The sequence below is a fragment of the Urocampus carinirostris genome, chromosome 4 (genome assembly GCF_059441175.1).
Source record: "Urocampus carinirostris isolate Australia breed hairy pipefish chromosome 4, RoL_Ucar_1.0, whole genome shotgun sequence".
Taxonomy (NCBI): Eukaryota; Metazoa; Chordata; class Actinopteri; order Syngnathiformes; family Syngnathidae; genus Urocampus; species Urocampus carinirostris.
In genome coordinates, this window is record NC_142352.1 from 17,794,085 (window position 1) to 17,938,263 (window position 144,179).

The 144,179-nt window shown below is 38.9% G+C and overlaps 5 protein-coding genes and 1 pseudogene across 9 annotated transcripts; 5 read left to right on the top strand and 1 right to left on the bottom strand.

Moving 5' to 3' along the window:
- Positions 1-16,977: 16,977 nt before the first annotated feature.
- Positions 16,978-33,728, bottom strand: nsun3 (NOP2/Sun RNA methyltransferase 3). Of its 2 annotated transcripts, none has more exons than XM_088333810.1 (6): positions 33,523-33,728; positions 28,362-28,465; positions 27,835-28,286; positions 25,719-25,867; positions 24,223-24,344; positions 16,978-17,914 (listed from the first exon to the last, which is right to left on the bottom strand). In XM_088333810.1, exons 1-6 carry the CDS (start codon positions 33,658-33,660, stop codon positions 17,584-17,586), a joined length of 1,296 nt encoding a protein of 431 aa, XP_088189936.1. In that variant the 5' UTR covers positions 33,661-33,728; the 3' UTR covers positions 16,978-17,583. The 2 variants fall into 2 exon arrangements, with proteins under 2 accessions (XP_088189936.1, XP_088189935.1); XM_088333809.1 differs by having other exon boundaries at positions 27,835-28,289.
- Positions 33,729-34,329: 601 nt separating this feature from the next.
- On the top strand, positions 34,330-38,352 carry LOC148367017 (ATP synthase F(0) complex subunit C2, mitochondrial-like). Of its 2 annotated transcripts, none has more exons than XM_088333811.1 (5): positions 34,330-34,425; positions 34,713-34,804; positions 36,918-36,989; positions 37,757-37,956; positions 38,032-38,352. In XM_088333811.1, the coding sequence occupies exons 2-5, from the start codon at positions 34,766-34,768 to the stop codon at positions 38,144-38,146; spliced, it is 426 nt and encodes a 141-aa protein (XP_088189937.1). In that variant the 5' UTR covers positions 34,330-34,425; positions 34,713-34,765; the 3' UTR covers positions 38,147-38,352. The 2 variants fall into 2 exon arrangements, with proteins under 2 accessions (XP_088189937.1, XP_088189938.1); XM_088333812.1 differs by lacking the exon at positions 34,330-34,425 and adding an exon at positions 34,452-34,621.
- Positions 38,353-40,850: 2,498 nt separating this feature from the next.
- On the top strand, positions 40,851-46,071 carry rrad (Ras-related associated with diabetes). 2 transcript variants are annotated; one of them, XM_088333189.1, is made up of 5 exons: positions 40,851-40,951; positions 41,028-41,416; positions 43,698-43,771; positions 44,191-44,395; positions 45,059-46,071. In XM_088333189.1, exons 2-5 carry the CDS (start codon positions 41,047-41,049, stop codon positions 45,334-45,336), a joined length of 927 nt encoding a protein of 308 aa, XP_088189315.1. In that variant the 5' UTR covers positions 40,851-40,951; positions 41,028-41,046; the 3' UTR covers positions 45,337-46,071. The 2 variants fall into 2 exon arrangements, with proteins under 2 accessions (XP_088189315.1, XP_088189314.1); XM_088333188.1 differs by lacking the exon at positions 40,851-40,951 and having other exon boundaries at positions 40,973-41,416.
- Positions 46,072-50,737: 4,666 nt separating this feature from the next.
- On the top strand, positions 50,738-101,916 carry cdh16 (cadherin 16, KSP-cadherin). The gene is made up of 17 exons (XM_088333339.1): positions 50,738-50,782; positions 50,878-50,973; positions 54,895-55,029; positions 58,364-58,493; positions 60,823-60,981; positions 64,977-65,173; positions 70,969-71,094; positions 72,528-72,678; positions 74,871-75,083; positions 76,808-76,884; positions 81,520-81,711; positions 88,655-88,896; positions 90,501-90,631; positions 90,804-91,043; positions 99,616-99,732; positions 100,629-100,745; positions 101,756-101,916. The coding sequence occupies exons 1-17, from the start codon at positions 50,738-50,740 to the stop codon at positions 101,854-101,856; spliced, it is 2,469 nt and encodes an 822-aa protein (XP_088189465.1). The 3' UTR covers positions 101,857-101,916.
- Positions 94,566-94,643, top strand: LOC148367020 (U2 spliceosomal RNA; annotated as a pseudogene).
- A 27,433-nt stretch (positions 101,917-129,349) lies between the features above and the next one.
- nae1 (nedd8 activating enzyme E1 subunit 1) lies at positions 129,350-140,274 on the top strand. 2 transcript variants are annotated; one of them, XM_088333813.1, is made up of 20 exons: positions 129,350-129,517; positions 130,653-130,756; positions 130,828-130,888; positions 130,987-131,017; positions 131,109-131,180; positions 131,309-131,388; positions 132,503-132,612; positions 132,688-132,797; positions 132,874-132,936; positions 133,003-133,066; positions 133,132-133,223; positions 134,932-134,991; positions 136,373-136,506; positions 136,596-136,671; positions 136,769-136,808; positions 137,047-137,133; positions 138,885-138,977; positions 139,054-139,168; positions 139,265-139,314; positions 139,390-140,274. In XM_088333813.1, the coding sequence occupies exons 1-20, from the start codon at positions 129,468-129,470 to the stop codon at positions 139,497-139,499; spliced, it is 1,602 nt and encodes a 533-aa protein (XP_088189939.1). In that variant the 5' UTR covers positions 129,350-129,467; the 3' UTR covers positions 139,500-140,274. The 2 variants fall into 2 exon arrangements, with proteins under 2 accessions (XP_088189939.1, XP_088189940.1); XM_088333814.1 differs by lacking the exon at positions 137,047-137,133.
- Positions 140,275-144,179: the final 3,905 nt, after the last annotated feature.

The window sequence follows — 144,179 nt, forward strand, 5'->3', positions numbered from 1 at the left end:
ATAGTAGACACATACAGTGGCTTGCGAAACTATTTGGCCCCCTTGAACTTTGTGACCTTTTGCCACATTTCAGACTTCAAATATAAATATATAAAAAAATGTATAAAACTGTAATTTCTTGAGAAAAATCAACAATAAGTGGGACACAATCACAAAGTGGAACACACTTGATTGGATATTTAAAACTTTTATAACAAATAAAAAATGAAAAAGTGGGTGTGCAAAATCATTCAGCCCCATTGAGCTAATACTTTGTAGCGCCACCTTTTGCTGCGATTACAGCTGCAAGTCGCTCGAGGTATGTCTCTATCAGTTTTGCACATCGAGAAACTGATATTTTTTGCCCATTCCACCTTGCAAAACAGTTCGAGCTCAAGTGAGGTTGGATGGAAAGTGTTTGTGAACATCAGTTTTTCACGGATTCTCAATTGGACTGAGGTCTGGACTTTGACTTGGCCATTCTAACACCTTGATATGTTTTTTTGGTGAACCAATCAATTGTAGCTTTTGCTTTATGTTTTGGATCATTGTCTTGTTGGAGGACAATTCTCCGTCCCAGTCTCAGGTCTTTTGCGGACTCCATCAGGTTTTCTTCCAGAATGGTCCTGTATTTGGCTCCATCCATCTTCCAATCAATTTTAACCATCTTCCCTGTCCCTGCTGAAGAAAGGCAGAGCCAAACCATGATGCTGCCACCACCATGTTTGACTGTGGGGATTGTGTGTTGAGGGTGAGGAGCTGTGCTGCTCTTACGGCAAACATAACTTCTTGCATTGTTGCCAAAAAGTTTGATTTTGGTCTCATCTGACCAGAGCACTTTCTTCCCCATGTTTGGTGTGTCTCCCAAGTGGATTGTGGCAAACTTTAAATGACACTTTTTATGGATATCTTTAAAAAATAGCTTCCTTCTTGCCACTCTTCCATAAAGGCCAGATTTGTGCAGTATACCACTGATTGTTGTCCTATGGACAGATTCTCCCACATCAGCTATAGACCTTTGCAGTTCATCCAGAGTGATCATGGGCCTCTTGGCTTCATCTTTGATCAGTTTTCTCCTTGTATGAGCTGAAAGTTTAGGGGGACGGCCCAATCTTGGTAGATTTGGAGTGGTCGGATACTACTTCCATTTCAATATTATTGCTTGCACAGTGCACATTGGAATGTTTAAAGCGTGGGAAATCGTTTTGCATCCAAATTCAACTTAAAACTTCTCCACAACAGTATCTCAGACATGCCTAGTGTGGTGATGCTCTCTGTGCTTTAAACAGACCTCTGAGATTATCACAGTGCAGGTGCATTTATACAGAGACTTGAGTACACACACAGGTGGATTCCATTTATCATCCTTAATCATTTAGATCAACATTGAATCATTGAGAGATCCTCACTGAACTTCTGGACAGAGTTTGCTGCACTGAAAGTAAAGGGGCTGAATAATTATGCACACCCACTTTTTCATTTTTTTATTTGTTGAAAAAGTTTAAAATATCCAATAAAGTGTGTTGCACTTCATGATCGTGTCCCACTTATTTTTGATTCTTCACAAGAAATTACAGTTTTATATCTTGATGTTAGAAGTCTGAAATGTGGCAAAAGGTCACAAAGTTCAAGGGGGCCAAATAGTTTTCGCAAGCCACTGCACATAAATAATGCAAGTGGTTTGATAGTAACAAACTAGGTTTACTTACATGACAAGGCAAATTGACTCAAACGAACAAATAAAGGACATTGTCGACAAGAGATACTCGTATTTTCTAATTAACGAAGGAGAAATTGGGTAAAAGGTAGATGGTAACGTTGTAATTTCCTAGAAAAAGACAAGATTCTGTATTGTTGTGCTTAATTTGAGGAATGTTCCTAACAAATGCGTGCTAAGCTTAACTGCTAACCGAAAACCACCCAGCATACTGTTTGTTTTGCGCCCAAGTTACCTCAATGCATGAGGCCGAGTTTGTGAGTCATGTCTTGGCGCGCTGCAGGATCATTTGTTAGCCCACAGGATCTCACATCATGGGCCCTGCAGTCTGCGGGCGAGAGGGGGTGGCGTTTCGTTCGGCTTCCCGTCCGGCAGGAAAAAGAGAGAGAGGTAGATGTATCCACCTTTTATAGAATGACTTAAGTCCACCCAAGTGGTAGAAAGAGGGGGCGGACATTGACCATGTGCCCCTCCCTTAGAGGCCTTCTGAGTAGAAATGTTATTTGATTGAGAAAAAGGAAAACTCACAATTTGGTTGGCAATTCTTAGCTTTCTGCTCGGCACGCCTGTTAGTTAATTTCTCAAACTAAACATTTGACGATCAAGAATCATTTAACATTGTAAAAAGTATATCCCAAAGTGCCCAGAATAAGCTCATAGTTTTACCTCTTAATGTAAAAACATGAAGTTTTATTAAGTTGCGTTTCCCTTTATTTGCTGAGGTGACAGCAAGATTACAGTTTTGAAGCTGCCACAATGAATAAAGTTTCTGTGGCAGAGGGGTTTCTGTATTCAATCAGAGAACATCTCTACACTGTAAATAATGATGTTTTTAAATGTATACATGTTTGGGCTTTTAAATAAAGGAAATCCTCAAAATGTGCCAACAAAGGGCAGCAGTGCCTCCATTTTTTCAATACAGGTGACCAGACGGAGGCATTTCAAATATTGGGAGTAGCGCAAAACTAAAACTAATAATTAAGGACATTGCAGTCTTTTTTTTTAGAAAATGTATGCATTGTGAAAAGGCCTTGAACACATTCAGTCCCATAACGTATAAATATATTTTCAGAAACATTGTCCCCGAGTGCCAAAACAAAATGTATTCATTTTGTTGTATTAAAAAATATATATTGTAAAGGCTTCGGCACTGCTGATCAGCGAGTATCAAGCCTCTTGGAATGATTTTAGTATGACCAATCACCACTAGATTGTAGGAATGGCTTTGATCAAATCTTTGTCCACACTTGGAGGAGCCCCCATTTGCTCAGGTTCCTCCAGCGAGTGAGAGTGTGTGGGCAGCCCCCGAGTGACAAAAATTGTGTGCTCACGTCACCTGGAACATTTGGCGCTGAAAGATTTTTTGCAAAGTTAATACAGTTCAGTGTTCTTTGCAAAGAAAGTGCCCTTGTGTTTATGGAAATCATTGTTTAGATATTGGAGGTATCACAAATGCAAAAGAAAAAAAATTGATATATATATATATAAAACTGTAAAATTATAATAGTAGTAATTAAAATAAACCAAATTATCCTGCCAACAGAAAAATAAAATGTAACTTGGAAAAACATTCATTTTTTACCATTATTTGACATTTTTTGATCCGACTGTATATTTTTAAATAATATCTTAAAAACCACCTATTTCTGAATCAAAATAAGACATAAATTTTCCCTCTACTGCATCCCACGTTTGACTTTAAACTGAAAGCTGCGGTATATAAGAGTCCCCTTTGACTTTCTCTCTGCCTTTGGGTGAAGAATCTATTATTCATACTTTCTCCTCACACCAGGAGGGCCCGGGCCCAGAATGTTTGAAGTCTGCGACTATGACATGAATGAAAGAAAAAAGTGAGAACGTGAAAACTCAATCTTCTGACATCTTCTTGGGGCTGAGTGCAGCGTTTCTTTGGTTCAATCTGCGCCGTGTTGGCAGAAAATGGCTCTTTTTGTGGGTCGGGATTGTAAAAATTCAAATGTTTGAAAAGCCAAGAAGCCATCTGAAAGGAAAATATATAATCGATTAAAACGACATGATGTGAACTTTTGTTATTGGAACAAAAAGGTCCATCCATCCATTATCTGCACTGCTTATCCTCAGTCGGGTCGGGGGGGTGCTGGAGCCCATGCCATTCAGGCAGTAGGCAGGGGACACCCTCAACCGGTTGCCAGCCAGTCGCAGGGCACACAGAGACAGACAGCTCACTCGCTCTTTCTTTTTGGACCAGCCATTTAACCTGACATGCGTGTTTTGGAGAATGTGGGAGGAAACCGGAACCCCCGGAGGAAACCCACGCAAGCACGGGGAGAACATGCAAACTCAACACCTAAAGGCGGGTACCTGGATTTGATCCAATGACTTCAGACCTGTTCCGTGGATGCGCTAACCACTCATCCCCCGTGCCACCCAAGCCCTTGTATGATTTTTCATTTGACATTTGTCTACTTTAACACTTTGAAAAACTCAAAATCTCAGTTTAATACACAAATAGATAAAAAGAGATGAATCAGACTTAAAAAATATCTCACATGACTATCGGCAACTGTTATTCCAGTGACGGATAATCGTGCTTAAGTATTAATTTTCTAATTATACAACAAATCAAAAAACCTTATTCATATAAAAATGGAAAAACAAAAATGATTTTTTTTTTTTTTTACTTAGAAAACTGATGTCATGAACCGGATCAGAACCCAAAACGAAACTGGACACCGTTATTAAACAGGACAAAATAAATGGGAACAATGCCGGACAGGAAATACCAACAGGAAACAGGACCGAGTCAGAACCCACGTCTTGCGGGGCAGAAGTCTGTTGACGGACTGACTAAGGAAAAGTGAGAGTACTGAACTTAAATAGACGGAAAGCCAATCTGTCAACGAGCCGCAGCTGGTGCCACACGGACGGGGCCAATTGGGTGCCATAGCAACCGTGACAGATGATGATTTTAGGTGTGGTTTTTCTCATTTTACTGAAAACATCTGTTGTTCGAGTGAGATAAGTGTACTTATCTTGAGTATAAATTGTCTTATTTTACATTTAAATCATCTTTTTTTTCAAGAAAATAAAAATAAACTTAACGTTTTTAACCTGTAAAGATGAATATTTATTTTACTGTACAACATTTTGTTCATTTAACATATAATTATTTTTTTTTTTTGTGGATTAAAATATTTTTAAACAAAAACTTGTTTCTCTTGTGAAATAAGTAAAAATGTATTTTAAGTGTTATATAATGCAATTTCTTTTTCATTTTTCCCTTATTAAAGTTACATTTTAAAAATTTACATGGGATATATTGGCTTATTTACAAAACGTCATTATGTTTTTATAGTGAATTTTAAGATTTTTATTACAGTTTAACTTGGAGTAAATAAAAAAAACCGTTAGTTTATTTGAATGCAGACTAGAGATAAAAAAAATTAAAAAGATCTTGCAAAAAAAATGACTAGCATATTTCCTCAATATTTGTTCTTATAGTTAAAAAAAGAAAACGAGCGACTAAAATAAGCTAAATTTAGCTATATTTGCTATATATTATTTGTCTGACTCCTTTAAATTTGTCACGGTTGCCATAGTGCCCAATTGGCCCAGCCCGTGTGGGGCCAGCCGTGGCTTGTTGACAGATTGGCTTCCCTTCTGTTTAAGCTCAGTGCTCTCACTCGCCCTTTTGTCAGTCTGTCAACAAACCTCTGTACCCGCGGTTTCCTGCTTGTGTTTCCTGTCCAGTATTGTTCCCGTCTATTTTGTCCTGTTTAATATCAATCTCCAGTTTTCGTTCCTGTCTAGTTTGTGGTGTTTAATTTCGATATTCAGTTTTGATATCAATCCTGTCCCGTCCGGTATTAACCCTATCTGTCCAATATCTGCTTGTGCATTTGGTATCGATCTAGTCGGCCGCTGGCTTCCTGTCATTCCAAGCCAGACTTCTGCCTTACGTCTTTCGCCCAACGATCGCCGAATCACTTTTTGGGTTAACGTGAATGACTGCCCCATTTCCCATAAAATAAAAGCTTGTGTGAGAAACGTCACGCATTTGGGTTCTCTTCATGACAAAATTATGCATAGCAAATTTATAGTTAAATCCTTTGTTTAAACTTAAAAAAATTGCAAAAGATAAAATGAATTTTCTAAATATTTAAAACTTTTGGGTTATTGAAATAAAAAACAATGCCTAAAATGGCAACATTTTATTAATTTTACATTGTACTTATGTTTAATATTTATAATAATAATAATAATAATTTCCTTTGTATTGTCATTCTTTGTAAGAACGAAATGTCGATACACCTGACCCGTTGTAGCGAGTATTGCAAATGTATAGACATTTTTAATATTAAAATAATAATAACGAAAATAATAATAATTATTATTACTACTATATAAATTATCATTTTAAATACATATTACTTTTTTATTTTTTGAGTGAAATAAAAAAAAAAAAAAGCTCAAAAAGAGATGCATTGTCCTGATTTGAATTATTATTTATCCGGTTCCTTAAAAAGACATCTTAAAATAAGCTGTAAAAAATTAAAATGAGCACAATCATCTGAGAGTAGAAAAATATGTTTGTTTTGTTTTATTGAGATTCAAATCGCAGAATGGTTTCAATGTAATCAAAATACTGACGTTATTGTGTCATGAATGCATCACCGCAGTTTCGAATAGCAAAATACATTCATCCTGGATGTTGTCAGGAACCAGAACAGGATCAGGACCCAAATGCGTAACGTTTCTCACACAAGCTTTTTATTTCACGGGAAATGGGGAGTCATGCACGTTAGGCAACAGTCTGGCGTGGAGTGAGGGGAAGCCAGAGGCCGACAAGATCGATATCAATTGCCCGAGCAGATATCGGACAGGTGGGGTCGATAACGGGCAGGACGGAACAGACAGGATTGATAACAAAACAGGATATCGAAATTAAACAGGTTAAACTAGACGGGAACTCAACTGGAAACCGAATTTAAACAGGACAAAATAAACGGGAACAAAAACAGGATATCGAAATTAAACAGGACAAACTAGACGGGAATGAAACTGGAAACTGATATTGAACAGTACAAAATAAACGGGAACAGTACCAGACAGGAAATACCAAAAGGAAACAGGACCGGGTCAAAACCCACGTCTTGCAGGGCTGCGATTCGTTGACGGACTGACAAAGAATGAGTGAGAGCACTGAGCCCTAAAAAGAAGGAAAGCCAATCTGTCCACGAGCCGCAGCTGGCGCCACAGGGCAGGGCCAATTGGGCGCCATGGCAACCGTGACAGATGTATCAAAGCTAGGCGTAACTAACAGAAGCTCTAGGTCAGGGATCGCCAACCAGGTGCCTGCCGACCTGTTCTGAAAATACCTCACCGATGCTGGGTCATTGTGATTTCCTGGTGAAATTATTGATTTCTAGTCTATTTTACCCTTTTATCAATAAATAACCTGTTAACAAAATAGTAATAACACAAGTTATTTTAGAAATGCACGCAAACTGTGCACCCTTTGCGGTAATTAGTAACAACACGTAGCTCTTAACTCAAAAAGGGTGGAGATCCCTGTTCTAGATTGTAACTGTTGTTGTAATGGATTTCTGTTAGCCCTTTAAACTTTTTAAGATTCAGGGCTATACAAAAATTGTGACTTGACCTGTTTTAGTTTTTCTCTTTTTTCTAACTGCATTTTTAAAGAAACAGTTTATAAATCACATTCTGAGAAAAGTTGAGACTGAAGTTAACCCTAGTCCGCTTGGTCCGCACTTGTGACTCATGCCAGACTGGAACATACTCAAAATATAAGTAATTATATTGTTGTGTTTTTGCACGTGGCGTGTTTTCGCCTCGCTGTAAACAAGTCACCAGAATACAGGAAGTGTTTAGAGTGCTCCAAAACAAACTGTAGTGTTCTACTTCACAAAATATGCTGGGAGATTTATGCAGCTGAGAGTAAAAACATTCATAAAAGCTGCATGAGAAGACAAAGCGCACAGTCGGTAGACTACAGGTAGGAGAGATTACCTCCCGAGCGCACTTTCATCCATCTATTGAGGGAAAAAAATTGATTAGGAAAAAACGTAACTAAATGAAACCAGCAAAGAAGGTGCTGGATTCTTTCTAGTGTATATTGAAGAGTGGGCTACCTACTCTACATATGCGAAGTAGAGCAGAGGATGCAGAAAGTAGGACTGAATTATGCAAAATAAGGACGCGTATACTCAAAGGCACTCCAAGCATCCGCTGTCGGTTTGGATGAAAATATTTTTGGTACTCGGGATATTGACCTTGACATGTGTGTTTATTTGCTTTCTTGAATACGGAAATTTTCAGGATGCTACTCGATATGTAAACAACTAAAAGTCAGAGAGGCCGGTCGACATAATGGAGCAGGAAAATGAAGAACCCGGAGTAAGATGGCTGATAAGTTTATAGTTTACTAGACACTAGAAATAAGGAGAGAAGACATCGATGGAATTTGAATTTGCAAGGAGAACAGGAGATGACCCAACCCTGAGATATGAAATTCGAACCTTTGAGCAGGTTTGTACATTTTCCACATGCTGAGGTTTTTGAGTTTTTCCTTGCCCTCATGTAGGTTTTAGATCAGGGGATGGTGTAATAATAGTCTGTAGTTTGCAATAAGCTGTGGTCTTTGAGACTCCTTGTGATTAATAAACCGACTTGACTTAATCTGACCCTCTCTTCTTATTACATCTCCTGGGTTACAAAGAGCAAATATGTCCTTAAGGTTTGAAAATCAGAACAGCACCATAATTGGCCTATGGTGACAAGATGTAAACAGTGCATTATTGTCAAAAATCGAAATGACATGCTATGCAATCTCCCCTGCAGGTGTCCAAAATTAAAAACTAAATAAACTAATTACAAGGGAAAGTAACTATTTCCGTTCTTTTGAAAAGACGTTGCTGTATGTCAAAGAATTTGACATTTTCTGGACAGTATTGGAGTTAGTTGAATAGAGAAGAACAGACATTTAGTTGTGTTATAGAACCTTATTATATTTATTGCACCACCAGCTAAATGTAAGTGCAACAAAAATAAACAGTAAATAACATAGTATAATAACAATCAGCAGTAAAGAATATAAAGTGATTTATTAATTAAATCTCACTCTCACAACCTGAGACAACTGGTCAAGTAGACATTGGCAATTGATTTTAAAATGTTTTCTTCATGCCACTCGGGTCACGGTAAAACAACACACTCTTCTGTTCAACAGCAGGGCCCAACAGCTTTCACTGGTTTACCCTTGCCGCATCATACGAGAGCCCTGCCCGTCCAAACACCTCTGCACTCATTCCTATCACCAACAAGAACTCTAGCTTCCACTATATTTAGACTTCTTTCCTGCAGAGCACTCATAACACCATCCATCAACGTCAATCGCGGCCTTCCTCAAGGTCTCTTTCCCTTAACTGCAGCTATATAGATCCTCTTCAACATTCGCTCCTCATCCATCCTCTCCATGTGTCCAAACCAACCAAGTACTCTCTTATCCGCACGCTTGCGCAGTTCCGCTACGACTCCAGTTCTGTCTCTCACAATTTCATTTCTCAACCCATCCAATCTTGTCACTTCTAACATACTTCTCAAACACTTTATCTCAAAAACATCAGCTCATGGACCGGTTGTGGGAATAGCTAACCAGTAAAAGGGCATTGTTATTTCTCTAAGACATTTTATTTCTAAGTGGCGTGGTGATACAGTGGTTGACTGAGGCTATTTTAACCCTACTTTTAATAACTACATTGTAACAACATAGTTTAAAGATTGTCAGGACCGGCGACAGGACCCACTTGCGTTGCGTTTCTCCCAAGTTTTATTGGAAGAAAGAGAGAGGGTTGCGAGCGATGGCGGTATCTGGAACGGAAAAACAGGTGAGTACCCGGGACAGGACGTGGTCGGGGTCGTAAGCGAGTCGTAAGCCAGAATAGGAGAGAAGAAGTGGTCGGGGACCAAAAGAGGTTGTAAGCCGGGACGGAAAAGTAGACGTGGTCAGGATCAAAAACAGGTCGAAGCCGGGGGACAGACGGGAGCAAAAAACGGTACAGGTGGTAGTTAGGGTCGAAAAAGGCTTGCCTAGAATTAACTCAGGGTCGCAGACGGACTGACAAAAGGGGACAGACAGGAATGGGTACAAGTACTGATCGGGAGTCAATCAGAGCCCGCGGCAGTTGGCGCCAAAGGAGCGGGCACAGCTGAGTCACATCAGTAATCATGACAAATATAGAAATAACATAGTAACTACATAAGATGATCTTTTAAATGTGCATATCAAATTGGTAGCTCTTCGCGCTCATGAGTAACGGAAAAATAAATCTTGGTTTCGAAAAGGTTGGTGACTCTTGGTCTAATGTGACTGTTGAAAGAGAGATTTTATTTTTGGGCCATATTGCTTTTTCCTAAACTGGAGACAATTCGAATCCAAATTTTCCAGACGCCAAGCGACAGCGTCATCATCTTTTCCTTCCCTGGATTTTAAAGTTGCATCAGTAACTTTGTCCCAACGTTCGGTTTCCTCCGGCGTAGCCAGTCAACCCTGACGTTGATGTTATCTGATGTCTCAATAATAAAACACAAGAGGAATGTTTTCTTCCTGTGAAAAATAATAACAGAGCTCTGTGTTGTCCTCTATTTTTTTTTTCTTTGTCTCAGCACAAAAATTAAAAATGATCTAGCCTCCCAGGACATTTGCCAAGTGATTATTCATCACATTTCCGTCCGGCTTGTGGCGCCAGTCTGACAGTCTTTTTTTTTCTACTGTAATTATTGCATCTTAATGAATACCTCTGTCCTGTACTTTTCCGGGCAGAAATCAAACGTGTTGCGACTGCCATCCTGTCCCTATCGATTTTTTTTTTTGTTTCTCCCCTCCGAGGTTGTCTGTGTAACGATCAATCACGGGAAGCGGTTTGCGTCTCCCACATCCGCTGATGGAATATTGACAAATGGCGACGTTCGAGAAGAATGATGGCCCTTCGGAAATTGTGTAAATCTATGAGGCCACTTGTTAACCGTCCTGTGTATGCGCGAACTCCGATACTTTGGTGGAAAAAACTTCGTTTGGATGTACTTATTGTATTTTAAGTCTACAGTCCTGCACTTGAGTGTGTTAGTGAAGTTTGGTGTCCATTTTGGTAATTTGAGTTGCTAATTCTGTCCGAAAAGGGCTATTCAAATAAATCTTGATTTGATAATTGTCAGGACTAGAACGGAAACAGGTCCCACTTGCGTGACGTTTACCACAAGTTTTATTGAAAGAGAGAGGAAGGACAGCGCCCGTGATCCGATGTTCGCTGGACACGGGAGGCAGGTCGCTCTCGTACTCGGTTTGTGATCCGAACACGGAAGTGGATCTTCCGTAGCGAGCGATGGCGGTGTCAGGGATGGAAAAACCGGGTTGGTAGCCGGGACTGAAAGACCAAGGCGTGGTCGGGGTCGGAAGTGAGTCGTAAGCCAGAACGGGAGAGTAGATGTAGTCAAGGACAAAAAGAGGTCGTAAGCCGAGACGGGAGAGCAGACATGGTCAGGATCAAAACGGGTCGAAGCCGGAGACAGACGGGAGCAAAAAACAGGGCAGGTGGGAGTCAGGGTCGAAAAAGGCTTGCTTAGTGTTCACTGAGGTTCGCAGACGGACTGACCACAGGGGACAGACAGGACTGGGTTCAAATACTGACAGGGAGCCGATCAGAACCCGCGGTGGTTGGCGCCAACCCGATAGGGGGGTTCTGCTTTTTATAACTAATATAACTTTAATAAAAGGAAAGGGCTCAGGGGAGGGGTTTTAAACAGATTGGAATTTCTTATTGGCGGTTTGGGTACTCTTCTGTTCTCCTTGCAAGTTCAAAATCCATTGATATCTTCACTCCTTATTTTGAGTGTCTACTAAACTAAGACCAGCACTTACATGAGTCTGATCTTTGATTTCACTGTTATGTTCTTGGTCGTAGAGCTAACTTTGCTTTACCCATAACATTACTGCTATTGTCTGAGTAGACGCACCAGAGAAAAAGCAGTTATCTCTTAAGGACACTAGGGGAGTTGTCTGTTTAGACTCTGGGGATCTACAGTCCAGACAGTTCTTTGAGTCAGTCTTTCCAAAGTGTCTTTCCAAAGTGTCCTTTCATTTTTAGGGTTACCAGGGCACAGACCAAGGGGGCAGGAAGAGATGGAGATCAAAAAAGACCTGCACCAACATTATTAAGCAATGGACTGGTGCCACCTTTGCCACGACCCCAAAACAGGCCAGGAACCGTCAACAGTTGAAAAAGATGTCCCGAGTGACATGGCTGCTTTTTCGTGTCCCATTTCATCCGAAGGGCGAAAACATGAGCAACTTGGGTGCCGAGGTGCTTAACTTGTTTGGATGTTTGGGCTGGCCATGGTCAATTTTTTGATACTTTGCTCCTTTTTTCTTTTATTTGTTTTTGTGTATTTGATTGTCTTGCTGTCGAACACCCCTCTCGAGGGATATGACCAGGGTAGATAGATAGATAGATAGATAGATAGATAGATAGATAGATAGATAGATAGATAGATAGATAGATAGATAGATAGATAGACAGACAGACATTTTGAGCTCTTGCAGGTCACTTAAGATGATGTGGTGGGCCATATTTGGCCCACGTGCCGTGAGTTTAATACCTGTGACTTAGCCAACGACACAATAAAAACTGAGGTACGATGTTTTTCACTTGCAGCATGTCGCAGCAGTTGAACTACAAAGAAATAAGAGCAACGCAAACAAATTTCATTGACAGCATGCCCGATTATTAGCTGCGTTCTCGACTAAGAGTACATTTCCTTTTCCTAATTTCTCCTCCGCCTCTCGTTATTGTCGATGACTCGAGTGTTAACGATTGCATCTGGCGGTGCCACAAATTAATTCCTGCCTCTCTGGCAAAAAAAAAAAAGCTGTTCCCCACCTGATTATGCAAAGCAGGCCTATATTGGCTGGCTTTGAAGTGGAGGGGTAAGCTGCTTAAAGATTCCACCCTGGAGGAAACCCAGCAACACGGGGAACATCAACAAAGCGGGGTTCACACGGAGGTCAGAAAGATGGCTGACCGTTTTGTAGCATCTCGCAAGACGTGCTTGAATGAGATCCGAAGGAGAATCTGCAAAAGTAGAACGGCATATAAAAATAACCAGCGTAGAAATGTACTCAATAGTGTTTCTACACCCCTTGAAGCATAAGAGGCGATATCGATTTCTCAATAGGATCTTCTTTATCCCCCTAGTTGGGGGTCTTTTCTTCTGGGGGGGGAAAATGCTGGATCAACAACGTTTAAGACATAGGATTAGAAAGAAAATAAGACCAGAAACAGATAATCGGATTCGTACACCTTATTCGTGGCCAGATTCAAGCATTTTTAAGGACTTCAAAAGCCAATATTCCAATTTCTCCAGTAGCATTAAAATAAAAAAACTTATTGGGAATTATGTATTTTGTAGAGCCACTCGCCTTTTTACGAAACATTCGACTTTGGAAAAACGGTAGATACGAACATTTTCTTCAGGATGTCGAAAAATATCCGGACATTGCTGTAAGTTAGATTTCGTATTGTATGGGTGCCGGAGAACATCCCAGCTATTCAGCTGTGGGCAGGGGACAGCCTGAACTGGTTGCCAGCCAGTCGCAGGGCACACAGAGAGAGACTACTCACTCGCTTATTCACACCAGCCAATTAACCTGCATGTTTTTGGAATGTGGGAGTGCCCGGAGGAAACCCATGCAAGCACGTGTAGAACATGCAAACTCCACACAGGAAGGCTGGTAGCTGGATTTGATCCCATGACCTCAGAAGTATTATTTTGTTTTATTTTATATCTACAAGTTGCAATTAAAAAAATATGTTCAAAATATACTAAAAAATTAAGAAAGAAATACTTGGAATTTCAAACAATTTCAAAATATACCAAAGTAAGATAATTAGTACTTAAAATGAACAAAAATCTCTGACACAGCACATTATGTTCAATGCTCATTTTGGCAATATGTTCTTTATAACAAGCAAAATATTATTAAATAGAAAAACAAAAAGCCACACAAATTAAATAAATTGAGTATTATTTTGTCTAATTTTTCAATGTTTTCATCTCGTTTCAAAAAACAGATGTATAAAATATACTGAATTTAAAAAATAATTAAAATGACAAAAATGTCTGAAAGAGCAGATTGCAAAAGAAATAAAATCTGCCAAAAACAAGAAAAATAATACGTAAAAAGAAATGAACAAAAAAAAAAATACTTACACACAGTCAGTTCTACAAACTATAAGAATTATTTTGTTGAGTTATTTTTACATTTTAAACCTGTTTGGAAAAATATAAACTGATTTTAAAATATACTAAAATTTAAAAAATAAATACTTAAAATGACAGAATTTCATGTCAGGACCAGAACGGAAACAGGACCCAATTGCGTACGATTCTCGAAGTTTTATTGAAGGAAGAAAAAGGTTTGCCCCCACGATCAGGTGATAGCTGGGCGCGGGATACTGGTCGCTCTGAACGCAAAAGTGGGACTTCCGTGGCGAGCGATGGCGGTGTCGGGAATGGAAATCGGGTCAGTAGCCGGGACAGGAGAGCAAAAATGTGGTCGGTCGTAAGCCAGAAAAGGAAAGTAGACGTGGTCGAGGACAAAAAAGGTCGAAAGCCGGGGCGGGAGAGTAGATGTGATCAGGATCAAAAACGGGTCGAAGCAGGGGGACCGACAGGAGCAAAGAATAGGTTGGAATCAGGGTTGAAAAAAGGCTTGCCTAGAGTAAACTGAGGTTCGCAGACGGACTGACAAAAACGGGTTTAAAGAGGGACAGAGAGCCAATCAGAGTCCGAGGCAGTTGGCGTCAAAGGAGCGCGCACAGGTGAGTCAAATCAGTAATCATGAAATTTCATTGAAATATTTTAAGAAAAACATACTATAATACCAAAGATTTCTTGCCACACGGGCCAAAATACATTTTACATGAAATTCGTTAGTGCAAGTGATCACATCTTTCTTTTTTCCCATCAAGTGTTGCCGGTCAGAATGTGTAGTGTGAAAACACTTGGGGGTTAGATATCGCACCGTTTGATATGAAGATCTCAGATTTTTTTTTCTGAGGTAATGAAACATATGAATCTTAATCATGTAGGATGTAGAGCAAGATGTCGTATTTGGTTCTTATCTAAAGTAGGAATGTTGTCGGTACTAGCCATTTGAGTGTTGAGGAGATAAAAATTGAAGGACACGTAGCCGTTCTCTTCAGCCGGCTGAAAGTGGAACTGACCACTGTGGCATGACAGCATTCAGGTAATGAGCTTCTGGGGGAAGATCCAACTTGATGACTTGTTGAAGGGTGTATAATTTGATGTAGTGGTACTTAAAAGTGCAGCTAATTTTGCCTAGGACAGCACAGGGGAGCTTTAATTTTAGGAACGTGATTGCCGCCCGCTTTAACATTTTCTACTCGGGTTGCCCTTTAAATTGAGTGATCGAAGCACCAAGCAAAAATATTTTCTTTCAATTTACTGCAGTTTACTAGCCTTACTTTATAATTGTGAGGAACTGCTACAGCTTCTCTGAATTATTAACTAAACTTTAAAAAATGAAGCATTCTAGAGGATTGCGAGACATTGTACAGTAGACCTCTGGGATCTGGCATTATTCCATTTTGAGGTGGTGATTGGAAAGTGAAATTGCTGTATGGTAATTAGGTAATACTTTCCAAACCTACGGCACTCCAGATAAAAGCAATAACAACATAGTTCATAGTAAGTACTACTTATGTGTAATATACATGTATATGATTAATTGACATTATGAATAATTATACATATAAAGAAATAGTGAAATTGTATTTATCTTTGGTGATGTGGCTTGAGATGGTATAGTGGAGTTAGTGAGTGGATGCAATGGGGGAGAATACTGCAGAATAAAATTAAAACTGATTTTAAAACTTCCATTTGCGAGAATTGTCATGCCCATACATGATTTTCTTGCTTTAATCGCCCCTTTAATTTTAATTGTAGTACCAATTGTCGAGTGGTCATAGAAATGATCTTTAATGAGGGCAATGATGGGTGTTTCTTTTTCAGATTTCATAATCACTAACTACGTTTCAATGGTTAGCCTGTTTTTGCTTTACCCTTTAGAATCAATGAATGAATTGTACCTTAGTGAACAGAGTACAGAGACCCTTTTCTACTTCCGGCTTAACCCCTTTTCTTATCAGTGGTTTACTCCTTTGTGGGGAAAAAATATCTTGATTAAAAAAAAAAAAAACGAACAAAAAAACAAAGGATGCTTTCTGCACCACGAAGAACGTTTTGGGCTAGCATCTCTTGACTTGAGATCTCCGATACGAATTGGCCAATTTATATCAAAACCTCTTCCATATTGTATTTGGACCGGACACCTGCTCTGCGTTCTCTGCATCTCGCTAAGTTTGTGCCCCGCTCCTTCATCATGCCGTAGCTTTTGTTTTCTCTCTCTCTCTCTTGCACACATGCCCAGTCGGCAGGGCTATGTTTAGGGCGCTCACCTTCCCCCCCAACTCCCCCAAAAAAGATCATCTCATTTAAAGTACTGGGTTTCAATTTGTTCTCTCTATTTTTCTTTCTCTCTCTTTCCCTCACTTTCATGCTCAGCTGGTAAGTCGCGCTATTGAAGGCCGCCCCCGAATTTTTTTTAAAAAACATTAAAAAAACAGAAAAAAAACTGAGGGATCTCTGTACTCTATGGTATTGCCGACTTTTCAAAGATTTGAACAAATACAGAGAAAGGCATTGTAGGAGAAAGTTCATCCAATTGAATATCAGCATTTTCATGATGACCTGTAGCATAGCAGCATTTTATGACTTTGACCAATAGCAAACATAAGACGCAACTAGTCCTACGCACTAATAAGGAAAAGTTTTAATTTTATACATTTTTGAGCATCCAAAAGAATCTGTTGTTCATGTCACATAGTGGGGTAAATGCCATAAAGAGAGGCTGGGAAAAAACAATTTATTCCACACTGCAAAGCATCGCAAGGTGGGGACATTGTATACTGGTGGGGACTACTGTACCTGTAAAAGGTAAGTCAGTGAATTTATTAATTGAAACATTATTCTTTTTTTTGTTTTTTTTTAACTCAGGCTCAGTATGAAGCACATGAAGGCTTAATAGTGAATCAACTACTGTGTTACAACCTGTAATTGATTCAGAAAAACTGAAGATTTTATTTATATATATATATATGTATATATATATATATATATATATATATATATATGTATATATATATATTTATTTTCTGGTAAATGTTTGATTGAATCTCATTTTGTAGTTCTTTCCAAAAATATTACTGTTCACTATTGGCACTTTTATTCAGAATCTATCTCTATTTTGAGTTCATTACTTATCATCAATTATGAAAGAAAAATGATTAACAATTAATTAATAGCTGAGACCACAAAAAAAAAAACAAATCTCTTTCGCCACTTAAAAATATTTTACCCCAATTGTTTTTCCCCCTTTTCCCTTATATATTTTTTTCTCTAGTAAAATAAGAAACTTTCATTAAAAATGTTATCTAAGATAGTAATAAGATCACTTTTAATTGTCTTATTTCCCCGCTAAAATGTTTTTTTTTTTAATTGCAATTATAGCTTTACAGGCCTTTTTGTAGTTTGTATATTAAATTAGATTATATTTATTGTCATTGGTATCAACAGTAGCCCATACTGGGCAGAACGCAGCCAATGATCTTCTGGGATGTGTTGATAACTCTTTGTGTGTTCTTTCTGTCCCCTGTCGTGCTCCTAGCATACCACACCATGACGCCATATGCCAGTTATCTTGCTTGCCCCCAATAAATGCAATTGAATCAAACTTTCTTTAGAGTCGCACATTATTTCCTCTTTCTAATCCGGGACAAAAACATGGGCCCCCAGCTTCTGCCCGGCTGGGGAACTACCAGCATGCCCAGTTTGTGGTCGTATGATGAGAGGCTTCCAAACTGTGGCTGCAGAGATTGTGTGTTCGGTACTGGTCCAGTGCGAGAAGGGCGAAATGTGAAGTAACTTGATAAGGGAAGAGCGATCTCTTCCCAGAGGTCCTCAGGTTCAGCTTCAGGACAGTCTCGGAGTACAGACTCCACTACTGAAAAGTTCTCTGAGCTGGACATAGTGCATGTTGAGTAGACCACGATACCTCCCGGGCGCACCGCTGACAGCGCGGACCTGCGGGGGGAATGGATTAAGACAACTAATCTGACGCCCAACTTTAAAAAACGTTTTATCTTACAAAGCTTAGCAACTATGGTAAATAACACAATACAGCTTTATTTATATCTGTACACTGAAGGACACTGAGGGAAACTGTGGGAGTCAGATCCATCGACATTTCGTTCTGTATACACGTGTACTAGAATGACAATAAAGTAGATCTGAATCTGAATCTGAATCTGAATCTGAACTGCTGAAATATTGCATTTATATTAATGACTGTATGAGTTCTTTAATAACCTTCAGTCATTTATATCAGTGTTTTTCAAGCAGAGTGCCAAGTCACAGTAGTGTGCCATGAGACCTTGTGTCGTGTTTCGCAGGAAATTGTAAAATATTTCCTTTGCATCAACGCATGTCTGTCTTCAGTATCTTTATTCTAATGATCAGCCAACAGTCATATTTCTCCATATTAGTATGCGGCAGCAGATTACTATTTTTTTCTTACTTTTCACACTGTAAATGAATTATTTGATCATGACTTAGTCCCGGGAAATATATTTAATAACTAACTTTGTTTGATGAAACTGTATAAGATGCAAAAAAATGTTGGACTGCAAAAAAACAATAAAACAAATGAAGTAAAATACTTGCAGATAATTTTGGTGGTTTTATTATTTTTGTCATGTCCAGCATGGTCGTCGGCTGTAGCAGATCGTCTAATTTGCGTGAGTGCTTCTTAAGGACGGGTTGTGGGTATTGCCGGTTGCTGGTTCATTGCGTTTTCTGTTCTGCATTAATCTGTTCTGTCTGACTTGAGGAAACCTGTGTTTGCACGTTCTGAGTAAAAGCCTATTTTGTGAGTATTCCTAGTCTGAGTTCCTGTTTGCCTGTAAGCCTGTTTTTGTTTTGTTTTGTCCCCGAGTGTTGGACAACTTTTATTTCCTTAATAAAAGTAATCTGATCGTTAACGCGAATGAGTTCACCCTTCCTGCCTCCGATCTGGTCCCGTGACAATTTTACTGGATGTAGTAAGACATTTTTGTTCCACTGACAGATACACTTTTTCTCATAACATATATTTATCATTATAATTCTAAAAAACATACTGGATAAAAAAACTACTTTGAAAAACAGTTTTGAATATAGCAAAATCCCAAATCACAGCAAAAGTACTCTCCAAATGAATAGCCTGTATTACTTGCTTAGCCTCAGTGACCACAAACATGTTGTACTGTCATTTCAGGCAACATGAAAATTTAACCTTTAACAAAAAGGAAAATGGTACCAGGAATTAATTTTCTGATGCCAAATGCCTCACTGCCATCTTTACCAACTTTCCAGGCTCAGACATGAGGTGATTGTACATTATGTTAGCCAGTCACTCGCATCGGGACTAAACACTCCTTCCTCCTCAGTATGTGCCGCAGGATTCTTCTTTATCAAGAAAAAACGATGATTCCCTCCAACCCTGCATAGACTTTTCGGGACTCAACAGCGTCACGATACTTAAAAAGTATTATCTCTCGCTCTTTGGCGCTGTCTTTACCCCCCCTCGTACTTTTCACCTGGTCCAGATTCGCAGCGAGGATGAGTGAAAGACTGCCTCCAAGACACCTATTGGACGGAGTATCGGTAATGCCATATGGTCTCACTAACGCTTCAGCAGTGTTCCAGGCGTTTATAAACGATGGATGTACTCAGAGACATGCTTAATGGATTCCTCTACGTTTACTTGGACGACATCCCCATCTTCTCAAACACTATAGAAAAACTTGTCCAACAAGCCAGGCTGGTGCTAGGAACCTCCTTGAGAACAGTCTTTGTTAAAGTGGAAAAAGTGAATTCCATGTTTCCAGGGTAGAGTTCCTGGGCTTTGTCATTGAGCTAGGCTAGCTGATCCCCAACCTGTCCAAGATAAAGGCCGTAGCAGAGTGGCGGACGCCCACATCCCGGCGACAACCGCAGCAGTTCCTGGGGTTCGCGAAGTTCTACTGACGGTTCATCTGAGGCTACAGTAAGGTTGGGGAGCCTCTGAGGAGACTCACCTCACCCCTTCGTCTGGTCAGATGAGGCATAGGGTGCCTTCAAGGGCCTTAAACCACTATACACCACCTCTACCATGTGCTCCCCTGTTTCATCCGGACCCAGCCCAGCAGGTGGACGCCTCAGACACTGGAGTTGGCGCAGTGCTGTTCCAAAGAAGCGCCAAAGACTGTAGATTACATACATGCGCTTTCTTCAGTAGATGCCTGTCTCCCGCCAGAAAGGAATTACGACGTCGCCAATCGAGAACTCGTGGCGCTGGTATCTCCAGGTGTGGGGTCATTGGCTGGAGGGAGCAGCGGCTCCGTTTCTGATCAGGACAGACCATAAGAACTTGGGGTATATCTATAGGGCCATGAGACTAAATTCAAGACAAGCTAAGTGGGAACTTTTCCTGAACTTATTTGACTTTACGCTCTCCTATTGCCCCTGACTTTGTGATTGGACTCCCGCCTTTCGAGGGTAACACTCTGTTTTAACTACTGTTGACCGCTTCTCACGGTCTGTCCACTTTATAGGCCTCCAGGTACTCCTGTCTGCCGCTGAAATGAGTAACTCCTAGTTCTGCCCGTGCTCTGCCTCCACGGGATACCGAAGGACATTGTGTCGGATAGGGGACCACAATTTAAGTCACAAGTCTGGCGGTCCTTCTGCGTTGTCCTCCGGCTACAACCGTAAATCCAATGACCAGAAGGAGCGAATGAACCAAACTTTGGGGGATGCACGCCGCTGTGTGGCTGCGCGGCATCTCTCCACCTGGGGCACTTTCCTCCCCTGAATGGAGTATGCCCAGAACTCAATTACCTAAGAAACTCCCGATCCGGGTGGAAATGTTCCTGTGTGCCGTGGCACTGGATTGACTGATTGGGCACACCTATGGCTCATTAAAACTCTGGTGTTTGAGCGTGTATTTCAGGACAGCTTTGACTGATTTTCAATGTGAGATTGTCTGATGTTCACGCCTGTCCACATCGTCCTAAGGAAAGTCCTCTATGGCTTGCTGCTTTTGTAAGACTAATTCTATCCATGCCTTTTTATGGACTGTGTTTTCTTTATTTCCTTCCTACTCGGGCCTCTTTTTGTTACCTCTTCGATCCTTATTAAAGACTATTAACCAGATGCATGAGTCAACACTTGAATCCATTTGACCCAAACCTAGCAGTATTGAGACATTATTTGAACCAATCTGTTTTTTATGCAAGTATTTCGAAATTGCGCGTTGATCTTTCTGACAAATAACTCACATGTACGCCTATTGAAAAATAAATGTTTGAGAAAAATGACATTTGAGTCACTCAATTGTAATCACCGGCCGGTTAGGTTAATCAAAATAATTAGAAACCCGTCAGAGAGGTCATAATTTAACGTGATGAGTTTATTATCGACGCAGCATTTTGCAGCAGTGCATCATACTGAGAGTTGTTTAAATATTCATATCAGAGTCAGAATATTAGGAACTGATTTTTGCTTTGCGCTGGGAAAGGAATACATCTTAAAGCTATACAGTCACTTGCATTGTATTGTATATTATGTAGTTCAGGGGTCACCAACTTCGTGCCCGCGGGTATAACCCTGCAAAGCCCCATGTACACCTGGTGCCACCTGCAAATGCCAATCGGCATTTTGCACTTAGCGTCAGTTGTGTGGTGGCACTATTTGAAAGAAAATGGCAAACTGCAATTTTTCACAACGCATCCTCTCTCAATATAAATCACGCAGGGATGTCTAAAAAAATGTATATTCCCATGTGGGTGGAAAAATAAGTTTGATTTGTTTTTGCCACATTATTCATTTAATTTGTAGCAGGAGTAAAACAGGAGGTTTGACAGTAAGGTATTTATTATTTACAACACACTCTCAACTTCTTCACCCGCAAATCCAGCAAAGTCCTCAGTTAATATACCGAAATTGAACAGCAGGTAAAGTCACATGCTACATTTCCCTTTTGGTATCCACGGAGTCATTATCCAGTCACTGGAGTTCCCTTTAATCCTCAAACAACGACGACGAGATAATGCAATTTGGCCTATTCTCTACAGTATAGTGCATTATGAAATGTTAAGAGTGCACAAAGGATTTTATCTACAGTGATGCGCACATTACTGAAAAACAGTCGGCTACAGTTACTAGTAACTTCACACAATATAACTCAGTTACCCCCAGGTTACTGCCGCCAAAAAGTAGTGCCAATCTGAAAATAACTAGTTGCAAATGACATATAATACATAGAAGCAAACCCCCTGAAATGCTTTAAAATAGCCATATCATAAAATAAAATAAAAATATCCACACCAACTAGCCAAAGTATTGAACTCTTCATACTTTGTGGGTTGTGCTATCTTGAGAGTTTGCAAACGAACACTATGCCGAGACACTCCAAATCCAATTTGTCTCTGGACTTCAAACCACTCAAAGCAGTCCTCTAATTCTGGGTAATGTCCAAGATGTTTTCTTTTTTTCTCCAAACATGGTGTGATTAAATAAAGAATTAAAAAATAAAAACAAAAAAATTCAACACACGTTTACCATAAACATTTGCCCCATTGATTAATTAAAAAGATTGATAATAATTAAAGAGTCATTCTGCTTTTCAATTTTCTAAAAAAAATGTTTACCTGAACATGGGAACTTCCCTGGGCTTTCATATCTATTACAGAAAGGAACTAAAGCTTATTTAAATTTCTGCAAAGACATCCAGGTTTCCTTCATGTTCTCTGGTTGATTAAAGGCACTCAGTAAATACTAATACAGTCTATTTGGGTGGGGTTTGGGCGACATACAGTGGACATTATCAAAACTACTAGTCGTTGTTTGGCTCTTTTCGCTTTTGCACTTCTCTCAGCATTGTTTGCCGGGCCATATAAAATGACGTGGCGGCCCATATTTGGCTTGCGGGCCATGAGTACGAAAACGTAAGTTTTAGTGGTTGACCGAGCCCATTTTATTCTGGCTTAACCCTACTTCTTAAAATTGAAAGGAGGTAATAACATATGAATAACAAGTTAATTCTTCAGTTTATTCTAAGGGGTGACGTTTGATGATTTGATAAAATTTATGAAATAATAATAATTATAATGTCAGAGCCTGTGTCCCATATGAACATCAATTTACCACTTAAAAATTTGCCTTTACTTAAGAGTGTTCGGCTCATTTTTGTCCTTAATAATTGTCTCAAAACAAGGTGCAACGTTCTTTGGTAAAAAAAAAATGCAAACGAAAAGTTTATTTCCCATTCGGGGGTGCAAGAGAGTGATGAGCGTGCTGTGTGTGCATAGCTCCGCCCATCTATACTGCTCACCCAATCAAATCGCTCTGGGTGCTGTAAGACAGCTGCAGAACATCCAGAACGCTGCTGCTCGGGTCCTGACTAGAACCAGGAAGTACGACAATATTAGTCCTGTGCTCAGGTCTCTGCACTGGCTCCCTGTCGCTCAGAGAATAGACTTTAAAACAGCTCTGCTGGTGTATAAGTCTCTTCATGGTCTAGCGCCAGAGTACATCTGTGACATGTTGATCCCATATGAACCATCTCGGATCCTGAGAACTTCAGGGACAGGCCTTCTGCTGGAGCCCGGAGCCAGGACTAAACAGGGTGAAGCTGCGTTTCAGTTCCATTTAGCTAAACTCTGGAATAGTCTTCCTGATGACGTCAGACAGGCGTCTACTCTGACAGTGTTCAAGTCCAGGCTGAAAACAGCTCTGTTCAACTGTGCATACAACTGAAAGGGTCCTATCTGCACTCTTCACTTTTACTTTATTTTAATTCATTGATTTTATTATGTTTTATCTGTGGTTTTAATGCATTTTAAAAACCACATTTTAAATTGTTAATGTATTTTCTTCTATGTTTTAACTGTAATTGTGTGTTTTTAACCTGTATCTTTGCCATTTCTGTAAAGCACTTTGAATTGCCTTGTGTATGAATTGTGCTATACAAATAAACTTGCCTTGCCTTTAGTGGCGCTTTTGGGTGTTTACAGTTTGTTCTCTGGGTTTTTATCATAAAGTGTATCAACAGTGAACAGACATTGTTTAATGAGTTTCCATATAATGGAATCCTTAGCAAAGTAAAGCCAAAACGGTTGGTGTGACACCCTGACAGTTAAATGTACAAGACAACGAGGCTTTGCATGATCTCTAAATGCCATCACGCTTACAATACTGCAATGGAAATCACGCAAAGAAAATTTGCTTGTGATACTTTTTGTCTCCGAGCCAGATGTACTCATGAAAAGACCCAGTGGTACCTGACCTCTAGTGTACAGGTTCTGACTTGCCTGAGAAGCTGGACCTGGACGAGCGGCAGCCTGCCCCTCTCCTTTAACCTCTGTTCCACCTGTTGGCCAGCAGACGAAAAGAGCCAGCTCCTGTCATTGGAGCAGGGAGCGTCAACCAGGACCTGTCACACACAGAGCGACATATGCAAGTGAGATGTTCTTCATGCTCTGCTGCTAATCCGGCTTTTCCATCGCTTTGCTCCCAGACATAAAAAGATCTGACATCCCGTAACCAATCACAACCCACCCGGCGCATTCCTCATGCCCACCGGCCGACTTTCACTCTGATCTGTATCACTGTAAACGCAATCTTGTGCAACTTTCTGACGATGCGTTTATGCCTGCAAAGACGTCATCAATAAATATGGAAATATAAATAAAATATGATCAGACAGTGAAAGTCTACATTTAAAAAGGATATAGAGCTACTTGGTTTTAATTGATCGTTTTGAATTGGGAGAATTTATAATGGGCATGTATTGTCTCCTGAGTTATAAACAAAATATGAGGCTGAATACAGTAAAATGATAAATAATAACAATAATAACTTTTTTTGCATGAAAGGTCTGGTCCTCTTTCTGGTGTTAACCTTAAAATGTCCAGAATCAAATTCACCATTAGGTATACATATCTTTTTTTTAAGAAAAGCTTAGAAAAAAACAATTTTGCAGTGCCTTATATCCTCTGATTATTATTTATTATTTAACAATGATTTATTGCATACTTTGTTGTCTCGTTTTTCAAAAAATCTCCAACGTGGTCCTTGTGGGCATGGGGTAGCCCCACAGATGACTTAAGTAGCACATGGACTATTTCTGAAAATAGCTCAACACTGATGGGTCGTTGTGATTTTCTAAGTAATTTGATTGCTAACTGACTTGAGAAATCATTAACATAATAAGTGTCTTAAAAACAATGCCTTGGTGATTGAATGTGCTTATTTTGCTGAGTTTTTAAGAATTACAACCTGGTAAAAACAAAATATAACATTGTAACAACACAATAATAACGTTAGTTGAGACTTTAAAAACGCAATTCAAACTGGTAGCCCATCATGCTAATCGGTAACAAAAAAGTAGCTCACAGATTCAAAAGCGTTGACAACCCCTGTCATAGCAATGTACACTACATTGTTTTCAATGCCAGTGACAAAGACAATTCTATTCCAACCATTCATTTTCTGCACTGCGTATCCTCACTAGGGTCACAGGGATGCTGGAGACCATACCAGCTATCTTCGGGCAGTGGGCAGGGGGCACCCTGAACTGGTTGCCAGCCAGTCGCAGGGCACACAGACAACTCACTCGCTCATTCATTCACACCTAGGGACAAATTGGACCGGCCTATCCTGGGGAGAACATGCATACTCCACAGAGGAAGGCTGGTAGCTAGATTTGAACCTATGATCTGTGCTGCGAACCTGCTAGCCAATCATCTGCCATGCCACCCCCTATTCTATTCCATTCTGGTCTATTGTATTTTATCTGTTTACTTACTTTGTCATAAAAGCCCGGCTCACTTTGCCCAACAGAGCGTCCATCCTGAGCCGAAACGAGCACTCGCAATGATTGCGGCAGGAAAGACTCAAGAGTTTTTGTCAGCCTATCCCGTCTGTGACGGTCGGGTTCGTTGCAGCAAAGCAATGCTGAAAAAAAAGAGAGATTATTTATTATGCGTTATAAACAACTGATTAAAAGTACTTCAGAATTGTTCAATTTTTACCTTGTTATTTAAGAATTGTAGTTTAATTGAGAGAAAAGTGATTGACATATTTTAGTCGGAAATATTTAAACTACAAGAATTGGGTATTTTGTGTTATTATTTTTCTTAATTTTAGGTCTGACTATGAATAAAGATCAATAATTATAATAATAACATATTCTTAGTCATGAAAAGAAATATTGTTCCATTGACAACAAAAATAAAAACAAATAAGCACTAAATGTGAAATTGCATTGTACAAGGAAATTGGTATACACTTGACTTTTTAAGAAATACTTTAACTAAATTTTAAATGAGCAAAACAATCCTGATTTGAATATTATCTTTCATACGTTACCATATTTCCAGATTATTTAACTTTAGTAGTGTACTCTGTTTTAAACCTTACTTTCTAGAAACATTATATAGCATTTCAAATTGCAGACAATATTATTCATTTTAGTTTTTTTTAGTAAATCTATAATAACTGAGCAAATTAACTATTATCGTTTTAAGGAATATTTTTCTTAATTTGCCATATTTACAAATTATTCGTAGTAAAATTATTTTATTATAGCCTTATGTCAAATGGCAGACATTTGCTAATGTTAAGTAATATTCTTTTAACTAAAAGTATAATAATTGAGCAAAATAATTTTGCTCCTTTTAAGAATTCTTTTTTAATTCACTATATTTAAAATTTATTATTTGTGCCATGGTTGATTGTATTTTCTTTTGTTTAAAAAATAAAAAGACATTAAATGAGAACATTCTGTCTCATTTTGAGAGTTGACAAATACAATAAAAAATAAAGGAATACTGAAATAATGAAATAAATGAACACATTTGAACTAAAATGAATAACTAAATTTAGCAAAATTATTGCTTGCAGTGTTTACAGTTTTTTTTTCATTATTCCATGAGATTTTTTTTAGACACAAGTTCCGGATTTTGATTAAATACATTTTTATTTATATAAAACTATTATGTATGTAAAACTATACACAAACAAAATGACTTATTTATAATTTGAATATTTTCAATTAAAATTATTTGACTTAAATAATAAAATAATAAAGCAAGCATAATTTTCTGCAAATGAAACAAGTGTTTTGCAATATGAATAAAATGATTTAAAAATAGGTTAAAAGTAAAGATATTTGCTAATTTCAAGATTAATTTGTCTCATTTCAAGTCAGGTTTAATTGTATAGTCCTTAATCACAAGGAGTCTCATAGGGCTGCGCAGACCACAGACTATTGCAAAGTAGACAATTATTACACTATCCCCTGATCTAAAACCTAGATGAGGGCAAGGAAAAACTCAAACCTCAGCATGAAGAAAATTAAGAATCAACACTGTCAATACAAAACTAAGGTGCATTGCTTTTAGTGATTAGTAGTTTGGAAACTTAAAAAAGGTTAAGTCATTGTTTTGTATATATATATATATATATATATATATATATGTATATATATATGTTGTTTGATTGGTGTTTAGGGAAGATAATTAGCACTTTTTGTTCCATTGATGGACATAGACATAAAAACATCAATTTTCTATCAGACTAGTCTAAAATGAATGCATTTCTCATGTCTAATGTGACCCAATTTCACTGGAAAAATAATTTTGAAATTGGGCAAAATAGTTTAAAATTAGCACAATTATCTGCCAACAGAACGAAAGCCTGTGCAGTCTGTATAGAAAATTAAAAATGGTTACTATTTGATTAATGAGACCTTAGTTCCACGCTACAAATAAACAAATAAATATAACCCTCCTATTGTAAGCCACAAATTGCTGATGTTTTTCTGGGACACATACACGCTATGACTCAACAAACTGCACTAAAGTTGTGCAGCTGTGTTTAGGATTAATTCTTAAAAGGCTGCTTAAGTAAAAGCGAGTCACCTGGGGTAGCGCACTGCATTATAGCATAAGCTTTCCCCCCGGGAGCTGCGCAAAGATCCAAAACTTTCTCTCCATCTCTGACTTGCAAAGCCAGCACCGGGAGCAAAGAGGCGGCGTTGAGGAGGTAGTACTGCTTAAGTTGCCCGGGCCTGTGAGCTTGTGAGGGAAAACGCAGCGGGAAGGGATGGATGTAACACTGCAGTGACGGGGGAGGAGGACCGGCGCCGGGTTGGGATCTAGCAGCAAAAGCGTTGTCAAACTCGGAGGGAGATTTTTCAGGCGTTTGGCATTCAGCATATGTGTGCAAAGCACCGGGCAATGTCAGGGCTTCTTTTTGAGGCAGCAGTGTGGAAAAGCCTTGTGACAAGAGGACACGCTTGATGTCTGTCACTACAGTGAAGCGATTGAGCAGTACCCCGTATTGCCAAGATGTCGGGTCAAGCAGCACAGATCTGCTAAAAGAAACAAGGCCGGGAAGTAAACAGACAATAAAAAAACAAAGCGTCAATATCCACCATTGGACTGACCTCACAGATGACCACAAATCCCCAAGCTCCTCACTGTACTGCTGGTCAAAATGGTCCAGAATGAGTTGGCATGGTGGTCTTTGTTTGTTATTTGTTCTGCTCACCTGTAGAGAACAGCAAGCAAAAACATTGTATTCAGAAATATCATCAAAGGTGTACAGTAGACCTCAAGGATATGGCGTCGCCACCTTATGACATTTTCACTTTAGGTTGTGGAATGTTTTTTTGTCCCCTCTTTACAGGATTTTCCTCACCATACAACATCAATAATAAATTATTTTGTATGCTCAAAAAAGTGGTGCATATGATGAGATAGGTCTATAAAATGTCTGTCCAGGCAGTTGGCGTCATACATTTATTGTCTGCTATTGGTTTTGTCATAACATCATGGAAATACAGACATCTTATTGGCTGAGCTACCTCCCACAATGCTTTTCTCTTGTTTCTTTCAGTTCAGAATCTCGTGTGTTTTGTAAAGAGTTTGCAAGTCAGTGATAAAATAATGTAGTTTTGTACTGTTTTTATTCACAATGGGTCCCAAGGCTTGCAATGAAGCCAAAGGGAGAAGAAAAAACATAATAAGCATCGAAATGAAGCTTGCAATTATCCAGAAATACCAAGCGAGCGCACGAATCGCTACCTTATCTGACATGGCGGTGAGACAAAAATATTACCTTTATGATTATAAGGCATATTACAAGCAAACATTATGCACAAATCCTTTAATGAGGATATGAGTTTTAAGTTTGTCAGTTTTAATTTTACTTGTGAAGGGCAAATAAGCCCAGTACAACAACTAATACTCTGTTCTTCTTTTCATTATACTGTATTCATATTGGCCGCAGACACAAAATACCTTTCTACTTTATCTTTTCAAATACCTATCTTTCTTTTTGTTTCCACTGGATTATCAGACTAGGTACGCCTTTGTTTCGTCAGGACCACGTTTTCCCCTTTTAATTTTTTGTTACCACAGACAGAACTGAATGTTCGCATTCTACCCCTGTTCAAAGAACTCGGGCCTTTGGGATAGTGGAATGACTGCGCCCCATGACGGACAGTTCCCAGACCAACCAGGTCCCATCACAGAAACCACAAATTTTGTAATTAAAACATTCATGAATATCAACGAATTATGACAAATGACATTTCTATAATATGTGGCGTTCCGTTTTAATCGCCTGGCCCCTATTGCCTTAAAAACAATTTGGGTTTGAGGACGCCCCCTAATCACCCTTGAAACCCACAAAGCTTTCCCCCAAATAACAACCTTGGGGGGTGATTTGTAAACACACGTCCCCGGTCCTTTAAAAGGGAACCATGGCCTGGATTCACAATACAAATTACCACAAAGGCCATAAAAGCGAAAAATCATTTTAACAGCACATTCCACCCCGACTGCCATCCTCACTGTGTCCCAACCACAACGTGAAACTTCAAGCGGCGTATTGTATTCCTCTTGAGTTGCAGTTGTTTACCGGTAAGTGACACCGAGGATGAATATTTCATTAAATTTAGTGATTTGGAGTGGAGCTGACAGTAAAGTAAGCATTTTTTATGCTACAGTTGCCTGAATAACTCTAAATATGTTACGCCGTGGGCAGCATGGCAGCACATTGGTTAGTGCATCAGTTCTGAGGTCATGAGTTCGAATCTTCCTGTGTGGAGTTTGCATGGTATCCCCGTGCTTGTGTGGGTTTCCTCCCACATTCCAAAACCATGCAGGTCAGGTTAATTGGCCAGTCCAAATTGTCCCTCGGTGTAATGAGCGAGATAATTGTCTGTCTCTGTGTGCACTGTGACTGGCTGGCAACCAGTTCATGGTTTCCCCCTACCCACTGCCAGAAGAGAGCTGAGATGGGCTCCAGCACCCCAGCGACCCTACTGAGGGTAAGCAGAGCAGATAATGAATGGGTGGATGGATGTTACACCCTTACTGAAAATAACAGGCAAGTCAAGTATATAATGTTCATATACTGTATTAACTTATTCAGCTTGTTCTCCATTTTATTTGAAATTGTATTTCAAGATGGAACGTATGTTTTTAGTGTTGGCTTTTATCAAATACATTTCCCCCAAAAATGCTAATTATACTCCCAGTGCAGCTTATAAATGTTTTTTTCCTTCTTAATTACGCATTTTTTTGGATTGCGCTATTCATATTCCAGAAAGTCTTAAAGACCGGAAAATATGTTTAATACAATTTCATTTTTTTATTTTTCGTGTATATTTATTTATAATATCATTTAATCAAGGACATGTATAATTGAACATAAGTAGTGGTTACTATGCATAGTACTACTATACTTTGTTTTTTTAAAATGTTTTCATCTGGGGCACCGGGGGTTTGGAACGCAATATCTAATTTACCATAAGTCTCTATCCCCCGCTATACAGCAAATTAATTTTGCAATCCCCACCACAGAACGGATTAATATTGTATGATGGGGGTCTACCGAATTGACTAGCAGAAACGCACAAAAATAGCATTTTGAATTTCTAAAGTGAGTGATGAGTCATCCATCCTAGCAACCTGATTTGATCCCATAACTTGAAATAACAAGTAGACTTTCTGAGGTCCTTTTTTCCTGCAAGCACAAAAGAGCGTTTTGAAATTATAATTATATTTAAACTGAATGGAAACTAAATATTACATGCTGAAAAATAAGACGCCGACTACTAGTGACAAACGAGCGCCATCTAGCAGTAAGTAAAAATTAACAAGGATTGCAAGTGGTAGAGATCAGTACCGTTTTTTAGACTTTTTAAAAAATGATTTGAATTTTTAGCGGTTTAAAATTAATTTTTGATTGGTAAAACCAATCAGTATATCTTTTTTTCAATTTATTTTATGTAGAACTAGTGTTCAGCCATGTCTTTCTATCATAATAAATACATTTTTACAGATAAAACGACTTATATCTAATATTGCTTATACTTCAATGATGTACAATATGAATTCCTTAAAAACTGGTAATTTCGAGCAAATAAGTATCAATGATGATAAAAGGAAATTGTCCAACAGAGGTGACAGAAAGATTTGACTTCAAATGGAAAAATGAAGGGTTTAAATATTTGGGGGTGATTATTACACCACATTCCACACAGCTTTTTGACGCAAATTAGGGGAAATTGATGAAGGAAATTAAGAAGGATTTGGAATGATGGGAGATTTTTCCCTTAGACTTATTGGGAGGATAGAAACAATTACAATGGACATATTACCAAGAGTTTTATTTCTTGATTTCAAAATTCCTTTGGTAAAATAAGAAACCAAGAATTAAATACAAAGCACGTTTAGCTTCCAAAGAAAATTAGGGATTCAGTGTCTTGCCCAAGGACACTTTGACATATAACACGGAAGAGCTGCGACCTCTTAATCCCCAAACGAGCGCTTTACCTCCAAGTGCCATGTGGAATCTTTACCATTCATTTTAGTAGCAAGGTGGAAGACGTAAAAACTCCAGAATGAGTAGATTGAGGGAAATCTCAAATCATGGTAAACAATACAATTTTCTTTTTCTTTTTTAAATATCAAGGTCTGTGAGTAGGGCTACAAAAATAGCACAAAACTCGATTTTAAACCTGGGGTTATGGATTTTGGATTTGAAAAATGGTCACAAAAATGATTAATGTTGATTACCCAAGTGTAAGAAGGAAAGTTATTGAAATCTTTTGAAAAACTTCAACAAGAATTTGACCTGTCTAAACATGATTTTTATAAATATTTGCAACAGAGACATTACCTCCAGACACATGATGAATGGGGGAAAATATGTAAAGAGCCAACTGAAGTTGAGGAATTGTTAATATCGTACTCAAAGGGACAATGAATAAAGCAGATTATCTTAAAATTGTATAAAGCTCTGCAAATGTATCTCAGTAATGATGTGATGGAGGTTAAGGGGAAATGGGAACTGGAAGCTAATGTAGTGATAAAAGATGACGATCGGGAGAAAACTTTGAAAGAGGGACACAAAATGACCTGCTGTCCGACATGGAGGGAGTTTGAATGGAAAGTAAAACTGCGTGACATCAAATGTATATATATTGTTTTTTCGTTGTTGTATCAAATCTCTGTTGAATTGTGTGTGAGAAATAAAAAAACAAGCATTTTTTTAATCAAGTTAAGTTTAGAGACTATAGAAATATAACAAAAATAGTTATGTTAAAAGAATTGACACAATTGTTAGTGACCCTTCTCCCAAATGTTACAACAACAACAAAAACATTTATTATTGTCTAGAATATACATTTAATGAAATAGTAAGCTTCTCTGACTGATAACTACTACAAGAAAATACTGTTTTAATAGAACAGCAATGTAAAATTTAGCAAAATATTTATTGGTTTACGTTTGTTATAGGTATATCTCTCGCACGTAGTGGCGGCAATATTTGTTGGTCAAAGTTAGAAAAATATGAAAAAAAAAAGGGAAAAAAACAGCATCGTGTTTTAAAAATAGACAAATTTTAATAATTTTCTTTCGAAATTACCTGTACTATCAATGTGTTCGTTGTGCTGTCGTTTAAATGTTAACAGGTAAAACAATCGAATCAACCTCAAGATGCTGTTTCTCTCATTCAGTTTAATGCAGTTATTGATCAAAATACATAGTAGAGTGGATTTCTATTATAATCTTTTCATGTTCGATAATAAAACAATTCAATTTCAAAGTGAAAATACACTGTGGGGTAAAAATGGGAAAACAAAGATCAAATATATATTATATATTAAATATATACTTATCACAAACACTTCTCGACTTATATGTCTCAACTAAAACACAAATGCATGTACTAATGTCGAGAATTTGCACCTAACTAACTGGGGAAACAATTTTGACAGAAAACAAGTATAAGTAAGCACTTTATGAATCTACTACATTAAAATGTACTGAAAAGTTTAAACAACAGATATTTGACGTTTTAGTTCTATTTTAATGTTTATATTTCACGTGTCGTAATGGCGACATCTTCCGGGCAAATTTAGAACTAAAAATGCACACAAAAATGGCATCGCGTTTCAAAGATAATGTTGAATCAAGCAGAACCATTTATCTATTGTATATGGCTTAAGAAATTATTAAGAAGCTTAAATTGACCATTCTATAAGTTTTATAAAAATGTGTTGGTCACGTTCAATTAAATTACTTCGTTACCTGGGGGCTTGAGTTCTGTTTTGACTTCTTGTGTTTTGGAACAGCATCGCAGTTTGTTGAAGAAAACCGAATTCTCGCCGTTGGTGTTCTATTTTTGAATTTCAAAATCCACCGTCGGTAAAATGGGAATTGAAACATTTGATTCTTGCAAAAATAAAATAACAATATTATTCCACATTGACCATGGAGGATGTCTCTGCTTCTTGTTTTACTATACGACTCAAGGGCGGTAACTCGTTTTGGGAAGGAGACTGTCACCAAGCGGACTGGAGTATAAAGTACAGTTAAGATTAGCCCACTTCAAATACGGAAATTCTCATGAAATAATATTTATATTTTTTCAAAATTCTACAACTCATTTTCATAAATGAATGACAGGTGATACAATATTTTTATATTTTGCATATTTTCTTGAAAAACTACAAATATTTGCTGAAGCGAATCGAGGCGCATGCACGTATGCAGTAACCCGCCAATCACACCACCTGAAATATTTGAGTTTAAAGGAAGTATTATTTTTCAAAATTTTTAGTTTTAGTAACAACATGACACGTTTTTCAATAGCTATATTTTCTTTTAAAAAAACTAAAAAAATATTTCACGTAGTTTATCGATGCGCAGGCGCACAGGCAGCTACCCCCTCTGTCTTGCCGCCTGAAAAATGAATCTTGAAAAAAATATATATACATATTTTAAATAGTGTATATTATTTTAAATAACTTATAAGTGCTATAATAGGTTAGTTCTCTCGAAAAATGAAAAAAATAAAACGAGAATTCATTTTACAGTTTACCGACGCGCATGCGCAATTGCAGCAACTCGCCAGTCACACCGGAAGTCAACCCCAAAGGGGACATTGCGCATGTGCAATCTTCCCGTGCGTTCGACCTCCACCCGTCACCGGTAAGGGCTAATCGTTCCTCCACTGACTCTGCGTTTTAAAATTACAAATTCAATCTGCACGCTTTTCCTCTTGCACCACACGAAGATTCCAAACGTTCTTCACGGTTTTGTTGTATTCTGCAAGCTTTTTGTTGGCTACCACCATTTCGATTGCAACCTACACTGACCTTACTTGTGTGCTCTACTCTGCACTCGGGTTGGACATCTTGTGCTGCAAAAATGATCGATCGTTTCAATGAATGTACATCGACATATTAATTTTCAAACGCTTTTTTGTCATCTTGCAGATTTCAGTCATTTCCAGCTCCTGTGCTTAACCCGTCGAGGACATCCTGTCGTCATGTATGCCTGCGCTAAATTCGTTTCAACGCCTTCTCTGGTGAGGCTCCTCAACGTGGACGGGGAAAAACTGTGGAGCCTGGGATGTGTCGTTTTTTTAATTTAATTTGTGTAAATGCCTTGCATTAATGTAACGTTGCTAGCATTCGCTAGGTAGTCATCTTTCTTTGCCAATGACCCTTGAGAGCAAGGACGACCGCAAAGACTTTCACAAACAACCACGAACTTTTATAGACAAAAAAAGTCTCTGCTCAGATTCTTTTTTTTTTTAAAATAAAAATGGTCAGACCCTAAAACTCGATTTCTAAGAACTAATGCCCACACGTAATAACATTAGCTTATTCCAATATGTTAGATTCTACACAGCAGTAGCTCAAATAAAAACAGGACAGAAATATATATGTAATTTAAGAAATATATTCTTGAATTTTTTTCTTTTAATTTTGGAGAATGTTTTGCTTATTTTAAGTTTTCTTATTTTACAATGTTTTTTTAATTATTTTTCTTAAATGCATGAATCTCCGTTTTATATATATATATATATATATATATAATCTACACCGCTGTTCTTCAGTAGGGTCGCACTGGCAACGTTAGCCAAATACTATAATATTCAAGTAATGTAACTAGATTACTTTTGGATTACCAAATACGATAATAAAAGGCAAAACAATATGTATAAAATTACTGAATTGTGTTAAACATAAAAGAACAAGGTAACCTTGAATGTTAACCAAGTAGTAAAGTTTCTTAAGCGAAAATACAAATTTCTCTTTTACATGGCAGCCTAGATATGCTCTGTTTTAGTTTACATTAAGAATACATGAGGAATCCAAAGTTGTTCTAAACACACTTTGTTCACTTTCTAAATTTCCAACAAAATTTTTATCGTTTCAAGTGCGAATGCCAAACCTCTTAGAAAGTACAGTATTCAGATTTCAAATAAAGACATTTTTTACCTTACCAGCACTTTGACAAATATGCATTTGTGGATAAGGTAAACCGAAATATATTTCTCTCGTGTCTAATAAAAATGTTGACACAATTCGTCTGTCGGCACATTTGGTATACAAAATGTAGTCTTAATTAAAATTGTAATCCTTATTTTAACTATACGTACGTTTTTTTCTGTAACTGAAATGGAATGCAATTACTTTCTTTTGTATTCTGATTACATAACGTAGCCCGTTACTTGTATTCTGTTACTCCACAACCCAGTATACATATATATATATATATATATATATATATAAAGATGTATTTTTTTCATGTCATATTTCATGACACAGTAGCGAAATTAAAAACAGCACAAATGTGTTGTAACTTTAGAAAAATACTCTAATAATTAATAATTAAAAAGAATAATAATTCAGCATTTTTTGTTTTTGGGAAAAAAACATTTTTGTTTATTTAGATGTCTCTTATTTCACAATGTTCTTTACTTATTTGGATTTTTAGTCAACGGATGTATCCCAACATTGCATTAGAAATGAGAGGGACTGAAATTATCGGCATACTGTGTATGGATATTAAGCCTTTCCTTCCCAAGTCCTGCATTTCTCAGTACAGTATATGGAAAAGCTTACAATCTCTTATATTAAAGATCGTGCATTACTATACATACACACGCACATACATGTAGTAAAATTTAAAACAACGTGGCAGAAGAAAGCCTTAAAGGTAAACCACAAAAAATATTTCCTACACCTGCTCACTATTCAAAGCGCAAGTGTGTAAATTATCTTTTGTTTGTGGGATATTAATTGAGAAGCAAAATCAACTTTGAGTTTCCTTGCCCTCATGTAGGTTTTCGATCGGGCGATGGTGCAATAAGTCTGGTTTGCAATAATCTGGTGTGTGCAGCTCTTTGAGACTACTTGTGATTAAGGACCACGAATAAACTTGACTTATTTTATCTGCGTCAGTGGGTGGCAGTTTTGAGACTTGATGTCACCTCAGAATGACATTAATTTGCTCTTGGGCAACTGATGTTATTTTCAGGGTACAGAAAATCGGAAGGCAAAATTCATTAGGCTGTTAATCATCATTACGTAATGTTCCATTCTTGCCACATTAAGTTATTGTTTACAGAATTATTTTAGTTGATAACAAATCTTATTAATGCACAATTCTTTTTTTTTTTGTATATGTAGATCCGTGCAGGATCTCGCTCTCTGTACAGGCCACTGTCGGCGGTGGTCATGTCCGATGGCAAAAGAGCTGAGGTGAGGTTTATCATTTTTATTTCTGAGGATTTGGTGAATGAGATTGCTATTAATCTCTCAGCTATCACGGTTAATGGGGACAAGAACCCCCCGCAATATGTGAAAATCTGCAAAATAGAGGAGCCCCTTCATAAAAGCCTCCTTGGCTCATACTTGCCCCGAGATGACATCCTTACAGAGTATATATACATCGGTAACAAAATTACAACTATAGATCTACAAATAAAAACACAGAACAGAATTGCAGTTTTATATATGATCTTTATTGTGTATGTATATATATATATATATATATATATGTATATATTACATTACATGTGTGTGTCCAACAAAATTGGAGGGCTTTTCCTTTCAGTGTACGAATGCCATTTAGAGAGCAGCTGGCTAGCTACACGTTAGCATCGGGTATCGTCAAATTGAGCCAGATCTTCGGGAACATTCAAATTTAACTGTCCTGAATGTAGTGGTTTCCCACGAGTTGTTGCTCCAGGTAATACGTTTTATGATAAATCGATCTGGCATTAGACAAAACAATAGTAAGATAATTGATTTAAAAATCAGTGAACCAGCGATAACCGAAGCGCGGAGTCGTGAGAAGTCTTTTTATCTTAGTCTGCTGCACTCCTTCCACAAAATGGTGCAGAAAAATTTGTAATTCATTTTTTATGTATTCAGATAGTAAAGTGTGTGTGTAAATGAAATATATATTTTTCCATTTTTATTTTTTTACTAATCAGTTGTTGTTTTTTTAAAAAAATATTTATTAGACCTCTGCCCTGCTCCCGCCAATGGGAATGAGCACTTTCCAGCAGCAGGTGGGGCTACGTGGATTCCAGACCAGCGCAGTCACCCGCGATATCGACACTGCAGCCAAGTTTATCGGAGCCGGAGCCGCCACTGTGGGGGTGGCCGGATCTGGAGCCGGTATTGGAACCGTGTTTGGTAGCCTCATCATCGGCTATGCCAGGTAAAAATATTTGACGATTAGCATTTGAATTTTCACTGTATTTTTGTAACAAATTCTGTGTAATTTCCCCCACAGGAACCCGTCCCTGAAGCAACAGTTGTTTTCATATGCTATCCTGGGTTTTGCCCTTTCCGAGGCCATGGGTCTCTTCTGTCTGATGGTGGCTTTCCTCATTCTGTTCGCCATGTAACCTGAAATCAGAAGCCGATGTGTTTTGACGTTAGCAAGAACAAGCAGTCTGCACGTCCTCCTATGGTACCTAATGGTGCTTAGTCCTCTATGTCTGATTGTGAGCAGATGGCAAACCAACCATTTTCTAATGGTCGATGCTATATTGTATATTAAATCAAATGTTTTTGTTAAAGATCTCATAAACGAAAATATGGAATCTGAGAACTCCGTATGTCCTTTTTTTCCTCTGAGTATGAATGTCACCCCAATTTGTACCTCCCAGAAAGCTTGAAGACAGATCATTTACTGTAAAATTGGGACTTAAAGCTGCAACTTTTGCCCCCTAGCTTTTAGCCCTGCGCCTTTTGCAACAACACAGCCAATTTATGTATTTATTCTAACGGCCACCAGGGGCACCGGAGCAGTAAAGGTGTTAAGGTACAGTATATTAAAACTTTCTGTGTACCGTCTTTCTTCGTAAATATCTCGTATCAATCTAGGCACATGGGGCTTATAGTCAGGTGCAGTTTATGTACCAAATGGTTTTTCTTATAAAAATTTACTAGGGTTGTTATATAATCTGGTCAGCCTTAAAGTAAAAATATTACAGTATTTAAATAGGCACACTTCAAACAAATAGAAATGAAGGAAATCAAATCTCCCCCTTTTCCCCACCCAATAACCGGAATATGGAAATACACAGACATAAACATACAATGAATAAAACAAATAGTAATACATTTATGACAGGAGTAAATATCGAATTATGCTAGTTATATTTGGTCATGCGCATGTTTACCCAAACATTTAGAGAGTCCTTGCCAAACGTACTGGATAAGAAAAATAAATTACATTCCTTTAATATATTAGTAAGTCCAGGCTGAGTTTTATTCACACTTAAGGACCAGCCAATTAATGTTTGTATTTTAAATAAAAAGATTTAAAAAAAAAAACTCAAAAAGCGTGAGCCATTAAACTGGTATCTCTTAAATTGAATCTCCAGCTCTAAATAGACATTATTTTTGGATTATTATCCACCCGGGCTTGAAGATTTATTGCTTTGAAGCCGATAGACAAAATACACATTTGAAATATTAGATTATTAGAGCAAAAAACATGCATTTCAGGTGAATTGGCCGGTCCAAATTGTCCCTAGGTGTGACTGAGCGAGTGAGTTGTCTGTCCCCGTGTGCCCTGCGATTGGCTGGCAACCAGTCCAGGGTGTCCCCTGCCCACTGCCCGATGATTGCTGGGATGGGCTCCAGCATCCCCGCGACCCTACTGAGGATAAGCGGTGCAGCTGATGAGATGAGATGAGACACTTGAAATTTCTCAACCGCCTGCAGTACAGCCTATTGCCACAAGGAAGAAGCAACTGTTCACTTTTCGGGGCCTTCACGATCCAAGTGGAAAATTGAAATAGGGATTTCCCCCAAAGACGTTTACGGGATACAAAACAGACGCCAAAGAAGTATCCTTTGAGCGTATCGTTTTTATACTTTATCTATTCATGAAATGCCATTTATAAAACTTGCCAAGTTGCAAACCCAAGGCGCTATGTTACAATTACATTCGTCTTTATTGTCATTGATCACAAGGCAGTGTGCACGTGCAAATTTGTCAACGAGATTAGATGGGGCACTCTAGGTAGAGCGCTCGTCATGGGATCAAGAGATTGCAGGTTCGATTCCCGGCTCCCCGGTGTTATATGTCGAAATATCCTTGGGTAAAACACTGAATCTCTAATGCCCCCAATAAGCAGGTCGGCACCTTGCCTGGCTAGGATAAACATGTACTTAATAATTTAAAAAGTAAGGTAATAAAAAGTATTAAGATATGTAGGCAATATTTACTAGCTAATGCTTGTAAACTATGCTCTGTTGTGAGTGCATTATAGAATAGTGCAAAGAAAAATAAGGCAAAGAAACTTGGCAGCGACATATAATCCCAATTTGGCCGGAAAATTTTAAAGTGCACCTCATAACCAGGTGCACCTTAAAGTGCAGGAAAACATATCTGATCTCTAAAATACGCTGACCACAACATAACACAATCAAACATTTCACAGAAACTTGCACAGCCACTCACGTCTATCTATCTATCTATCTATCTATCTATCTATCTATCTATCTATCTATCTATCTATCTATCTATCTATCTATCTATCTATCTATCTATCTATCTATCTATCTATCTATCTATCTATCTATCTATCTATCTATCTATCTATCTATCTATCTATCTATCTATCTATCTATCTATCTATCTATCTATCTATCTATCTATCTATCTATCTATCTATCTATCTATCTATCTACCTACCTACCTACCTACCTACCTACCTACCTACCTACCTACCTACATATATACACACATATATATATATATATATATATATATATATAAATTAGGGCTCTTCGTGTAGGTTTTTTCAACATTGATTGTGTGATGATGGAGAACAATGACTCACATCGCATTTCGCGGATCTTCCAGTACGAGAAGAAGACACCACTAAATGTATTCTACCTGGCGAGTAAAATATTTATATCATCGAGCTTTTAGTGGGCTTTCCCTTCCCCAATATCCCCGTAGGAGTTGGACTCTCCATTTGGCTTTACGGAAGGGAAATTCCTCCGCTCTTCCAGTCTCCCCCATCCGCACGGTGATGGTGCCATTACGCACGACTATAATAAGCACAGAGCGCGATTCCCTGTGACGTCACAAGCACTCCTGTATAAATACGGCGAAGCAGCGGCCACGGAAAGAAAGACATTACTTCGGAATTACTGGAGCAGACCAGACCTCGCGGCTTTTTTGGTAGCTAGTAAGTGACTTTAAACCATTTAGATGAAAGAAAACGTCCCGGAGTATCCACTAAAACGCTCTCCGTGTATCCACAGGTATTCTGCGTCCATCGCAATGACTTTGAACAAGAGCGACAAATTACGCAGCATGGACAAGAGGAGATGCAGCACTCCCTTCCCGGCGAACCTCCACCGGAGAAGCATGCCGGTAGACGACCGGGACCTGCGCGCTGCAGCCGCGCTCCATCCGAACGGACCCGGGGAAGAGCTGTCCAAGCTGCTGCGCTGCAACGCAAATACGCAAAACGAACAGCACCGGGGCAGTTGCGCGTCCGATTCCTCGGATTCGGTGATCTCTACTGGAAGTGACGCTGATATGCAAGTGCATAAAGTGGTTCTGTTGGGGGAGCACGGCGTTGGGAAGTCCAGCCTGGCGCGCGTTTTTGGTGGCGTGGAGGATGTCGGACACGACTGTGACGAAGCTGGTAAGGGATCATTTTTATTATCACAATCATCCTCTTTGTTATAGTCAATTACACCCATAGGGTAGATTTGACCTTGGCTTTGATTGGGGACATCGTGCACTTTTGGGGACCAAACAGTGATTGCTCAATATTGGTGCAGGGAACACATCCCCTCCGTCCATTGCAAAACTACACTTTGCCTAAACTAGACGTTCGTTTTATAGTTTTACCCATGCAAAAAACTCAACATAAGAGAACAGAATTGTCTTTATTGTCGAGTACTACAACGTTGTGCACATTGTTTAAAACATGTGGCACTCCAGGATGAACGTATAATAAAAACCTTTAAAAATGAGATTAATACAATAATATTCTGATAGTCAGGTGATAAGTTTATTGTTCAAAAGTCACACAAAAAAACAAGGAAATAAGACATCAATTATTCATTTTAGCTTGCAGATGGAAATATAAAACTTGTTCTAAAGGTCCCATCTGAGACCTTTTTATTCTATTTTATTTTTATTCAAACCTTCTAGGTTACATGACTGGCGAATAGTTGCATTAATGTAAGCTGTGCACAAGCTCTTAATAATAGTGAAAATATTGGACCATAGTGTGCAATAATAGTAAAAACAGAACCCAACCTTGGCAAAATAAGAATTCCTATTTGCATGTGTTCAACACTTAAAACAGAACCACATTTTTCATTGTAAGCAAGCAGAAAAAAACAAAACAAAAAAACATCCGAATATACATTAAATCCTTTCCTTCAAATTAAATACAGTGCAATTACCTAAGCACCAACATTATGCAAAAATAAGAATAAATGAATACAATATGTTTAAAAATGTTTCAATACTTAAAGAGGCAAGATTATTTTTTTATGAAATTTAGACATTTTGTAAAATTCTAAACTAACCTTTTAGATTTAGGAATTATTTTTTTTGGTCTTTGAATATCTTCTTAAATGTGACCTTCAAAGGAAAAAAAGTTTATTTAACTCATTTATTTACTGTTAGCTCAGTTAAATTTGTTTGGGACTCTTACACATGTCAGTGAGAGAGATTAAGCACGTTAATTTTTACTATTTATAATATTTGGTTTAGTTTTTGTCAAACAAAGGATAACACATAGAACACCTTTGGGTTTTCATGGTAAAAAATAAAATCTACATTACCTAATACATGAATATATCAATGAATGTATATTCCTTTAATTTTAACTTTTTAAAATAAAAGAAGAGGACAAAAAGTACAAGAATAAACTTGTAAAAGCTGTCATTAATCATCATGAAATGAAATGATCTGCATTTATATAGCGCTTTTCAAGTCAATGACTTCCCAAGCGCTTTACATTGTGCTTCACATTTCCCAATAGCGGCCATGATCTGTGCAGCCATGTAAGGCTGCTAACCTGCTTATTGGGGGTATTGGGGGTTCAGTGTCTTACCCAAGGACACTTCGGCATGTAACACGGACAAGCCGGGATTCGAACTGGGATCCCTTAATCCTAAAACGATCGCTCTACCTCCTGAGCTACTGCCGCCCCATAAATGAATGAGAACAGTCAAGATAATATAGCTGATTTATATAATCTGGTAAATTAGAAAAAGAAAACTGAAACATTAGTAATAATTCTCTTTGGAAAAAAAAACCATTTTAAATATATGAAAATGCACTTATAAATTGCAAAACCTTCTGCAGATCAGGTGTTATTTAAACTCTTGTTTTGTTTTTCATTTGTTCCATTTATTCATCAAATATGACTTACTGTATTCATATATGAATACAGTAAGTCACAAAAAACACAATGAATAATAATAATAAATAAGTAAATTTGTGTTCCTCAGACGAAACGTTTTATTAGCAATCTAATCTTGTCTATTGGAATTTAATTTCTTTATTTTTTGCAGGAAAAGAATCTTGTAAAAATCCCCGAAACTATCTAGAATTCAGCCTCAAGTCTTCAGTTAAAATTATTATTTATTTTTTAACCTGCCTTTCAGTCGAGACTGGCTCCAGTTCCCCTTTCACCCCTTAACAAGATAAATGGAAAATAAATGGAAGGGTGGATATACACTGTAACATTCGTGTGAATCCGTTATGGCAAATTGGCTCTCATGGATTGGTTTCTTATTCCAGCAAGCAAGAGTGTGCACGTATTGATTATTGCTATTTCCATCTCTAGCCAGCCACTCAGCTGTCATAAGCATATCAACGTAACAGAAGCAGCAATGTTCATTCTCATCACCACCCAAAAAAAGGCATTACAGAAAATAACATGTTTATTTCTTTTCTTTCAGGAAACACTTACGACAGATCGATTGTGGTGGATGAGGAAGAATCAGCTATTGTGCTCTATGACATCTGGGAACAGGTGAGCTGCGTTTGTAAATATAGTACACCCCAGAGATATGATTCAAATCCGTTCTGAGGTGGGGATCAAAAAGTGAAATTGCCACAAAGTGGGGTATGTGTATACATGCGTATGATTAAATAAAATTATAAATTCATATACATGTATAGGAAAAATGTACCATTTGTCTGATAGGACCTTAGCTGGTCTAGTGGAGTAGCAAGTGGATGCAGTGCGGGAAAGGGACAGCAAACGCGGATTAAAAATTAAACTGATTTGAAACCTTCCACTTGCAGGGATTATCATGCCCCTAAAAATGTTCCTTCCTCTTTAATTCAAAAGCCGTCAATGGCAGTGAATATATGAGTGTAATGACTTCAATAGCCGTCAGTCGCAGTGAAGGTGCAACAAAACCTGACAACCACCATTTTTTATCACAGGACAACAGCCAGTGGTTAAAGGAGCAGTGTATGAGGATGGGGGACGCCTACATCATCGTGTACTCAGTGACGGACAAATCTAGTTTTGAGAAAGCATCGGAGCTGCGAATTCAGTTGCGCAGGGCCCGGCAGTCGGAAGATATTCCCATCATCCTCGTGGGCAATAAGAGTGACCTGGTGAGGTCCAGAGAAGTTACAGTTGATGGTAAGTCAAGCAAATTCACCTGAGATTCAATTTCGCTTACTGTATATTAAGGATTTAAACCAAGGACACCCTTTAATTGGTGAATAAATTTAAGGATTTAAACCAAGGACACTCCTTTACTGGTGAATAAATGAAATATGTATTAAAATATAAACATAAACTGTTATTTGGCTAGATTTTATTTTATGGGGCACAAGGTTGCTGAAAAAAAATATTTATTAATGTGTGTATTTAGTTAAGAGAAAAAAAAACCAAATCAAATCTTTAAAAATGTTTAATTCAATTTATTTATGTATTCATTTATACAAATTTAAAGATAAGAAAAAAACAAAACATAATTACACACATTGAAATCAAAATAATTATGGTATGATCATAAGATAATACATAAACTAACAAATAATAAAATCATTCATATAATAAAGATAATAAGCAAACTAAAAATAATAAAATAATTCATAGAATAACGATAATAAATTAACAATATAGAAATATTATAAATAATAATAAGGTAATTAGATAATTAACTGCAAAAAATAATGATATTTTTACCTAAAATTATAAAAATGTTTTGCCATTAATTCAAGATTTTTGTTTTATTTTTCCCGTTATTTTGATGTTTTCTAATGGTTCTGTCTATCTTCTGGCCTGTCTTTGTTCCAGAGGGAAGCGCATGCGCGGTGGTTTTCGACTGCAAGTTTATCGAGACGTCAGCCTCCCTCCACCACAACGTGCGGAACCTTTTTGAGGGCATCGTCCGGCAAATCCGCCTGAGGAAGGACAGCAAGGAGGAAAACGCCCGGAGAATGGCCAATTGCAGGCGCCGGGAGAGCATCAGCAAGAAAGCCAAAAGGTTCCTGGGACGGATGGTTGCTCGTAAGAACAAGAAGATGGCTTTCAGGCAAAAGTCCAAATCCTGCCATGATCTCACTGTTCTTTGAGAGTCACACCAGAACTTTTTATCTTTTTTTCGGCCTCTGAAGACCCAATGCTGTGTTTTTTTTAACACTAACTGAAATCGACTGAGCTGTACAGAAATCTATTTTTGATTTTCACCGTTCTTAGGTAATAGAATTGTCATCATGTTCATAGGGTTGGCGTGCATGAAGCTTCGCAGATTTTCTTTCTATTTGTTCGCGCCAACTCTTAAAATCCATTTAGTCTGAGTGAGAAATTCAGCGATTGCCTTCTTGGTTCCATACTGCAAAAGAAAGAAAGCACAGTGATACCTTGGTACATGACTGTTCAAATACTAAAAACATTTTTTTCCCATTCAAAGTAAGGGTTACAGCTAGTTAGTGTGCCTAACACAAGAAAGGTCACCGGTTTGAGACCGGGTGGAAACATTTGTTGGCCTTGAGAGGGATGGGCGTCACCAGGCTGTACTTGCCCAAGACACACCACAGGGAATGCCCCTACAATCCTAGTGTTTAAGAGCTCCAACAACCCACATAACATTTAATTGGCTCTTTGTCATGGCACTTCCATTGATGTTCTGTCCACAGGTGGGAATGCTGTGCCGTCTAACCTCCATGTTATGTTCTGTTAGTACCAGTTTGTGTTGGTACATCATGTAACCCGGTATGAACAAAAACATGAGAAAAATACATCATGGAATGTATACCTAAAGGTTGATAGAACAATAATGGAAGCGCCATTCCAGCATTTTATTTATTTTTTAAAATTCCTATGCATTCCAAAATGCCCAAAATATTAATAAAACGTGTACCTAAACAACCGTAAATACAAAAATATTCATAAAACCCATACCTAAACAACAATAAAAATTTCAATGTGTAGATCAAGATGATATCAATAAAGATAAAAATATAAAAACATTAACTGTATGTTTGGGCAGAGGTTCGATGGCTAACACTTGTACACCATACTTGAATTTCGCAATAATTTTCTCAGCTAGATCAATGTTCTCACTGTTATCCTCTTTTCCTTCCCCTTACCACTAATTTCCTTAGGACCCATTATTATTATCGGCAAAGAAAGCATTAAAACACACTAAATAACAATAAATTCTCGACACATGTTGTCAGATTGACTATCCATTTTGAAAAATTGGAACAGTCTGGCCATGACTAGCCAAGTTGGCTGCTCATTTCATTAGGCCACGTGTTTAGCTTCCTTCAGGTTTATTCGACTTCCGATTTTTCGTTCGAATAACAAAGCAAAACTTACACTATTTTTTGCTCAAATACAGACTTGTTAGAATACAGTCATTCGAGTGTAGAGGTATCACTGGATGTGAAAATGGAATAGTGCCATGAAGGACACTGAATGCAATATATGCACATCTCATTATGCTCAAGGACGTAAAAGCGTCCCACACGGTCTTGGGCAAGGAAGGTACGCGGGTTCGTGCCTCCAACACATTCGAGCGAATGGAGAGGAAAGACTATTTGTTCACTTTGGGAAGCAATATGTTATATTTGTTTTGTAGACATTCAAGTATCTTTGTTTTGGATAACTGAGTTTTTTCAATAAATTTCAAATGAAAAATGAACTTTACTTGTTTTTTTCTTCATTAAGAAGTACATCTTTCGGTTCAGTGGGTATGAGATCAGAATTCCGAGATTCAGACGTCTCTGAATTACTAAGCGACTTTGTTTCCTGTACTATACAAGCCTGCAGTTCTTTGTGGCACAGACAGAGAAGAGAACACTTTGAAGCAGGAAAAAAAACAATAACAAATGAAGAAGAAAAAGGGAAAATAAATAAAAGGGGAGAAAAGCAGAAAAAATATGAAAAAGAGGAAAAAGCAAGAAGAGCAGTAAAACGCTTCGAAAGAAGAAGAAACATACAATGGAAAAAAATCAAAATGAAAAATAAAAAATAAACCAATGAAGAAAAAAAACAAGAAAAAGGAAGGAAAAGGCTAGGAAAAAAACAAAACCAAAAGAGACAAAAATAAACAAAAAGGGGAAAAATATGAAACAGTAAGTAGAAAAAAGGCAGGGAAAAATTAGAAAAAGTCTAGAAAAAAAGTTTTTGGGGGTCTCTTTGGTCTTGTGTTGCATAAAATACTTTCCAAATGTATCTATCACGTCAGTGCGGCACGGCGGCTGAGTGGTTAGCGCGTCTGCGGCACAGTTCTGAGGTCTTGTGCAGAGTTTGCATGTTCTCCCCGTGCTTGCGTGGCTTTCCTTCAGGCACTCCAGTTTCCTACTGCATTCTAAAAACATGCATTTCAGGTTAATTGGCCGGTTCAAATTGCCCCTAGGTGTGAGAGAGCGAGTTAGTTGTCTGTCCCTAGGTGCCCTGTGATTGACTGGCAACCAGTGCAGGGTGTCCCCTGCCCACTGCCCGAAGACGGCTGGGATGGGCTCCAGCACCCCGTGACCCTACTGAGGGTAAGCTGTGCATATAATGGATTGATGTATCAAGTCAATCTTGTTGCCAAAATTGTACCTTCACTAAAAAGTGTTATTAAATACAGTTCTGTATTGTACAACCGACTAAATAAATTCCATAAATGTTAGTATTACAAAAAAATGGAAAACTTCTATAAAAGTTATTGTAAGAAGCCGGATTTCTTCTTCGGGGTGGATGCAGGGTGATGGCTCACAGCACCACGCGGCAAAAAGAAGCACTACAGTACTGCCCTCTACTCAGAAAAAGGTGCACACAATACAAAATCTAACTTATAGCAATGTCCGGATATTTTTCGACATCTCGAAAAAAAAGATCATATCTGCCGGAATCCGTAAGTCGAATGTTCTTAAGTCCGGGAGCGTCCATAACATCACCCGGTCAGCCTATTTTCACCTGCGCTCCATCGAGCGTCTCCTCCTCTCCCTTACCCCACACACAACAGACATCCTCGTCCATAGCCTTGTCACCTCACGCCTCGATTACTGAAATGCCCTCCTCTACGGCTTACGTCAAGTCCCTCCATAAACTTCAGCTGGTCCATAACTGCTTCACGCATCATCACCCAAAACCCCTAACGCCATCACATCACCCTGTCCTTCAACAACTCCACTGGATCCCAATCTACCATAGAATCCATTACAGAATTCTGCTCTACACCTGCATGGCCATTCATAACCTTGCCCGTCACTACCTCTCCGACCTCCTTTACACTGCCACACCATCCCGCACCCTCAGATCACTTTCCTCCCTCCATCTCACTATACCCCCTGCCTCAGGTCCATGGGGAGCAGAGCTTTCAGCCGCCCTGCCCCGCATCTCTGGAACTCATGGCCGCCTGACCTCCGAAATTCTGGGACCCTGTCCACCTCAAAACTGAAATGAAATGAAATGAAATGATCTGCATTTACATAGCGCTTTTCAAGTGAATGACTTCCCAAAGCGCTTTACTGTGTGCTTCACATTTCCCAATAGCGGCCTTGTATTGCAGCCATGTAAGACGCTAACCTGCATATTGGGGGTATTAGGGGTTCAGTGTCTTACCCAAGGACACTTCGACATGTAACACGGACAAGCCGGGATTCGAACGGGGATCCCTTGATCCCAAGACGAGCGCTCTACCGCCTGAGCTACTGCCGCTCACTGACTTTGTGTGAAGGCTCAAAACCCTCAAAGATTACAGGAAACATTGCCAATGAAGTTTTTTTTAAAAAAAGGGAAGAATTAGTACAACTATTTTTACAAGCCTTGTGAGATATTAGGGTAGGGAGTGTTTATCTTGCTAAATTTATCTCCCCATGCTTGAATGGTTTTGCCCTTAAAAAAGAAAGGGAAAAAAAGTGCAATGGTGGTCTTACACTAACAGTAGCAACTTGTAAACAATAGCTTTCTATTGGTTCAATGGTACACTTGGTGGGTATTAGTTTTAAACCAGTCTACCATCCGTAGGTACATTTTCGATAATTGTATTTTGTCTTTTAAATAGCCAACCTATTCCAAGCCTTGTTACTAGCTTGTTGAGGTTAACGCCTTATTTTGAAACGTAACTGATATAACTCTACGTTTGACACCTGTTTTCCTGTTCGTTTTTGTTAAAATAATGTACATACATACAACATTTACGCTGTTTTTATATTTTATCTTCTAATACAAGACTGTTTGACTACCTTGTAGGACAATTATTTGATTTTATATCATTTAACGTCGTTTTCGCTAGCTATTGTTTAAAGACATTTTAACTCACGCGATACTCTGCATGCGCGTGAGCACTGGTTCATTTTTGTTATTATTATCGGTTGCTTTCATGTTTTTGTTCGGTTGGATTAGATAATGTTCCAATGCTAAGAAACTCTCACAGAATAAAAACATGACAAGCATTTATGTTTCTTATTAGGATATGTATTTTTCTTCACTTAAACCAACATTTCTCTCATGGTAATTCTTTTATGTTTTTGCCGTGATAGAGTTGGTTATTGTTAATGTTTTAGTTAATTTATTGTGTGAATATGTACCCTGCCTCCACTTGTGTTGGTATCCCACCATATCGTGCTGTTTATTCCTTTCAAGTTTTGTTCATTTAATCAATTAAATCTAGATCGCGTTTCAACATAATTTTGCAGGGATGCATTGTCCAGTCCGGCCAGTGTTAGGGTAGCATTTTTTAATCCTGTTCTGTTTCTGTACACTATCTGATAACGATTCCTTTTGCGTAAATGAATCCTTTTCTAAAATCTCATTTTGTGTCTACATTTATCCAGGAAGGCGGAATTGTAGATGAATAGTTAGCGTGTCCGCCGCACAGTTCTGAGGTCATGGGTTCAAATCCAGCTACCGGGCTTTCTGTGCGGAGCTTGCATGGTCTCCTAGTGCTTGCGTTTATTTCCTTCGGGCACTCCTGTTTTCCTCCCACATTCCAAAAACATGTCATGTCAGGTTAACTGGCCGGTCCAAATTCTCCCTAGGTGTGAAGGAGTGAGTGAGTTGTATGTCCCTGTGTGCTCTGTGACTAGCTGGCAACCAGTTCAGGGTGTCCTGTGCCCACTGCCTGAAGGTAGCTGGGATGGGCTCCAGTACCCCCTACTGAAGATAAGCAGTCCAGATAATATATAGATGGATTTATGCAGGAACCTGACACAGGGTTGACAAGTATGGTGCTGCTTGATACAACCATTTGCATCCTGTTGAATATTCATTTAAGGCAATCAGATTGGCGCAACTGGCTTCACAGGAAGAAAACATGTTAACCATTAACTCACATGAGTAGAAGAGAAAGACTTTTTCCAGTTCATTTCTACTCTGCTCACGCATCTCAAAAGGCTCACATCCATCGTCTGATAAAGGTAGGAATTGACAAAAATTATTATTTTTTTAAATTTCATTAAAAAAAAAACTTGCTTTGCTTCAACTTGCATTCTGTTTTATGTTGTGGTGTCTTTTTAACTTTTTCACTCAAAGGTAGTCATGGCTGACAACAAACCTGCACTTACGCTCTTGTTTGTCGTCATAGTAAGAATCGTACCTTTCAATTCAGTGAAACTATTTACAACATAAAACAATAAAATGTTAATGAAAAAATGTCAATAAATTCTCATTTTATACAGGTGCTGATAAACATTTTGGCATTCTGCTTTGGAGCAAATGTCAAAATTGGCGTTCCTGAGAACTATGATGGCATTTTCCCATGGTATTTATCAAAGGTATAACTTTTTTTTTATCAGTGAAATTGAGAAATGTTGATTTGTGTGACCTGGCATTGAAAAAAAATATCTTAAACTTGAAATGATGTAATTTAGTTCCACGTGTGCGGGTGCGTCAAATTTGAATAGAGAAATATTTCCAAATTGAAATATACCAAGCTAGGTAAGAAATTGTATTTTGTTTTAGAAATATATCCTAAAAAGTAATGGCACATTAAGAACATTGGCAGGTAAATTCGATATATGTAACAAAAATCAGCAAAGTAACTGCATCAGAGCTTGTGAATCATCTCATCTCATCTCATTAGCCGTACCGCTTATCCTCGTTAGGGTCGCGGGGGGGCTGGAGCCCATCCCAGCCATCTCCGGGCAGTGGGCAGGGGACACCCTGAACTGGTTGCCAGCCAATCGCAGGGCACAAAGGGACAGACAACTCATTCGCTCATTCACACCTAGGGACAATTTGGACCGGCCAATTCACCTGAAATGCATGTTTTTGGAACGTGGGAGGAAACCGGAGTGCCCGGAGGAAACCCACGCAAGCACGGGGAGAACATACAGACTCCGCACAGGAAGTCCGGAGCTGGATTTGAACCCACAACCAGTTCCCATGACATGAACTGTGCCGCACAAGCGCTAACCACTGCGCCGCTGTGCTGCCTCTTGTGAATCATAATTACATATATACTTTATGACATAGAAATTATACTGTATATAAGACAGAACTTGAGAGAGAGAGAGAGATAGAGAGAGAAAGAGAGAGAGACAGAGCAAGAAAGCGGAGAAATAGAGTGTAAAAAATAGAAAAAGATGATAGATAGATAGATAGATTGATAGATAGATAGATAGATAGATAGATAGATAGATAGATAGATAGATAGATAGATAGATAGATAGATAGATAGATAGATAGATGGATAGATGGATAGATAGATAGATAGATAGATGAGAGAAAGAAAGCGAAAAAGAAATAGAAAGACAGCAAAAAGGAAATAGAAGGACATCAGTAGAGAAACATCAGTAAAGAAAAAAGAGAAGGAGAGAAAGTAAGAGATAAACAAAGGGAGGGAGAGAAATAGAGAGAGGAAAATGAGAATTTGAAAGGGATGCATGGTTACATATTTTTATCATATTTATACATCTCTCTGCCCTATCTAGTATGTATATGTATATGTATATATATATATATATATATATATATATATATATATATATATATATATATATATATATATATATATATATATATATATATATATATATATATATATATATATATATATATATATATATATTTATAGATTATGGTTTATTTCTCCGAAGTCAAGTCAAGTCATCTTTATTTGTATAGCCCTAAATCACGAAGAGTCTCAAAGGGCTTCACAGATTATTACACTATATTACACAGACTATTTTTCCTAAAAGGATGACACGTCCCTTAACAAATCAACAATTGTAAAAGAAAGCAGAAAAGCATCTGCCTCTTTTGTCTGAGTCCACTTGGCACTGAAGGCCGAAAGAAAAGCGCACGCAAGCTGCCGTCATCACCTGGCTTTGAAGAATTCACACTGAGCTTTTTGTCATTCAGTCCAGCTGGTGCAGTCGGCGGGCAACATTTTATCCGTGCACGTCACTCAAAAGGGCTCTTGGCATGCTGTGCAACAGCATGACACCCCTTTCCTTTGTGTGCTTGACTCATCTTGCGTCCGTACAAAGTCACGTTTTCTGGAAAAGACGGATTTACTCAGTTTCTGGACTAATGGACCCCACTTGGGGTCTTATGAATGCAACTAGACTACTAAATGGACCGTGTTAAACACATATCCGTGTAGGTCATCTTATTACATACATGTTTATTTTAGATACCTTTTCTTGTCATCAGCAAAGCTGTATTTTTTACAGTACAGTATAGTAGACCCCTAGAATTCGACATGAACCGAAAAGTAAATTTAGCCAGAATTGGAAATCGCTGTAAATGTATAACATTACGCGCACAATGTAATCCATATATTTGACATGCGAGAACCCAGATAACATACATATGTTTTAGTTGCTAAAATTTTTGTGCAAATTTATACACTACATTAGTGTTAGGGATGAGTGAGATGTGTTCCATTCTTACCAATACCCACTAAATCCTGCTTGATAAGACTACTACCGATAACATCTTAAGCCAACATGGAGCTAATGCAGGTTAGCTAAAATCAGGGTATTGTGATCAAACTTTCTTGTCTTAGTTAAAAGCTTGCTGCAGCATTTTTTACCAGCTGCAGGCTCTTGATAGTGGACTTTTGGAGACCGGAGAGTAGTACATTACAGTTATCGAGATGGGAGGTAACAAACGCATAAGTTATAATCAGGCTTGGACAGCATAGGGCGAATTTTAGCAATGTTGCGAATATGGAAAAAAGGTGTTCTAGTAATATTCCTAACTGTCACGACCAGAACGGAATCAGGACCCAATTGCGTAACGTTTACCACAAGTTTTATTGAAAGAAAGAGGAAGGGCTGTGTCCACGATCTGGTGTTCGCTGGACGCGGGAGGCAAGTCGCTCTCGCACTCGGATTGTGGTCCAAATACAGAAGTGGATCTTCCGTAGCGAGCGATGGCGGTGTCAGGGACGGAAAAACAGGTTGGTAGCCAGGACAGGAGAGCAAAAACGCGGTTGACGTAGTCGGGATCAAAAATGGGTCGTAAGCCAGGACGGGAGAGTAGACGTAGTCGGGATCAAAACAGGTCGTAGCTGGAGACAAACGGGAGCAAAAACGGGACAAACGGGAGTCAGGGTCAAAAAAAGGTTTGCCTTGTATCAACAGAAGTTCGCAGACGGACTGATAACCGGAGAGTGACAGGACTGGGTTTAAACAGGGGCAGGGAGCCAAACAGAGCGCCAAATGAGCGGGTATAGGTGATTCACATAGGTAATCATGACACTTAACGTGTGTTTGGAAAGATAGGTTGGGGTCAAATGTGACACCTACATTTTTGACTGAGTTACTCCTGGTGACATTACATTTGTCAATATTCAGAGAAGTTTTTTAGAGCAAGTCACAGCATTTAGACGGACCAATGATTTTAAATTATGTGTTTAGAAATTGTTATGAGCACCATAACACTGGCCTGCACTTTAGATATTTCTGAAAATCTCTATGATTAGGGGTGTGTTCATTATTTACTTCTAAATATGATCCAAGAAGAATAGAATAGAATAGAATAGAATATACCTTTATTGTCATTGTTACAAAATGGGTTAACATATTGTGACAACGAAATTGGGCATGGCACTCCAGTTTCACACATTCACAGTGAGGTAAAGAAACCAAGAAGATAAGGACCAGAGAAGATAAGGTTCACCATAAGTAATAATACGTACACCATTTCTTAATGTCACACATGCCTTGCCTTAGAAAAACAGATCTCATTCTTATTACTTAGCATTATCTTAGCTGTACACAATCGTAGCTGGAATATACCGGTATCTAAATAAATACGCATACATCACAGGCAAATGTAACGTTTGATCAATTACGGCTACAGAACTAATGATAGACAAATGTTTTCTTGTTCTGAGTTTTGTCTTTTCTTGTTTTCCTCAAATTGTGATTTTTGTGTCTGTCTCCTTGCACATTTGCTCTCTGCACTATTGTACTTACAGCGTTATTGTTACAGTGTTACTGTTACTGTTTACCGGACTTGTTAACCTGACTGCCCATTTTGCACATCTGGTTAGCTACTCCTCTTGCACTATCGGCACTATGGTAAAATACTATACGTAGCCTCAATACAATACAACTTTTACTTAGATCTGTACATTCGAGGAAACTGTGCGGGTCAGATGTATCGACATTTCGTTCTGTATACACGTGTACTAGAATGACAATAAAGTAGATCTGAATCTGAATCTGAATCTGTTCTCTTAGCTCCACAGTCTTCCAAGCAATTACAGCGACTTGGCGGTAACTGGAGACGAAGACGGTATATTTGGAGTGGACTCTCAATTTCTCTATGCCTTAAAACCACTGGACCGAGAAAAACAGCCTTCCTACTCCCTGCAGGTATCTTGGCACTTTGTCACGCCGTTTCATAATATCACAATTTACTTCATCATTCTCTGATATAAAAATAAGTCTGTTTCCATGGTAATGTATTGCATAAAGAAAGAAAAATAAAAGACTCCGCAGGGGTGTCGTTCGTGCCTTTGAAAGATCAACAATTTTCAGTGTTCACACTACGTATATATTATAGCAGGGTTCGCCAACCATTTCAAGAACTACCATTTGTTACTGATTGGCGCGTAGTGCTAACATTTAGATTACATTTCTAAAATAACTTTTGTTATTACTATGTTGGTACTATGTTATTACCAGGTTGTAATTATTAAAAGTTAAGTCAACAAATAAAACATCAAGCCAGTAAAAAAACGTTTTACTAGAAAACCAAAAAGACACATCACTGATGAGCTATTATCTGTCCGTGAGCTCTCACATGGTCTTTGGGGACTACCTGTTGCCCTCAGGCACCACATTGGGGACCCCTGTATTTTTGGGATTCACTAAATCTTCAGCACTGAAAACTTTTAGCGGAAAATGAAATAAAGACGATTTTTGGTTTGCAAGATGAAAAAGATTAAATTGAAAAATGTATCCAAAAGAACACCGCTGTGAAGACATTACTTCAAAAGTCGGGCGAGTTTCAACCCGGGAGTACTCCCACGATTTTGCTAGCAGCTAATGTTTACAGGCTAACTGTACAGACCCAACTCTCTAAAGTACAACAGTTTTGTAAACACATACTGTGTGTGATATTACATCCATTCGGCCACAAAGTCCATTTCCTGGCGCTGTGTGCAAGGAGAGTTTCATTTACTAATACTACTATTGATACTTTGGCAATTAAAGAGTGCAACTTGTGTGTTGCATAGGACTACCACACTACTAGAATAGAATAGAATAGAATGTACCTTTATTGTCATTGTTACAAAATGGGTTGAACATATTGTGACAACGAAATTCACAGTGAGGATAAAAGAAAACAAAGAAGATAAGTAACAAAGAAGATAGGGTTATAATTTACACAATATAAAGGAACAAAGAAGATAAAAGTTATAATTTACACAATATTTACACAAGAAATGTGGGCATGTAAGATGTTACATACAGTTTTGGGATCGTATTAGTGCAATATGTGTTGTACAAAGTGAGCATAGGCATGAATACAATTTTACATCTGTATGAGGTAGTGTGTTTGCAAGAGTTTCAGTTTTTTGTGCGGCGTGTGTTAAGGGTGGTAATGGCTCTGGGGAAGAAACTGTCACTGAGTCTGTTTGTTTTTGTTTTGTGTGACCTGTAGCGCTTGTCGGAAGGCAGCAGGTCAAAGAGGTGTAATAAGATGAGAAAAGTCCTTGATGATGTTTTCTGCTCTGCTGAGGTAGCGAGAGCAGGCAATGTCGTCCAGACTGGGTAGAGAGCAACCAACGATTCTCTGGGCTGTGTTCATGACCTTCTGAAGCGTTTTCCTGTCGGCTGCCGTGCACCCAGCGTGCCACACCATAATGCAGTATGTAAGAATGCTCTCCACTGTGGCTTTGTAAAAGGACACCAGCAGCTGCTGTTTCAGATGATTTTTCCTGAGCACTTTCAGCAAATGGAGTCGCTGCTGGGCCTTCCCTACTGGTGTTTGATGACCAGGAGAGGTCATCGGAGATGTGCACACCCAGGAATTTGAAAGAGTGGACTCTCTCTACACAGTCTCCTTTTGTAATGAGTGGTGCTGGGTTCCTGCCTTTCCTCCTGAAGTCCAGTATGAGTTCTTTTGTTTTTGTGGTGTTCAGTATGAGGTGGTTTTTTGAACACCACGTGACTCCACCTCATCCCTGTACGCCGTCTCGTCCCCTTCAGAGATGAGGCTGACCAACGTGGTGTCGTCGGCGTACTTAACAATTGTGTTTGTGAGGTGGGTCGGTGAGCAGTTCGAGGTGTAGAAGGTGAAAAGCAGGGGGCTCAGTACACAACCTTGTGGGGAGCTAGTGCTCAGTGTTAGGGTGGGAGAGACGTGGTTGCAGAGTTTCACAGACTGGGCGGTTTGAAAGGAAGTCCATTATCCAGTGGCAGATGGAGGAAGAGAGTCCTAGGTGTGAGAGTTTCTCCACCAGGATCTCCGGGATAATGGTGTTGAAGGCTGAGCTGAAGTCCAGAAAGAGCATTCTGACATAGCTCCCCCGGTGGTCCAGGTGTCTCAGCGCGGTGTGAAGTGCTGTGTTTGTGGCGTCGTCAGTGGAGCGGTTTGCCCTGTAGGCAAACTGGTGGGGGTCCAGTGTGGGTAGCAGGGAGTCCTTGATGTACTACCACACAATCATCATAATCTTTCCTTCCCTTCTTCTTGTAACTACTTACTTTCCTGCCAATTAAACGTAAAATGCCCCCAAATAAAAGTAGCCACAAGCAACAAGATAGCCCCAAAACAACTGTCAAATGACTTGTAAGCAAAGTTTGTTCAATATCAGGATACAAAAAGATATCTCAGATATTGCATCTGTCAGTTTCCACTCTGAAATCATGGTGGAGAAATGGAAGTCCACAGACACATGATACATTTAACCTAAATCTCATCTCATTAGCCGTACCGCTTATCCTCATTAGGGTCGCGGGGGGGGGGGGGCTGGAGCCCATCCCAGCCATCTCCGGGCAGTGGGCAGGGGACACCCTGAACTGGTTGCCAGCCAATCGCAGGGCACACAGGGACAGACAACTCATTCTCTCATTCACACCTATGGACAATTTGGACCGGCCAATTCACCTGAAATGCATGTTTTTGGAACGTGGGAGGAAACCGGAGTGCCCGGAGGAAACCCACGCAAGCAGGGAGAACATACAAACTCCGCACAGGAAGTCTGGAGCTGGATTTGAACCCACGACAGGTTCCCATGACATGAACTGTGCCGCACAAGCGCTAACCACTGCGCCGCCGTGCTGCACTTTAACCTAAATAATATTGGGAATTATTTGGATTTTTTTAGCTGGTAAATGTGATTGCACTACATTTTATTGCACAATTGTTGATGCACAATTTTTCATCACTATTATTGCAACTTAAGCCAGTCTTTAAACACTATGTTGTAAATATGTTTGCCTATTTTTCTGACATTCTATCTTATTTTTCTCTTTAAGTCTTTTAAAGTTTTGACCCGGGAGTGCCACGTCTATTGCATACAAGATTTCACTACTTTATTGTCAATGACAATAAAGACAATTCAATTGAAATTGCTGATGCCAACAGGAGCCATAAGGATCATTATAAAGGATTTATTGCAAACACTTTATCATACAACTTTAAGATTAAAAAAGAAGAAATTCTCGAATTTAAGTTCCTGCTCTGTATGTGTCTCTAAAGGTGTCTTACAGAATTTCAGGTCAGCGTCAGAGTTTCACGGTCGAAGTGTGCGTCATCGACAAGAACGACAACGTGCCCACCTTCATTCAGGAGAGCATGAGGGGCAGCGTGCAGTTGGGTCTCCTCAAGGGTAAAAAGAGCTCAACATGCTATTTGAAGGTGTAATGTACTGTAGGTATGACGTACTGGATGAACCTCAACAATTGACGGAGCACTTCAATAACAATGGCGCTGTAAACTGACCAAGCGTGATTGACATTGTTTGACTAGGCCAAGGGTAGGCGGACTGCATTGAGTTAAAGAAATTGTCAGAACAGGCCTTCCAGGAGGAAAACAATGATTGATTCACATTTTTTGCCTCTGCCGATACTCAGCTTTGATCCAATACCTTGGAAATACATGAGGAAAAAATATATCCTATTTTTCAAGTATATATTTCTAAACAAATACACATTTCATTTTGGCAGGCCAGAATGGCACAGCTCCCGTTAAAAGTGCCTTTAGCCAGTCCCTGCTCGCAGCAATATGGGATTGGGGGCAACGGATTGGGGATAATGGACATGAGTGCAGTTCCTTTTAGGCGGAAATCAAGTAAAAGCAAAAAAAAGAGCCGCCAGGCCAGATAAAAATGCACTCTGCTTCTTCTCAGGCAATAGGCGATCAGCAATAATTGATTGTGGGTATAAAAATAACACATAAAATATGCTAAGTTATCAAAATATTTTTGCAGTGTTTTGGGTTTTGTGTGTTGGGTAGTTGATTAGGTACCTATTATTGTATTTTATTTTTCTTGTAATGTAATTTTTACATTTTTGTAGTTAAAAAAAAGAAAAATAATAGGGTAAGCATGCAAAATTATAATTATTATTATACATATTATTTTCATTTTGTGATAGACAAAATTGAAAATGAATCTTAAAACACGAAAAAATTGCATTCAAAATGAGCAAAAGTAAAATATATTTTTACTAAGACTTTTTTTGGAATACTTTACTACAGATATTACTTTTGGATCGAGTTGTATTCATCCTTTTACCAACATTTAATCACAGTTGATTATATTTTGAAATTTTTTTAGTAAGTAAAAAAAATAATCAAAATGAACCAAATTATCCGGCAAGGCAGTTGGGCAATAATCATGCCAATTTTCCATATTATTTTTCAAAGTTACATTACAACAATGTTCGAAAATATAAAAAATAAAAATAATATGTAAAATAAGTAAGTATTAAATTTTACGTGGAAGAATTAATTTAAATGTTTTTTTTGAGTTATATATGGTTTTATATATATATATATATATATATATATATATATATATATATATATATATATGTATATATATATATATATATATATATATATATATATATATATATATATATATATATATATATATATATATATATATATATCATCTCATTAGCTTATCCTCATTAGGGTCGCGGGGGGGCTGGAGCCCATCCCAGCCATCTCCGGGCAGTGGGCAGGGGACACCCTGAACTGGTTGCCAGCCAATCGCACAAGCGCTAACCACTGCCCCGCCGTGCTGCCCATACCGGCTGTAGCAGATTTTCTAATTTGCGTGTGTGCTTCTTAAGGGCGGGTTTTGGGGATTGCCGGTTGCGGGTTCATTGCATTCTCATCTCATCTCATCTCATCAGCTACACCGCTTATCCTCATTAGGGTCGCGGGGGGGCTGGAGCCCATCCCGCCATCTCCGGGCAGTGGGCAGGGGACACCCTGAACTGGTTGCCAGCCAATCGCAGGGCACACAGGGACAGACAACTCATTCGCCCATTCACACCTATGGACAATTTGGACCGGCCAATTCACCTGAAATGTATGTTTTTGGAACATGGGAGGAAACCGGAGTGCCCGGAGGAAACCCATGCAAGCACGGGGAGAACATACAAACTCCGCACAGGAAGTCTGGAGCTGGATTTGAACCCACGACAGGTTCCCATGACATGAACTGTGCCGCACAAGCGCTAACCACTGCGCCGCCGTGCTGCCTGGTTCATTGCATTACTTTGCATTATTCTGTTCTGTTTGACTTGAGGAAACCTTTACTTGCCCGTTCTGAGTAAAAGCCTGTTTTGTGAGTATTCCTAGTCTGAGTTCCTGTTTGCCTGTAAGCCTGTTTTTGTTTTTGTCCCTGAGTGTTGGACGACTTTTATTTCCTTAATAAAAGTAACTGATCGTTAACGCGAATGAGTTCACCCCTCCTGCCTCCGTTCTGGTCCGGTCTTGTGACAATTTACAAGAGAAATAGATAAAAAAATACAAAAAATTATAATAAAAACTGGAAAAAGTATTCCCTAGTTTGCAGATGTAAACTCAAAACAATTGCACTTGAATGAATTATGATTGCATTTATTTTATAATGATTTGTAGGATTTTGTTTGTTTGTAGTAGTAATAAACATGTAATAACACAAACCCCCGCCTGTCTTTCAGGAATTCCCTTCATGCAGGTGGAGGCGCTTGATCGTGACGACCGCAACACGGCGCATGCTGAGCTCCGCTTCCGCCTGATGGAGCAGACCCCCAGAATCCCCTCCCCCCAAATGTTCTTCATCGATTCCATCAGCGGAGAGGTTTCCCTCACCGAGGACGGTCGGTCGGTCGCATCTGGCCAAAGTCATTTCCGTAACGCGATCATGCATGTCCCAAGCATAAACCCAATTTGTTAGAGAAAAAGAGCCGAGGTAAAATGATGATTTATTGAGTGAGTAATGAATTTGAATTTAAATTCTTGTCATTAGTGACATCAGCTGCTTAGCGGCTATGAAGGGCACTGAAAGAGAAGGGTTTGGTAGGGTTACTTTAAAATTATGACTCACAACACGTGGTAAGCTTTCTCTCCTGGCTTTGATCTCTTTGATCTCCGGCAAAACTAACATAAATTGCGACAGAAACAAAATGAAAATAAATCCAAACAGCTTGCCAACATCATTTTTGCCGTTCCATGTATTCCGTTACTCCCCAAGCCTGCACAAAATGTAATAATTGTATTCATATTTAGTTTATTTTGTCTTTTATTAGCATATTTGGTATTGGAGTAATCCAAAAGTAATTGAAAGTAATCAAGTTAAAGTAACCCTACCCAACCCTGAAAATGACATAGGAGGGGAAGCAGACCAAACGGCGACTTTATTCCTTGATCACCCTTAACCAATCTGCTTTCTCGAAACAGTTTGGTAAAAACTAACCTAGTTTTCTGTTATGTAGAGCAGTGTTTTTCAACCAGTGTGCCGGTGCACACTGGTGTGCCGTGAGTCTAGTGTGCCACAGGAAATTGCCCAATGTTATTTATTTTATTCTTGTTTTATTAGTATTTAAATAAAACATTGCTTTTTGCCATTAATCATCCAACTGTAACATTCATCCACGCCGGTAGGTGGCAGCATTTACTTTCTCTCTCTTTATAATTTAATTCTCTGAACATGAGACAGAACAGGAACAAATATTTATTAACCAACAGAAAATAATGAAATAAATGTAATAAAGTAAAAGTCATCATTTAAATATCTTGATAATCTCCCCCCAAAAATTGAAAAAGGGTGAGAATGTATTAAATCATGTTTTGTATTACTAGAAAATCATTTTTACTCATTTTTAGTTTGTTTTTTAAAAAAAAGGCGAGTCAAGTCATGTTTACTATTATTGCCCTTAATTACAAAGTCTCAAAGGGCTGCACAGACCACAGATTATTGCAAACCACAGATTACACCATCCCCTGATCTAAAACCTACATGAGGGCAAGGGAAAACTCAAAAACCTCAACATGAGGAAAACCGCATAAAATATAGCTAAATTTTAAAACTGATGAAACATATAATACAATCCCAAATCACAGCAAAATTATTAACCAGAATGAATCCATTAGTTTACATTCTGACCCACGGTGACCACAAATGATGATAAAAATGTTAATGTTAACTGTAAAGTACTTTATTTACACAGCCCTTTGCAACAGTCATTTCAGTGTACCAAAGTGCTTATAACTATACTTTATACTGTCATTTTAGCAACATGATAATTTAAGGAAAAAAATCAACAACATGAAACTGTTACTTGCAATTCATCTTTAAACAATTTTCTCTGGGCAGTGTGCCTCAAATTTGTTTTCATGAAAATAATTGTGCATTGTGTCAAAAAGGTTGAAAAACACTGATGTAGAGCACCAGTGTGTATTAGATGGGGACCGCGAGTGGTGTTAAAGTCTTCATTAAAATAACATGGTATCTATTCAAATAATAAGCCAAGAAGACATGTATTATCTTGTAAACATGATATTTTTAAAGAAACGTGTAATTGTATTAGATAGATAGATAGATAGATAGATAGATAGATAGATACTTTATTCATCCCCGGAGGGAAATTCACATTTCCAGCAGCATCCCTGAGCTGAGAACAGTAGAATAATAAAGCCAAAAGAATACAATATACAAATACCCAGTGTGACGTGCAAATGCCCACTGTAGCGTGTTATATAGAGTAACCAAATAGTGCTACACAGAATACATATTGCAGTAAGATTCGGTAATATCCAATGTAGGTGGTGTGGTTTAATGTGGGCCTTTACTCTGCCGGGTGGAGTTAAAGAGCCTCATGGCATGAGGAAGAAAAGATCTCTTCAGTCTGTCCGTAGTACAAGACAGTGACAGCAGTCTGTCGCTGAAACTGCTCTTCTGTCTGGAGATAATGCTGTGTAGTGGATGCGATGGACTGTCCATGATTGACCTCAGCTTTTTCAGTGCTCGTCTCTCAGCTACTGTTGTTAGGCTGTCCAGCTCTTTTTTACACAGCTTTAAGAATATTAGCTGCTTGACTACAGGCTGTGGATCACTCTTAGACATTATTCTTATTATGTTCTGCTCTGTTCAGTTATTCAGGCATCTTAAACCTTGATTTATGGTTCCATCGCTTGACAAATGTTGCTTTGCTCTTGCAATATTATACTAAACTTTTAAGTAATAACCACCTACATTGGATTTTACCGAATCTTACTGCAATATGTATTCTGTGTAGCACTATTTAGTTACTCTATATAACACGCTACAGTGGGCATTTGCACGTCACACTGGGTATTTGTATATTGTATTCTTTTGGCTTTATTATTGTACTGTTCTCAGCTCAGGGATGCTGCTGGAAATGTGAATTTCCCTTAGGGGATGAATAAAGTATCTATCTATCTATCTATCTATCTATCTATCTATCTATCTATCTATCTATCTATCTATCTATCTATCTATCTATCTATCTATCTATCTATCTATCTATCTATCTATCTATCTATCTATCTATCTATCTATCTATCTATCTATCTATCTATCTATCTATCTATCTATCTATCTATCTATCTATCTATCTATCTATCTATCTATCTATCTATCTATCTATCTATCTATCTATCTATCTATCTATCTATCTATCTATCTATCTATCTATCTATCTATCTATCTATCTAAGTGGCTTCTCCTAGTAGCTGTCAAGGTTAGCTGCTTACACTAGCTCTGACCAACCTCTTCTTCATTTTTTTTAACTGCTTGGTCTTTTGTTGTCTCTGGCCGGTATTAACACCAGATTTCATGCCCTGCTGCTGAAAATTCATCTTTGCTCACCCAAGAAAAGATAAAAGTATACTTCTACTTTTGCCAACTGAGTCCCATGATTCAGGCGTCCTTATTTCTTCCCACTGTTTCCTCTAGTCACTCTTGTCACTGAGTCCTGTGATACTAGGTCCCAATGACAAATTCTGTTTGCTCTCGCAATCTTTTACTGGCCTTTTAAGTAGCTTTACCCGCTAGCAGTTGAAGTTAATCACTTACGCCAGCTCTGACCAACTCCAGCCATCCCCCTTTTAGATGTTCCAGGTGTATCCAGCTTGCTGGGTCTTCTGTTGTTACTTTACACCAGCTTTTTACTGGCTAAAAATCTTCCTTGTTCAAGCAAGGAAATATGGAAGAAAGCTTCTGAAATTGGTACACAGTAAAAAAAAATTGTGTTATTTAACACTATTACTGAGTACACTTAAAATAACCAGTGTCAAAATAACACCTATAGAGTTAACTCTTAACACTACCTTAGTGGACATCTGGTACTTATATAGAGAGTGTTAAATAAACACTTATAAATTTACTGTATATCATCTATGCTTCCATAGTGTTTCTTTTTCAAATGCATAAATGCCATCACTATTCTAAACTACAACAACCTCTATCCTAGAATTATCACATGCAATGTCACTTTAAAAACAATTGGGTTAAAAAATTGTTTGTTTTTGTTGTTGTTAAAAAATTGTCATTTTCGTCCAAACTTCCCCTAAAGCAATATCCCCGGAATGGGTTGTTTTTTTTAGAAGCCGGTCAAACATTTTAATATTTGTTTGAAAAAAAACAACCTTGTCATGGACATAAGGAGCCCTCAGAAACTGGGTCACTCAAAACACAACTCAACAATGGGTCGTTGTGTGAAAATCCAAACAAGAAAGTGCAAATCAAATTAAGCCCAGTACATTTGTCTATTTTATACCCAATTTAGGTCGAGTAAAGGCTTAATTTAACATTTATTTTAATGTCACTAATTATTATTTGCATCATCACTAGGTGCCTCAACCTTGGATCCCGAAATGTGTGGCAGGTATAAACTATCCATAATGGTCAAGGACATGGCTGGCAAATCCAACGCTTTCTTCACAACCGGCATCGTAACCGTTGAAGTGACGGGCAACACTTGGGCATCGCCCGACCCCGTACGATTGCAGGAGAACCTGCCCGGCCCCTATCCCATCGCCATCTCCCAGGTAAGCGATTCTTGCATTTTTTGTTTTAACCTTATCGAATTGCTGTGAAACCGACCGGTTGCTGTTTTTAGCGTGTCTTCCTGAATGACCAAATACTGAATTATTGATGATATTTCCTACTTCCTGTCTGAGTCACTTGAACTCGCTGTAATCACTCACTTCTGACCTTTATGCATCAAAGAGAAAACAAACATGAATACACATCCCCATTGCTATGTGAAAAAGACCAATCGTACAAATTGTTATTTTTAAGGGGGTGGATGAAAAAAACACTATAATCTCCCACAAAAACAATTTGTGAAATGTATTTATTTCATTTTAATGAAAGAAACAATACCCTTATTATTAAGAGATTTTGAAAATGTTCACCCTATAAAAAATACTGAGGGTTGATTTAGATCAGGGTGACCAACGTTGTTGAAGCTGAGAGCTATTTTTTTCTTACTGGTTCGCGCAAAGGGCTACATGTTTTGTATACATTAAAAAAAAAAAACGACATAGCCTACTATGCTATTACTATGTTATTACTAGGTTGTAATTAAAAGTAGAGGTAAAATAGGCGTCCCTTAAAGCTTCATGCCAGTCAGAAATCGAATTTACTAGAAAATTACAATGAATGGTGAGCCATTTGCAGAACCACACTGGTGACCCCTGATCTTATAATGAACAAACAAAACCTAATTTTGGGAATAGATTTTTGTCGAGCAGTTGCTAACTAATGTCAAATTCCAACACCTTTACAAGTCCTACATTCATTAATCGAATAACCCATAAAATGTTTGAAATGGTCACTCCTGTCAAAAACAACATCAATGTAAACTACTACATCACAATGATTAATTCACATACTGTACCTATAAATTTGGGATACACCGAATTTTTGACACTGAAAGTTTTTTTTCCAAAACAAAAAATGCACCTTTGGTACTTTTTCCTCATAAATGTTATATTGCATAATGTTATATAGCATAAGAATTTAACTACTATTATCTTAATTTTATTTTTGTGTAATTTACAACATTGTTTTTCTTTTGTTTTGGTTTATTTTTTATCTATTTATTTTTTAAATTGTATTTTAATTTTTTAATTTTTGGAGTCCTATTTACTTCGGTGCATGCATATATTTAATTCTACATTGTGTTTCTTGTCTGGCTAAAATAAGAATCCTTTTTGACCCAAAGAACCTTAAAAGCAAAGCTATTTTGATTATACAGTATGTTAAGACAAAATACAACAATACCGCCAAATGCACTCTCCGGACAAAAGCTAATTTTTCAGCGCAGTTTAGTTCACTGTTTGATGTTTGATGATTTGATAAATTCGATAAAATAATAATAATGCCAGAGACTGTGTCCCACATCAATATAAATACAACACTTAAAATGTGTCTCCCTCCTGCAGTTACTTGAGAGTGTTGAGGCTCTTTTTGTCCTTAAAAATGGTTTCAATACAAAGTGCGAGCAATTTTATTTTGTAAAACAGTCACAAAGTACTACAAACGAGGATTCCAACGTATTTACCTTCAGCGCAGACAAGGATGGGCGAGTAGGAGAAAGAGTGCGTATAGCTCCGCCAATTTCTACCTCTCACCCAATCAAATTGCTCTGTGTGCTTCATTAGAGTTTTTGGGTGTTTGCAGTTTATTTTGTGGGTTTTCAGCATTAAGTGCCTCAAGAATGAACAAATTGTTTGATAAGTTTCCATATAAGGGATTCTTAAGTTATTTTATATTTAAGGAGAAAATGATTAATTGCATTATTCACAATAGATATTTACTTATTTAGCTCAAGAAGGAACATTCGATCACTATTGCCCTGATGACGGGCGAAGTGAAATGAAATTACGCGAGCCTATGAAAATCTGAACGTGCCTACACTTATGATCCACACATTTTCAGTGGGCGGATGAAGGGGCTGTTGTGCGGGAGGGATGAGAGGCGAAGGGCGAGCATGTGGGCGGAAATCAGGAGGAGGGGGGCCGTTGCTGAGTTGGCTACCTGCTGGGCTTTAGAATTCTGGTGATTGAGAAGAAAATAAAAATATGAATATACTCACCGTGCAGACATTGATATGTTCTATTTATAGAAAAACACTAACGTATTGATGTATTCGGCGTCCAGCCATTTAGAAAACATAACACTCATATGATTTATAGGATGCTTCTTAATCTTTTATGAGGTATTTTCCTGCTAAAATGCATGGTAATACAACCAAGCCAATTATAATTCAGGGAAGGTAAATGGAAAGCCAAGATACAGTTAACCCCTGGAATATTTATTCGCGCACCCAGACTTTCAATTATTTTTTGGGCTAAGAAATGTGCGCTATACACAAATAAATAAGTAATGTGTAATATACGTGTATAAGATTCAATAACATAAATAAACTTATATCTAAGGAAGAATGGTGCGACGTACTTGAGCTTGTACTGTATAGAGGAGTTAATAGGTAGATGCTTCCCTATTCTTAATAATTGTCCCGATTGTCGATTGGTTTCGGCCATTTTCCTCAGCAAGTGTAATGATGTTACGACCAGAATGGAAATAGGACCCAAATGCGTAGCATTTATTGATAGAAAGAGGAAGGGCAGTGCCCGCGATCCAGTGCTCGCTGGACGCGGGAAGCAAGCCGCTCACACAATCGGATCGTGATCCGAATACGGGAGTGGATCATTCGGAGCGGGACATGGCGTTGTCAAGGACGGAAACATTGGGTCCTAAGCCGGGACGGAAGATCAAACGTGGTCGGGGTCAAAAACAGGTCGAAGCCGGAGATAAACGGGGAGATCAGGAACGGACGGGTGGAAAAACAGGCGCAAAAAGCGGGACTGATGGGAGTCAGAGTTAAAATGCTTGCCTTGTAGAAACAGAATTTTGCTGACGATCTGACAACAGGAGAGTGTAAGGACTGGGCTTAAAAAGGACAGGGAACCAATCAGATAGCCCGCAGCGGTTGGCGCTAAACGGGCGGGCACAGGTGATCCAAATCAGTCATCATGACAAATGATGCTTGTGCCTTGTTTGTGTATCTTGATAATTGCAAGCTTCGTATCCATGGTTAGCGTGTTTCTGCTTCTCTCTTTTGCATCTTTGCAAATCTTGGAGCCCTTAGCTAAACAGTTTGTTACACAAGATTCTTAACTGAACAAAAAAAAGGGAAAGGCATTGTGGTAAAGAGTTCAGCCAGTAGTATATTGACGCCTTAATGATGTGAGGCATCCAATAGCTGACCATTATTATATGTTATGTTGACCAATAGCAGGCGGGCATCTTAGAGACTCCCCTAATCGTATACACAGACATCACAAAGTATGAATATTTGAAGCTCTTTGTGCATCTATAAGTAACGTATTATGGTTGGGAAAATGCCATAAAAAGGGGCCATAATGTTAAAACATCGCAAGGTAAACCGGGGGTCTACTGTGATGTAATATTTCTTTGTTATCATAATAGGCAACATCATGTCACGGTCGCCTTGGTGACCAGTCTGCCCCGCCCTCTGGGCAACAGCTGAAGCAGTTCCACTAATTGTGGGTCTGCTATTTAAGGCTGCATTGTGGGCTCTGCGGTTGCTGGTTCATTACTCTTATACACAATCCCGGTCTGTTATGCTTGTCCTGTTTTAGTCTGTTATGCCTTGTCATGTTTTAGTCTGTTATGCCATGTCCTGTTGAGTTCGTGCCGGAGGAACTCTGTATTGTTCTGTTTTGCCCCGGAGTATTGGGCGACTTTTATTTTATTAAATAAAACTTATGGATCGTCAACGCATTTGAGTTCTCCCTTCATGCCTCCTGCCTCCGTTCTGGTCCGGTCACCTTCCACGCCACCACGCCTCGTGACAGAATGAACCAGCCAACAAATAGAACTCAGCGAACGATCCCAGCGTGACTTGGGGAGAGCTGGAGAGCGCAGTTCGGCAGGCGCCTACTGAGTTGGCCTTCCCTGCCCGTTCGAACCACGGCCCCGCCCGTCGTGGCCCTTGCTGTGCCTCGAATGGGGTCCCGGGAAGAATTGACGCCTGCCTGTTCGACTCTCATGCCTGCCTGCCCGACTCCCGTGCCGATTGCCTGCTATTCCGTCTCCCCTGCGTGCCAGCCCAACTCCGACTCTGCTGCCCGTCGGGCCGACTCCGACTCCGCTGCCCGTCGGGCTGACTCCGACTCCGCTGCCTGCCAGTCCGACTCCACTCCTCCTGTTTTGCCGGTTCTGATTTTGACTCTCTCATGTCTTGTCTGTTCTGATTTTGACTCTCTCATGTCTTGTCTGTTCTGATTTTGACTCTCTCATGTCTTGTCTGTTCTGATTTTGACTCTCTTATGTCTTGTCTGTTCTGATTTTGACTCTCTCATGTCTTGTCTGTTTTGATTTTGACCCTCTCATGTCTTGCCTGTTCTGATTCCGCCTGTCCTGTCTGAATCGCCACTCTGAACCCGAACCCCCTGAGTCTGACTCTTCTGAACCCGAACCCCCTGAGTCTGACTCTTCTGAACCCGAACCCCCTGAGTCTGACTCTTCTGAACCCGAACCCCCTGAGTCTGACTCTTCTGAACCCGAACCCCCTGAGTCTGACTCTTCTGAACCTGAACCCCCAGAGTCTGACTCTTCTGAACCTGAACCCCCTGAGTGCGACTCTTCTGCATCGGCCTGACCTGAGTGCGACTCTTCTGCATCGGCCTGACCTGAGTACGACTCTTCTGCATCGGCCTGACCTGGGTGCGACTCTTCTGCATCGGCCTGTCCTGAGTGCGACTCTTCTGTAGAGGCCTGTCCTGAGTGCGACTCTTCTGTAGAGGCCTGTCCTGTTTACCTGTTCTGATTTTGCCTGTCCTGTTTACCTGTTCTCGTCGGTTCTGCCTGTCTGTTATCCCCTGTCCAGTTTGCCCACCAGACCCCCTCCCTGCCGAGCGCCGATTCCGATCCGCCCGACGCAGATGGCGCCTGCCTCTCCCCGTTCCTGCGTGTTCGGAGGAGGGAGCGGGGTTGCCCCAATCGCGAGCGTCAACATTCCGGGGCGTGAGGTTGTAATTTTTTCTGTTTGGGACCTCGGGAGCTGTCCCTTAAGAGGGGGGCTCTGTCACGGTCGCCTTGGTGACCAGTCTGCCCCGCCCTCTGGGCAACAGCTGAAGCAGTTCCACTAATTGTGGGTCTGCTATTTAAGGCTGCATTGTGGGCTCTGCGGTTGCTGGTTCATTACTCTTATACACAATCCCGGTCTGTTATGCTTGTCCTGTTTTAGTCTGTTATGCCTTGTCATGTTTTAGTCTGTTATGCCATGTCCTGTTGAGTTCGTGCCGGAGGAACTCTGTATTGTTCTGTTTTGCCCCGGAGTATTAGGCGACTTTTATTTTATTAAATAAAACTTATGGATCGTCAACGCATTTGAGTTCTCCCTTCATGCCTCCTGCCTCCGTTCTGGTCCGGTCACCTTCCACGCCACCACGCCTCGTGACACATCACAGTTATTCGAGGATATACACAATAAGATACACTGGCTCCACTCCTTGTTGGGTCCTCCCAAACCTAGTTTGATACTTTTTTTTACCTTCTGTCAAGTGCTGAAAAAGAGAACGGAAAATCCCCTCTTTTTTTGGCTCTGCTCTCTGTTTCATATCATCGACAGGCTCTTTCCCATGTAAACAACTGGCAGCACACAAGAGCCCTCGAACGGCTCTAAGAGTTGACCATAAATTTTATCTTTTTATAACACGGGCAAGACGGGGTCCTCTCTTAATGCGCTGTGTACGTTTTGAAAGTCGGATTGAATTGATGATGCGTCACGCCATGTCTGTTTGTGGAGGTAAAATGGAGTGGGAGTCAAACAGAGTACAGTCTGGAGGGGGAGTTTCCAGAGATGCTCTTCACCATCAGTAGGGAAGGAGTCATTTATCTCAACGCACCTCTGGACAGAGAAACGCAAGACCAGGTCTGTAAACATCTCCCACACCTAATAATGAATGATGTGCTTGGAATTAAGCCTTCAGATATGTAAACACTTCAATGTGGCAACGAACCTCTGTTTAAGTGTGTTGGTAGTCATGTTCTCTAATCTACTAACTTCTCTGGTTGTCTAATTTTTCTCTTCAAAAGTTTGTTTCAAAGGAATTTCTAAACAGATCAATTCTCATCTTCTCATTCTTATTCCTTGAAGGGGGATTACCAATTGTGAGGCCCCTTCTCAAGGTTTCTTTTTTCCTCGTGCTGAGGTTTTGAGTTTTTCCTTGCACGCATGTTGGTTTAAGATCAGGTGATGGTGTAATTGTAATCCTGTACCGTCTTTTGAGACATTTTGTGATTAAGGGCTATACAAATAAATGTGACTTGACTTGATTTATTCCTCCTCTTCTTTCTGACGTCCTTCTTATGCTCCTTCTTTTCTTCCTTCTTTTTCATCTTCTTCCTCACATTCTCCTTCTCACCATTTATTTTCTTCTCCTTTGTATCGTTCTCATTTTTCTTAACTTTCTCCATGCATCAGTTTTTCCTGTTCCTTCTTCTCTGTCACCTTCTTCTCTTTCTTTGTATTCTCCTTTTCATTCATCTTTTCAGTCTCCGTCTTCTCCTCATTCTCCTTTTTGGCATTCCCATATTCATGCTTTTTATCTCTCATTCTTCTCCCCATGTTTTGTCTTCTTCTCATACTCCTTTTCAATACCATTTTTCCGTTTTATTCTTCTTCTAATTTTTTCTTTCTCATTCTTCATTGCATTCTCCTACTTCCAAATTTACTCTTTTGTCCTTCTTAAACATTCCTTTGTTTTTTCTTTGTACGCTCATTTTCATTCTTCTTCTCAATTTCTTTCCCATAGTCTTTCTTCTCATTCTCATTCGTTGTATTCCACTTATTTTACTCTTCTTTTCATTCTTATTCTAATTCCCCTTCTCATTTTCATTCTTCACATTCTTCTTTTCAAATGTTCTTCTCATTCTACTTCTAATTATCCGTCCTCTTTTTTGCACTTTTTTTTATCCTTCCACTCTTTACATTTTCATTCTTCCTCGCATTTGCCTTGTTTTCATTCTTCAAATTTTCCTCCTAACTAACATTAATTGCATTCTCCTTTTCATTATCACTTTTCTCCTTTTTATTCCCCTTCCTATTTTTCTTCTAAATTTTCCTTTTTCCCATTCTTCTTCTCATTCTCATTCTTATCCTTCAGCTTCTTCTCATTTTCTTAGGCATTCTTTATATTTTTTCACGTTTTATGAACAATACAACACTAGAAAATCAAACAAGAAGAGGATGCGAAAAAAATCAGCCCTGAAGTGTTACATCCAAAATTGTTAATGAATACGTTATAGGTTTTGAAGAACTGTCAATCCTGTCCTTAGAATAATTCTCGTCTTGGCTTGAATCAGTTCCTCATCAGCATCTTGGTGGAGCGTCCAGATGGCCGAGAGATTGCCAAGCCAGTGGAGTTAAGGGTGATGGTGGGCGACGCTAACGATAACCGACCAATGTTCCCGCAGGCTCAGTACCACACTGTGGTTAAAGAACTAGCTGCAAGAGGTAGGTCAACACCAACCACTACTTTCATATTTGGTGATTTATAAAGGCTTTATAGTTTTTGAGTCTCTTGCTTCAGACTGATCGTACATTTCGAAATGGTCATTTTATTTTGGATCCCATTGATATGTGGCATGACGTATTTCATTGACTAGTGACATTGTTGTAGACACGTCTTTGTTATTCAACAGTCTGACGGCCCGCCGGACTGTAGCAAGACTTAAAGGCATAAATAAATACACTATGAATTTATGATGGTATTCTTTTTATTATTGTCAAAAAATGATGGAATCATGGCTGCATGTATTCAATGTTTGTCACGTTCAATCCTTAGTTTCAGCTGAGAAAAAGTAAAATAACATTTAGCTCAGAATTTTAATGAAAAATTAGTGATGCGCTCTATACACAAATACTGGACTGTCTCAGAAAATTAGAATATTGTGATAAAGTTCTTTATTTTCTGTAATGCAATTAAAAAAACAAAAATGTCATACATTCTGGATTCATTACACATCAACTGAACTATTTCAAGCCCTTTATTATTTGAATATTGCTGATTTTGGCTTACAGCTGAAAAAAACTCAAAAATCCTATCTCAAAATATTAGAATACTTCCTCAGACCAAGTAAAAAAATAATTTGATAACAGCAAAACTAAATCAAACATTTGAAAATGTCCATTGATGCACTCAGCACTTGGTTGGGAATCCTTTTGCACGGATTACTGCATCAATCCGGCGTGGCATGGAGGCAATCAGCCTGTGGCATTGCTGAGGTGTTATTGATGCCCAGGATGCTTCTATAGCGGCCTTCAGCTCATTTGCATTTGTAGGTCTGGTGTCTTTCATCTTCTTCTTAACTATACCCCACAAATTCTCGATGGGGTTCAGGTCAGGGGAATTAGCAGGACAATCAAGGACAGTGATGCCATGGTCAGTGCACCAGTTACTGGTGGTTTTGGCACTGTGGGCAGGTGCCAGATCATGCTGGAAAATGAAATCCTCATCTCCATAGAGCTTTTCAGCAGATGGAAGCATGTAGTGCTCTAAAATCTCTTGGTACACAGTTGCATTTACTCTGGACTTGATGAAACACAGTGGACCAACACCAGCAGCTGACATGGCTCCCCAAACCATTGCTGACTGTGGGAACTTCACACTGGATTTCAAGCAACTTGGATTTTGCTCCTCTCCAGCCTTTCTCCAGACTCTGGCGCCTTGACTCCCAAATGAAATTCAAAACTTGCTTTCGTCTGAAAAGAGGACTTTGGACCACTCTGCAACTGTCCAGTGCTTCTTCTCCATAGCCCAAGTCAGACGCTTCTTCCGTCTTGAGTTCAGAAGTGGCTTGACCATGGGAATACGGCTATTGTAGCCCATTTCCCGGACACGTCTGTGAACTGTGGCTTTTGATACCTGGACTCCAGCTTCAGCCCACTGTCTTTGAAGCTCCCTCAAATTCTGGAAGCGGCTCTTCTTCACAATTTTGTTAAGGCTGCGGTCATCTCTCTTGGTTGTGCAGCGTTTCCGGCCACATTTTTCCCTTCCAACAGACTTTTTGTGGATATGCTTTGAAACTGCACTCTGTGAACAGCCTGCTCTTTGAGAATTTTCCTTTTGTGTCTTACCCTCCTGATGGAGGGTATCAATGATGGTCCTATGGACAGCAGTCTTCCCCATACTTGTGATTTAGTTTACTGAACCAAGCTGAGTGTTTTTAAGGCTCAGGAAACCCTCGCAAGGTGTTTCGAGTTAATTAGATGATTCAGGTGATTAGTTGAATAGCCTACTTGTATACTTTTTCATGATATTCTAATATTTTGAGATAGGATTTTTGAGTTTTCTTAAGCTGTAAGCCAAATTCAGCAATATTAAAATAATAAAAGGCTTGAAATAGTTCAGTTGATGTGTAATGAATCCAGAATGTATGACATTTTTGTTTTTTTAATTGCATTACAGAAAATAAAGAACTTTATCACAATATTCTAATTTTCTGAGACAGTCCAGTATATGCTCCACACCCTTCTCACCTTTTTTAATTTAATGCTTGTTTTAAAACAAATGACAAAGCCTGCAACTTTCATAAAAGCCTTCCTTCATTTTCAATTATCATTTCAAGTAAAGGATAATCTCCCATATGTGTCACAAAAAAACAAAGCTTTAAAAGTAATTTCAGACTGTCTCACTTCATCTTTAGGAACAGAGATCTTGACGGTCCAGGCAGCCGACAACGACGATCCCAAGACTGATAACGTGCGGATCTTCTACCGCTTGGTGGGCCAAATCCCGGAAAGTCCACGTGCTCTTTTTCGAGTGGACCGGGACTCTGGTGTAATTTCCGTCCAAGCAGACAGCATGGAGGGAACAGCACCGCAGTACACGCTCACCATCACAGCTGAAGATGCTAAAGGTTCATTGAAATATCATTTTAGACAAATAATTTACCAATACGACAATACCATAAGGGGTGCACCGAACTATAAACCAGTCTATTTATCTGTCAGCTGATCTATCAGTCCAGATTTCCTGAATGAAAACTACCGGTAACCTTTTACTCTGACATTGTGTACCTTCTCATTAGTCTGAGAAGGTAGGCTAGCCACCTCTGCTGTTGCAATAGATTATTTTAAGATGAACAAGATTGGAATGTTGAAGCTGTGTCTAGGTGTTTTATTTTAAAAAAAATGGATAATTACAAAATCTATCATTAGGTGCGACTTTTTTAAAGATCAGAGATCGGCGATCATTTAGGAAATCGCTATTTGTGCATGCCAAGTTTGTACAATGGTGACATTACTTAAATTTTCTAGTATTTCCGATTTCACGATTGATACCATAAAAATGAAAAAAATAATTTGCATAAAAATTGGATAAAATTGTATAAATCCAATTTTAAACAGTTTATAAAGGGATAGATGCGGGCGGCTTCATACTTTAAATAGACTATGCTAATAAAATGAAGTTTCTGACACACAAAAACTGACTTTGTGTAAAATAAGACGCTAGTTTTTGGCATTAAAGAAAACTAATTGTTTTTGGCGCATAAAAAGCATAACTTTGCATAACAAAAACGTGAATGTAAAATGTTTATTTTTCTTCAGTTTATTATGATAAGTACAAAAAGAAATGTGGTTGATGCTGGTTTTAATTTGAAAGTCATCCATCTGTCCAATCAGGGAGAATTCTTTTTGCATAAAAGCTTGGCAAAAAAAACCCCAATGTATAATAATTATCAATATGTTAATATTTGTTTCTGTTAAATTTTTTTTAGTTTTGTTATGATTATGAACAGATAATCACCCGACAAATATTTCGTGTGAAAAAAACAAAACTTGGAATTTTTTTGTTTGTTAATTATGTAAAACCATTCCTCGATAGTTTATTATTAAGTTTTTTTTAAAGATCAATGGACACTGGGGACAAGATTGTCACCAAAACGTATTTTTAGTAGGAGTTCCCTTTTTTTACTCTCTATTATCATTATGTTTTTACCATATTAGTTTGACGTAGTTTACCCATGCCTTTTGCTGTCAGTGCATATATCCTTTATCCTCTTTTGAGAACTTACTTTGATTTAATTTCAAAATAAAAATACATAAATACCATTACCTCCTTTAGTGGTAATTTGGATTTGGATAATCAACGGTACTGTGAGACTGATGAGACACTGGTGTCGTTAAGTCAAAATGCTGTAGGTCCTTTTATATATCTTTGTCCATCCATCCATCCAACCATCCATTATCTGCACCGCTTATCCTCAGTAGGGTCGCAGAATCTATCTTTGTATATATACTCATCCTCTTGTAAAAACTACTGGCATCGATGAGGCTTACTTCCATTCATTTTGACGGTACAACAGAATCAAAATATGTTTCAAAATAAAATTACATATACCTGTTTACATATTAGTGAGTCAGACAAATCTATCGAAGCATCGTCACAGGGCAACAGGGGCGGCCTTATTAACACTGAATGATCGGACAAAACAGGAAGTGTAAACGTCTGCTGTATGACTCAGTCGTGAGGATGAAATAAAAGCGAGAATAGGTACTAGCTGTACCTTCCTCCTCTTTTATTAGCGGTCGGGACCTGACCCTGAGTCACTAATAAAAGGTGTAACGATGTTCCTGACAGGTCTCAACAGTTCCTGTACAGTGGTCGTGACGGTGCAAGACGAGAACAACAATCCACCCGTCTTCTCCCAGCATGAGGTGAAACAGAATCCGTTGCTATGGAAATTTGTATCTGTTCTTTTGAAAAATAAAGAAGAAAAAAACAAAAACATGATATAAGCTGTCGTTTGCCTGCAGACTCCGCAGGTCACTGATTTGATTTGAACTAAATAAAGTAGGCCCTTTAATCCACGGCTCAGGGAGATGGCCACGTGTTATCTGAGTTTTATTCTCTTCTTTGTATTCTAAGTTGTCAGTGCGCTTGGAGTTTAATCACATTAGCTCTCTTTGGAGAGATAGTTTCCACTGATGTATTTTTAGAGAGGCCCACCATCCAGCAGCAGAGCAACGCTATGTTGGAAAGTACTTCAAAAATTTACAGTAGATTCTAAAACAGACGTGGGCAAATTACAGCTCACCGGCCACGTATGGCTTGTCAGGCTTTTTGATATGGCCTGCTAAACGAAAGTGGTAAAAATAATAAGGGTTAAAAAAAGGAATACTAATTAAAATGTTGTTTTGGTGCCATTTTTGTCCCCACTGTCCTTTGATAATTTTACACAGTTGGTTCAACTGTGTAAAATTATCAAGGGAGGGATTACTAAAACAGGGAAATATCACTGATAAATATCACAAGCAGCTCCAATAGCGTCCAAGTCTTTGAGACACGATAGAGTTCCACAATGCTCATTCCAAATCACCCAGATGAGTTGAATATGTCATGATGACTGATTAATCTCACCTGTGCCCGCTCGTTTGGCGCCAACCGCTGCGGGCTTTTTGATTGGTTACCCGTCCCACTTACGCTCAGTCTTTTCACTCCGCTGTTGTCAGTCTGTCAGCGAACCTCTGTTTCTACAAGGCAAGCACTTTGACTCTGACTCCTGTCAGTCCTGCTTTTTGCATCTGTTTTCCAACTGTTCGTTCCTGATTTTTCCGTTTGTCTCCGGCTATGACCTGTTTTGTGACCCCGACCACGTTTCGCTCTCCCGTCCCGGCTTACGACTCGTTTTTGATCCCGACCACGTTTTGCTCTCCTGTCCCGGCTATCGACCTTTTTTCCCCATCTTTGATAACACAAGCTCCCGCTCGGGAGGATCCAAATCCGCATTCAGAACACGCTCTGATCCCGTGAGTGGCTTGCTTTCCGCATCCAGGGAACACCAGATCACTGGCGCTGCCTTTCCTCTATAACTCAATAAACTTGTAAGAAATGTTACGCGATTGGGTCTACCCTTTGTTCTGGACGTGACAGAATATTTTAAAAAAACAAACCCAAAACAACATTAAATCATGAGAACAGATATTTATTAAAAGTAAATAAATGAGTACCGTATTTTCTGCACTATAGGGCGCATCGGGTTATAGGGCGCACCCCCAAAAACTAGTTTTTGGTCCTATATCTTCCATACATAAGGCTCACCCGATTATAAGGCGCTACAATGGGAACGTCGACAAAACAGTCAGATAGTTCAGTCAAACTTATTACCCCCTTAACGTTCCGAAAGCTTGCAAAGAAGCAAATACGTGTCGTAGACACGTGCGGCTGCGGTGTCCGTACGATGTCACTCAAATGCATCGTTCCAAATATTATTCGGAAGGTTAAAGTCTTGGAATTCAAGAAATGCCAACCATTCCTTTGTTTCTGTTTTCTTTTTCGCTCGCAACTTTACTGTGCATATGACAATAAACACTTGGAATTGAGTTTAATTCAAAAAAAGACCCATCACAGAAACATCGATATCACTCTGAAAAAAGATACTGGAAAAATATATAGCCGGAGTAGCTCACCGAAGTCGTTGTGTTCAATAATAATGTGCAACCATGGTCCTCTTATATCCGTGAGTGTAGTAAATCCAGGAGAGTAAAATATTTACAAATACAGTACAGAATAGTAAAATACTGTTTACTCTACCCAAAATGCTATTCACATTCATCTTTTTCGGCCAATTGCAGGGTTTGTTTTGTCCCTTTAGCCTATGCAAGCCTGTAAATGATAAAAAGGATCCGCCCCCTTTACCTCCGAATAACTTTAGCCAATAGTGATCGATTCAACTGATGATTGACACATCTTTTTCGACCAATTGCAGGGTTTGTTTTGCCCCTTTAGCCTATGCGAGCCTGTAAATGATAAAAAGGATCCGCCCCCTTTACCTCCGAATAGCTTTAGCCAATAGTGATCGATTCAAATGATGAGTGACACATTGGTTAGCCAATGAAACGCCGGTATATAAATCCCAGCATACACCGCGGACTACTTCGCGTTCAGGGGAAAATCTAGTCGGCGGCTGCTTGCCTTAGTTGCAAGACTTTGCGACTTAATATTGATCCATATATAAGGCGCACTGTATTATAAGGCGCATGGTCAGCTTTTGAAAAAAATTAAGACTTTTAGGTGCGCCTTATAGTGCGGAAAATATGGTAAGTCAATTAATTTGAAAAAAAAAACCCAAATCATTTACGAATGGAATGATTATACAAAAATCTGGGATATAGTAAGAAAACGCATTTTTCAAAGCTACTGGATCTAAATGGGTTAGCCCAGTTCACATAGATTCTCAACAGAAATCAATTTCTGGATAGAAGCTATTAATGATGCACTGGTAAGGCCGTCAGACAGGGCCCACACACTCCGGCCCACATGAAAACGGGGAAAAAAATGTCGATTGAGTGATGCGTGGGCATTCCGTCGTGCTGTGTGAAGTCATTTTGTTTTTCTTTGTCAGTGTGGAGTGACTTCGGCGGGGGGCACACACATTAGTAGTTGTGAAAGAATGTGTGTGAAGGATAAAAGAATAAAATCTAAATGTTTTAAATAGAGGCAAATTGATGGATGAGTGGACGGATGGATGGGTGGTGGGAGGGAGGAGGAAAGAGAGGGATGAATGGAATTTATGATGGATGTCTAGAAAAATACATTTATTGATGCATAGATATGAAAAGGATGGATGGATGGGTAAAGAATTAATGTAGAGATGTATGGATAACAAATGAATTGGTGGATAGATCGATAAAAGGGAAAAATGAATGGATAGATGCATGAATGTACAATGGATAGGTGGATGGAAAATGGATACATTGAAAAATGGATGGATGGATAAATCAATGTGCTCCTGAATTGATGGGAAAATGGATGATGGGTGGATGGAGAAATGGATGGCTTTATTGAACATTAAAATACAAATTTATTCTCCAAACAAATCCATGGCCCAAAAAAAAAACCACATTGTTTTCCTACTATATTGCCCCATAAACTCACCATTCAGACACAGTCCACCCTGACCATACATTTGTTTTTATTCTTTCTCGCTCCTTGCTCGTGCTCTCACCCCACTCCAGACACTCACTCACAAAGAGTGAGGTGGAAAATGCTCTTGAGCAGGTCACGCCTGAGCAGTGCAGCATTTTCCATGGCCTTGTGAAGGCAGCGGCGACGGAGGGGCCATGTGGGTGCTGAGTGCTGACAGGCCAGCCCTTGTTCGTGCCGTCCACATCAGAGCACAGCACATCACTGAGTGGCACATTAACCTGCCTGTCTAAACTGTCACGTTGCTAACCGATAGCCAGTAACGGCAGTTGCCCAACAAGAACTGGAAGCCAAGAATCATCTCAAACTGAGCTCATGTTAAAGGTTGATTGCAAACTAAAGAGCACCTATTTGAAGTGCACCTGCTCCTTTCGGCCTTGTATCCCCAGAGCTTTGGAGTCACTTTAAACCAGAGGTGGCAGTCATGAGTAAAAATAAATGGCTGAGCTGTAGATCCAGTTAAAAGTCTTTCTTTTTTTGCTTTATCGTGGATTATTCTTCCATGATTAGTTCTTTGGATTTTGGTGTACATCGCAGAATTTTGGCGTTTCATTCGGAGCGCCCTTACACTCAAACCAGAGAACTTCCTTTTGTTCCCTCAGTGCTGATTGGAGCAATCCAAATTAATTGTTTACATGTTTTGTGAAAAAAAAAAAAAAAAAACGAATTACTCCTCACACATACCGTTCGAAGGCAATCCGATTAAGGGGGCAAACACGAGTGGCATCATGATACAATTAGATGTCGTTTTCATATTTACCTTTTGACAATAATTAAAGCAGTCTATTTCAACCACTGTGCATGGTAATCAATTTCTGTACTCTGCTGTGGGAAACGATCCAATTTGTGTGCCTGAGCGGTCTGGCGAAAGCTTTCATTTGCGGGATTTTTTTACAGTGAAAAATGTGCCTCGGCTTAGAAAAGGTTGAAAGGATAGTTCATTCACGTCACTTACAAAAATTTAAAAAAATGATCAAAGCATAGACTTGCACTACTTAGAGATGGATATAACTTTGGCATATAAGATGGACTTAGGTGATACAAATGAACAAATACAAATATAGGTGGACTTGCGTTTTCACAGTGGGGGGCAGAAAATGAGAAAGAGATGTCCCCGGGAAATCAACCAATACACATGAGGCTTTTTTAGCAAGTAAGCCAGAAATCGCATGTATCATTCGTCTCTGTAGTGCAAGTTTCACTGTGCTTTGCGGCATGTAAATCTCCCGGATGAGGGAAACAGCATGTGCGGAGTAATGTGCACAAGTAAACAGATTCCTTGTGTTTTGCTACGGTACATGTATTATTTTAACTTAATATGGGTGTTTATAGAAATTATACACAGTTAATACATCTTCTATCTTCAGTATGGACCCTTCCACATCTCCGAGGACGCTCCGGTGGGCACCACAGTGATGGCCGTGTTGGCGGGGGACGCCGATGTCCGAGGAGGAGACAGTTGGCAAGTGAATTATCGTTTGGAGTCCGGCAATGAGGAAGAAGTCTTCTCTATACTGACGGACAGGCAATCCAACGAGGTGTCGCTCGTCCTTTCAAAGGTGAACAAAACTCGGCTTCCACTTTGTTGCCACATTTATGTGCCAGTATTTGGTAACATTGAAAACCGATTAATTTAACAATCACGATTTGTTCACTCATATTCGTAATTGTTTTAAAATAAATCTTTTAATCGTTTGAATTCTATTAATTTCCACAGTGACGAAGAAAATGAAGCCTAATGTTACAGCTTCAAAGCTTTATCTATGAGCCGTTTTAGTTTGAGTTAAAGCTTTAACAATTTTTAAAATGAATTATTAGTAAAAACTTTAAACTCGTGCCAATTTAATTGGGATTTTTGCGGTGGACCCTAATGTCATGATCACATGATTGCTTCACCTGTGCCCGCTCCTTTGGCGCTAACTGCCTTGAACTCTCATTGGCTCTCTTTCCCTATTCAAACCCACTCCTATCTGTCCCCTTTTGTCAGTCCGTCTGCAAACCTCAGTTTACACTAGGCAAGCCTTTTTTTCGACCCTGACTCCGACCTGTTTTTTGCTCCTGTCTGTCTCCCGGCTTCGAATTGTTTTTGATCCTGACCACGTTTATTCTCCCTGACCTCTTTTTGCCCGCGACCACGTCTACTCTCCTTTCCTGGCTTACGATTCGCCTCCGACCCCGACCACGTTTTTGCTCTCCTGTCTCGGCTACTGACCCGTTTTCCGTTCCCGACACCGCCATTGCTCGCCACGGAAGATCCACTTCCACGTTCAGAGCAGCCTGCTTCCCGCGCCTAGCAAGCACCGGATTGTGGGTGCAGCCCTTCCACTTTCATTTATTAAAACTTGTGAGGAATGTAACGCAAGTGGTCCTATCTCCGTTCCGGTCCTGACACCAAATGCAGGAAACAGGAACAGTGCTCAAAAAGATGGCGTTTGATAACAAAAATATTCATAAAATAACAAAGAAATGGTCAAAACTAAATTAAAACTGTCTGAAAAAAACAAAATAAAAAAAAAACAACCTCAGAAGCCAGGATTACACTGCAGAAAGGTGACGGTGTTCATGGTGGAAAGTGGATGATGAAAATGAAAATGACCAAACAGGTGCTGTCCAAAATGTACTTAAGAAAGGTCAGGCTTATAAGGGACAGGAGTGGGGTGATTGGACACTTCTGTCCCAATTACAAACCAATTAGGCGCCCTGCGGTGGACGGAGGCATGTCCAGACCATGACTAATTAAAAAGTTAAAACAATTTGCTTTAAAGTAAGAGTTAAATTAAGGCTATAATTAAAACTTTAAAAGAACTTTAAATGCTTTAACTCTGAGGTTGGATTTTTGAAGCTTTAAATTTAAAGGAACCAAGTGAATATAATGAATCATTTTAAGTTACATGTCAGGTAAAAGGTTGAAAAGCCTTACAAAAAACTGACTTAAAAAACAAACATTTATTGAAAAATTGCACTGCCAAAAGTTGAACTTTAAATCTTAAGTTAAAACTTGAGGATGAACCATGACTTAGGGTGGTGTCCATAACTTCAAAATAATGAAGCCTGATGCTAACGCAATCTTTCGGCTGAAATCATCATTTCACCTCCTATTGTTACGCGTGCAATTACGTGAAATTCTTAGACACGCTCACATAAATTATTCCCTTATCTTTTTGGTTGGCATTTGGACTGTATTCGAAAGAGTCCTATTCTTACTTTTACCATTTTCATCTTAGAATAAAAGACAACAGTTAAAATGTAAAATCCCCCTTCCCCCAATTTCCCACCCCCCCACTTTTTATCACCCCTCCCCACGCCACCTTTCCTCCAGCGTAATGCGCACCATGGCCGAAATGCCAAGGGTATAAGGAATATGAAAGCAGATAGGTTTGTTAGAAATATATATATCTCATCTCATCTCTCATCTCATTAGCTGTACCGCTTATCCTCATTAAGGTCGCGGGTGGCTGGAGCCCATCCCAGCCATCTCCGGGCAGTGGGCAGGGGACACCCTGAACTGGTTGCCAGCCAATTGCAGGGCACACGGGGACAGACAACTCACTTGCTCATTCACACCTAGGGACAATTTGGACCAGCCAATTCACCTGAAATGCATGTTTTTGGAATGTGGGAGGGAACCGGAGTGCCCGGAGGAAACCCACGCAAGCACGGGGAGAACATACATATAGTATTCTTCCTTGTGCTCTGTAGCACTACACAAAACAGCGAGGCATTGGCTGCCCACTGCCCGATGATTGCTGGGATGGGCTCCAGCACCCCCGCGACCCTACTGAGGATAAGCGGTCCAGCTAATGAGATGAGATGAGATATATATATATAAAGGCTCTTTGAACTCAGTTGGATATTGTTAACACATACTTAATAGAGAAAATCTCATCTCATCTCATCAGCCGTACCGCTTATCCTCATTAGGGTCGCGGGGGGGGCTGGAGCCCATCCCAGCCATCTCCGGGCAGTGGGCAGGGGACACCCTGAACTGGTTGCCAGCCAATCGCAGGGCACACGGGGACAGACAACTCACTCGCTCATTCACACCTAGGGACAATTTGGACCGGCCAATTGACCTGAAATGCATGTTTTTGGAACGTGGGAGGAAACCGGAGTGCCCGGAGGAAACCCACGCAAGCACGGGGAGAACATACAAACTCCGCACAGGAAGTCTGGAGCTGGATTTGAACCCACGACAGGTTCCCATGACATGAACTGTGCCGCACAAGCGCTAACCACTGCGCCGCCGTGCTGCATTAATAGAGAAAATATTGAATTCAAAACTTTTTAAGGAGACCTCAAATTACGCACCCCACTTTTAAAGCTAATGCTCTAATTCATGAATTAAAACAACCTGCTGTAACGTAAGACCTTTTACAAGATATCATCGAAATGTTAACACTGCTTTAAAGTTTTAACTCTATGGTTGCTATTTTTAAAGTTTTAATTTTGACAAAACACAGTATTGCTCAATCCGGTCTGAGTCACATAATCCAGTATTTTGGTTAATATGTGTTCATTTGTATCAACATTGTTATATAGCTTTTATTCTTCATAAGTAGAGCGCGAGTCAAAAAATAAGAGCACTGTCTCGAAATTAACTATAATTTTTTGCGTCACAGAGCGAGGTCGTTGCCGGAAGCCAGACTCATTTATTACCAAGAATTGCTCTTCGTTCACGGCCACCGGGATAATTAGATTGTTCCTGCAGAGACAAACGGCAGGGCACGTTGGCAGATTTTGACAATGAGAGAAATCGAAACACTTGGGATGACTCATAAACTGTGATTGGCGATGTCTGCTCGTGTACCGCTGACCCTGCCTGACACGTGGAGATAACCGTTTGCACTTACATTCGCACTTATTCACACTTGTGCCTTGCAAAAAAACACGCACGGCTTTCTCTCCGTTGGGACGATTTATGTATCTGTTCCTCAAAAAGCAATAAATGTTGTACCTGCCCCGAGGGCAGATGATCTTGCTCATTTGATGTAGTAACTTTCCTAATATTTCTTTAACTTACCTTTTCTAAAATAAGATTATCTAAATGGAAATTATATGCAATATTGAATATGGCAGATATTTTTTTATATTTCTTATTAAAAGTTAATACATGTGAAAGCAAGCTTAAACTATGTTAACTAAAATATGTTGTAACTAAAATCAGCAGAATTTCAGGCAATAAATATTTACCGAGTTGGATAAAAATGTAAAGAAATTGTAATGATCATTTGTTCTAGTTTATCACTTGTTTGATCAAGTAAAACGAGAATCTTTTAAATTAGAAATTATTTCAAATATGACCTATCGCAATCCTTATAATATGCGAGAACAATTTAAAATACTGTAAAATGAAATCAAAATATGAAATTAGAACAAAAAAACTCATTTTTTAATTTTTCCTTCTCTGTTGGCAGAACATGTGATATTATTTTTTTTAAATATATTTTCTCAACAAATCTCGAATAAGATTTAAAAAGAAAAATCTTAAAGGGACATCAAGAAATATTTTCTGCCCTCTAAAAACAAAACAAAACATTGATTTGAATACCAGGCAAAAGTTCATGATTTATCATACCAATGTGAATTTTTGTAAGAATCAAAGGTCGAGAAACCTATACCACACTGTGATGCCAGTTTATAAACTTCAGCCTCCCATTACACTATCCCCTGAATTAAAAACATGTGAGCAAGGAAAAAAACAGATCCAAGTGATGGCTCAAAATGCATGAACCATACAACAAGGCTCATCGTTTTCTCATAGGGACAAGAGGACAAGAGTATGAGGTCAACATCATTCACAAGCTATTTAATATTAGTGTGTTTTAAGCCTAGAATTAAACACTTCCTCTGAGGTTGCTGATGAAATCTTATAGGGCAGAGCATTCTTTAGCACTGGGACCTGAATAGAGAACATTCTCGAACCTGCGGATTTCTCCTTGGTTCTTGGGATCACGAATAGACTAGCGTTTTAAGTGCAAAGGCTCAAAGCTGGAGCATTGGGGGAAATTAAATATAAAAGATATAAGGGTGCAAGTCTGTGCAAAGTTTTGTATAATATCAACATCAACATATCACATCTACAAATAAATGGGTGACTGTGCAGGTCAGCTTAAATAGGGGTAATGTGATCAAACTTTCTTGTCTAGGTTAAAGGCCTTGCTGCTGGATTTTGTAACAGCTACAAGCTTTTGATGCTTGACTTCGGGAGACTTGACAGTAGTACATTGCTGTAATCGAGACTAGAGGTAACAAACGCATTGATTATAATATCAGCATCAGACAGAGGTTAATATTCTTAACCTGTAACTAATACAACAGATTGGGGTCGAATGTGACACCTCCATTTTTGTCCGGGTGTCATGATTACTGATGAGAGGCACCTGAGCCTGCTCCTTTGGCGGCAACTGCCTCATACACTGATTGGCTACCTGTCACTTTTTATACCCCCGTCTTCCTGTCACTGGTTGTCAGTCCGTCTGTGAACCTCAGCTTATGCCAGGCAAGCTTTTCAACCGTGACTCTCTCCTGTTCCGATTCCCTGTTCCGACCCCTTTTCTGATCTCTACCAGGATTTTTGCTCCCCTGTCTTGGCTACTGAACAGTTTTTCCGCTCTCTACACCGCCATCGCTCGCCACGGAAATACCGCTTCCGCGTCCGAGCAACCTGCTCCCCGCGACCAGTGATCTACGGATTGTGTGTAGTATCTTTTCCCTTCTTCCCAATAAATCTAAGAGAAACGCACGCAAGTGGGTCCTGCCTCCGTTCTGGTCTGTACACAGGGTCACTGTGGATGATTTTACATTACTCATGGTTTAGAGCAGTGTTTGAGAACAAGTCACGACATTGACCAATCATTAATATTTCATTTTTTTCAGGGTTGAGGCACATGCATTTAAGTGTAGACATTAATTTTATATTAATATTTGTAATGTAGAGGGACAGCAATAAAAAAAAAATATTGATCATATACACATACGCCTTTGTGGAGAGGAGTTGTTTGCATGACTGTATTGAAAAGATAGCGTCAGTTCTAATGTGCTGATGCACAATGAGTAGTTTGATGCGTCACTTCCAGTCAGTGGCGGTTACCGTTAGTCGCCAAAGCTCTGCATGCTCTCACCCTGGTAACAGCGACGCAGTGGGCATGAGCAACCTGATGTTAAGCAGCACTTGTTTGATAATGTCTTGTTTGAAAGCTGACAGCTGGATCTTGTCCCCCTAAAAAAGCAGTATCGAGCAGTTCTAGGTATTTTTTGTCTTATAATACTTTGTTTACTTAGTAGGAAATTAAATCTGAGCTTTATGCATGAGACACAATTTGCCATTCCAATCCATTTGCCTTAGTGATCCTTATCTTCATTTTAAAGGGACAGCGTGCAATATTTGTGATGTCGCTGTTTTGTGTAGTGCAGCCAAAAACAAGTGCTACAGAACACAAGGAAAAATACTATAGCAACATTTTTATTCTCATTAAAAAAAGAAAAAAGCCATAAAACAGTAGAAAGGAAAAAAGAAAAAAGAAAAGAAAAAAACAAACGTAAAAAGGAGAATAAAGAAAGGTAACAAGGAAAAGAAGACATGAAAAAGAAGAAAAATAAACAAGTAAAAAGGAGAAAAGAAGAAATATCTTGAAAAAAGAAAATATGAAAAAAGAAGAAAGAAACAAAAAATAAAATGAGAAAAAACCCTAAAGGGAAATAAGAAAGAAGGGGAAAACAGTAAAAAAGAGGAAAAAATACAAAGGGAAAAAGGAAAGTGGAATGCTCTTCCCCCTAAGATCCGATCTGCAAACGCAGTGGAAATGTTTAAATCCATGCTTAAAACACACTTCTACTCTATAGCATATGAATAAACCTATATTTTTTGTTGACAATATCTCTGTATTATTTGTAATTGCAACATCCGTTGCAGCCTGGTCATCCTGAAAGGGGCATTACCACAAGTGCGGTCCCTTCTCAAGGTTTCTTCACTTTCCTCATGTTGAAGTTTTTGAGTTTTTCCTTGCCCTCATGTTGGTTTCAGATCTGGGGATGGTAATGTAATGGTAATGATAGTCTGAAATAATAGTCTGCAATAACCTCTGTGCAGCCCTTTGAGACTCTTTGTGATCAAGGGCTATTCAAATAAAAATGACTTGACTTGACTTGAAAGGAAATCAGAAAGGCAAAAAGAGATAAAGGAATAAAAACGAAATGCAAAACAGTAAGAGAAAACAAGAAAATATAAAACATAAAAGATTAAAATAAAAGGAAAATTGTTCATGATAAAAGTGTCAAATGAATACAAATTCCTTCACCTATGAGTCATTAAAAAATAAAAATTTATTACGCTTTATGTATTTTGCTCATTTAAAGAATTCAAAAGTATTTTTTTCTCTTCAATTAATGTAGTTTTTGTCTACCACTAGGGGGCGATACATAATGCACACCCTCACTTTAAAAAATGTGTCATAAAAACAGCTAAAATAACAAATCAACTCAGTTCCCCTCTTCCTGAGCCAGGTCATCGACTTTGAGCGAGAAAGCGAGTACATCCTGGTCCTGAGTGCCCAAAACCCGATCGCTTTAGTCCGGGGCCGCTACGGCCCTTCCTCAACGGCCACAATATCGATCTACGTGGACGACGTCAATGAAGGTCCAGTTTTATCTCAAAGCCATTACGAGGTGACAGTCCGAGAGGGCGAAGAACCTGGGCGGGTCATCGCCACTATCCGAGGTTATGACCCTGATTCCCACCCCATAAGGTAAAACAAATATAATTGACCCCCGGGATACGTCATAAATCCGTTTTTAGGTCGGGATCGCAAGGTGAAAAAAAATCTATTTACATAATAATTGTACAGTGCCGCGAAAAATTATTTCAATCCATATGATTTTTGTGGTTTTTTTTTTTTGAATAACTTTCACTCTCAAATGTTTTGGATCATAAAACCAATTTTACACAAGGAAATACAATGTTGATTCCATTTATTAAGGCACAGACAAATGTAGACCTATCTGGCCCTATGTGAAAAAGTGATTAACTGCTTCCCCTTTGAAAAATCACAAACCAACAGTGACTAAGCACAGTTTTGAGAAAGTTGAGTTCAATTCTACAGGTCACACCAAAAATTGATTGTCAACATCTGAGTTGAATCAAAAAATTACATGAATTGAATCAACGTAATGTAGGCTACAAAATCTCAAGAACACAATTAACATGCCACTATCCCAAAAAATTTCCTAAGAAATAAGAAAAAAAAAAGTTTGAAATCTATCGGTCCAAAATAGTCAATAAGTCATTTCTAAGGCTGCAGGGCTCCAACAAACCACTGTCAGAGCCATTTTTCAAAAATTGAGAAAACCTTCCCAGCAATGGTCGACCAAGCAGTGGTCAACTATAAGAAAGACACTGACCAAAAATGGCATCCGTAGGCGAGTTTCCAAGCGGAAACCACAGTTGTCGTAAAATAATGCAAAGAGTTGTCTCACATTTTTCAAAACGCATCTTGATTATCCTCAAGACTTAAAGAAACAGAGAGATTCTGTGAAATTGAACTTTTTCAAAAGTGTGCAGCCCGTTACATCTCGTGTAAAAATGGCACAGCAATTCATAAAAACAAAATGCCAATAGTAAAGCATGGTGGTAGCAGTGTGATTGTCTGGGGCTGCTTTGCTGCCTCAGGACCAGGACAACTTGCTGTGGTTGACGGAATGATGAATTCTGGTGAAGATCCGGCCATCAGTCTTTGCCCTTAAACTCAAGCGCTCCTGGATTATTCAACAGGATAAGGATCCAAAACACACCAAAACGTCCACCTCTGAAGGGCTCAAAAAAACAAAAGATACTGGAGCGGCCAGGTCAAAAGTCTGGATTTAAAACCAATTGAAATACTGTGTTGTAACTTTAAACCGAAAGTTCATTTTAGAAATCCCTCCAATATGGCGATTGGAAACAATTTTGCAGATCATTTCATTTCATTTCAAGAGAGGGCCAAAATTCCTCTACAGCGTTGTGAAAGACTCGTTACCAATTATCATTAAAAAGAAATCTGTTATTGCTGCCAAAGGTGGCCTAACTATTAGGTTTAGGAGGCAATTATTTTTTTACATAGGGCAGGATAGGTTTAGATCTTTTTTTCGTGCCCTAATAAATGGTATTTATGCATTTTGTATTTCTTTGTGTTGTCAGTGTGATATTAAAATTGGTTGTGGTCATTTGGCACTGTTTTTTGTTCGCCTTAAACAATACAGTGCCATCTCGCGGCCGAAATATTACACATTGTACATTAAGATCCAGTAACCCGGGGGTCTAATGTAAAACATTATTCATGTTGAGATTTAGCTTAATTCAAATTTATTTTTAAAGATATACTCTTCAGGGGGACACAAAAAAGTACTTTTCCATCGGGAAATACTCGGGTGAGCTAAAGACTGTGCAAGCGTTGGACAGAGAAGAAAACAGTACATACACAATGGAGGTCATTGCAGTGGATGGACGTAAGTAAAGTTCTTCTGTGTTCCTTTTTGAGGGGTTTATTTAAACACAGATTTTACCGATACATTGGCACCACTGGTCAATGGACAAAAATAATCAGTCATTGAGTGAAATGTGCGTAATCCATTAAAAACAACTTTTATTTTCTTTTGATTTATAAACTATTTTGCAAAGGAAACTCGTCCTTATCTGCATCCACTCTGGTGACGGTACAAATCCTGGACGTGAACGACAACAGTCCGGTTTTGGTGGGCGACTACTCGTGGAAGTACTTGTGCAGCCCCCGTTGGGAAGACCAAGCTCTAGTTTTGGCTTCGCGCGACAGCGACGGCCCCCAGCACGGGGGCCGACTCAATTTCTCACTGAGGAGCGACGATTCCGTGCGACACAATTGGAAGCTAACTCCCATCAACGGTAAGTTGTCTTGGAAAATCTGTTTGTATGCAGGGGGTATAATCATGACATCATCAGCAAAAGCAACATTATATAAGACTTCTGATGTTATCGTCCCTAGCAAAAGATAGCTGATTTTTCTCAATTTTGAGGAATATTCATCTCATTTTATTAAGAAACGAAATAAAATAGTAACTGAATATCATAATCATCATGCTGGCTTCAGATCAGGGGATGTGTTAATGTGCAATCATTTGACACCTTTTGTGGTTGAGGGCTAAACAAATACATGTGACTTGACTTCACATAAGAAAAAGTATTAACATTAATATGAAAGCCGGTATTATAATGTTTTGTTTATTTTGTTTTTTTCTTTTTAAAAATCACAAGTTCAACAGAAAAAACACTCATTTGAAATATATTTTTTCTTATTTTCTTTTCTCTACTTTCAGATCAGGGTATGTTGTAATTATGGCATGAGTAGTCCTTTGCCACTTTTTGTGATTAAGGGGTATACTTGTACAAATAAATGTAACCTAACTTTAATTAGAAATGAATATAAGCACATATTGTTTAGTTTGGCTCATTTTGTTTTTTCAAATTGCAATTTCAGCAGACAAAAATGTTAATTTCAAATACATTTGTTCTTATTTTTAAGTATTTTATCTTATTTTCTCATACAAACAGAATTAAGATGAGCAATTTTAGCTATGATATTTAAGATAATTTTGCTCACTCTTAAGAAATATTTTCTCTAGATGATTAGAAACGATGTACTTACTGTCTGGTAAGATTGTTTTGCTTCTTTTAAGTATCCATATTCTTATTTTAACAAAAGTTATCATAACTTAAAAATATGAAAAAATATACCAAGAATAAGAATTGTTTTCTGCCGATTAAATTAAAGTGTTTTGCAGTGTACACCACAAGATATTTTAACCTCTTTTTCTAGTAAAATTTGCAGGTATCACTGTAAAATTGAGGGTAGGTCGTTTTTCTCATTTTCAGATTTATTTTATCTAATCTTGGCTAAAAATATATATCTATAGTATGATATGTAATTATTATATTTTAAGGATGTTCTTTTTTTTCATAAAAACAACATAAAATATCATGTAATACACTTACAACAAGTTTCAATCAAGTCCTGCAGTGCCACACGTGTCCCCATGCTTAAACCAGAAAATATCTAAGCCTTTATGAAGAGAGCACTAGGATGTTCCAGAAATGTCTTATGGTCCAATAAAACTAAACTAAAACTTTTCGGGTAGAGCTTGTGAATAGCATAGATTCAATACCAGGGGTGGCGAACACGCGGCTCTTGGCCAATAAGAATGCGGCTCTTTGCCTCATGGACGACAACGACCTGGCCTACAGAGAGGAGGTGGAGCAGTTGGTGGGCTGGTGCAGGGACAACAGCCTGGTCCTGAATGTTGACAAAACTAAAGAGATCATTGTCGACTTCAGGAAAAACCAGCCCAACCATGCCCCACTTTTCATCAACAACAATGCTCTGGAGGTTGTCAGCAGCATCAAGTTCCTACGGGTGCACATCACAAACAAACTCACCTGGTCCGTGAACACTGCATCACTGGTTAAGAGGGCACAGCAGCGCCTGTACTTCCTGCGGAGGATGAGGAGAGCCCACCTGCCCCCACCCTCCCTCATCACATTCTACAGGGGCACCATAGAGAGTATCCTGACCAGCTGTATCTCTGTGTGGTGTGGAGGCTGCAGCGCTTCCGACTGGGGTAGTGTGAGGAGGGTGACGAGGACAGCAGAGAAAATCATCGGGACTTCTCTCCCCTCCATTCAGGACATTGGCCAGAAGCGCTGTCTATCCCAAGTTAAGAACATTATCAGGGACCCCTCTCACCCCCATCATGGACTGTTCACTCTGCTAGCCTCTGGGAAGAGGTACTGCAGTGTGTGGTGCAGGACCACCAGGTTCCACAATAGTCTTGTCCCCCTGGCCATTAAACTGTTAAATGGTCAATCAAACACATAGTAAATCTAAACTGCTGCTAATCTGTACATCTGTTGGTTTTGTTTGACTTTTTGCACTACTGGCAGTTCTTTATAGCTAGCCACTCCTTGCACATCTGTTTCTCTGCACTATTGTACTTACAGTGTTATTGTTACAGTGTTATTGTTACTGTTTACCTGACTTGTTTACCTGACTGCCCATTTTGCACATCTGGTTAGCTGCTCCTCTTGCACTATTTGCGCTACTGTAAAATACTATACATAGCCATAATTATTTAGTATATTATTAGTACTCAATACTCCAACTCAATACAACATTTTATTTATATCTGTACATTCAAGGAAACTGTGCGGGTCAGATGTATCGACATTTCGTTCTGTATACACGTGTACTAGAATGACAATAAAGTAGATCTGAATCTGAATCTGAATCTGAATCATATTTTCTATATACTGTGGCTCTTTGCCTCGTTTCATGTTTATTTTTTTTCCCCTCTTAAGACACACTTGAATCTATCAGAGTTAATAACAAATAATACATAATATTTTGAAATCAATTTGGCAGATTTGTTGTTTTTATGCTGCTCGGGACACATAACTGACTGCCAATCATCTGCGTAGGTTACGTCTAATGCCGTTCAGTGCGTGGTGTGGGTCTTTGACTCTCACAGTTAAACATTTCGGCTCTTTGTGTCAAACCTGTTCGCCACCCCTGCTCTATACAATTAGTATAGACTCTATACCAGGGGTAGGGAACCTATGGCTTGGGAGCCATATATGGCTCTTTTCATGAGTACATATGGCTCCGAAATAAAATGTAACTATTGCACATCTCTCTGTGGCGTTCCAAAGTCAAGGGATTTCATTCCGATTTTGGTCCATATAAAGCCGAAGCAACTTAATGCAGAAGTTCGATAAGAAACCATTTGAACTGATAAATAAAAACGCTGGCAAACGACTTTGATTGGGTGAGCACTACAGGTGGGCGAATCCCTGCACACAGCGCAAGGCACTTCCTTCTCTCTCTCTCGCTCAGTGCAGTCTACACCGAAAGTGAATATGACAATATGCTTATCGTTTGCAGTAATTTGTGACATTTTTCAAAAGAACTTTGCATGCACATTTTTTTGAAACCATTATTAAGGACAAATTTCATGGAAAAAAATTGCCTCAACACTCTTAACTGAAGGTGGAAGACAAATTGTAAATGGCATATTTACATTGATTTGGGACACAGGATTTGGCATTATTATCATTTCATACATTTGATTAAATCATCAAATGGCACACAGTGAAATAAAATGTGCTGAAGAATTAGCCTTTGTCTAGGGAGTGTGTTTGGCAGTTTTTTCAATTTTGTCTGAAAATATACGATGTGGCTCTCTCAATTTCTTTTTAAAACATTTTTGCTTTTATGGCTCTTTGGGTCAAAAAGGTTTCTGACCCTCGCTCTATACTGTTCACAAGCTCTATAATATAGAGAGAGATAGGACCAAAGTTACAAAGGCTACCATTAGCAACTTAGATCATAGAGTATCGCTCTATTGCTAGGACCTTAACGTGGAGATGGAATATGAGCTTGCTCTGTCCACTCCACGCATCGGCCCGGTATTGCAGTACCTCCGGGAACGGTGCTTTCGCAATGATCGCAGCAAGGCTTTAGGGCTAGGACCTTAGCTTGGCCTTTTGGCTGAGAGTAAGTATCCCGGCTCCTAGGCTTTGTAGCGTATTATGAACTGACCGATAACGGATAATGGTTAATGAATAACGAAGATAGATCAATAACCCTTAAAAAAACCCCATCAAATGTAGCCCCCTGCTTTAACCAGTACACTAGTGTTGGGGTGCACTTGGTTGATCTAGAACACTTATCTGTGTGAGAGAAAGAATGAATACCGCCATATGTGATGAGATTTTTATAGAAAGCCTTCCACGACCACAAACTGATGTCATTCACCACTCCACCTCCCGTCAAAGTAATATGAAGCAGAGAAATGACTCAAAAGAAAAACAATACTATCCTACCTAAGCTGTGTATTGTCAAACTTGAACGTCACAGTGTATTCTGATAATGCATTTACGTAAAACGCACTATTATGCATGAGGTGACGTGCCCTTCATAATGACAAGATGCTATTAAAATGATTATGACAGCAAAGGAAAAGAGGGTTGAGCAGTAGAAGCGCTGATTGCTTTCTTAATAATACTCACACATCCGTCGTCAAGGAAACGGTAACCAGGGATCGATGTGATCATTGTATGTAACCTTTTCAGTCTTGTAGGCAGTTATTTTTTCCAGATTTTTGATAGCAACTAAGATCAAAGGATAGATGGATGGATGGATGCATGAACAGAGGGATGGGTGGAATGATGGAATTGTCAGGAACCCACTCAGGGTGGTGTGCAAGCTAAGTGCAGTAACACTGGTTAGTGGAGCAAACACAATTCCTTTAACTGGGCAGGGTTCAATACATAGAAGGTCAAGTAGCCAGGCAAGAATCGTGGTTGAAAATGCAAGCGAGGGGTCGGTGTTCCAGTGAGGCCAATTAGCGAGTCCAAGAGTTCCTTAAACAGTACTTGTGATCTAGAATGAAAAAAACACTGGAACAAAAGTGCTTGGGACATGAAATGAAAGGCAACGGAGTAGAACTGAACCAAGGATACGGAGTGTTTAAAAAATGATGAGGGAGAGGTGTGATTGGAGGTTAATTAGGAAAAGTGACACCATGTGTGGGTTAGAAGCTAGGAAGCAAATAAGATAGGCTTTTGTCACGGTCCACGCCAAGCATAAGCCAATAAGGGCTTGTTTGATGAAAGGGAGATCGCCTTCTTTAGGTCCGATTGACACATTGGTTAGCCAGTAAAATTCTGAACAGAACTTTGCGAAGATATTCACTGTGTGTTCAAAGTAGACCCCAAAATCAAAGTGTGCAACGCCATCCGTTATTCATTTTTATGCACCATTTTTACAAATGCACAATCATTGATTGACTTGTGGGAAGAGGGGTCAAAACATTTTCAACTCTTTTAAAATACACAGTTGCAAAGGTTTTAATGATGTAAACCAGGGGCCGAGAATCTTTTTGACCAAAGCCATAAAAGCAAAATATTTCTTTCTTTTTTTTTGGGAAAGAAAGCCAAACCATATATTTTAAGACAAAATGCAAGTAAATTGCCAAACATACTCTTCAGACAATAGCAAATTTTTCCACGCATTTTATTTTACTTGTTGTTATATGAAGTGATGAAATGAATGAAATAATGATGATGCCAAAGCCTGTGTCCCATATAATATAAATATACCCCTTAAAATTGGTCTCACTACAGCAGTTACTTAAAAGTGCTGAGGCTCATTTTGACTGTCATTTTCTCATAAATAATGGTTTTAAAAACAAGGAGCAAGCAAAGTTATTTTGTAAAAAATGTCACAAAATACTACAACTGAGTATACCAACTTATCTAACTTCAGTGCAGGCGGCGCTACGCAAAGGTTAAAGAGTACACATGTGCTGTGTATGGCTCTGTCTATTTCTACCGCTCACCCAATAGAATTGCGCTACATTCTTTGCTAGAGCCTCTGGGTAAAACATTGGTTTTGGGTTGAAGCTTGTTCTGCGGCTTTTCATCAAAAGTGTCTCAACAATAGATTGTTTATAAGCTTCCGTATATAAGATTATTTAGTGATTTACAGCCACAACGGGGCAGTTCTGCATGAAGCGTTACATTGAAAAATAACATAAGTTCTATTTTATCTCCTAGCCATATGCACTCATGAAAAGAGCCATATAAGGCTCACGTTCCATAGGTTCTCGACCCCAGATGTAAACCAAATGGCCAGGTTTGAAAATGGCCAAGAACACATCAACTGCTTTCCTCTCACGTGTCCACTCTTCCCTGATTCTGGTTTCGATGAAGCCTGAAATGTTAGATTTTTTTTTTGACGTCATCTAAGCTTGCTTTGGCTAAAAAAAGAACCCATGCTTATAAGTATAGAGCCTCACACCGACGGCTGATAATGTCCACGTGCACACGGTGCAAATAAAATCTGCCACTTACGTCTGATTTTCTCTTGTGGATTTAAGTGGTTGTGATTCATACATTCTATATTGGATGGGATTAAACTTTGTCATTTTGGAAACATATAGAAAATGTGCCTGGTGTTAAGCTATGATATATATTATCTGCACTGCTTATCCTCAGTAGGGTCGCAGGGGTGCTGGAGCCCATCCCAGCCATCTTAAGGCAGTGGGCATGGGACACCTTGACCTGGTTGCCAGCCAGTTGCTGGGAACACAGAGACGGACAACTCACTCGCTCATTCACACTTAGGGACAATTTGGACTGTCCATTTTCTCAACCCCATCAAGCTTTCTTATTCCACTTTCATTTCAAAAGAAACTGCTTTCCTCTTCTTTACACTTGACACCAACCATATGGAATGGATGCACGAGATAGTAAACAATAAAAACGTCAAAGTTCTTAGCGTGCTAGAGATACAGTGCAGTGTATATACACACGAACTAGGAAGTAGATGCCGGATTTCTTTTTCGGGGTGGATGCTGGGTGACCTGTCACAGCGCCACACGGCAGAAAGATGCACTAAAGTACTGTCATGTACTCGGAAAAAGGTGCACACGAAACAAAATCTAACTTACAGCAATGTCCGGATATTTTTCGACATCCCGAAAAAAATGTTCGTATCTACCGTTTTGCGTGAGTCGAATGTTCGTAAGTAGGGGAGCGTTTGTATATATAATCATTTGCAGGGTAAACGGTTTCCTGAGTGTTGCACTTCTGTTGTTGTTGATGGATCATGAAGGGGAATGACGGTAAGGTGCAAGTGAAAGAAGCTGAGATAAGAGTTCAAACAACTTGATAAACACTTCTTGTTACAGGGCTGCTTTCACGTCATGCGTGTATTTTAAAATGATTTGCGTAGATAAGATAAAAAGCCCCACTTGGGCACACTCAAGAGGGTAGTTTTTTTCTAGATCACAAACAAAAACATTTAAAAATGAGAAAAGATATCTGCCTTTGAACTGTTAGATAATTATTTTGAAAAAAATACAACAGAACTAGTAATTCTTCAGTTTTCAAGAAATTAAATAACATTGCAGGTTATTTTGTTTCAACGATTTTTTTTTTAGTATCTCACTTTCGAAATACGATTGTAAAAATTAAATATAACACATTAAATGAAAATAACTTTCCTTTTTACCAGTGTAATAAACCAAAATGTAATAAAATAAGAAAATAAGGTTTTTTAAACTTAGTAAAAACTCTAGTTTGAATTAAAAAAATGATCACCCTAATTACTCTAAAATGCCCTTCTAAGAATTCTTTTAATTTGTGTCACTAGAAAATTTAGATACAAATTCAGTAAAACAAAAAAATCAATGCCCAAATGAGGATTGTTTATCTTTTTTAAAGTAAATAACAACAATTAAAATGAGGATTATGGTCTTAGTTAAAAAATAAATTAACTGTTAAAACTGGGATCATTTCTTTTTTACTAGAATAATACATTTAAATGTATTAAGATAAGAAAAACAATGTATTTTATTTCAGTAAAAAGTATTCATCGATATGAGAAAATAAATCTGCCTGATTATTGAAAACTGCTTGTTCTAAAGATTCTGTAAAATAAGAAAAAACTCTTAAATCAGGATTATTTTCCTTATTTGAAATAGAAAATAAGAATTTAAAGAAGTTTAAAATTAAAGAAAAATAATACTTAAATTTTGGATTGTTTTTGTTTTATTAAAGAAACTAATTACATCCATTAAGATAAGTATATAATTTATCTCGGTAAAAAAATATTTATCAAAATGAGCAATATATATATGTTAATTAAATAAAAATTCTTGTTCAAAGGATTCTTGTTATTTTTTCAAGAGAAAAAATAGATAAAGATAAGACGTATAAGAAGGATTCATTCTAATTTTTCAGCTTAAGAAATAGACATGGTACACCAGGATAAACATGTAATAAAACACTTAAAAGAGAAAAATAAGATTAAAAGGAATATGAGGATAAATAAGAAAATGTTTGCAAGGTAGTGTTTTAGAGTGGTCTAAATTGAGAGAGTATCAGAATAATAGTGAAATGAAAAATTGTGAGATGACATTAGCAGCAACATATTTCCAAAATAAGAGTTCATGGATACACATTTTTCAATACCCAGGCAAAATGCATATATTTTTCACAGTCAATATTAGAGTTTGGCAAACTTTTTAAATTTCAGGTGACATTGTATTAAAAATTTGGGCAAATGATGGATTAAAAACTAAGTAGATGGCCAAGGGGAGAACAGGGATCAATTGAGTGATTTTATTTCTGGTATCTGGTGATAAAGAGTCTCAAATCCAATCCTTCTGCAATAAATGAGGGAAAATGAAAGGACACTAGGGATAAGAGTGGCACCAAAACAATTTTTTTTTCTTTTCTTTTATTTATCATTAAATGTATTGCCATTATACTTTCATCATTTTAATTTGGTGGGTCAGAGTAATAAGCCTGACAGGCATGTGGGCCGCAGGCCGTAGTATGCCCACCCCTGGTCTAAATATATGTAATATATATGCAAATGTGTCAATTTTCTCCCCAGATACACACACCAACCTTTCCTTAAACACGCCATTTCTCGCTCCAGAGGTGTACACGGTGCCCTTCACTATCTCCGACAGCAGTTCTCCCCCGAGGAGCACCTTCATCAACTTGCCAGGTAATCGTCATGGTGACACGAAATTGTTTGGCAGTAAAAGAATCCAGAACATTCCATTTTTTTTTTTAGTCATCTAAGTCAGTGGTGTCAAAACCACTTTTAGCTCAGGGGCCACGTGGTAGGCAAGCATTCTTAAGGGGGCCAAGCTACAAAATGAATGGCATAAAAATGGTGCCTTTGTTTGTGGGCTGGGGGTCTTTTTGGAGGCTCACAATGAAATTACGATGGATGGAAGGGATATAAGATTTGATTGTAAAATGATTATTGGAGGTTTTTTTTCCTCAATATTTTTTTCTTGTAGTGGTTATTACTAGTGCATTTGTATAATAAAAAAAAAAAGACAAAACAAAGCAAAACAAAAACATAGATTTAATTGATTTCCACTATATTATATTTACAGTAACTTGGGGAAACTCAACAAACTGGAAAGTGACCTAAACTGCATGGAAACACTTGGATTTAATCCATGTTTTTTTAATGGAAATTTTTACCTACCCGAATATGGAAACTTCACTGTTAGATATCTATTGATCTAAAGCTCTTTAAAACATATGCAAAAACACCCAGGTGCTATTTTTAAGTAGTATTACTACTAGTATTTCCTTAAACAGGGAGTCAAGACTTTTATTTTGAGAATATCTGAAGAGGGTTCTTCAAGGTTCTCTGGTTGATTAATGATAATCAGCAAATACAGTTACAGTGGACACTATGCGAGTGGCGCCTGTATTTATGTGACCTTCATTGAACATATATTAAAACTTTGACGCTCATTTTTCTCTTGTGTTTCTCTCAGCATTGCCTCGCACGCCAGATAAAATAATGCCCCTGATCACATTTGGCCCGTGGGCCATGAGTTTGAAGTATGTGGTCTGAGTCATTTTTTGCTCTTTTGACAGTGACAGTGTGCCCCTGCAACACCAGAGGGAACTGCAAAATGGCTGCCAAGCAACTACCGGGTATGCCTACGATTGGGTCTGCGGTAGGAACTCTGCTTGGGACGTTTGCCGTCATAGGTCAGTATCTTTTATTTGAAATCTCAATTACTGTCAATAGAGATACACTAAATCCCCGGGATACAGTCTGGAATACTTTTTTGGGGGGCCCCTCGTTAAGGCATTTTCTGTAACACACAACATCAACAACAAATTATTTTGCAAAACCCAAACACATACAAAATTCGAACTTTGAAATATTCGTACGTATGACGTGTTACGTCTCTAAGAGGCCTGTCTGCTATTGGTCGACATCATATGAGATGCTGATCTGCTATTGGTTTGAGGTTGTGGCATCTTGAACATGCTGATATGCTATTTACTGATTTTTTTTTGGGCTGAAATTCTTCCCACAATGCCTCTCCCTATCTTTGTTAAGTTCAGAATCTCATGTACTTCATAAAGAAAATGTTTATCGATACAATATTGTATTTTTGTACTATATTTATTGGCTATGGGTTCCAAGACTTGCGTTGATGCTAAAGGGAGAAGAAAAAACATGATACCGTGGAAACGAAGCTTTGTGATCATCAAGAAATAGGGAAAAGGCTAATGCAGTGTCACCCTTGTGGAGAAATGTGTCTGTAACCGATCGGGACAATTATTAAGAATAAGGAGGTGATAAAAGCAACCACGTATTCTAAGGGCATGACAGGCCTCACAAGTGGAAGATGTAAAATCAGTTTTCATTTAAATCTCCCCCCCCCTTTCCATCCATCCACTAACTCCACTGCACCAAAGGTAAATACAATTTAATTTTTCCTTTACATGTATATTTATTTCTAATGTGATTACTCATTACTCTCATTTTCCCACATATGTTTTACTTACTAACATTTTGACCTTGAATGTATTAATTTAGGGGGACCAGGGGTTGGAAACGCATAGATTTTTATCCCCCGCCATGTAGCAATTTCACCTTCTATCCCCACCTTAGAACAGATTCAGGTCATATCCCAGGGGTTTACTGTTTTTCATGGAATTTCAGTTTGCTTTCAATGAGTGATATACTGTAGATTTATTTTCACTAGGTGTAATCCTCGTCGTCGTGTTTGTGCGCCTTTCCTACCAGACCCCCAAACAACCAGAAAACACAAACCAGGAAAGGGTTCCTTTGAAAATGTCCATCTAGACAGGATCACTGGTGGATTTATTCTGCTTCTTAAAGTAATGCTCTGTTTCAAGTTTGCATTTACTGTAGAGTACTAGAATTGTATATTTAGGTCCTAGGTTTACCTGTGTTTGATATAAGATTCTATTAAACAGTTTATTTATCTTCAACATAGTTGTTTGTATCTGTGCTTTCTTTACACTGCAAAAATAAATTAGTTTGTCATTATTCTCACTGTTTAGTTTTTCTGTTGTGTTCTGAAATTAATTTCTTGATGATAAACTTTATTAAATCACTATTAAATGAAAACATATCCTCATTTTGATTTTTACCCCCTTTGGCCTTCAAATTCTTGTTCGTGTTGGATACATTCGTTTGCTAAATGTTGTATGCATTTTTTTATTGTTACAATGTTATATTTTTGTTGTTGTCTTTATTGTCTTTTTAGACTTCTTTCATTTCTTCCTCATGCCATGAGGCTCTTTAACTGCACCCGGGGAGTAAAAGCCATATTATCCTATTTTTATTACAGTGTGTATTTTATGTAGCACTATTTAAATACTCTATAACAACACGTTACATTGGGTATTTATGTATTATATTCCATTTACTTTATTATTGTTTTATTTTCAACACAAGGATACTGCTGGAAGTTTGAATTTCCCTATGGAGATGAATAAAGTATCTATCCATCTATCTATCTATCTATCTATCTATCTATCTATCTATCTATCTATCTATCTATCTATCTATCTATCTATCTATCTATCTATCTATCTATCTATCTATCTATCTATCTATCTATCTATCTATCTATCTATCTATCTATCTATCTATCTATCTATCTATCTATCTATCTATCTATCTATCTATCTATCTATCTATCTATCTATCTATCTATCTATCTATCTATCTATCTTCTTTTGTAAGTTTATTAATTAGATAAGCACATTAACTGTGGGCAGCACGGCGGCGCAGTGGTTAGCGCGTGTGTGGCACAGTTCTGAGGTTGTGGGAACCTCCTGTGTGGGTTCAAATCCAGCTACCGGCCTTACTGTGCGGAGTTTGTATGTTCTCCCCGTGCTTGCGTGGGTTTCCGCCGGGCACTCTGGTTTCCTCCCACATTCCAAAGACATGCATTTCAGGTGAATTGGCCCGTCCAAATTGTCCCTAGGTGTGAACTAGCGAGTGAATTGTCTGTCCCCGTGTGCCCTGCGATTGGCTGGCAACCAGTTCAGGGTGTCCCCTGCCCACTGCCCGGAGATGGCTGGGATGGGCTCCAGCACCCCCGCGACCCTAATAAGGATAAGCGGTACAGCTAATGAGATGAGATGAGATGAGACATTAACTGTGTTAAAAATAGCAAAATTATTTATTATGAAATATGACAGACAATTTTGCTAATTTTAGGTGATATATTTTATATTTTACATAAAAAAATATTCATTGTTTTATCTACATTGTATTCATTTCATATTTTTTATTCAATATGTTTGAGTAACAAAGTATCAGTATATATATTTATGCAGTTTATATATTCTAATAGTATAGTAAATATTTGGTGAAAAAAATCAAATCCCACAAATTTTTTTTCTCCATTTCAGTAAGTTCAAAACATTGTGAAGTCCATCTTAAAGGGGTTTTATCCATCTATAGATATATTTGGAGAGGTCCAGGTTTAATGGTCCAAGAGCACCAGGTCTCTTAAGGCAGAATCTTCAACCTTTTTTAAACCAAGGCACACTTTTATTATTAAAAAAATTCAAGGCACGCTGTCAGTTAAAAATGTTTAAAAAATATTGCATTTTAATTTTATTTTTAAAGCTTAAACTGACATTATATTGTTTTTATTGTTTGTGGTCACCATTGCTCAAGAAGAAAAATAGGCTAATCATTTTGGTCAATAATTTTGCTGTAATGTGGGATTTTATTAGATTGTTAACCTGTTATTCAAGTTTCACTCTTTTTTTTTTTACCAGAAAAATAACAAACACATAAAATGAGCTGAAATTCTTTTTTTTTTTTTTTTGTAAAATATAAAAATAGTAATTCGGGCAGCACGGCGGCTCAGTGGTTAGCGCGTGTGCGGCACAGTTCTAAGGTCTTGGGAACCTCCTGTGTGGGTTCAAATCCAGCTAACGGACTTCCTGTGCAGAGTTTGTATGTTCTCCCCGTGCTTGCGTGGGTTTCCTCCGGGCACTCAGGTTTCTCCCACATTCCAAAGACATGCATTTCAGGTGGATTGGCCGGTCAAAATTGTCCCTAGGTGTGAATGAGCGAGCGAGTTGTCTGTCCCTGTGTGCCCTGCGATTGGCTGGCAACCAGTTCAGGGTGTTCCCTGCCCACTGCCCGATGATTGCTGGGATGGGCTCCAGCAACCCCGCGACCCTACTGAGGATACGCGGTGCAGCTATTGAAATGAGATGAAAATAGTAATTCAAAATATGTGCAAGATGTTTTACTTTATTTCATCTATTTTATATATTATTTTAAAAAACATCACTGAAAAAAGTTATCAAATATGTGTCCCAGTATTACCTCCCGAGCAGGTACCGTATTTTCCGCACTATATGGCGCACCATGTTATAAGGCGCACCTTCAATGAATGATATATTTTAAAACTTATGCCATACATAAGACGCACCCCATTATAAGGCGCTATAAGTGCATGCTGGTTTAAGATCAGGTAATTGTGCAATTTTGTAATTGTAATCCTGTGCAGTCCTTCGAGACATTTTTGGGATTAAGGGCTATTTACGGTAAATAAATGTGACGACTTGACTACAGTAGAGAATGTAGTTACTTTATGCAACCTCTAGATGTTGCCACGCTCAAGGGAATGTCAACAAAACATTCAAAAGGGTCAAACTTTATTAACAAACAAGCTTTCCACAACTCCATTCACTCCCAAAATAAATAAACAGCCGTTTTATTATTTTCTCTGAGGTAAAGCATTTTCGTGACACATCTTTAACATCTTTGAACAACATCGACATATCATTTTATTTTTTGTCCATTTAGTCAACACGCAAAGAAAAAAACGTCTGATACTGTTATTTTAAATGAAACGTTAGTGCAATCGCAATAAAGTGACACTCGTAATGTGCAAAACCAACGAGTGCAAAGCAATAACATAATAACTGTAAAATGTAAAACGTAAACACACAAAAGAAAAACAAAGATCACTCTATAAGCTCCTCATCGACGAATCCCTCGAATTCTTCTTCTGCTGTGTTCGAATTGACCATATCTCAGTGAATGGGCCATCCAACACGTCCGGTGTTTTTGTGCCAGCGCTGTTGCCTTCATACGTATAGTTATCGTACTGACACTTCTGCTTGCCGCTCTTTGTTGAACAACCCACTGTTCAAGTGTCTCCTCTAACTCTGGCCATCTTGCTTTATTGCCACGGAAACTTTGTTGAGTTTTCCTTACTTGGCGGAGCTTATCTTCATCCTTTCTCCACTTCCGTACCATCGATTCATTTAAGTTTAACTCTCTCGCTGCCGGTCTATTGCCGTGTTGTGCTGCGTGACTGATCGCTTTGAGTTTAAACTCGGCGTTGTACGCGTGTCTCTTAACAGGAGCCATTTTCTTATACAAATGCACGTATGAAAGAGAATCTCGCTCTCTCTCTCTCTCTCGCTCTCTCTCTCTCTCAAACGTGACATTCTGAATAATTCTGCGTTTGTTTAAGGTAAATTGTGCTTTACATCTTCACCAGTCATAACCCTGGATTCAGACAAATACTGTATTTGTTGAATATGAATTAAGCAGTTTAATGGGGTAGCCATTTTGCCACTTAGTAAACAAATACAACACGAGCCCCGGCAACTACCAATCGTTTAATATTTCCCAGTATGCACAGCGCGAAAAATGGAGTCGGCGGCTGTTTCTCGTAGTTGCGAGACCTTGCGAATTTAATATTGAGCCATATATAAGGCGCACTGTGTTATAAGGCGCATGGTCAGCTTTTGAAAAAAAATAAGACTTTTAGGTGCGTCTTATAGTGCGGAAAATACGGTAATTAGTATATGAAAAGAAAAAAAATTAATTTGTTCCCACTTACTGATATGGATGAAAGTTAGTTACTTGGTTGATCACTGGAAAAAAAACAATGGTATGTTTTTTATTTGCAAAGATACAATTGGGCAATTTCCTGCGGCACACGAGACAAGTTCTCACGGCACGCAAGTGTGTCCAGGCTCACGGGTTGAAAAAAAATATGTCTTGAAGGTACTTCATAAAGACAGTAACTTTTTTGTGGAACACGGACCACAGTGGATTTTTTTTTTTTCCGATAGAGAAGTGTAAGATACAAGCAGATACCTCAGTGGCACCCTTTGGGTGATGAGGCTCTGTAGAGGGATGGCCTAAGCAGGCATCACCCATTTATAACGGACTATTTATATCCGCAGTGAGGAAAACAACCTTGGGTGAGATGAGAGGGCAAAGGGGAATCGGACAGTTGGTGACAAGAGATCAAGTACTACGAGCCGATGCCACCAAGACCAAAAGGGGTGAAGGTCGCAATGGCATCGAACTAATCCCTTAATTAGGAAGCGGCTGTTTTCCATTTCTAATTACAAAATGCAATCACCCACACCTTCAGATTCGGGCACGGCGCTGGTGTTAAAAATTGGATTTAGCGCTATGTTGTAAGGCATGTAGATCTAGAAGATCTTTGATTAAACGTCTCTGCAAACAGGTAAGCAAATTATCACTTTAGGTATATTAGTGTAAAAAGACAAAAAATAGATGGCAACAGGAGGCACTGAGTTTTGATCATAGAAGAACTACACTAGTTTTATGTGTAGAAAAAGCTATTATTGGGCATTAAAGAAGATGCACTCATTTTCAGCAAAAAAGAAAATTGTTTCTAGTTCAGGACATGATCCTTGTTTTCAGGGTAATATAGGTAGCTAATGGTTGGTCTAGAAGAAGGCATTGACAGCCTCTGGATGCTAGTTCCTGGTAGAGGCAAATATGCTATTTTTCAGTGTAAGATAAGAGGCTAGTGTTCAGCCTAGTATGGGACGATGCTAACGATGATGATGAGTTTTTCCTTGCCCTCATATAGGTTTTAGATCAGGGGATGGTGTAATAATAGTCTTAGTGGTTTTGCAATAGTAAGTGGTTTGTACAGCCCTTCGAGACTCCTTGTGATTAAGGGCGTCACAAATAAATATGACTTGACTAGACGTTGGTGATTAAAAGGATGCTAATTCCTGGCACAAGGAGATTATTCATGTTTTCAGCATAAAATAAGAAAAACAAGTGTTTAGCTTAGATGGCAAGTTTCTGGCAATTTCAAAATAGTATAAGAAGTGTTAGTGTAGCCGTAGACAATCTGTATCACGCTGCTTGTTTACCTTCCAAGATTCAGACCAAGTATTGGACATATAAAAAGTTAAGTTGAGGACTTTTATTATTAAGAGGGGTTTGGGGTTTTTAAGGGTTATTGATCTATCTTCGTTATTCATTATCCATTATCCGTTATCGGTCAGTTCATAATACGCTACAAAGCCTAGGAGCCAGGACACTTACTCTCAGCCAAAAGGACAAGCTAAGGTCCTAGCCCTAAAGCCTTGCTGCGATCATTGCGAATGCACCGTTCCCGGAGGTACTGCGATACCGGGCCGATGCGTGGAGTGGACAGAGCAAGCTCTTAAAGGGGTTTTTAAGGGTTATTGAAATGAACGATACTCTGGGCTTTGGTCATCAGGACAGTCCTCCCGAGACAAGGAAGCCTCAAAAAATGGCATACCACTGTCTTTATAGGAAAGGGGCATAGATTGACATAAATGAAACTTTGCTGAAAAGTGAAACTTAACTGGGATGTTTTTTTTCCAGGCAAAGTGAGGAAGTCACAACAGACCTTTGTTAAGACTGGACTGAGTTAGATATTGAAGGTTGTATGATAAGATTGTGGGAAGACTCATCAAAGCAACCAGAACACCACTTGGAAACATTTTTGGGAAAGTACTGAGTGAATGGATACACTGAAACACCAAATGAATACAGCGGGTAAATACAGTACTTCATTCAACTACATGGGTAAGCATAAGGTGAATTTATAACGACTGAATGAAAAAATGTGATTATCGGAGTAGTGATGATTAAATAACAAAGCTATCATAGCTGGAGAACATATTCAGTGACATTTTTTGATAATCTAACAGAAGCTAGTGTCAAGCCTAAAACAAAATGGTGCTAGCTTATGGCTATTGTGTGTATGATAATTTCCTATGCGCGAGATGATCCCATTTTTCAGCATTAAATGAAAAGCTAGTGTGAGGCCGAGAAGAAGGGAGACGTGAGCTTCAAGCGATTGAGAGGATGCCAATTACTGGCGCACAGAGATTATAAGATAAGAAGCCAGTGGTTGGCTTGAAGAAGACGACACTCGTTTCTGGTGGTTAAGAGGACACAAGTTTCCAGTTCAGGATATTATGCTCTTATGTTTTCACTGGAGTATAAGAAGATAATTATTGGCCTGGAATAAAATAGCATTAGCTTCTGGAGATTGTAAAAGTCCCTGGTGGAGGGGATAATGCTAGTTTTTAGCATAAAATAAGCTATTGTTTAGCCTAGAAGAAGACTTCTAGCTTCTGGCAATTGAGAAGAATCTACTTTCTGGCAGAGGAGAAGACCTATTTTCTGTGTAAAATGAGAAGCTAGTATTTAGCCTACACCAGCTTCTGGCAATCCAAGTTGCTCATGCCTGTCGCAGGTGATGACGCTCTTAAATGAATGGAATTTTAAGGTATATTTTCTTACATAAAAAAAGATGTATTAATTAATTTGTAACTAGTTTTAGTAGGCCTCCCCTCAAGAGAGATCATTTTGATTTTGATTTTAATTGACTGTTGCAGTCTGTGCTAGCTGAACTCCGTCCCTTGGGCTACTCTCGAACAACGGCGCCTGTCAAGATAAATGATGGATGTCTGCTTTTTCTTACAACAAACCTTGCTGTGAAAAGGTTCAAAACATTAACATTTTCCCTTGGAGATTTCTTTTTTTTTTTTTCTTTTTTTTTACCATTTCATGTTCTTTTAGTCCGGTTTGACTAAATTGTTGCAATTAGTTCTACTTGAGGAGGTTCAAAAGTCATGTGAACTGTAAATGTTTATTTTCAGCATAAAAAAACTAAAAGGCTAGGTTCTGCCTTATAAATAAATAAGGCTAGTTTCCAGTGTAGAAGAAAATAGCAATTTTTGACGAAAGATTTCGAAGTTAAAGAATAAAAGACAATAACTTCTGGAGTAGAAGAATAGAATAGAATATGCCTTTATTGTCATTGTTACAACATGGGATTTGCTGTGACAACGAAATTGGACGACTGCAGTTCCACATTTAAAAGAAGGAAGACCCGAGTTTCAAGATGAGACCTGTTTTTACCATAAAAATGGAAGAGGCTTGTTTCTGTTGCACAAGAGGTTTAAGCTAGTTCCCAATAATGAAGAAGAAAATACATTTTGGTGTGAAAAAAAAGTGCTGGTTTAAAAAAAAGAAGTGAATGATACAATTTATTTTGTAAAAACAAATGACCCCAATTTCTATGGTAGAAGTTAACACTTATTTAGTGCGTAGAAGAAGAGGGTACAAGTTTTCAGCAAAGAACAAGACAAGTGTTTCCATCATGGAAGAAGACACCTTAAAAACTGGATTAAGAAGTACACAAAAAACACGGCTAGTTTAGAGAAAGGAAATACTAGTTTTGACATAAAATAACTCAACGCTGGATTTCAGGGCAGAAAATGATAACGCCAGTTATCAGAGATGAAAATGAAGGCAGTAGGTTTTAGTCAAAAAAGGTGTTAGTTTCTGGCTTTGAAGAAGACGACATTTGTTTTAGGCATCAAAGACGATAGCACAATTTTTCAGTGAATCAAGAGACGCAGGCTTGGAAGCTTGTTTTCAGCATAAAAGTAAAGGAGGCTAGTTTTTGCCGTACTGAAAAATAAGTCTCATTCTCAATGTTGAAGAAGATAACACAAATATTCAACAACAAAAAAGAAAATCACGCTAGTTTTCAGTGTAAAACAAGATGCTGTTTGTTTTCAGCAAAATAAAAAAACCTGCAAATAAGATCCCTAACTTCTGCTGTAGAAGTTTACACTACTTTGGAGCATAGTAGAAGACATCAACTAGATTTTGGTGGGGGGAAAAAGACGGCACTAGTTTTCAGTGGAAACAAGCTAGTTTGTGTCAGGGGAAGAAGAACAGATAAGCTAAAAAGAAGAAGATAGAGCTAGATTTAAACATAACAGAAGACAACAACTAGTCTATGGCGAAAGAAAAGATGGCAATAGTTATCAGTGGAGAAAACCTACATAGTTTCTGGGGACGGAAAATATACAGTATGAGCAAAAAATATGTAAATTGCGCTAGTTTTCCACGTAGAAGACAAACAACTAGTTATTGGTGGGGAAAAAAAGACGGCCCTAGTTTTCAGAGGGAAAAAAACCTGCTCCTTCTGGGGAAGAAGAATACATAAGCAAAAAAAAAAAAGAAGAATATAGTGATTGTTTTCCACATAGAAGTGTCACGGTTGCCATGGCGCCCAATTGGCTCGCCCATGTAGTGCCAGCTGTGGCTCGTTGACAGATTGGCTTCCCTTCTATTTAAACTCAGTGCTCTCACTCACCCTTTATCAGTTCTTCAACAAATCTCTGCACCCGCAAGACGTGGGTTTAGACTCTGTCCGGTTTCCTGCTTGTGTTTCCTGTCCGGTATTGTTCCCGTCTATTTTGTCCTGTTTAATATCGATCTCCGGTTTTGTTTCCGTCCAGTTTGTCCTTTTTGATTTCAATATCCAGTTTTGATATCAATCCTGTCTGTCCCGTCCTGTCCGATATCTGCTCGTGCAATCTGTATCAATCTCGTCGGCCTCTGGCTTCCTGTCATTCCACGCCAAACTGCTGCCTTACGTCTTCTGCCCAACGAGAGCCGAATCACTGGCGCTTGGGTTAACATGCATGACTGCCCCATTTCCCGTAAAATAAAAGCTTGTGTGAGAAACGTCACGCATTTGGGTTCTCCTCCTGTTCCGGTTCTTGACAAGAAGAAGACGACAACTCTAGTTTTTGTCGAAGAAGATTTTCTGACGTGGAAGATTAATATTTTGCTCATCGCAACATCTCAATAATTATGACTGATAAGGAAGCAATGAAAACAGAAAGGAGAAAAAAACCTGATTATAACCCTGTCTTCTTGACAACACGATTAAGTTGAAAATGCTTTTAAGAAGCTTGACAAGAGAAGCACAATTCTGACAGTGTGTGCGTCACCAGCGCTATTTCCGGCACTTTGGACCCTGCAATCACTCTTACAGTTCACTACAGACTACAAGACGTGCAGATGGAAATCAACAATTTCAATCCAGACGCTGCAGGAAAAAAAAGAAAAGAAAAAAAGCACTAGGAGAGCCAAGTGCTGCCCACAACTTCCAATCAGGGGAAGATTGCATGCGAATGAAATGATTTCTTGAATTTATTGGAACAAAAGTTCAGTGAAAAATTAACCTGTAAAACAATTGGAAATTGGAAACACTCATTTAAATTAAATGTAGATTCAAGATTAAAAGTGTTTATTGTCACATGCACAGTAAAGACCAAGATTCTTATTTTGCTGTCCACTCAGCTGCCAGCGTAATAAAACTAAGAAACTGTATTGATGTATACGTAAAAGAACATTACGAATATTAAAAAAGATAAAAATACAAGATTAACTCAAGATTAGATAAGGCAATAAGATAAAATATAAGATAAAACACAGTTGAAAGTGACTGTAGTGTAAAAATACTGTAGTAAAATACATGATAGCTATAGGTAAATATGTAAGATACGTTTCTTTTTGCTATCTTTTTCTCATTTTATTGTTACATGTGTTAATGGCATCAAAAGATAGATATCAATAAATAACTACCAAATGATAGAAGTTATTTATAGTTGACTTTATTTTCTCTCCACGTATTTTTGACTCCGAGCTGACTCAAGTAGTCAGGAAACCAGCAGAAATTAAATGCAGTTAATTCCTGACTCTAGAAGAAAACATTATATTTATTCATTTACATGTATTTATTCCTTTATTATTTATTCAATGTATTAATTTATTTCAATTTTTGTACGTATATCCCTAAAAAAGAGTGAATTAATACAAAATACCAAAACACACTACAAATAATTTCACCATTGTTCAATTTAAAAAAAAAAGTTATTCATATAGTAAAATCTGAAATTCGGTTCATGGAACTCCTAACTGCTTGGGTCGACAGGGTACCAGTTCCGGTGGTGTGTTGTTGGCAAGTACAGCCTGGCAACGCCCATCCCTCTCCAGGATGGTTTTAAGGTAGGGATTTACTCCCTCACATGAAACAGATAGAACTGGTTTCTACGGTTACCAATAGCAGGATAAACCTCCTGATCTGACTCAAATACAGCACTTTCATTATCTGGTTGCTGTTAATATTCAGTCTAATGCGCCATCCCACACTTCAGAGATGAGCCGGACCTCAGCATTGACGGGCAGTGGCCTTTGACAATACCTGATACTGAGGAAAAACGATTTAATTCTGGAATAATGAGTATCAAATTGTAAAATACACATTGCATCACTTGTGGCTTTTATATTTTTGTATAAAAGCAAACTTTGTGGCGATGACATTGAGTCCTTTGCTTTTGTAACATATTAAAGCTTCTTTGTCCCAAAATGGACTTTGCATTTCAGTCAAATTTAATTGCAATCCGAAATTTACCACCTGCTCCAAACTCCAGCGAAACTGGCGTTCGGGAGGTCACCTGGCTGCATAGAGGACTGGTCTGGGCTGGAGTACGCCCGGAAACTGCAGGATCGGTTAGAGACGGCGCATGCGTTCGCAAGGGATCAGCTGAAAAAAGGCTGGCATGCGGCAAAATAAGAACTATAACGTGCGGAACAAAGGCCAGAACATACGTACCAGTGAGCTGGTTTGGGTCTACACCCCAAAGAGAAAGAAGGGACACTGCACCAAATTGGACAATCATTGGGACGGACCATGTAGGGTCCTTGAGTGGGTGGGAAAGGTACTCTATCGGGTAGTGGTTCTCCCAAGGGGCAGGCGGGTTGCCCTGCATCGGGACAGACTGGCTCCATACCAAGGCACAGAGACTACTGTTTTTAAGGTAGGGCCTGCTTTGCCTAATATTTAGGTACACACTGGGCATCGAGGTTCCACAGACTCCCCCAAGGACGCTCAACTGCCAGGGGATGGACCTGGCTAAATTCAGGGCCGATCCCAGTGACTGAGGTGAATACCGAGGCGGTTGGAAGATGTTTTGGTTTACCCCTCAGGGTGAGGAGCTTCATAAAGGGGAAGGCAGATTAATCTTTGTTACTTTTGATACTGTTGTTTGTGTTCATGCATGGACCCTTTAAGATAGGACTTGATGCAAGGGTGGGGGAAGACGACATATGCGGAAATTTTGTGCTCTGAAGTCTGTATGTTCACATGGATGGTGTGAGTTACGACCAAATGTATCTCTTGTGTAAATGTTTATACCGCTGGTTATTTTGTTATTAAATTGGTGACGAGATTTAATCAGCGACTGAGTGCATCATTGGTCATATCTAGGGGCATTACAGTATGTACATAGAAAATAAATCACAGCTCATTTTACAACCAAATTTCACGCAGGTATTTTTTTTTGTCAACGTGCTGTTGTTAAGTAAAGCTGAATTATAAAAAACGGAAAAGGTTTTCTATTTCTATTTAAAACACATTTATTAAACAATTTAGGAAAGATTATAAAAGTTACAAACAACCGCATTGACATTTTACCAGTTTATGGACTTTATTGTTGTAAACTTATTGCCACATTGACTCAATGCATTCTAATGTACTTCGCAATTTTCACCTTTCGGAGAAAGAATTAAAGATGTGGTCATGGCCGCTGTGGTCATGGTTGTTCTTTGATGCTTTAGCTCGGTGGCATATTGATGACAGACAAATATGGATAAAAACGTTTAAAAAAGAAAAAACACAAGGTTAAAGGAAGTTATGTAGCTATTTTTAACATCTACTGGAGTGACCATAAACAGTATGGTCACTTGCCACATGAAGGGTAAAAACAGTTTAAGAAACCCTGAAAGTGGACCTCATCTCAACCTCATCTCATTAGCTGCACCGCTTATCCTCAGTAGGGTCGCGGGGGTGCTGGAGCCCATCCCAGCAATCATCAGGCAGTGGGCAGGGGACACCCCGAACTGATTGCCAGCCAATCGCAGGGCACTAAAAGTGGACCATTTTACAATATTATTTTCTTCCACCTTGTAAATCAAGGGAAGTGAGTCTGGCAATGTGGTGCAGCCTTATTTTTAAAAACATAAAAAAAAAATGTAAGCCAAGCAGCTACTGAAGCTCTCATCAAAATGTAATAATCAGAAAAAAATTAATAGGCGGGCAGCACGGCGGCGCAGTGGTTAGCGCGTTTGCGGCACAGTTCTAAGGTCTTGGAAACCTGCTGTGTGGGTTCAAATCCAGCTACCGGACTTACTGTGCGGAGTTTGTATGTTCTCCCCGTGCTTGCGTAGGTTTCCTCCGGGCACTCCGGTTTCCTCCCACATTCCAAAGACATGCATTTCAGGTGGACTGGCCGGCCCAAATTGTCCCAAGGTGTGAATGAGCGAGTGAGTTGTCTGCCCCTGTGTGCCCTGCGATTGGCTGGCAACCAGTTCAGGGTGTCCCCTGCCCAATGCCTGATGATTGCTGGGATGGGCTCCAGCACCCTGCGACCCTACTGAGGATAAGCGGTGCAGCTAATGAGATGAGATGAATTAATAGGCAAAAACATGTTTACCTACGAAAGGTTTTTGATATGGCGTTGAGTGCATCCATTGGCAGCACAATGAGCCGGCATTTTCTTTTTGACTTTTTCACTCCGTCTACATGAAGAGTAAGATTCTGATGGTTTGACCCGACTAACTTAGGCTCACAGTAGGCACGCCACTCAAAGGGGTGTGTCTTATTTAGTGTCATGCAGTATCTGGGGTCTCGGCAGACTCCAATGGTGAATTCCGTCCTGAACGGTACTTTAAATATCTGCCCAGAACCACAGCTTAAACCTGTCATGATTGCCGATTCAAGGCACCTGTGACTGCCCAATTGGCGCCTACGGCCCTTAGAGCTGATTGGCAAAGAGACTCCTTTAAAACCCCCGGCTTTCAGGAGGACGCCGTCTGATCGTTGCGACCCTATGCTCCCAGCTAGGCAAGCTCATTCCGTCCGATATTTTTCGTGCCCTGTTTTCTTCTGCCTGATACCCGTTGCCAACCTGTTTCCGTACCTGACTCTGCCCTGTTCTGCCTTCCTGACATCCGAGCTGTTTTGCCCCGCTACCTGCCTGACACCTCTTTCCGAACTCAATACCACCCCTGCTCTCCCGTCCCCGCTAACGACTAGTATTCCTACAAGTCTACGATCATCCTCGCTCCACACGGAAGTGCCACTTCCGTGTACCCGCCACCTGCTACCCGTGTCCATCGATCCTCGGATTGTGGAAGCAAGCCCTTCTCTCCCTCTTATCGATAAAACTGAGTAAACTAATGCTACTGGGTCCTGTCTCTGTTCCTGGCTTGTGACAAAACCAAGATTTTCTGTGAGTTTTATACTTACCTGTTGCTCCTCGCCTCCCCAGATTTGTCTTTCCTGGTTTTGTCCAGCCAGGTCTTTGCCTCTGTTACCTGCTCTCGTAAATACACCCACGCCACCGATACCTGCTACCAACTTGTAAAAAAAAAACTCTATAAAACTGCTTCTGTCCCTATGCATTCAGGGTTCATCCAATTAGAACAAAGAAAATATATACCAGAAAAACAAAAACAATACATAGTATGATTCTGCTAATGTGGATTTTTTATTGGATACTTTTCATTGAAAAGTACCCCACCCCCCTCAGATTTTCATCCATCATCTGCAGGCGATGACACATTTCAAGTAGCGATCACTCCTAACAGCGAAAGATCACAAATAGCAACTGTGACTCATTTTTCCACAGTCCCTCTATAATCATTCATTTAAAAAAAATACCAGCTCCTACCATGAGGATAATAGTGTGACACCCACATATGCACAAAAATCTCTCCAATCGCTCAGCGATCACAAGATGGGACAAGTGGCCTCGGCCATCAGTCATGAAGTCATCCTTGAGTGGGACGAGACCTTCTATCCCGTCCTTCAGTCGGCGGGCCTGGTCTCAAATAGTTGAGGTCAGAAAAAAATCAAAATAGAGAGTCACCATTTGTTAGCGATTGTGGATAACTTAAAATGATAATAGCGCCACGGTGCTAATAATTTTTATCAATACTTGTCTATCTCTCCACTGAAAGTGAATTAATAAAAAAAATGGCGAAAATAATCTTGCCTCATTGGCATATCATTTTAACCAGGCGGGTCGTGAGAATGTTGGGAAGCAAGACATGTCTATGATGTCGCCAGTCATTATGTAGTCTCCAGATAGCCACTTTTGGAAACGCCGAGACATACCCTTAGAAAAATGTGTAAAATACTAATGTTACGTTTTTCAGATTTTGATCAACCTTGGTAAGGCTCCATGCTTTTGTCCCAGCTGTTTGCCAACTTAGAAGCCCATGCTCACTCATGGGCAGAGGCATGTGATTGCAAAAAATAATTCAGGCGAGAATAGAAATCTTCTATTTCTGTGTCTTCCAACTTAGTTTACTTAATGTTAATTGCACTTACAGTGATTACTTCTGCTGGGGACAAAATTTCATGTGATGATTTGCCCATTGCTCTCACCTGTGCTCACTCGTTTAGTCCCAGCTGCTGCTCGTTTCCTGATTGGTTCCCCCTCCCATTTAATCACGTTTTTCTCATTCACTACTGGTCAGTCCGTCTGCGAACCTCAGCCCATGCAAGGCAAGCACTTTTGACTCTGGCTCCTGTTTTGATCCCCGGTCCAAGCTCTGTTCTCCTGTCCCGGCTACCCGTATCCTGATTCTGTTTCCTGTATCGATCCCTGATTCAAGCTCCGTTCTCCTATCCTGGCTACCCGTATCCCGGTTCTGTTTCCTGTATCGATCCCCGATGCTAGCTCCAGTCTCCTGTCTCCAGTCTCCAATCCCTGACTTCCCGCTCGTCCCGGCTACCCAACTTGTTCCGATCTCCAATCCAAGCTCCCTTCTCCTGTCCCGGCTGCCCAACCTGTTCCGATCTCCGACCACGCTGTGGTCGCGAGGCCTTCCCGCTCCTCCTGCCCAGCGAGCACAAGATTGCTGTCTTTTTCTTCTCGCCCTGCTACCATGCCTTAATAAAGCATTGTGTAAAATGTCAGGCTTTGGGTCCCTTGCTGGTACCGGTCGTGACATTTCAGAGTTCAAAAAAGAGACCTAAACCATCCAGATTCTCCAGACGGTTTAACAACAGCATTCAATTTACTTTGGATACATCTTGGATTGAGATTATAGGTAAATTTTACAGGATTGTTAAAGGGTTAAGATAATGTTCAGCATCGCTAGATTCTCGTGATTAAGAAGACACTACTTTCAAGTTCAGGATATAATGCTCGTTTGCAGCGGTGTAGAAGAAATTAGTATTTAGCCTACAGGAAAATGACACCGGCTTCTGGTGACTGAAAAGGACAGTTACATAACTTTATTGGAACAATATTTATTAGAATAGGCAAAACTATAAGCCTGATTTTTTTTAACTAAATAAGCAAGATAATATAAGAGTTTTTTTCCTCATTTTCTTGATTATTACGGTTTTATTACATTACTTAATTGTTATCCTATTTTATATTATTTTTCATAGTAGTACATGTTGTTATTTGTCTTATTTTGCATTACTTAAAACATTATCGTTTTGTAACTAAAAAGGAAAGATGATATGAGTTTTCCTTTGTTTTCTTCATTATTACAGTATCATTTTTTCATCATTAGTATTACTTGTCGTATTTTGTTCTATTCATTGTACTACTTGCTATTTTTCTTATTTTGCATGACTTAAAACGTTGTTGTTTTTTAACTAAACAAGAAGAATTATATAAGAGTTTTACAGGTTTTCTTCATTATCACAGTGATATTGATATTACTTAATTATTGTCCTTTTTGTACTATGTATCATACTAATACTTGCTGTTATTTTTCTTATTTTGTGTTACTTAAAACTTCTTTTTCTAGCAAAATTAAAAAATATATGGAATTGAGTAACAATGCAAAATACCTTGCCCGTATTGGCAAAAACCTTTGCTCACTTGAAGTATCTTGCTGTTGTTGTTTTTCTATATTCTTAATTTATTTGTCAAATAAAACAAATACTTTTTACATTTAGCCCAATGCTAAAATTGCAAGATGGCAGATTATCTTTCCATATATAATATATGACAGGGGGCTATTTACGGCCCGTGATCCAATTCTTACCGACCCGAGGCTTCTGTCATTTAATTAATAATATGTGGCCTGCCAGTTATGTTGACTGAAGTATAAAATAAATTTGTACAAAATAAATTCACCATCTCACAACATGATGGCAGTACCCCTGTAGCCACCCTTCCCTTGGCTTTCTGTGAGGATTTTAGCCCAACCCAGTAAATAAAAAAGGAAAGTTGACTGTGAGTGCTTTCAGGATCAGTAGAGTATTTTTTTTTTTTTTACCGAAATTCCAAACCACTGCGTCTGCCTAATTTGCCAAGGGACGCTATCTGTTTTAGAAAAAACATATTGTCAAGAGTTTCTGCCAGGTGAAACTTGGTGACTACGAAAAGTTGAATGGAAACGAACCCTGTAAAAAGGTGAAGCAACTGGAAACTGAATGGCACAGCAATGCGGGTCAAAAGAAAATGCTACAAAGGTGATCTATGAGGTCGCAACGCTGATCGCAAAGCATTGCTAACCGCAGAGGGTAAATTTATTGAAGCATGTTCAAAGTATGCCAGGCACTCACGCAGCTTCACCTTACCAAATCTGGCCCGATTTCAGAAATGTTTCGACACCCCTGCCTATGACTTTTTTGCTTTCTGGTACAGAAAAAGATGTGTGGTGTTCTTGCTGTCTGCTATTGATTTGATGTCATATGAAATGCTGGTTTACCATTAGCTTGTAAGCAACATGTACACTTTTGGTCGAATTACATCCCACAGTGCCTTTATCTTCATTGAGTTTAGTCAAGAGGGCAACACTGTTTTTTTGTACTGTATTTATTCACTATGGGTCCTTGTGCCAAAGGGAGAAGTAAGAACACGATAACCATAGAAACGAAGATCACACCGTTACTCCGGAAAAGAAATATGGCTGGATCCAGTTGCAATCAAGATAATTATTAAAATTAAGGAGGCGATTGAGCAAGCACAAAAATCCTTGCAAGTTGACGTTTTAAAATCAGTTTCCTCCCTCTATTACATTCACCTGTTACTTCACTCGACCAGCTCACATAACGTCTCCAAAGATTAATAAAATAGCTTTTTTAAAATATTTATATTCATTTTGAATGTCATTTTATCTTATTAATATATATTACACATAAGTCGATCTTACTATATTCTATTTTGCTATTTTAATGTTTTCATGTAAGAAACCGGTGGTTCTTAGCTAAATACCATAGGTTTCTAGCCCCCACTACACAGTAATTTCACTTTGCGATCCCCACCTCAGAACAGATCCCTGGGGTCTGTTGTATTCGAATAAATAGTTTCCAATAATTATAATTCTCCAAGATAGGAAAAATAACAAAATATAAAGAAATAAAACAAATTAATTAGTGACTGTCACTATATTTGCCCCCTGTTGCCAAGTTTCCCGTGATAAAACCATAAACACAACAAAGTGGATACGATGACCTCTCCATCCAATAAAACCCGCAGTTGTTTTCTCTATTTTTACAACCTTCGGATCGGAATCATTTGGATCGCTTCTAATAAAGGCCATTACGGTTTGAACAAAGTGCATGCTTATCTGCAGCTCCAGGAACACTAATTGGACGGAAAGAATCCGAAGGGGGACGAATCAGCAGCTGTTTTTTTCATAGCCACACCGACTGACTGGTACTAGAGGCCCCTCCGTTAACTGCTTTTTTTTTTAAGGTACTTTCCAACACGGGGCCAAAAGGTTGTCACTCATGTGACCTAATGAACAGTGACTGGAAAGCCTTGCAAGTGGCGCTGTCAACACCGGGACATAAATAAAGCTAAAGATAGGGCGCCCCTGCTTCAGCTTGGTCTTCTGGTCAGTACGCGGCTTTTTATAGAAACGCTGCAATTTATAAAAGGCGAACGGGGGCTATTTTTACCCCGATGGGCTTGAAGCGGCTGGTATAGCGATCCTGGAAACTTGTGACGCGATCACGACCCGCCTGACTTGAACGTGTTGGTGTTGTGGTGGTAGATAGCGGTCCAGGCAGGATCCTGTGATGTCCTGGACCAGGTCCGAGAGACTCATCACATGGCTTTTTATTTAACGGTTCAGTTTTTTTGTCTTAAAATTAATAATAAAAAAAAGATTTTGGTGTAATAATTGTGTTATTGAAGCTGAGATGAGTTGTGCATAGCGGCCCCCTGATGTGTTAAAACACTTCATTCGTTGAAATCATGCATGGACTTGCTCCCTCATATCTTTCAGATTTAATTTCGCCCTATGTTCCGGTCCGAAGCCTTCGCTCTGAAAATGCTGCTCTACTAAAGATTCCAAGAGCCAAGAAGAGATCCGCAGGTTCGAGAGCGTTCTCCATTCAGGCCCCGGTGCTGTGGAATGCTCTTTCCCTTGAGATTCGATCTACAACCTCAGTAGGCTTAAAACACACTTATATTCTATGGCATATAAATAATCTATACTTTATATTGACAATATCTGTTCATTACTTGTTATTGCAACATCCATTGCAGCCTGGTCATCCTGGAAGGAGGATGACCTTATGTGCGGTCTCTTCTCAGGGTTTCTTCATTTTTTCTTCGTTTTTGAGTTTTTCCTTGCCCTCGTGTAGGTTTTAGATCAGGGGATGGTGTAATAATAGTCTGTGGTTTGCAATAATCTGTGGTCTGTGCATCCCTTTGAGACTCTCTGTGATTAACATACTTGAATAAACATGACTTGAAATAAAAGATTATGCTTAAAGCAAGCGTAGTATTCTTCAGAAACTAGTGTTTTTTCTTTCATTGAAAACTAGTGCTTTTCTTAGTTTCCTCTTCTACATCCAAAACCAGCATAATGTTCTTTTACATTGCAAATTGGGGTCTTTTTATTCTACGCTTGAACAGTGTTGTAATTTATTACCCAGAAACTAACATTTTTAAGGGACATTTCACTGAAAATTTGCTCTAAATCAGTGTTGCCTTCTTCCACAACCAAAATAAGCATCAGGTTCTTTTACTTTAAAAATCAAGGTATTCTTTGATGCTTAAAACAAGTGGGGCATGGTTTATTTGTCAGAAACTAGCAATTTTTTCTTTCAAAAAACTAGTGCCATCTTCCTCTTATTTAATATCGAAAAATAACCTTGTGCTTTGTATTGCAGTTTCTAGTAGCTTCAAACTGTTATAGTAAAACAAGTGTCAGATTCATTCATTTATTTGACAACAAAAAAAGCCTTTACTAGGGACAAGGGAATGTTGGACCGGAACTGCTAAGGAAGGATACTTTAGAGGGGATCTTTGGGTGGTTTTAATTTTGAAAGCGAGATTTTGGAGGTCCTTTAAAAAGATAGCTGGAGTGGGAGATCTTGGGATGAGGAGGGAAATGAAGAAGGAGGTCTGGGAGGAGAAGTTTGTAGTCTTGCCAAGTGAATGTCTTCGGGATTCAAAATGACTCTGCAATGTGAGGTGGGGGCCCGGATTATTTATGGTAGCGGTGGCTAATTGAGTAGAATCACCTGGGGAGAGAAATAGTGAGAGGGACTGGAAAATACGGTAATGCTGCCATCTCTTGGAGAAGGAGGGGGACTGCAGGCGCCAAACCATGACAACTTGCCTTCCTAAGCAGAGCTCTGCATGTAATGGTTGCCAAGTCAGATGATTCAAGCATCTTTTTACTCAAGTTTCTTTATCTAGCTATTCATTTTAGCCGCTCGGCTGCAGTCTATGGCTCATTGCTAGCTGCTATCGCAATTGAAAGGACTCATAGTTTTAAAAAAATTGGAGTCAATTAAACATCTTTAAGATATGTGGCTGCCATATTATTACAACCAAAGCCCGGATAACCATTTTGCGAAAGTAGCTTGTCCCGGTGGTGTTTCAAGCACTATGGGACTTTCCAAAGCTGAGGCCCTTAGGTGATGGTTGCTGAGTTGGTTTTTTTTGCCATCTGTTTAATTCTCTATCCACTCACGTTAACCACTTGACTGCAGGCTATGGCTTGCCGCTAGCCGCTATTGTTGTTTGCTGCTCCTGCTTCGTCCTATATTAACACTCGCCTTCCACAGCTGGTCATGCAAGTGAATGTTCCTGAGTCCCATGATCCAGGCATATAGAAGGTTTATCCACTCATATTATCCACTTGAATGCAGGCTATGGATGGCTGCTACAAATTATCACTACAATTAGCTGCTCCTGCTCCATCCATCAGTAATACTTGCCAAATACAGCTGGTCATGCAAGCAATTTTCTCCGCATTCTGGAATTCAGTCATCTTTAAAAAAAAATCACACGTTTTCTTCTATTTTCTTCTCTAGCCACCCTAGCAGCTATTATTATTGTTAGCTGCTTATTGTAAACAAGGCTTGCTTTTTCCTTCATTGTCACTTATCTTTCACTGCTGGTCATGCAAGCAAACGTACCTGAGTGTCGTGAGTTGGGCATCTTTGACTTTTTTCTCATGGTTTCCTTCTTTAGCAACGATACTTGAAAGATTCTGGTTTGCTCCTGCAATCTTACTAGCCTTTTCAGGGGTTTGTCCAATCGCCGCTCAAGTTAGCCACTTACACCAGCTCTGACCTATTTGTTCTTTTCAGATACTCTGGGTGTTTCCATCTGGCTGGGTACATTTGTCATTGCTTTTGGGGATTAATACCAGCAGTCATCCTTGATCAAACAAAAAAAAACCTGGATGCAGGCTTCTGAATTGGGTTTCTACAGTATGTCTTCATTGAATGCACCTATTTCAGCTCCATTATAAGCTACAGCGACCTCTAGTGGGGATTTATTAGACACTGTCACTTTAAATCCTTCGATTTCTCAGTAGCGGCAAGGACAGCTATTCTATCTGGCTGAAGTAGTCAGCGCTCAGTTGCCGTGGCGATAAACAACACAGCAACAAAGCCCAAACTCATATCTCCTTTACTTGTCTGGAAGCCAGTGATCCATCCACATCACCTTGTCGGGAAATAAAACCATCTCATAAAAATATCCAGCCCATTAAAATCCTTACGGCGACACGTGTTTCTGTTTTCATTGGGAAGTCTTTATTTAGCCAATTCGGTTTTTTTTGATCCAGGAAAACCAGGGCTCGGTTTTCCAGCGTGATCGGGGTCAAGTTATTGCGATAGCGGCTTGCCACATTAACGGCATCAACCGAGCTCACCATTAAAGTTGACAGCCGAGATCCTCTCTCCATTCAAGGTTACATAATGGATCCTAAAGGTCACAGAAGCAAGGTCTTCATCGTCATCACTGGCCTTGTTTTAATTTAGTAGTTCACCCAAACTGCAGCCTAAGAGCCAAATACGGCCCGCATCCGCATATGGTGCGTCCGCCTGAACAACAAAGAGTATTTTGATGCATGTTTTTTTTTTACATTAAAAATAACTCAATGTCCGGATGGGTGTGTTTCGTTGTAATAGGATTTGAACACGTGGCAGAGATGACAGCGTAGAAATTTTACCACAAGTCTACTAGTGATATAAATGACATCTGAAGAGGCATAGAGCATTATCTCATTTAAAGCTAAATGGCTCGGTGTAGAACATTGGATTAGGCTAGGAGTGGTCGGTGGTCAAGAGCTGCAGTAGTCAATTTGTCCGCCAGAGAGCACTAGAGACTCCACGAGAGCATACCACACAAACACAAATTTTGCTTGATTTTGTTTGTATACGGGGTGCCTTTACACAAAACCTAGCTAAAGGGGGCTTAAAGTAAAACTGTGTACGATAATCAGTCTAGCCGTTACGGAGCTTATAAGTCACATGGAAACACATACAAACCCCCACACAAACCCCAATCGGGATTGTTAAAGTAGTTTATACTGTCTGCTTTTTATTTAGATCACACTATTTTTAGTCACGGTACCAGAAACAAAAGTTAATTTTTTGTGCACTTCACATGCTACAATTACAATTTTATTGTCATCTACATCACTGTAGTTTAGATTACTTTTCACTAACAATGATTAGGATAAAACAGAAGAACACATTGTAAGTGGCAAATGTATTGACATTGTAGTATGTGAAACTCACAACAAAATCAAAATTCATCTTTGGTACCATGAATAAAGACAGTGTCATAATGAGATAAAAACTGCTTTTTCAATGTATTATTCTATTCTATTCTAAGTCTCGTAAGTGATTAATCTATTGTCATTGTTAGTTTTAAAATGTGTTCCCCTTTACAGTGGTTAGCATATTCGCCTAACACGCGAAAGGTTCCCGGTTCGAGACCGGGTGAAAATATATGTTGGCCAGGAGAGGGATGGGCGCCACCAGGCTGTTCTTGCCCAAGACACACCACAGGAAATGGTGCACCTACAACTGTAGTGGTTAAGGGATCCCGCCCTACCCAAAAGTTGTGAAATCCACAACGTAATAAACATTCATTTCTGGTACCATGACTAATCTACAGAAGTGGCTTGACCATGGGAATACGGCTATTGTCTAATCTACTGGTATCTATACAACTGGTGGTTCCGTGCTCTGGCAACTAAACTGAACTTGGACCTATTAAGACTGTGCATGGCCCAAAAGGTTCTATGGCCTTTTTTCTGTGAAAAACCCACAATGTGTTATTTAATCATTATGAATTTCATTAATAGCGTTGTAGTTTATTCTCTGACTTTTGGAATGCGAAGAATCTAAAGAATGTTGTTTGATTATTATTTTACACAATAATAGTTTTATATATTTTCAGATTTTTCTTCTGTAAAGAATCAAGAAGGGTTATTTGATTGTGGCTTTCTGAAAAACAATACATAATTAAATTTAGGCACTGCAATCATAACACTTTTTCTGGTACAAACTGACCCTGGCCCCTCATAAGAGGAGGGAAACTGTATGTGGCCCTTACAGGAAGAAAAACATTTGGGGACCCCTGTTTTAATTGGATCTATTTTCTGGTGGCCGCTGATGGGAAAAAAACGTGTACTAGTACGGTTACGCTGACCGTAGCACATGATGTTTATGAAAGTCCGTCCTCGTGGTCTTTAGGAAAGTTTAAGGCCCCCATAATTCATCCCCCAAGTAGTGAGTAAGACCAAGCTTTGATGTTTGTTCCGGGGTCGCTATGGCAACGCAGCCTACAGGCATATTCATTTCATACATGTCTGTTTAAAATCGCTGTCATAAGTATTTGGCTTGCAGATGTCATATGAAACAAAAGGAGACTTGGCAGTTTGCGCTTGAGATTGATCTCTGAAATTTGTTGGTATTTGAGTTGGCATGGAAAAACGATTTTTAACACTATTTTAACTTGTTTTTTCTAGTAAAATAAGAAAAACATTCCATTGTCATTTATATCAACGTTATAAAACATTGTATGCAACGAGAAATGGCACTCCAGGGTAAAACATGTGATAAGACTTTGAAGATAAAGGAGGTAAAATACTATCAGAATCTATCTAGAGTGAAGAACACACTCATATTCACCAAATATTTATTCCCCCTTCACTCTTCCTAATCTTACACCGAACATTAAGCCCAGAGCCCAACAAGGAGTGAGTTGCTGTGCCGTGCAACCTTTAATTAGCAGAGAGGCCCGACAGCATACACTGGTTTATCCCCTCTGCATCATATGCGTCAATGTCAGTCATCCTTAACTATCCTTCACCATTTACATCCATCCCTGGCAAAAACTTTTACATTCATTAAATTAACCGACCTCACATGAAGAGCACATTTCACCCCATCCATCCAACCATATTTGGGCCTTCCTTATGCATAAACGCCACCATATCCCGCTTGTGCAGGAGAGGACACGTGACGTCACACTCAATGCATTGTTTGCGGAAGTACTCATGGATGCTAACGCCATAGCATATCTAGCAATTTGATATATATATTTTATGATATATTTATATTAATCATTTATGTGCTACTGGAGGCTGAACAAAGCTGTCCCCCCAAATATTAAGTAAAACTGAAATCTCACTTTCCCTCCATTAAATGCTTTCCGTGTTTTCTTCCACCATAGTTTGTGGATTTCTAGGCTACGAAGAGGAACATCGAAACCAAACAGCCGCGAGAGATTTGCATTTTTCAGCACAGCAGAGGGCACCCGCGCCCCATCGTGCAGTGCAGCCTGTGTAGTGATAAATACAGAAATAGAACCAGGTACAGAGATTGCGCCTTTTAACACGGTGCGCTCTATGGTCGTGAAAATACAGTAACATATTTTGTATTCAGAACATGATTTACACCACACTATTTAATTGCATGCATCAAGCATGTTGTATATTTCTCTGTCTACATGATGACGTAGTTGAGCTAATTAACCATTTTGAAGTACCGACGTGTTTGTGGAGCATTTCATTGCTGGGCTTCACTGCTTAACATGAAATGAAATGAAACATGGCTTCATTGTGCCATTACAGAGCAGAAAATAAAATGGAAATGTCCAAAAGAAAGTAACCAAGACTTGATAAGACTCTAGTAACCAAGAAGAACAAAGAAGAAAAAGGAGAAAAAAAGAATCAACTATACACTTTTATAAAAACAAATTAACACATAAAACACAGTAAATATATAAAAAAAAATTATATTTCTACCCCAAAAAAAGGATAAAATACAAAGCAACTTTAAAATATTTTCAATACTCAACAGATTTAAAGCCAACAACACAGAATCCCTGAAAAATGTATTTTGATCAAACACAAGAAAAAAAAAGGCATCTGGGAGGGAACTAGCTCTTCATTGGTGGGAAGCCGGCTCCCTACTTTCACTTCAAAGAGGCGCCTCATACAGCCTTTTGTTCGCAAATGACACAAGTCGGTTGCTGGACCAAAAGAGAATGCACTGTCAAGTCAAGTCAAGTCATGTTTATTTGTATAGCCCTTAATCACAAAGAGTCTCAAAGGGCTGCACAGACCACAGATTATTGCAAACCACAGACTATTATTACACTATCCCCTGATCTAAAACCTACAAGGGGACAAGGAAAAACTCAAAAACCCTTAACATGAAGAAATTGAAGATGGCTCACATTTTTCTTTCGGCACTTTAGTTAATATTTATTCATAATTGCTATCTACTGCTGCATTCCAAGTAAGTGGGAAAATCCTAGTCACAAAAGTCGGAGTACAAATCTTGTGTCTGACTTCGTGACTAGGACCTTCCTCCTTGGATTTAATTTCAACATACAGTAACTTCTTGGTTGGAGGTTTGAAAACTCAGATTTCCCACTTTTCTTCGAACGCTTTGAGGTTGGAACTTGTCCCATCTGAGTGGGATAAACTTCACTTCCCAGTTTTTATGGGATGCAGTATAACCATAAAGTAGTCACTATTCTGAATGGTGAGATGATCCGAAAAGATGTGACGTAAACAACTCGGAGTAGCGTCAGGTGTGCAGGGGCACGCCTCCGTTGGTGTTCTGCAGCTAAAGTAACGCACCGCTTTTGACCATCAGTAACGGTCACAGCGTTGGGATGGCGGAAAAAATAATTTGTTAGATTACCCCGTTACTGAAAAAATAGCGCCGTTATTTTTAATGGCGTTACTCCCAACACTGATCATCTCTGTACTACAAGTACCACAGTATAGATAAAAGAACATACTGGATGAGGGAAATTGTAGTAATCAGAAAAGCACTAAGCCAAACACTGCATTAAGAATACTCGTGGTTGGACTAAGACTTAATGTCATGATGACTGATTCACCTGTTTCACCTGTGCCCACTCGTTTGTCGCCAGCCGCTGCGGGCTTCCTGATTGGTTCCCCGTCCTACTTAAGCTCAGCCCTTTCACTTGCCTGGTGTTAGTCCGTCAGCGAACCTCTGTTTCTACAAGGCAAACACTTTGACTCTGACTCCCGTCTGTCCCGCTTTTTGCACCCATTTCCCATCCGTCCGTTCCTCATTTCCCCGTTTGTCTCCGGCTACAACCTGTTTTTTTGATCCTGACCACGTTTTGCTCTCTGTCCCGGCTATCGACCTGTTTTTTCTGTCTTCAACACCACGATCTCCTGCTCCGGAAGATCCACTTCCGCATTCGGAACATGTTATGATTCTGTGAGCAGCTTGCTTCCCGCGTCCAGCGAGCACCGGTTCGCGGGCGCTCCCGTCCCTCTTTATCTCAATTAACTTATGGTTAACATTTACGCATCTGGGTCCTAATTCCGTTCTGGTCGTGACACTTAATCGGATTATTGCATGCATTTACTTGGCTTTACATCATCGGAATATTTGTAATACATGCATTCCCTTTTCCAGTCCTATTATCTGTGCGCATTCTTGGGCACCAGTTTTCTTATGTACAGTATTTTCAATTTTCACATGTTTACGACCTAAACTCATTGGTCTGAGGATATAAACAGCAATCAATACTCCCCCTTTCCCTCCCCGCAATGACCACACAATGACCGCGCTAAATATAAAAGAGACCGTTTCTATTTCCAAGGTCTGACTGTTATATCTTATAACACAGCACATTGATTTTTGGCCGCTGGTGATGTGCTTGCTCGGGTATTCTCGGCCTCAATAAAGCTTCCTGCAGCTATTTTGGTCGTGTTATTTGAGAATGTGTGTTAAATTTACTTTGCAAATGCCCAATGACATTCTTTATTTATTAGCAGGCTAACCGATTTATTTTCAGAGCCTTTGATTCCATAGAAACGTATGCAAAGGCGGATGCTTTTAAAAAGTGATGGGGGTGGAGGTCAGACATGTGCTGGCAATGTCAAATGCAGTAAATCATCTTTTTGAGGAGGAAAATAACTGTAGGTAGAGTTTTCTTATATAAGTAGTTATTAACTTATAAAAACTACATGAAACCCAAGGAAATTGCAAAAAATAAAGCCTAATAATACCAATTTATGAAAGTTAATCCTTGCTAAAGTAAACTACAGTTCTCGTTGAAGCTAAATAAAAATTGAAGTGATGCTGCCGTCTAGAGGATAAATGTAGTAGTGCATGGATAAATACAGAACAGACACAAATCAGAACATGCATTTAACATAAACTAGAATACAGCTGAAACAACTCTACAATGTTTGCTTGTTTGCTCGTTTGCTTACAATTATTTACTTCATATTTGATTGATGCATTGAACACACGTGACGAGTAACTGAAATATGACGGGTAATTAAGGTAATTTATTTTGAAATAGTGCCTACTTTGACCTAAATTCATGTGGTGTGACTTAATGGTTTGTTATTTCCAACAAATGTTATTAAATAGTGAGCAAACAAATGTGTCGAAAGTGCGAATTCCGAATCCCAATGCCCTAACGTTCGTGTCGAATCCAACGTTTTGAAAGCGGTCTCGACTTTACCTACCCTTGACAGCTACAATGGCAGGGACAAAAGCAGCCAAGGAACTGAAATACGACAGGCAACTGAGGTAATTTATCTCTAAGTTGTGTCGGGTGTTACCTAACATTATGTTAAAATTATTGAAATTGGTGTGGAAAAAACATTAATAGTACAGCAGGTCGGAAATGGAGAGCTAGCTAGCTAGCTAGCCAGCCCAAGGTGCTACCTTCAGCCATGAATAGCAAAACAGTCGAGTGTTTTTTACCATTGGTCACATTAATTAGTTGTTCGGTTTCTTGGGGGTTTATAAAGTACTTATGTCTTCTCAACTGTCTCCATAAATTCCTATAAAACGTGTTTACGACCAGCAGTTGCATTAATTAGCTCAAGCTATTGAACTCGTAATTGTTGTTTTTGTTTACTATAAAATAAAAAAAATCTAGTTTAATCAATCTCTGAAACTTTTTACACACAAAAAATGTTTTGCCTTAAAGTGCAATCTGAAATATTTAATATAAGCAAAGAAAAAAGACACTTGTTGCCCCCCCCCCCCCCCCCCCCCCATACAATATCCCAGACAGTGATGTACATAAAGGCACAGGTGAACCATGAGAGGATGGGCACCCTGCCGTTGTTGTGCCGAAAAAATTCCGTTAGAAATCTCCACCCCTTCGTGCAAAGGTCACTAAACGACTTCGTATCTCATTGATTGGGAAACCTAATAGATCAACAAAGTACGGATCATTTTCACCATGTATAGAAATCACTTTGGAGAATATTTCCATCCATTATCTGCACCGCTTATCATCAGTAGGGTCTCGGAGGTGCTGGAGACCATCCTAGCAATCTTCGGGCAGTGGGCAGAGGACACCCTGAACTGGTTGCCAGCCAGTCGCAGGGCACACAGAGAAATAATTCACTCGGTCATTCACAGCTAGGGACAATTTGGACCGGCCAATTAACCTAACCTGCATGTTTTTGGAATGTGGGAGGAAATCGGAGTGCCCGGAGGAAACCCACGCAAGCACGGGGAGAACGTGCAAATTCCACACAGGAGGTTTGATCTCATGACCTCAGAACTGTGCCAGGGACGCGCTAAGCACTCAGCCACCATGCTGCCCTGGAGAATATTTACTTTGGCCAAATGACGCCTCGTAATCTGAATGTTTATCTCCCGTTTTATTCGTGATGGATGACCACGTTGACCCTGTGTGTGCTTGCAGATTATGGGGGGACCATGGTCAAGAAGCTCTGGAAAATGCTCATGTTTGCCTGGTAAATGCCACTGCCACTGGAACTGAGATTCTGAAAAATCTGGTGCTTCCTGGTAAAGAAAAATGCATTAATTATATAATCTAGTAAGAATTTGAGATGTTTTCAATAGAATCATGTCTTCAGGTATTGGAGCCTTTACTATAGTGGATGGTCACACAGTTTCCGGCGAAGATGTAGGACACAAGTAAGACACATTTTAGGTCTCTAATGATAAAAACTTACCAACACGCTGTGTGTGATTAGTGGTAATTACTTTTTTTTTTTTAAATCTTATCTTTCCAGCTTTTTCCTCAGTCAAAGCAGCATTGGAAAGGTACTTTCATATGTGTCAAACAAGTGCAATCAACGTCCCAAATTTTAGATAATTATGTTACTTTGCCCTGACCTGAGTGTTGACATTTTAGAACAGAGCACAGGCTGCAACTGAATTGCTTCAAGAATTAAACTCAGATGTATCAGGCAACTTTGTTGAGGAGGTTAGTGCACATTGAAGACGAATAATCGGCGAAAGAATAAAAAATCAAAACTTTTGTTTTTTTTCTCAATGTATATCATTTGTTTAGAATCATTAACAGTTTGTTTTCTCTTGAATTTTACTTTCCAGAGTCCTGACATGCTCTTGGACAACAATCCGGAGTTTTTCCATCGATTTACCATTGTTATTGGGGTGCAGTTGCCTGAAAGGTATGCTTTAAAGTACTGACTTCTCATTACGATCGAAATTGAAGTACCCGGAACCCCGGGTTACGGCAACACTACCCTACGATGTTTTCGTTACGTAGTTATGTAAGATGTTTTTTCGGCCCCTAGTTGCCCAAAAACGTATAAAATTGAAACTTTTTGGCATTTGTGTGTATGACTGTGCTTGTTTTGTGCCTAATACTAATCTAAGGTGCCTGGTCAATGTCATATAAAATGCTGATCTTCTATTGGTTTGCTTTATGGCATTTTAATAGATGCTGATCTGTAGTTGTTTGACTCTGTCCTACAATGTCTTTCTTTCTCTTTGTTTAAATTCTCGTGTGCTTCGCTAAGATTTTGCGAGTTAGTGCTACATAATACTGTGTTTTCTGTGCTGTATTTATTAGCTACATGTCCTAAGACTTGCAGTGATGCTAAAGTGAGAGGCATGGAAACTAAGCTTAAGGCAATAGAAAGAAGGCACTTGCATCGTCACCCTCGCTAAGAAATATGGCTGTAATCAATCGAAGATCAGTAAAAAAGGAGGCGATTTAAACAAAGAAATCTTCTTTGGTATGATTACCCTCCAAACTGGAAGTTTAAAAGTCATTTTTAATTTTAGTCAGCCATGCCCTCCTGCATCCTCCCAATAACTCCACCATACCAGCACAAGTCGTGTCACATTGAAGATAATATATTTTTCCATTTTATGCACACGCACACAATATCAAGTTATTTAATCTTATTCACATATACAGTATAATTAACACTTAAAATGTCTACTTTGTTTTTTTTTATTTTTTTATCTGGATTATTGGTGGTTCGGAACACATTGGCTATTTACCATATGTTTCTATCCCCGTTAAATGGCAATTTACTTTACCCCCCCGCCTCAAAACGGATTAATGCCGTATCCCGGGGATCCACTGTACTGAGAGGTAATCGTTCAATCAGTTAATTCTATAACCATTGGACAAAATTCCACTGTTTGTTTTTGTTTAAATAATGTATCACTTTTAGAGGTTTCAGGTCGCTCTACTGCCCAAAAAGTGTTAATGTGATATAGTAAATATTTTTTTACTTAATAAGTGTCCCCCCACACCCCACTTCTGAAAAGCACGAGTCTGAGGTTAGGCTCAGTGTTGTGGAGTGCTTCAGTGCCGTTCCTGCTCTGTAAAACATACGGCCTCATTGGGTACATGAGGCTTGTGGTGCAAGAGCACACAGGTTAGTACAACCATTAATAATGACATGCATTGTACTATATAAACATTTGATCTGTAATGTGAATTATCTCTGCAGTAATTGAGTCACACCCCGACAACGCTTTGGAAGACCTAAGGTTAGATCAGCCTTTTCCCGAATTCAAGAAGCACATTCTTTCCTATAACCTCGAAAGCATGGATAAAAAGGTTTGTATTTGGTATGGCGGTACACTTTTTATTATTTGCTGCCCAGCTCAACTAATAGATGACATTTGCCCTGTAGGATCACAGTCACACACCTTGGGTTGTCATTGTCGCAAAATTTCTTGAAAAATGGCTCAGTGAGGTAATTCTCGAACATTACAGGTATTGGTAATTTTGTGTAATAACATTCCATTTGACCTTTTTTTAGCAAGATTCTCAGTTACCCAGAAATTACAAGGAGAAAGAGGCTTTCCGACAGATTATTCGAGGAGGTATTTTAATTTGTAGGCCTAACACAATTTGATCATCTCTTACACATGACTCTGTTTCATTTCAGGGATTCTAAAAAAAGAAAACGGGGTGCTTGAGGATGAAGAAAACTTTGAAGAAGCCATTAAAAATATTAATACTGCTTTAAATCCAACAAAGGTATCAATCCAGATTATATATATACTGGACTGTCTCAGAAAATTAGAATATTGTGATAAAGTTCTTTATTTTCTGTAATGCAATTAAAAAAACAAAAATGTCATACATTCTGGATTCATTACACATCAACTGAACTATTTCAAGCCTTTTATTATTTGAATATTGCTGATTTTGGCTTACAGCTGAAAAAAACTCAAAAATCCTATCTCAAAATATTAGAATACTTCCTCAGACCAAGTAAAAAAAATAATTTTATAACAGCAAAACTAAATCAAACAATTGAAAATGTCCAATGATGCACTCAGTACTTGGTTGGGAATCCTTTTGCACGGATTACTGCATCAATCCGGCGTGGCATGGAGGCAATCAGCCTGTGGCATTGCTGAGGTGTTATTGATGCCCAGGATGCTTCGATAGCGGCCTTCAGCTCATTTGCATTTGTAGGTCTGGTGTCTTTCATCTTCTTCTTAACTATACCCCACAAATTCTCGATGGGGTTCAGGTCAGGGGAATTAGCAGGCCAATCAAGGACAGTGATGCCATGGTCAGTGCACCAGTTACTGGTGGTTTTGGCACTGTGGGCAGGTGCCAGATCATGCTGGAAAATGAAATCCTCATCTCCATAGAGCTTTTCAGCAGATGGAAGCATGTAGTGCTCTAAAACCTCTTGGTACACAGTTGCATTTACTCTGGACTTGATGAAACACAGTGGACCAACACCAGCAGCTGACATGGCTCCCCAAACCATTGCTGACTTTGGGAACTTCACACTGGATTTCAAGCAACTTGGATTTCGCTCTTCTCCAGCCTTTCTCCAGACTCTGGCGCCTTGACTTCCAAATGAAATGCAAAACTTGCTTTCGTCTGAAAAGAGGACTTTGGACCACTCTGCAACTGTCCAGTGCTTCTTCTCCATAGCCCAAGTCAGACGCTTCTTCCGTTGTCTTGAGTTCAGAAGTGGCTTGACCATGGGAATACGGCTATTGTAGCCCATTTCCCGGACATGTCTGTGAACTGTGGCTTTTGATACCTGGACTCCAGCTTCAGCCCACTGTCTTTGAAGCTCCCTCAAATTCTGGAAGCGGCTCTTCTTCACAATTTTGTTAAGGCTGCGGTCATCTCTCTTGGTTGTGCAGCGTTTCCGGCCACATTTTTTCCTTCCAACAGACTTTTTGTGGATATGCTTTGAAACTGCACTCTGAACAGCCTGCTCTTTGAGAAATTTCTTTTTGTGTCTTACCCTCCTGATGGAGGGTATCAATGATGGTCCTCTGGACAGCAGTCAGATCAGCAGTGATTTAGTTTACTGAACCAAACTGAGTGTTTTTAAGGCTCAGGAAACCCTCGCAAGGTGTTTCGAGTTAATTAGATGATTCAGGTGATTAGTTGAATAGCCTACTTGTATACTTTTTCATGATATTCTAATATTTTGAGATAGGATTTTTGAGTTTTCTTAAGCTGTAAGCCAAATTCAGCAATATTAAAATAATAAAAGGCTTGAAATAGTTCAGTTGATGTGTAATGAATCCAGAATGTATGACATTTTTGTTTTTTACAGAAAATAAAGAACTTTATCACAATATTCTAATTTTCTGAGACAGTCCAGTATATAATATATATATATATATATATATATATATATATATATATATATATATATATAATGTGTGTAGAATGAAGACAAAACAAATCTGATTTTTTTTTTCAGATCCCGAGTACTATTAAAGACCTCTTTAATGACGATCAATGTAACAACATAACATCACAGGTTTGTTTTTTTCTTCTATTCCTATTATTAAAAGTAGTGCCATTTAGTGGTGAACTAAACTATTTGGATTCATCACAGAAACCACACTTTGTAAGCCGACTTTTAGTTAATGAATACAGTGGATATAACTAATCCATTATGAAGTGGGGATCGCAAAAGTGAAATTGCCAAATAGTGGGGGATAGAAACCTATGGTATTGTGTTGCTAATATGCTCCAAAATCCTGGTAATTCAGACAAAAACATTGAAATAAGTACTGCTTACATGTATTAAAAATGTATATGATTAAATAATATTAAAATAAATACACATTTAAAGGAAAGATAAAAATGTATTTACCTTATGGTGTGACGGGACTTGACCTGGTTTAGTGGAGTAGCGGTGACACGCCACAGATTGTGTTTTGCAGCCAAAGTAACGCAATGCTTTTGACTGTTGGTAACGGCGTTGTAACGGAGGAAAAAAATAACTTAGGTTACATTCACACCTTGGAACAATTTGGAGTCACCAATCAACCTGCATAGTATGTCTTTGGAACGTGTGAGGAAACCGCAATGCTCGGAGGAAACCCACAAAGGCACAGGGAGAACATGCAAACTCTGCACAAAGAGGCCAGTAACTGGATTTGAACCTGGGACCTCTTAACTGTAAGGCTGACGTGCTAAGCTCTTATCCACTGTGACACCTCTTGTGAGGATTTTCATGCTTTTAGTAGCTTCAGTGCTGTTATCGCTTCTTTGATGATGGTCCCGATCATCGTTGGTCACGTCCATTCTTTTTCTTGATAATCGCATTCTTTGTTTCCATGGTCATTATACTTTTGCTTCACCCTTTAGCATTAGTACAAAAAATACAATATTGTATAGCCAAATCCCTAAGTCTTTAAGAAGCACACAAGATTCTGAACGAAATGAAGATAATAAAAGGTATTGTGGGAGTTTGTTCAGCCAATAGCATATTGACAGTTTCATGATGCCATGACGCAAACCTATAACCAAGACCGGCATTTTATATGAATTGACTGGTAGCAAACAAGCATCTTAGACATATTTCTACGTATGCACAAACAGGGCAAAGCTTAAAATTTATACGTTTTTGGCACGCACCATATATTTTTTGTTCATGTCATATAATGAGGTAAGTGCCATGTAAATGGGATAAAAACCCATATTCCACACCCTAAACTGTAAACATCATCAGGCGGGGTTGCCATACCACTGTGGTATTTGGATTATGAATAATTTTAAATGGTTTTAAATGTATGATTTAACAATTTACCACAAGACGGCACTAAAAGAAAAACATGGCCTTTCTAATGTCAAATTTCTGTGTAAAAATGTAAATACAAAGCATAACTCAATGTCCTGGTATGTATTGACAGGCCTCATCTTTTTGGGTAATGCTGCGAGCTGTTAAGTTGTTTGTACAAAACGAAGGCTGTGGTAACCTGCCGGTGCGGGGGACCGTCCCGGATATGATCGCCGACTCGCAAAAGTTTATAAATCTTCAGAATATGTAAGAAAATCATGCTAGATATGAGTCATTTTCATATCATTTGATCAATATTAGTGCGTGCTACAATTGAAATGAATGTTTTGACACAGTTACAGAGAAAAAGCCCTACAGGATGCAACATGTGTTGGTAGATATGTTGAAAGTCTAATGCAGTCTGTTGGGAAGGTAAGTAATCGATCACATATAATATAAATGGGGAGTATCTGTATCCGAAATATATATAAACAATATGATTTGAAGTAAATCATTTTCCCTTCTACAGGCACCTGAAAGTATTTCTGAAAAAGACATCAGACTCTTTTGTAAGCCCTACTCATATTTCATGATTTAGTTTCACACTATTAAATTAAAAAAACTTGATATTCAATCTAACAAAGTGTCGTTATGCTTTTAGTCTGTACGAAGCTAAAAAAAAAACAACAAACATGTGTTTGTCCTAAGTTTGTCAGGAAACGTAATGCTAATTTGCCTGGAGTAGCAGTGATTGTTCTGGAAATTTCCATTTTAACTTAACTACCATTCCTGCTTGTTGTTGTGTAGGTAAGAATGCATCCTTTCTAAGAGTGGTTCGCTGCCGATCTTTAGCAGCGGAATACAATGTGGACTCGTTCAACAGAGATGAAATTAGTAAGTTTTGGCTATGTTTCTCAAATAGTTTTGATTATCAATATGTTGAGATAAACTATCACCTCATTCAATGTCATGACGTAGAGTGCCAAAATGTAAAAGTTTCTTGTCTTATTTTAGAAACTATAATTAAGTAAGTATTAAGCGGCTGGGAATGATTTCGGTATGAAAAAACACAGTTATATGGCAGGAGTGACCCTGATCAGATTTTTGTACACGCATCGAGGGAGCGCTCACTTCCTAGTGTTTCTTCCTTTTTCCATAGAGTGAGAGGATAAATATTTATAAGCAGTTCTAGCTCCTCAACAGAGCGTATTCCTTTTAACAAAAGATGACAAAGTCACATCGTCACCGTCGGGTCAGTCGGATGACATTTTGTGCACGTTTGCAGGAATGCAGTCGGTCAAGGGAACACGATCGCCATGGTGAAAAGTTCGCGCATTATTCATGCAAATTGAATGCATCAGTTCTTGCAATAAAATGTTGTTTTGCAAGAAAAGTGCCCTTGTGTTTATGGAAACAATCATTTAAATTTTGGAGATTTTGGGAAAAAATCCGCAAATTGAAAGTTCTACTTGAAAAGCATCCTTTCAAAAAAGCTGTTTTCCTCAGAGGTTTTCTTGTATTTTCAAGAAACCTGGAAATGCTCAACGTTTGTTTAGTAAACAATGGTAAAAGCCTTAAGTATACTTTTTTTTCTAATGGAAAATCAGATGCGAGTTCAAGCTTTCTTTTGATATGTCCTGTGCCTATACAGCTACATAAGGAAAACTTCTGGCATTTAATGAGTTTTTTATTTTTTTATTTATTTTTTTATTTCCTTCATACAGTATATTTTCTTATCTAGTTTATGCTAATGATATTTTGTGCCTTGCAGAACTATTTCATTATTATCCTCTAGATGGCAAAAGGTATTAACTGCATCATAGCTAAAGCCCGGTGTGTAATATGTAGCGACCCTAATTGGTTTAAGAAATACTTGATTTGTTTAAATAAAACACAATTGATTCAAACAATAAGCAAAAATACATGTACTATCTCATTAACATGTTTATTAAAAGACTTGTTGGTTTAGAAATTTGTAATTATTTTACACATCTTGAAGAAGCTGACATGGTTGGTGGCTATCTTACTACTACGGAAGCATAGATGATGTATGATGATGTTTTGCAAAGGTAGCCTGTCCTGGTGTTGCTTTTTAATGACCACTCACTTTTCAAAGCCAAGCCCTGCATGTGATCATCACCAAGTCCCGTTATTCAGGCATCTTCCACTTTTTGCCCTTTTTCCTCTCTCTAGCCTCTCACTTAAGCCACTTGGCTTTAGGTTTTGACTCGCCATTAGCCACTTTTGTTATCGTTAGCCGCTAGTACCTCGCCCTAGTGCTACTCTTTTTCACAGCTGGTTATGTCACTGATTTCTGTAATTCGGGATTCTTTAATTCTTTTCCACAATCCTGTCGCTGGCTGACATTTATCGTTGCTCACAAAGAAAATATTAGGCTTTCAAATTTTTAGGCTTCCATAATGTGTCCAATTCACATGCTTTAGCTCCATTCAAGCAATGTCACTTAGACAATGTCACTAAGCGTTTTAGTATATCTTCAATATTTTTTCTCTGCTCACATTTGTCGGCAAAATAATCTTCGGCTCCATTAATGCCTCAGCAGGCTTTGGTTCATAACTAATTTTAAGCGCATCTGCATTGCAGGGTTTATTTCCCCCCCCCTAAAAATGTGCCATTTTCCACAGTCTCATGCATGGACAATCCCGATAGCGAGATGGTTTTCTATCTCATGCTTCGAGCTGTGGACCGCTTCTACCAGCAGCACTCGCGTTACCCTGGTACTGTAACTCTAAAAATGAATACAGTAAATTAAGTATATCCAATGTGGAATTATTTTCTACGTTTTTATCCCAGGGGTTTATAACTATCAGGTAGAAGATGATATCAGCAAGCTGAAGCTGTGTGTCACCAGCCTGCTGCAGGACTACAACCTCAATGTTAACATTAAAGATGATTACGTTCATGAATTGTAAGTTTCTTTTATATCTATTTTACACCCTTAACGGATGCTTTTCTTTTTCTATCGGATGCACGGAATTAATGATGATGTTTTCTTCATTTGTAGCTGTCGCTATGGTGCAGCAGAGCCTCATACGGTTTCTGCTTTTATGGGAGGTAATATATTGAGCCCACACTAAGTGCAATACATTTCTAAATTATTTGTCTCCCCCTAATGGTTCCTCTGTTTAGGTTCAGCAGCTCAAGAGGCTATTAAGATCATTAGCCACCAGTTTGTGCCGTTCAACAACACCTTCATTTACAACGCAATGTCACAGACCTCAGCTACGTTACAGCTTTGATACAGTCACTCGTTCTGAACTCATTCCCGTTATTTTGCACTTTTTTTGTTTGGAATATGTGCTCCCAAGTTGGCCAAACTTGTTCTTGGAAGCAGGGGAATCCACCTTGGAGGGGCATGTATAAATTGTAGATTATTATTTTTTTTATTTTTTTTTTTTTCAATAGCTATGCTTGTATCATGTTGTTTTCTACACCTAAAAAATTATAATAATGGTCAGTTTTTCTTCTTAGCCACAAAAAGTATACTTTCTTATTATGTCTAACATTAGCCACCTGGTCTTTAGAATCAAAAGGCATTGTGAGGTCTATGCGCCGATAAAGCATTAGACTTTTTATACTAGTGTTCAACAGTAGATGGCGGACTTCCATTAATGGTTTGCTTTCAGTTCAAACCAATGGCCATTTCTTTTAATACTGTGCCATACTTTTTTTAAATACTTAAGATTTTCTAATAGAGGCGTGGTTGCCGTGACACTAGTATTTTCCACGTTTTCTGTGTTTCAAAAGAAAGGGTCTAGTGTCATTTTTCATTTCTGTTCGCAGCATCAATGCAGCTAAAATCAGCTTCCGACCGGGGCTAACCTGTAGAAAAATAATATAACTTTGTGGCCTCTAGATTAAAACATCATTTTGTCAGGCTTAATCAAGGATTTCTAAAAAAAGGAGGGCTTGGATGTTTTCATGTACAGGTGCTTCCTTTTATCGCCATCTGTGTTACTTCTGCTTCTTCTCAATGAATGACATGAATAAAGTTGATTCATTCTTTAGCTGCCACACTTGTGAATTTTCTCCTTTGAATTCAAATTTGCGCAGATGTGGCATAGTATTTCTGCCTCCAGATTAGCTATAGGGGGAAGAAGGGTCATCATTTTGCATATAATCTTGCATTCATAAAGAAAACGTTTTAATAACAATTTTACCACTTGAGTAGATTTTTTTCTTAGATCTACTATATTTGAATCTTATTTCTCTAGAAAAATAAGAATTGATCCCCCAAATGAGCCAAATTGACTGGTATGGTGGATTGTCAGTCATATTTAATAACCTTGGCGCTCTACTCATATAAAGAATACTTTAAATGTAGCACTCTAAGTTGCAAAAGTGCTCAAAAAATACATTTTCACTTGATCTGAAATGTGAAAATTATTTAGTCAATTTTGATATTTCCTACATGACTGAAAAAAAACATTGAAAATTATATGTTATTTAAATAACTCTTCTGAAAACTTGACCAATTGATATTTTATCAAACATTAAATATATATATATGAAATAAGATTAAAAAATGAAAGATTTTGAAAGTGAAAGAAAATCATTATTCGTTAATCTTAGTGCAAGCATGGAATCTAGTCCTAGTCCCAACGGTCATATTTTCTACACAACAATATCCATAAAAAAGGAAAATAAAAATCAAACGTAAAATTATGTATACACACATACAAAATAGTATCTATCTTTTGTGTTGTGACTATATTATGACCAGGTTGTAAAAATTTGAAGTGGAGTTAAAATAGTTTTAATCGAACACGAAAACATTGGCCTTGTATAAAGACACTTTTGTATACATAAATAAATCATAGTTTAATATACAAATTATTTTGGAAGAAATGATAATGTATTAAAGATCATGATGATTCCTCACGCCTGTCAGAAACCAAAATTCTTAGAAAATCACAATGGCACATCACTGGTGAGCTATTTTCAGACCTATGCTGCAGGCTACTCAGGTGATCTCAGGGAGCTACCTGCTGCGTGCATCACATGGTGATCCTTGAGCTAAGATAATATTAAATGTTTAATAAGTTAAATGTTGCCCCTTCTCAAGGTTTCCTATATTCCTCATGTTGAGGTTTTTGAGTTTTTCCTTGCTTGCATGTTGATTTTAGATCAGGGGATGAGATCATTTTGGCTTGTGCAGCCCTTTGAGACATTTTGTGATAAAGAGCCATACAAATAAACGTGACTTGACTGAAATCTGAAAAGAAACCCTGTGGCCCTGTTAGCGCATGCCTTGAGCAATACAGATTAAAGTGTCTTATTGTATCCATTTGTAACTGAAAGGCTTTTGTTTCAGCTTACTCTTGTGAACACAGATTCTCCGATTTCGATGCGAAAACGTGAGTACAAGCTGAAACCGTGACCGTGTCATCAAAATGCAGACATATCCAGAGGGAGGGACCATTAACGCTAAAATCGATCTAAATCGGCGGCACTACCCGCAGAAGCAGCCATGATTCTCCCAGGAAGTAATAAAAGGAGAGGAAACGTGGGCGGGAACCAGATGAGTCAGCAGGCAAGCATAAAGTAATCGCGCCATAAAGGTGTCGGCTTCCCGCCGAGCCGACGAGGACGAAAGGCAGAAACGGGGCTGATGATTAGCAACACGTTTCCTGATAGCTCAGATAGTTTGCTCGGCTGTCAAGCTAAGACATCTTTCAGCTTCTTTGTGAGCTGAATGGTGAGCCGACTGCCAAAATAGAACCGAGTGTTTGTATGGAGGCTGCGGGAGGCCGGCATACTTTAAAGCTCTCAGGGGTCGGGCCGGGGCCTCCCCCCATTCTTCTACAAACACTCTTAGCTACGACACTGGAATGTGAAAGTACAACGCATGAAAACTAGGACTGCAGATTAGCAGTGACCATGATTACATTTGTTAAAGCAGAACTTGTTGGATTGTTAACATGGCCACAATCGCATCAAAACTGACTGGTCATGTACATCTGCAGAAAGATTAGAAAACAATCCTTGTTTTCTTGCATCCTATAGCAATCATCATCTGTATTCAAATGTGTAGGTGAAGTCTTTTCCAATAATAACGACTGTGGTGGCATGAAGATCTCTCACCTTTAGGAGAAATTCACCATTTTGAAGTCAAAACGGGTGACCTATGTGAATTTGAGGTGTGAGGGGGATATCATGAGATTTCCCAGAGTGAATTGGATGTTTGCGGGGTGCGTTTGAATTCAAATCAGTTTAGTTTGGGCTTGCAGGAGTACAGTATTTATTCATGCGTAACACACTATTTTTCACCGTACCAGAGACGATTGATAGATAATGGAGGAAGCAGAAAAAAACGCGGAAAAACATGGAAACAAGGCTTTGGCGTATCTCATGATGAATCAGACTTTGAAGGACATGAAATAAATACACTTTTAATTTCATGTTGGTAATTTTTTCATGGTTGTTATTAAAATATTTGAATCTTGTCTGCATATATTCAATATTTGTCACATTCAATGCTTAGTTTTAGCTGAGAACAAGTCAAACAAATTTTTATATTGTACAGATTTTTTATTTAAAAAAAATGAGGGGTGCCCGTTATACACAAATAAATACAGTATTTCCTCCACACTCTTCTCACCTTTTTAATCCTTGACCCATATTCATGCCTGCAAATGGATTTGGAATGACTTAAAAGGGGGTTACTCTGATTGATTTTTGATTTTTTTTTAAACAGTGTACAAGCATTGCACATTACATTTACCTCTTACTTGCATTCATAATTCTAATTTGTATTTACTTTCTGTTCATGTTGTTTATCCTCACCAGAGTCTTTTTTTACACAATTGAATAACCAATAATAAACTGTAAAATAATGGCTCGCAGCCATTGGCAAGCAGGGATAATGTATCACGGCCGCACAAGTGCAGTTCATTTTTTGGTGGACGGAACATTAAAAAAAGAGCCCACAAGGCCTGACAATATGGGGTCCGTCAGGCCTTGCTTGCAGCGATAGACGACTTGGGATAGTGGATCTCGGCCAAACCAGTGCCGTTCATTTTAAGCAGACTACAATGGCATGCTTCAGTGGCCTAGACCTTTGTAATTGGACAGAACACGGGCAGAAATCCTTGATCATTTTTTTTCAATTTTTTTAATTGAATATTTTTCATTTCATGAAGCACTGAATCTGCGAAAAGGTGACGGTTTACAGTACTACCAAATTTACTTTGAGTATTGTACGCTGTGATACACAAAGTTTCCGTAGCAAAGATATTTTCCCTAGTGATTTAGGATCCGGTATTAGTGTTTTTCACACGTACGAGAAGTCTTTGGGGGAAAGCTGGGGCTGCCGCCCATCAATGCTGTAGTCATCTCCGAAGAGCGGGATGACAGTTTACACCCAAAAACAACGGCGGCTAGATGATGAAGGTGCTGTATCTAAGTCAGATCAGGAGGCTTCCCCCTGCTACTGGTAACCTTGGAAACCTGTTTTATGTGGGGGAACATACCCCATCTAAAAAAAAGGGCCATGAAAGAGATGGGGTGATGAGCCCAAAGCACACCACAGGAAGTGTTGCCCTGACGACCCGGGTGGTTAAGCGATCCGTTAACTGTAAACTCTTAGAATTGTGTGCTCCGGAGTAGTTTCTCCCTTTGGCCTCCCCATACCTCACAATCTCGAAGGGAACAAAAAACAGCAACACCAACAGCAATGTCAACATAACCCACAACCGCTCATTGGGATTCGCTTTCTCCTCGCAGCGACGCCTGCAGAGTCACAAAGACATTCGGTCCAGATGGGAACCGAAACCGACACACTCCCTCCTGGAAAACCTCGCTATTGCGTTACGCTTTCACTCGAGAACCCACCCCCCCTTTTGGTGGAGAACACCATCATTCACATGTTGGCACTGTACATTCCCAAGAGACCTAAAAGCCGCATTAATCAGATAAAC

What these genes read in the sequence shown, in the direction of transcription:
- LOC148367017 (XM_088333811.1), top strand. Translation starts at nt 34,766, where the DNA reads ATGTATGCCTGCGCTAAATTCGTTTCAACGCCTTCTCTG. An exon ending in TCGTTTCAACGCCTTCTCTG is followed by an intron (nt 34,805 to 36,917) that starts GTGAGGCTCCTC and finishes TTGTATATGTAG; the next exon opens with ATCCGTGCAGGATCTCGCTC. An exon ending in CTCATCATCGGCTATGCCAG is followed by an intron (nt 37,957 to 38,031) that starts GTAAAAATATTT and finishes TTTCCCCCACAG; the next exon opens with GAACCCGTCCCTGAAGCAAC.
- nsun3 (XM_088333809.1), bottom strand. Translation starts at nt 33,660, where the DNA reads ATGTTTCAATTCCCATTTTACCGACGGTGGATTTTGAAATTCAAAAAT. An exon ending in AATGCAGTGCGCTACCCCAG is followed by an intron (nt 25,868 to 27,834) that starts GTGACTCGCTTT and finishes CTTTTTTTTCAG; the next exon opens with CATTGCTTTGCTGCAACGAA. An exon ending in GTCCAGGTCCAGCTTCTCAG is followed by an intron (nt 17,915 to 24,222) that starts GCAAGTCAGAAC and finishes TTCCCCCCGCAG; the next exon opens with GTCCGCGCTGTCAGCGGTGC.
- rrad (XM_088333188.1), top strand. Translation starts at nt 40,975, where the DNA reads ATGAAAGAAAACGTCCCGGAGTATCCACTAAAACGCTCTCCGTGTATC. An exon ending in TCTATGACATCTGGGAACAG is followed by an intron (nt 43,772 to 44,190) that starts GTGAGCTGCGTT and finishes TTTTTATCACAG; the next exon opens with GACAACAGCCAGTGGTTAAA. An exon ending in CAGAGAAGTTACAGTTGATG is followed by an intron (nt 44,396 to 45,058) that starts GTAAGTCAAGCA and finishes TCTTTGTTCCAG; the next exon opens with AGGGAAGCGCATGCGCGGTG.
- nae1 (XM_088333813.1), top strand. Translation starts at nt 129,468, where the DNA reads ATGGCAGGGACAAAAGCAGCCAAGGAACTGAAATACGACAGGCAACTG. An exon ending in GGCGAAGATGTAGGACACAA is followed by an intron (nt 130,889 to 130,986) that starts GTAAGACACATT and finishes TTATCTTTCCAG; the next exon opens with CTTTTTCCTCAGTCAAAGCA. An exon ending in GGGGTGCAGTTGCCTGAAAG is followed by an intron (nt 131,389 to 132,502) that starts GTATGCTTTAAA and finishes ACTTCTGAAAAG; the next exon opens with CACGAGTCTGAGGTTAGGCT.
- cdh16 (XM_088333339.1), top strand. Translation starts at nt 50,738, where the DNA reads ATGGCTGACAACAAACCTGCACTTACGCTCTTGTTTGTCGTCATA. An exon ending in TCCCATGGTATTTATCAAAG is followed by an intron (nt 50,974 to 54,894) that starts GTATAACTTTTT and finishes CTGTTCTCTTAG; the next exon opens with CTCCACAGTCTTCCAAGCAA. An exon ending in CCGTCTTCTCCCAGCATGAG is followed by an intron (nt 76,885 to 81,519) that starts GTGAAACAGAAT and finishes TTCTATCTTCAG; the next exon opens with TATGGACCCTTCCACATCTC.